Raw genomic sequence first — 141,162 nt, 5'->3', positions numbered from 1 at the left:
AATATTCTATTCAGCTCAACAGGTGAGTTATTGAATATCTGATGTGTGCACATCCAGAACCCAATGATGAATAAGCATCTTCATGCTTTCAAGGAGTTTATAAGGTAGAAGACTAGTAAGCAAAGGGAAACACATAAACAGGGCAGAGAGAGCACTATAAGGATTCAGAAGTTGGATAACGTGGCTTGTGATTTGTTATTATCCATGTATGTATCACACTAGGATGAAGTACAAGACATGCCGTGTGATTTTATTTTTCTAAGTCAAATTAAAATATGAGCTCTCCACTAGGCAGGGAGGTTGAGAAATTCTCTCTGTCCTGTTTGGAGGTCCTACCTCAGATTCTGGGTCAGCTGGAATACTTTTTGTGCCTAGAAAATGGAGAGAAGGAAGGTCCCTCCATTTCAATCCACACTGATGACTACCGAGATGTCTGTGTCCAGCCCACTACGGTCCACTCAAAGACAAGTGACTCCGAAACTTCCCGGACAAGTGTGGACCTGGGGTCTTTCAACCTCCAAAGCCATAGCTTGGCTCTTTACCTGCTACTTTTAAAGGTGTTCCTTGTGGGAACACTGGAGAGTTCTACCACTTAGTACTAGCCTTAGAGCTGGGCAAGAGGGACCCCTCTACTTTCAAGAGCCTCACTCTGGCCCTCCTCCACCTGTATCTCCCTCCACACGGCAGGAAGGCCATGAAGCCAAGGGGATATGCCTACTTCGAACCCTTCCCACACCTCCTTCTTATAGACTGAACCCAACCTCACTTTTAGGGACTTTACAGGCCTTTTCCCTGAGTTCAAACCCCCAAGAAAGAAACACATCACCAGTTTATGCACCCTGAGGCCCAAGGGTTGGCCTAGAGATGCCTGTTTGTCAGGAGGTTGGAGTGTGGGGAATGTGACCAGAGCTTGTGCTTGAGGCTGGGACATCTGCGCATGTGTGCCTGAGTACCCTCGTGGTGTGGTGCAAGAAGGAGCTAGGATATAAAAAGCAGGGAAACTGGAGACTGGCCGTGGGTCACAATATTTTGGCAAGTATCTCTGAAGAATCTGATAATTCTACAATTCAAACCTGGCCTTCCAAGTCATTATGGATTCAGCTCATGAAGACTAGAGGATATTACTATTTTATTAACTATGTGTTAGCTTGATTTATAATAACTATTTATGTATATGAGTTTTTAAATTTAGGGGTCAGCCAGCCCTCCACCTGTTTCCTTCACTGTATCCCCATCCAACATCTCTCCCACCCCACCCCCAAACTCTTCCCCTTTTCACCAGACTCCATGTCTGACCTTCCTTCTCCTTCCTCACTTAAGTTCCCTAGAAGGGAGTCTAGAAATACAAGTTTGGCCTCTTTTTCCTGGGAGTAGGAATAGAATCAGGAATAACAATACCAGACAGTCTTCTTACCAATTGTCCTCTAATATTAATTGATTCTAGATTGAACTCTACATTTGTTTTATTTCCTATTTTAGCTAGGCCACTAATTACCATCCTTGTACCAAAGATTCAAGTGGTTGCTACATGCAGATATTTATAAAATCCTTTGGAATTAAACTTTGATAACTTAGAATGGATGAGAGAAACAAACCACCTAATGGAACAACCAGTTCTCCTGATTATAAGGTCTGTCATCACCCTCTTAACACCACCTGATGATCTCTCTGTCCCTAAATGCACTGGCCTGAGCAATCTATGGCCTAGCTGAATATTTTTTCTTCTATCTGGAGTAGATTACTAGGAACAAAATACCAGAGAGGCAGCAAGACAGTTAAACACTCCCAGAGGGGTCATTCAGTATGACTTGGGGCACAGGCTGACTCAAGTCATGAAAGGAAAAAAATGTTGCACTCAAGTGCACAATCCCGCATAACTTCTTTCATTCCCAAGCAATAACTTTAGAAAGCATCTTTCTGTTCTTTGTAGATAGGCACTTACTGTTATCCATGGGCAAGAGTATCCCACCTTTATTACTGTACTCTCACCTTCGTCCTAGACGTGGAGCCCAAGAAAACATTTTAAAGACATTATATACCAATTTTAAAATCTTGACTCAAAGTTTTTTAGTTAAATAAATAAATAAATAAATAAATAAATAAAAACTAGGGGTTACCAGCAACACCATGGCAAGTAAGGAACCATTATTCAGACTTTGTAAGGCATACCTCTTGAATGATTGGGACAAGGGGTAATTGGAAAGGAACCATGTTGCAAAATAAACCAAAGCTGATTGGGAGTCATACAGTTATCTGGAAAATTCCAGGCACTAGAGAGCCAAGTAATGTATCCCCTGTAGGCTATGGGATAAAGTGCCTCCCTGCATGGGGAGGCACCACTGAGCTGGAGGGAGGTGGGGTGGTAGTGCAGGTTGCCAAGAAGAGGCAGAGTATCTCTGCACAGGGTTATTTTTATGCACTTCTTAATAGTTCATACTTAGGGTTCAATAAACCTTAGCTAGCAATAGTAGGAGCTCATTGTTGAGATAAATTTTTCCATGATTGTCAAGTCCTCACAATGGCAAGCATGGACTCTGACCCAAAGTCTGCCATTAGTAACTCCACTCTCTGAGGAAGTTAAGCAAGAGTGATGGACAGACCAGCAGGAGATGGCAAGAAGGGGCTCAGTGAAGGCCAAGACCAAGAACCAACATCAAACAAGAGGGAGAAAAGGAGGACAGACTAGCACATATTATTTGTACAGAGGGAAGGGAAGTCAAGAGCAGTGAGATAGAAATGAATCCAGAAATAACCTCAGGAGGTAAGAACTAAAGAAAGAGGAAATGGCATTGAGAAAATCAACAATAAAAAAAAAAAAAGAGCACACCACCTATGTGCTTTACAGGCATTATCTCAGTCGTGATTTCTTAACTTGTCCACCACTGCCCTATTCCTCTTTGCAGAAGAAAGGAAAACCTTGGACAGAACCTGAGAGCATAGCCTGAAGCTATGACCACAACTCCTGGTATGCTTACCCATTGAAGTTCATCCAAATGTTGTATTCTTCTCCATGATATAGGAGTTTATTTTAATAGAAAACATTTTTTTTTTTCTTCCCGGATTTTCTAATGGATGTTGTTCCAGACATACTGTCAGGGAGCTAAAGGTGTCCTTTAGCTTAATAATAATCTTAGATAAGCCTCATCAACAACCAACACCCAACACCTTCACCAGGGACCAACAAGTAGATTTCAATTCCAATGGAGAGAGTATTATGTAATGAGATTTAAATAAATAGATATATATAATATAAAATCAGAAATATAAAATAAAATACAAAATCTTAAGTATCTATCTATCAAACTCCTCTTTGCCCTGGAAAGAGCAGCTTTTTTAAAAAAGATTTTATTTATTTATTTGACAGAGGGGTGGGGGGAGAGAGAGCAAGCACAAGCAGGGAGAGCGGCAGGCAGGGGAGAAGCAGTCTCTCCACTGAGCAAGGAGCCTGATGTGGGGTTTGATCTCAGGACCCTGGGATCATGACCTGAGCAGAAGGCAGACACTTAACTGACTGAGCCACCCAGGAAAGAATAGCTTTAAGCAAAGTCAAGTGAACCAAACTAGTCTTTCTCAACCCTCAACTGCCCTGAGTGCTTTCTCTCTGTTCTGTTCCAGCCCCATTCCACTCGGGGCTCAAGGGTCTTCTTCAGAGCAGTGCCTCCACCCAAGCTTTCTAAGACTGAATGTTTCAGTCCCTCCTCATCCAAAATGTGGGGTCTTATGACCAGCAGCATTGGCATCACCTGGCAGTTTGTTAGGAGAGAAAACTCTCAGCACCACTCACTCTCCACATGCAGAACCTGCATTGTAACAGGATCTCCAGGTGAGTCCTGTACGTGTCCATGCTGGTGCAGTTCCAACCCTCTTTCTAGTTCCTTGCATCGATCTTTACTTGGGGCCATTCTCTCTCACCTGCCCAAAGGAAAGATATTCTGATAAAAGTGTCCCTCCTAAGATATTCCTGATAATGACCTAACTTAACACTGAAATGTGATCCAACCCCAGCATATAAAATCAATACACAGAAATCAGTTGCATTTCTATACACTAACATGACAGAAGAAAGAGAAATTAAGGAGTTGATCGCATTTACAATCACACCCCAAACCATAAGATACCTAAGAATAAACCTAACCAAAGAGGCAAAGGATCTATACTCAGAAAATTATAGAACACTCATGAAAGAAACTGAGGAAGAATGGTCCATACTCATGGATTGAAAGAACAAATATTGTTAAAATGTCTATGCTACCTAGAGCAATCTACACATTCAATGCAATCCTTATCAAAATACCATCAACTTTTTTCACAGAGCTGGAACAAATATTCCTAAAATTTGTATGGAACCATAAAAGACCCTGAATAGCCAAAGGAATGTTGAAAAAGAAAACCAAAACTGGTAGCATCACAATTACAGACTTCAAGCTCTACCACAAAGCTGTCATCATCAAGACAGTATGGTACTGGCACAAAAACAGACACATAGATCAATGGAACAGAATAGAGAGCCCAGAAATGGACCCTCACCTCTATGGTCAACTAAGCTTCAACAAAGCAGGAAAGAATATCCAGTGGAAAAAAGACAGTCTCTTCAATGAATGGTGTTGGGAAAATTGGACAGCCACGTGCAGAAGAATGAAACTAGACCATTTCCTTATACCACACACAAAAATAGACTCAAAATGGATGAAAGACCTAAATCTGAGACTGAATTCCTTCAAAATCCCAGAGGAGAACACAGGCAGCAACTTCTGTGACCTTGGCTGCAGCAACTTCTGGCTAGACACGTCTCCAGAAGCAAGGGAAGCAAAGGCAAAAGTGAACTGTTGGGACTTAATCAAGATAATAAGCTTTTACACAGCAAAGGAAACAGTCAACAAAGCCAAAGGACAACTGACAGAATGGGAGAAGATATTTGCAAATGACATATCAGATAAAGAGCTAGCATCCAAGATCTATAAAGAACTTATCAAACTGAACAACCAAAGAACAAATAATCCAATTAAGAAGTGGGCAGAAGATATGAACAGACATTTCTCCAAAGAAGATATACAAATGGCTAACAGACACATGAAAAAATATTCAACATCACTAGCCAGCAGGGAAATACAAATCAAAACCACCATGAGATACAACCTCACACCAGTCAGAATGGCTAAAATTAACAACACAGGAAACAACAAAAGTTGGTGAGGATGTGGAGAAAGGGGAACACTCTTACACTGTTGGTGGGAATGCAAGCTGGTGCAGCCACTCTGGAAAACAGTATGGAGGTTCCTCAAAAAGTTGAAAATAGAGCTACTGCATGACCCAGCAATTGCACTACTGGGTATTTACCCCAAAGATACAAATGTAGTGATCTGAAGGGGTAACTGCACCCTAATGTTTATAGCAGCAATGTCCACAATAGCCAAACTATGGAAAGAACCCAGATGTCTATCATTAGATGAATGTATAAGAAGATGTGGCACACACACACACACACACACACACACACACACACACACACACAGGAATATTATGCAGCCATCAAAAAAATGAAACCTTGCCATTTGCAATGATATGGATGGAACTAGAGGGTATTATGCTAAGTGAAATAGGTCAATCAGAGAAAGGCAATTATATATGATCTCACACATATGTGGAAATTAAGAAACAAAACAGGATCATAGGAAAAGGGAGGGAAAAATAAAACAAGATGAAATCGAAGAAGGAGACAAACCATAAGAGGCTCTTAATCATAGGAAACAAACTGAGGGTTGCTGGAGGGGCGAGAGGTGGGGGGATGAATAACTGGGTGATAGACATGAAGGAGGGCACATGATGTAATGAGCACTGGGTGTTATATAAGACAGATGAATCACTAATCTCTACCTCTGAAACTAACACAGTATATGTTAATTAATTGAATTTAAATTTTAAAAATGGGGGAAAATGTTATAAAAATTAAATAGTAACAATTGTTTATTGAGTGCCTACCATGCCAAGTACTGTGCTAATTGCTTTCCAAACATTATGTAATTTAATCCTCACATAATATTATGAGGAAGGTATTGTTTATAAGAAAATGAAATCATAAATACAATTACATATAAATAAAATCTGACCTCTTTACCAAAAAAATAAAAAAGAAAATTAAAGAAAGAAATGTGACCTAACCTGTCACTCCTAAATGCCCTAATCTGAACAAAAGAATAACTCTTGGGATTTCAGGCCCTCTGGACTGCTGAAGAAGGAATTTTTGAGAAAAGACGTTCCCCTCTCATGCTCCTCAAATCATACTGTGGAAAAATTTTAAAGCAGCACTATGTGAACTCAGAAAAGGATAATAAAAAAAAGTTAAAGGATATTAAAAAAGAGTGCTAAGAACTGTCTCTGAGGGAAATCAGTTTCCTTAATCCTAAATTGCTTTCGCAATTTCAGATAAAAAGTACAATTACAACATCTCAGGGACAGTATTGTGAAATTTTGTTTTCTGATCTCGTCCAGGAAATCAAGCATTTGTAAAAGAGGAGAGCAAAGGTTTTTGGCAATCTATTAGTAAACACTGCATGTCTATGCATATATTTTGTAAGGTATCATAGTTCTATAAAATTTGTGGACTTTACGTCTCAAAGTACAGGAAGGAAGTAAATGAAAAAAGGAATTAGATCAAAGGAAGTAAATGAAACAAGGTGAGTCTTCACACTGCAGAACCATTCTAATCTTTAGAAATACTCCAGCCTATGAGTCTAAACCTCTAAACACACAGAGAGCTTGATTCCCTAAAGGATAACATTCTGCTACACCAAAAATCCAGCCAGTGGATTTCTTGATGGCAACCCATGCCTTTTCCCAAAACCAATAAAAGTCAGTGTCTTTTTGGAGTGGTTATATCACAACAGATGCACCTAATTTGGCTGTGTGAGACTACTGTGTCACATTTCGTGGGAAGTTCGCTGAGATGTTGAGGATGCTGAGGAAGGAGTTTTGAAATGTGAGTGAAAGTTACATACACCAAGAGAACCAGTGGTAAAACCAAGATATCCTTTGTCTTTGGGGAAAGAAATTCAATTCAGCTAAACAAGCAAATTAAGTTTATGGACCTATTGTACTATGAATATGTTAAGATGTTACCATTGGGGGTGGTTGGGTGAAGAGTACAAGAGATCTCTCTGTATTATTTTTGCAACTTTCTGAGTCTATAATTATTTCAAAATTAAAATTTTTTAAAAGTATGGATGTCTACTGAATGTCAGGCATTGAGGAACACTCAGTGCAGGCTGTGGTCTTGGTACTCTAAGCAGGGTGAGAGGCAGATTGGTACATAAATAAGTGACCAAAGACAGATTGGAATACAAGTACAAAGTCTCTGGTTTTGTGGAAGCAGGAGAGGTCAAACTGGAAGAATGTGAGAGGTCATCTCAGAGAAGGTGGAATTTAAGCTGAGCCTGGATGGATGGGCAATGCTTTAAGGGTAATGATGGATTGAGGCTACTCTCCAAGCCCAGGGAGCAAATCAGGGCATGAGGAAGCCCTGGGTGTGTTTGGGAACAGTTAATGGAAGCTGAAGCATGGGATGTAGAAAGGGCAGTGAGGGAAGAGGAGACATTTGGGAGATAAAACTGGAAAAATTAGATTCAGCCTTCAAACGCCAAGCTAGGGAGGTTGGACTTTACCAAAGGCATCTGAACAGGGGAATTCATCATCAGTTTTAGTATTTAGGTAAAACAATTTTTTACATAATATTTAGAATGGACTGGAATGGCACAAAATCTACATGATCTACAGAAACTGGACTGTTTGATGTTGACAAAAATACCCATCTAAGTCCAATATTTATTTGTTTGTTTCTTTGTTTATTTATTGGTTTCAAAAGTAGAATTTAGTGATTCATCACTTATAGATAACACCCAGTGCTCAACACAAGTGCCTTCCTTAATGCCCATCACCCATTTAGCCCATCCCCCACCCACTTCCCCTCCAGTGACCCTCAGTTTGTTCTCTACAGTTAATAGTCTCTTATGGTTTGCTTCCCTCTCTTTTTTTGTTTTCCCTTCCCCTATGTTCATTCATCTGTTTTTTTTTTCTTAGATTCCACATATGCATGAAATCATATGGTATTTGTCTTTCTCTGACTGTAAGTCCAATATTTAATATATATATAATTTATTAGGTGGCATTTAGCAGTGGTTAGGAGTATAGGGTCTGGACTGACTATGTGGTCTTGAGTCCCTGCTTCACCACTTTTCTAATTGTGCAATCGTAGCAAGTTGAACCTCACTGGGCTCCAGTGAAAAAATCTGCAAAATGGAGACAATAATTGTACCTACTTCACAGGATTTTAATGAATATTAAATGAAATAATTCCTGGTGCTTAGAAGAGTGCCTCGTTGGAGCTCATAAATGTAAGCTACCATGTTAGTTCAAGAAAAGGAAAATCTGTGTACATCAATCACCATGATAATCAAAGGGAGCCATGACGCAAAAAATAAGATAATAGGAAATTCTCTAATCTACTTTTCTTTGACATTAGGCAGGTTGGCCTTACTAGGTCTTGAATTCATTTGAATTTCCAGAAACTTGCCAAAAAACAAAACAAAACAAAAAAACCAGGGGGACAGCAGCTTAGGAGTATTAGTGTTAAAAAAAAAAGTGCTTTTAATTTTTTTATTACTTTTACTATTTTATTTTTTTTTTAATTTTATTTATTTGACAGAGACACAGTGAGAGAGGGAGAAGCAGGCTTCCCTATGAGCAGGGAGCCCGATGCAGGGATGCGGAGCTCGATCCCAGGACCCTGGGATCCTGACCAGAGCCGAAGACAGACGCTTAACGACTGAGCCACCCAGGCGCCTGGGTGGTTCAGTCGGTTAAATCTGCCTTCGGCTCAGGTCAGGATCCCAGGGTCCTGGGAGTGGACCCCCCAACAGGCTCCCTGCTCAGCAGAGAGCCTGCTTCTCCCTCTTCCTCTGCTGCTCCCCATACTTGTGTGCTCTCTCTCTCTCTTTCTGTCAAATAAATAAATAAAATCTTAAAAAATAAAATATTCCATATTTGCCAAAGAAAATTATTATACATATATAGCATAATAATAATAAAATGAAAACCGTGTTCTTACTACCTAAGTTTAAAAATTGTGGGGGAGATAGGAAGAGGGGCCTCCATTATCCATTTTCCCACTTTTCAGTAATAGAAATTATTTAGCTGGGCAAATGGTAGGCCAGCTAAAAACTACATTTCCAAGCTTTCTTGCAGCTACGTAGTCATGTGACCAGGTTCTGGCCAGTAGAATGAGAGCAGAAGAGACGTGTACACTTTAGGCCACGCCCCAGCAAGGAAATGAAGCGTCGCCTTCTCCTTTTAACCATTCCAATTGATTGGAACTTGTGGTTAGCCATTTTTTACCACAAGGGCAAAGGGCAACATCCTAAGGGTGGCAGGCTAATAAAATGGAAGGAATTTGCTATACCAGCCCAGAACTGCCTGATGCTAGGTGAGAGAAAAATACACTTATATCATATTTAGGCCATGTGGTTTTGTATCCTAACATAATTATCAATGCTTTGGAAGCCATCTGTGTGTGCCTCTACAATCCCATTTCTGGAATTGTATATATCATTTATTTCCTTTTCTTCATAGCTTTGTCACATATGTACATATTCCCAAATGCAAAGTCATGCATGTTTTCAACCTTTGTATGAATGAAATCATACTGTGTGCATTTTTTCTATAACCTGGTTTTTTTCCTCTCTCAGTATTATACTTATGCAGTCCATCCATGTCAATAAGTGTAGCTATGGTTTATCAATTTTCCACTGCTATATTAAACTTGCTGTGTAATATTAAATTGTATGAAAAGACCTCAGTGTATCCATTATTATTGGACACTTAGGATATTTATATTTGTTGATTATTGTACAAAGATGCTATGAATATTCTTATACCTGTCTCCTAGGACACATGTGCAGCAATTTCTCTAGGATATACTCCTGGATCAGAATTGTGGTGTTAGAGTATGTGCATCTTCAACTTTACCAGATAATGCCAGGTTGTTTTTCAAAATGGTTGTCCCCATCTATTCCTCCTTGCTAACACTTGCCCTCAGGTAGGCCGCATGATTAAGTTCTGGCCAGTGGGATGTATGTAGGAGTGTCGTTTGGGAATTCTAGAAAAGCACCTTACTTTGCTGGCTCAGCTGAATGGTATCCAACTTTTTTTTCCCACCATCTTTCTCTCTCCTGCTACTTGAAATGCAACCAGGACGGCTCGAGCTACAGCAGCCATTCAGAACCAAAAGATGACCTTCCTGGTGATCACGAAGCTGCCATAATTCTAGACTTATGCAAGAAAAAAAATAAACTTTTATTTTGTTTAAGTCACCAGATTTTGGGGATTTTTGTTACAAGTATCTGAATGTAAGCCCAGTTGAGTGTTTTTGTTTCTCATTGATTTTTAGGAATTCTTTATGTAATCTGGGTACTCATCAATGTGGATTTTATTTGAGGGAAATACCTTTTCCTGGTTTGTGGCTTGTCTTTTCATTCTTCTTTGATGTTTTGATGTATACTAAAAATTATTTGTAATATAGTTAAATTTATTAATGTGGAAAAGGATTTCTCCTTGGATTATTCATGGCATTGATAAATTAAAAAGCCAATGTCCCCAAGTTTACTGTACATAAAACCAGCATAGTTAAAAGTGGATCTGTCATTCTGATTCCTTTCCTGCATTTTTCAGCATCTTTTTTTTTTCACATTAAAGATTAGGAGATGTATATTCAATGGATGGTTTCGTCTGTAGGAACTCTCATATTGCTCTAAGGCAGGGATTGCCAAACTTTTTTCTGTGAAGGGCCAGACTGTAAATATTCCAGTGTTTGCAGGCCAATGTCTGTCACAACCACTGAACTCTGCTTTTGGAGTGATAAAGTAGTGTAAACAATTTGTAAGGCATAAACATGGCTTTATCCATGGCATTGAAGTTTGCATTTCATATAATTTCACATCAAAAAAATTCTTTTGAATCTTTTCAGCTATTTTTCAGCCACGTAGCTCATAGGCTATACTAAAACACGTGGTGGGTTGGGTAGTAGTTTGCTGACTCCTCTCCAAGGTGCTATAATGAATCCTGTGGGACAAACTGCATCTGCTGATAGACGTTGCTTAACACACTATCTCGAAAGCAGTTTCTGAGCTTGTTCTATGCTTCAGAAAATTGCATAAAGATCAGAACCAGGAAGTGAAAAAAAGGCAAGTGGCAGGCTTATCTCAGTCTGTGCAATATGTTTATGACAGGATGTCCCCTGCCTAAATGGGTGCATTGTGAGGTAAGGGGCTGCTGAACCACCACTGTGTGGCAAAGCGTGCTTAGTTAGTCCACTCTGCAGTGGGAGGACATTGCCTGGATCCGTGTCCTCTATCCCCAGAGAAGGCTCCGCGTAAAAATATCCACTGTTACTGGTATTGGATGCTGTGAAAAAAAAAAGGGGGGGCATTTGGGTTTCAACCATTCAGTCCCCTTGTCAGCAAATGTTTCCAGGTCCTGATTTTTCGTTTCAACACCTTGGTCTCTGAACCCCGAACCTTAAACCCCCAGTGAGCGTTCTCTAGAGCTAATTAATGGCAGGGGCCCTGTCCTCAGCGTTGGAAGAAAAATTGTTTTTGTTGTGTGTTTATCAAGGAGGACCTCTTTCTGGGCAGACAGATGGGGCCATTAGGCCAGTGACCCAAGACGTGCAAAATCATGTTCTCACAAAACCCCCTCCCCCTCCTCCCGGGCTCCGCGGGCAGCGTCGTCCTGCAGTGGTTAGCCAAAGGCCAGAGCACACCCACACTAGAACAGAGTTGTGCACAAGACCACACGTTAGAGGAACCAGCCTCTAACTGCCCAGCCTGGGAGGAGCCTTTAATCACGGGAGCGCTGCCAGACGTCCCTGGAGAAGAATCGAACCTTAGAGGCAGGTGCATCAGCCCCTTGGGGAAGTCAGGTCCCTGGCACACCAACCAGAAAGATACTGTCTGTGGGACCCTAGTGGTGGCCTGGTGGCTTTGCGAGTGCCGGTCCAATCCTCCCAGACACCTCGCCATACTCTCCCCAACCCCTCCCCTAGGTCCCCTCCTCCGAGGCCCCGCCCTCACCCCCTCCCCCGGCGGTCGCACCCGCGGCCGGGCCACTCTGGGGGCTGGGGCCCCGGGACCTGGGGCAGCCCGGCCTGACCTCGACCTCGCCCGAGCGGGCCCGACGGGCTAGTCCCACCCGGTCAGCGCAGGCCCTGGCCCGCCAGCCCCTCCCTCCACCTTCTCCCCGCCCTGGCGCCCGGCACCGGCCGCGCTCCCTCGCAGCGGCGGGGCTCGCAGCGGCGGGGCCCGCAGGCGGCCATGGCGGCGGGCGCCGGGGGCAGGCCCGCGCCGCGCTGGCTGAAGGCGCTGACCGAGCCGCTGAGCGCGGCGCAGCTCCGGCGGCTGGAGGAGCACCGCTACAGCGCGGCGGGCGTCTCGCTGCTCGAGCCGCCGCTGCAGATCTACTGGACCTGGCTGCTCCAGTGGATCCCGCTGTGGATGGCCCCCAACTCCATCACCCTCCTGGGCCTGGCCATCAACCTGCTCACCACGCTCGTGCTCATCTCCTACTGCCCCACGGCCACCGAGGAGGTAGGACTCGCCGCCCGCCCGCGGCCCGCGCCTCGGCCGCGGAGGAGGGACCCCCAACTGCTGTCCCGGGATCCCCGCGTCACCCCCACCCCAACCCCGCCCCAGTGCGCCGCCGTCCCACCGCTGGAGGCGCCGGGGGAGCGGGGAGACCCCCGCGCGGCGACCCTCCCGTGGCGGGGGGGCGGACACAGCTATTGCCCCGCGCCGCGTCCGCCCCGAGCCTCTCCCGGCCGCCTGGAGGCTGTCGCGCCGTTACCCCAGCCCCGCGTCCACACTGAGCCTCCGCGGGCGACGGAGGGGTTGTCAAGGTCACTGCCTCAGCTCCGGGTCCACTCCAGCCTCCCCCAGGCCACTGAGAGCCGGGGGCCTGCCTGCCCCGCCTCCACCCCGTCGGGCGCCAAGCTGTGGGATGGACAAGCCGTCGGTTACTTTGCACACTGGGGACTGAACGCCCCCAATCTCCGCCCGGCCGGTCACCAGGGCTTGCGGTCGGGTTGACCAAGCCCGAGTTATCCTTTGGACACTTTTATAATCGCGTGTTTCTCAGGGTTGTGCTGGTGATCCTGAAATTACTGGTAGCACTGATCAAAGAAAGTTACTTCCAAGAGGTAACTTCCTCTTTGCTTCATTAACATGCAAAATCCCTAAGGTATTAGCAAGGAGATAATCCTTATTATCATGACCCAGGGATCACAAAAGCCGACAGATTTTATTAGCAATCCGTATGTGTCCGAAATAAGAGTAAATAACGTGGGCTTTGGACAACTGTTAATCAGAAGCACCGCACCCCGTGGGCTCGGGACAGGATAGGAGGCAGAGGGGGTTCACTCGAATTTTTAGCTTTAATGTGGAGTACATGAGATAAATATCACATTGCACATTCTGTGACACTGCTCTCTTATCTTTGCCCTCCAAATAGTGAAATAAATCCCTTTTATAATCATATTTGAGTATAGGTTCTGTGGGGAACTAATTCACATTAAGGTTGACTAGCAGGAATACAATGGAAATATTTTATGCCTTCCATGCTATGCATCCATTTAAAAAAATAATGGAGCCGACGTTTTAAACCTATCTTGCTAATCAATGGTTATGTTTATTACATATGAGTTCTTGGCAGATGTTTCCATTGTTATTCATTTCCATATTGTTTGCAAAAAGTAAGTTTCTTTAGGTTTTGGTTTTTGCAGCCTGTTTACAGAATTTCCTTGAGGCCTAGACGTGTGTGCTAGAATGGAAGGAGCACTGGGTTTAGAAGTGGAAGGCTGGGGTTCTCCCTGCTGGTCAGTTTTCCCATGAGTGAAATAGAAAATCATGCCTACCAAACCAATTTCACAAGGGTACAGTGAGGATCAAATACTATATTACCTGAAGAGAAATGTAGAAAATGGCAATTTGCCCAACAAATTTAAAATATTATCAACACATTAAAAATACCACTGTTATTAAAAATGTCCTGACAACGTATAATAAAATTTAGTTTTTATTAGGCCTAAATTTGGCTAACAGCATTTGGGTGTTTCTGATACTTGGCAGTGGAACTGTGACCTTGTCGATATTATTAATTTAAGGACCATTTGTTGAGCACTTAAAAACCAGGACACACAACCAAGTCCAAGAGATTGTTTAGTTGTGTCAAGAGGGACCTGATGGAAGAGGTAAAATTATGATTAATTTTTAGGCTCAGACACTTAAAAAAAAAAAGTGAAATCAGAAAATCAGAATGGCCCCAAAAGGAGGAATAAGAATTAAAATAATAAGATGAAACTGAGAAGAGTTTCTGAAATGTATGTCATTAGATCCTCCTGCACATGCTTCTGCGTGGCTGAAGCAGTGAGGGGACAAGCCATTACAGGATCCACAGTGCCTGTTTGATAAAATCCCAGCAATCGCAGAAAAGAAGTGTGGCAGTTCAAGCTACTTTGCTTTCAGGTCACAGAGCTAGTAAATGACTGGACCCGACAGGATTCAGATCTAAGTCGATCTGACCCCAAAGCCTATGTGTGTATGTATGTGTGTATATACATATATATGTATATTTACAACACATCACCACCTTCTGGTCCAGAGTTCCTGCCTTTGTCTAGGTTGTATGCAGGAAAAATTCCTTATGTTTTATATAAGATTTATCAGGTATGTAAAATGCTTACACATCCATTGTTGCCTTTGTGTTTTATCCACCCAAGGAGGTTGGCAAGGTTTTTCCCTTCCTAGAATGGCCTTTCCACCATTTTAGTATTTCTTCTATCCATCCATCCTGAAGTAATAGTAGTATATACGTTTTTATTAAGAGGCCCGTAGGGTTAAGTGATGTTAACCTGGATTGGAATGTGTTTTCTGATTCTTAGACTTAAGGATTCTTAGTGCTTTTTCAAACTTGACAGATTGCTTCCAGAAAGGGTTAGGAAAAATACATAAGGTTTTGGATTTAGATGTTTAGGCTTATGTACCCATATGGTATGTAATCCTACCCATATGGGATTACATTTATGCAATGCTGACTATATATCTATATTAATAACAATACTTGATCTATTTTTTTTTAACTACTGTGTTAACTTCTAGGACATAAATGGGGATGAAGGGAAGTTAATAGAAAAAATTAAATGATTTATATTAAGTTCTACAACGGGTGTTCCTTTTTTTCTACAGTGGTGTTCTGAACTGCATGTCATGCTACCATTTCTGTTAAGGAACTTTCCACTCCAGCCAAATTGAACTACTTGCTATAGCAAGGATTTCTTTTTGTCCCTGTCTTTTCTCCTTCCCCTTCCTTCCCCCTGCCCTGCTTCCATCTCTCAATGCCCAGTTCTAACATGACTTCCTTATAAAATGTTTCTTCCTTCTCCAGAGTCAGTCCTCTAAACTCCAATAAAAATAACAATATCAACTAACATTTACTGGGTATTAACTATGTACCAGGTGTGGGCGCCTGGGTGGCTCAGTTGGTTAAGCGACTGCCTTCGGCTCAGGTCATGATCCTGGAGTCCCGGGATCGAGTCCCACATCGGGCTCCCTGCTCAGCAGGGAGTCTGCTTCTCCCTCTGACCCTCTTCCCTCTTGTGCTCTCTATCTCTCATTCTCTCTCTGTCAAATAAATAAATAAAATCTTTAAAAAAAAAAAAAAAAAAAAAAACTATGTACCAGGTGTTATTTTAAGGTGCTTTAGCCTATTGTCTCATTTAATTCTCTCAACAACTTTATGAAGTGGTACTGTTATTATCCCCATTTTATAGATTAAGAAACTGAAGAGAAATTAACCTCTTCCAGGGTTCATAGCTTTATTTTATTTTTTTTAAGATTTTATTTATTTATTAGAGAAAGTGAGAGACAGAGCAAGAGCAGAGGGGGAGGGACAAGCAGACTCCCCGTGGAGCAGGGACCCCCTATGTGGGGCTCTATCCCAGGACCCTGAGATCATGACCTGAGCCAAAGGCAGACGCTTAACCGACTGAGCCACCCAGGCGTCCCAGGGTACAAAGCTTTAAATGGAGACCAGGATTCCAAGCCAGAATGCTATGCTTCAGGCATGGGGCTTTGTAGGTCTCCTGTGGAACGTCTCCATTTCATTTTGGTTATGTGTGTCCTTACTGAGCAGGACAACCTACCAGCTTTTAAGTTCAGACAGAGATTGCCCATTTGTACATTTTGCACTGTACAACGCCTTGCATAACACAGAGGCTTAGTAAATATTCACTAAATTATTGCCTGCATGAATGAAATGTCATCTTGGGAGATGATGTTTTTCCACCCTTATTCAGTTTAAGCTGGTCTTGGATTAAATACTTATCGGTTGTTTGGCCTGGGAATTTTAACAAGAGTAAGCAAGAGTTAGGGCTATTAGAGAAAAGAGGAACTGAATTGCAACCTCCTCACCTGGATGAAGCAGTTCTATCTGAATACTACTCTGCATGGAGTTGTTGGCCCCCATTCCTTCCTGCCTAATCCTAAAATAGAATCACAGCCTTCTACAGTTTGAAGGACTTTAGAGCTTATTTAATGCAATTCCTAAATCTGTATATAAGAAAACTCAATGATTCTAATCTAGTTCTTTAGAACTAGCCTAGTGACATCCTCAATGACACACCAGTGTCATTGATTATAGCAAGTAAGTACCTAACATAGGGTCAGGTCAGAGGGCATTAATATATTTATTTTGTTAATGATGATAGAAAGTTGAACCAAAAGGGAAGTTTTTCTAAGGAAGTCAGAAAGACCTTAAGAAATGGTTTGTTCCCTATTGAAATAATTCAGATTATAGTTGCCTTTGCACTGTAATTATTTGTTGGGGAATAAGAAAAGGCAATAATCTTTAGATTCCTACTCAGATTGTTTTCCTTGGGTTTGGTTTCTTCAAAATCTAGTATTTCCTTTTTTACTACCTATCTCCGTCTTTTTTTTCTTTTAACCAGCTCAGTAACTTATCAAGCATCATTAAGGCAGGACTCTTGTAAGGGAGTGGCCTCTCTTAATAAAATATAAACTCCAACTCCTTTCCAGAGGTGAAAATTCTAGAAAGTGGGGCAGGGAAGTCACTAAAATGAGGCAAGCAGGCACTCAGGCCTCAGGACTTAAAGAGGCAGATGCAGGACCCTGACCCTGAGGGTAAATGCAGCCTCAACTTCTGAAGCCTAGGTGGCTCACTGGCTTCACCACAGTCCCAGCTCTGGCTGGAAGGAGCTTCTGCAGGTAATTGCTTTGGGGCTTGTCCCTTTGATTCCTATGGTTTTCCCATACTTGGTTATATAAGCTCTTCCTCCTTAGACTTTTGACCTGCGCCGAGGCTCTGACCACCTGGGTTTTGCAATGGTTAAGAACAGAACAGATGTGAAAGCACCCCGTACAGTTGATGTTGATGATCCATCTGACCCAGGGATTCTCTTCATACCCCTCTCCCTTGTTCCCTGAGCACAGTGAGAGACTGGCTTTTTCAACAAGAACTCTAGTAAGTACTAAAGAAGGTTTACAAAAAAGAGGGGAAAAAAGGACTATTCCCCAAAATATAAAAAGAAAGAAAGTTAGGGCGCCTGGGTGGCTCAGATGGTTAAGCGTCTGCCTTCGGCTCAGGTCATGATCCCAGGGTCCTGGGATCAAGTTCCGCATCGGGCTCCCTGCTCCGCGGGGAGCCTGCTTCTCCCTCTGCCTCTGCCTCTCTCTCTCTCTCTCTCTCTCTGACTCTCATGAATAAATAAATAAAAAACATTTAAAAAAATGTTAAAAAAAAAAGAAAGAAAGAAAGTTACCTTTCTGAAGTACTGATTTCTAAAGTCAGGAGAGAGCCCTGTTGGTCCTGAATTGCTGGTCAAACTGCATTTGTATAAGCTGCCTACTTGTAACCTGCTTCATTTCCCGAAAATGGGTATGCTCTTCTCAAATGCTGGCTCCTAACCAGAACTGAAGCCTGAAGGTCATAGTTGAAACCAGTAAGCCCCTAGGCCCCTTCCTGATTGGTGACTGAGAATTATCTTACCCTTCCTGAGGCTTGGAATTACCTGCTCTTGGAAACTTCTAGGCCTCTGGTGGGAACCCTCCCTCTGTAAACAAGGAAGTGCCCATCAGCCACAGGCGCACAGTAAACAACCTCTTCATCGAATCACAGGGCTAGAACAGTGTCAGATTCCTTGTCAGTTAGAAACGCTGTGAATTTTCTTTTAAAAAAAATTAAAAAAAAACTTTTTAACACCCCATAGCATTACATTTTTTCACATAGGCATGATCCCTCTTCTAATTTTCTTTCTTCCTACCTCTTATAAATGCATTTTCTGTTTTTATGGAGAGAGAAGTCAATTGCTGTTTGAATAAATGAAATCTCCCTGTTAGCAGCTGACCCAATTGTTACTGGTTATATAATACCTTTTGCATATGTGTCAACTCACACTCAAGGCCATTTAAAGCAAAGAGATAATTCTTTTAAGTATAAAAATTTATATAAATAGACATTATATAGTTCCAGTATTTCCTAGATTTTAATTTGGGGAGATTTTTACTTTTGTGTATTACCTATATATACACTATTTTGTATTTACTATTTTTCTTTACATCAACTTTAAATCTCTTCCTTTTTAAAGATGTGGACTCAGGGACACCTGGGTGGTTCAGTTGGTTAAGCGTCTGCCTTCGGCTCAGGTCATGATCCCAGGGTTCTGGGATCGAGTTCTGAATTGGGCTCCCTGCTCAGTGGGGTCTGCTTCTCCTGCTCCCTCTGCTGCTCCCCCTGCTTGTGCTCTCTCTCTCTGACAAATAAATAAAATTAAAAAAAAAAAAGACGTGGACTCTTTCTCAGCCTTAATATCTATAAAGTCATAGCTGTGATACCATACTAGCTTTTTTTAATGCTAGTTCTTTTTTAAATACGTTAAAATATTTCCAAAATATATTAAAATAAAGACATAATTATTAAAATGAAAGTTGACCCATGAATCATCTAAAGTTGTCTTTGTGGTATCAGTAATAACAACAACTAAAACTTACTGAGCTCCTTCCACATCCTGGGCACTTTTCTCAACACTTTCCCTGCCATACTTTGATTTTCACATGAGACAGGAACAGTAATTATTTTCATGTTTGATAAAGGGAGACTGAGGCATTGGATATCCATACTCAGCTAGTGATGAAAGCAAGGATCTGGGTGCAGATAGAGTCCAGACTGCACACTTTTTTTTTTTAAGATTTTATTAATTCATGAGAGAGAGAGAGAGAAGCAGAGGGAGAAGCAGGGAGCCTGATGCAGGACTTGATTCCAGGACCCTGAGATCACAACCTCAGCCGAAGGCAGACCCTCAACTAACTGAGCCACCCAGACGTCCCAGACTGCACACTTCTAACCACTCTGCAGGAATAACCCAGGGCATGAATTCTTATCTTTGGAAACCATTTTACCTGATAAGGAACAATTAGAGCACCTAGTAATTTAGCTTCTGTGGTATGTACAGCAGATTTTAAAAACAAGATAGTATGCCTCATACCCTTGAGAGAATTATATTCTAATATGAAATATGGGACCTTGGAGACTATCTAGTCTAGCATTTTCATTTAAGGACCTAAGTATGTGTTCCAGAAAACTGAGTATTTTAAGGTCCAAGCTTGCAAATGAATTTTGTCCATTGAGCGGAGATGTGCTCACTGATCACTTTCTAAGTCTTTTCTTCCTTTTCCTGATGCATGTGTGCTCATTCAGACCCACATATAAAAAAGAGGATAAATAATTGGTTTATATGTGAGTGTTCTCTCTGACCCAGAGTTATTTTTAATGAGAACAATTGCCATGTGGTCTGGTTCAGAACTCTGGTTTCTCTAATTGTAAAATGAATAATAGCATCCTATAATTCAAGTAACCAAAAAAGTAAAATTTCCCCAAAACTTACTTTTATACAGCTCTTTTTTAGTGGTGTAACTGAAAAGCAATTTAAATTTATTAGTGTTTTTTTTTTAAATGACTAGGGGTTATGATTGGTTCTTAGTAATAGTTTTGTTTTCTAGAATAAACTTACATAATAGTTTTCCATGAAATAATGAAAGATTCATCATTAGTGAAGTTATTATATGTGATATTACCACATAATTGAATACATGTCATCATTTAAAAGATTGATGTAGCTCTTCATGGGTGACCTGGAAAGCTTCCTATGACATATTCTTAAATTCTGATCCTAAAAGATACAGTAGATACTATGAAAATTATATAATTTAAAACTTTAAATGTTAGGAATCTAATATTACCTGGAGAAGTTCTACTTTTTTGACTAGGTTCCTTCTATAGTTGTATTCTGATAAATTGCTTATGACTTCATAATGCGTAATCTAAGCCTGACTGTTCCATGCTTATGTTTAAATTTTTGAAAGTAAGTCCACATGAAAAGATGAAATGAGTTGGGGTGGCTTTTGTAAATCCTCCTTCAACCCGGAGTCTGTTCTGTAATTACACCTGTTTTGGGAAGGGTCCTGTGGTTCCTGGCCAGTGGATCTCCATCCTGGAGATGGTTTTGCAGAGGTAACAGGTTAGAAAAGAAGATGACAGTTTGCAGGCCGAATTTAATAACTTTCAGGTGGGGGTGGAGGTGATGACATCAGGGAAAAGAAGAGAGAGGTTTGGCCGCCCGTGGCTCACAGCCATATTCTTAGGCTCACTACATTTGAAATTGGATTGTGTGAGCAGGAGAGTGCTTCTCAGCAGGTTTGAAGGAAAAGGTAGTCTGTGAAGTAAGAATCCAGGTCTCTGCAGCCTGTGGCATGATGGATCCCTTATCCTAAGGCAGGGCAGAAGACCCGGGTCTGATTCCCAGGCCCAGTCTGGCCACTCGTCTCAATGGGATGTCATCACCTCTTTAAGTTTTACTTTTGACTTTAATAAAAAGAACATGATAACTGTCCTGTCTCTGTGGATTGCCGTATCAAATAAAATAATGCTGAAAAATGCCCTTTGTTGTACTGTTTAAGATAATGTTACTACCTTTCCAATCTGATTGCTGTGATTCCCTGTTGACCTTCTGATCCTGAAACAGGGATCTGGTCACTGACTCATGAGTAAACCTTGCATTTTCCAGGCCTTAACCTTCATTTGGGCTAAGACCTCCTCTCACTTTTCCTTGTTCAATTTCCCCTGCACTCTTTACCTAATTAAGCTCTAAATCTTAGCTCCTCTAGTATCCTAATAAAGTAGTTTTAAACTAGTGAACCAGTCTTGCTTTCCTTTTTCCAAATGAGGGGCAGAGTCCTACCCTCAACTGTGGTGTCCAGGAGTAACCAAATTTATCTTAGTATGGATTTCCATTAACACTTCGACCTTTCGATTTGCCTGCAGCTAGTCTCCCAAATCAGAGGTTAGAATTAAGGTTTTAACATGGACCTTGGGTCCAGTGTCTCAGTATAAGAAGGTTCTGTGCATAGAAGGGAGAAATGGAATACCTGTCAGGTAGATGATGTACTTTTAGAAGTCTGTCATGTAGGGGCAAGGTGCTTGGTGGAAAATAGATAAGAAAAGTGACCTTAGTAATTCCAGAAATTTTAATAACTTCGATTTCCAATTTTACATAGATTTGAAATATAACTTTGCTCACTTTTGGTTATCAAAATTAAAACAATATAATTTTTCATAGTAGGAAAAAGTGGGTAGGAATTTACTAGTTTGAAAAGAGTCACTGGGATTGTTCTCTTCAAAACACTTTGGGATTCTTTCAAGAAAGATTCTAGGTGGTTTGTTTTGCTTTCTCCACTTTTGTACTGTCATAATGATTTATCAATTCTGTTTTTTAGCCCCCTCTTAATTGTTTCATAGTTTGCAGATAAGCCTTTAAAAGCATGCTAATCAGAATTGAATGTGACATTTAAGTTTTTAATTTTTTATTAAGTTTTTTATTTTAATTCCAACATAGTTAACACACAGGGTTATATTAGTTTCAGGTATACAATATAATGGTTCAACAATTCTATACCTTACTCAGTACTCATCACAAGTGCACTCCTTCATCCCTGTCACCTATTTCACCCCCCCAACCCCCTCCCCTCTGGTAACCCTCTGTTTGTTCTCCATAATTAAGAGTCCATTTTTGGGTTTATCTCTTTTTTTCCCTCTTGTTCATTTATTTTATTTCTTAAATTCCACATGAGTGAAATCATATGGTATTTGTTTTTCTCAGATTATTTCACTTAGCATTATACTCTCTAGCTCCATCCATGTAGTTAGTTGCAAATGGCGATTTCATTCTTTTTAGGGCTAATATTCCCTTGTATATATGCCACAGCTTCTTTATTCATTCATCTACCAGTGGACACTTGGGCTGCTTCCATAATTTGGCTATTGTAAATAATGCTGCTATAAACATAGGAGTGCATATATACTTTAAAATTAGTGTTTTCATATCCTTTGGGTAAATACCCAGTAGTGTGATTACTGGGTCATTTTTAGGGTAGTTCTATTTTTAATTTTCTGAGGAATCTCCAGACTCTTTTCCACAGTGGCTGCACCAGTTTGCATTCCTACCCACAGTGCACAAGTGTTCCTTCTTCCCCACATCCTCACCAACACTTACTGTTTCTTTGACTATGGTATTTTAATATGCATATTCATAACTCAGGTTGCTTCTATTCTTAAATTACTTCTTATACTGCTTGTCTTTTAACTGCAAGAGACTCAATAAGTCCTTTGAAGCAATTAGTAGCATGATCATTAATACTGGGCATCTAATATTAACAAATGATGAAACTTTAAGTTAATTCAGAGTAAACTTCTATTTACTTAGAAAGATTGAGGAACGAGATAGCAGGTTGATTGGATATTTGTAGAAATCCCCCATAAACCGTACATAGATTGGTATTTTAAAAATTATATTTGCCACTGAAAGTATACAAAACAACTTAGTGAGAATAGCTAACCTTTACTGAGCCCTTACTGTGTGTCGGGCTCTGTGTAAAGAACTAAGAATTTTTTCATCTGATACAACTATAAGTATTCATATCTTACAGGTGAGCAGCCACAGTTTAGAGAGGTTAAGTGATTTGCCCAAGGTCACTTGGCTACTAAATGACAGAGCCAAGGACTCAAACACAGATCTAACTTCAAAACCCTACTTCTTAATAATTTTGCTGTACTTCCTCTCTAAGACATAGAAATCTGGGTTGAGGGGCGCCTGGGTGGCTCAGTTGGTTGAGCGTCAGGTCATGATCCTGGAGTCTCGGGATCGAGTCCTGCATTGGGCTCCCTGCTCAGCAGGGAGTCTGCTTCTCCCTCTGACACTGCCCCCCCGTCATGCTCTCTCTCTGTCTCATTCTTTCTCTCTCAAATAAATAAATAAAACCTTAAAAAAAAAAAAAAGAAATCTGGGTTGACCATTCCTATCATCACATAGGTCTCTGAGGAAGAAGAGTATATTTACAAAGTGCTTAAGGAAAAGAATGATCATTTTAAAATCTTTTTCTCTCTCTTGTTCAAATTGCATCATTTCTATTCACCTGTCTTCAAGTTTACAGACTCTTTCCTCTGTCAGTATTATCTACACTTCTGTATATAATGTTTCGGTTTTCCTCTGGCTTCTGATTATGATGTGCCTTGGTGGGTTTTTAAAAAATATTTATTCTGTTTGGTGTTTGTTGAGCTTCTTGGATATGCAAGTTTATAGATTTCATCAAATTTGGAAATCTTTCAGCCATTATTTCTTACATTTTTCATGTGCAACCCTCTCTTCTCTCCCCTGAGACTCCAATAAAAATGTTAGACTGCTTCTGTTGTCCCACGTCACTGATACCCAGATCAATTATCAGTAGTCTTTTTTCTTTCTGTGCATCATTTTAGATAGTTTCCATCAGTAGTGTGCAAGTTCATTGATCTTTTCTTCTGCGTTGTCCAATTTCATCTAGTATATTTTACATTTCAAATACCGTTTTTTAATATCTACGTGTTTCACCCAAGTCTTTTATGTTTTCCTTCACCTTATTGAACATGTGAAGTGTATTTATAATAACTTTTAATGGCCTCATCTAATTACATTTTTTCTGTCATTCCTGGGTCTGATTGTATTGATTGATTTTACTTCTAGTTGTTGATCATATTCTCCTCCCTCTTTGCATGACTGGTAATTTTTGATTAGATGCCAAACACTGTGAATTTTATATCTTTGGGTACTAGATTTTTTTTTTAATCCCTTTAAGATATCGTACTTTGTGTTGGTTATAGTTGAGTTAAATAGGATCAGTTGGGTTCTTTTTAGGCTGGACTTTATGTCTGTTAGGACTCTTCCAAGAGGCCTTTAGTCTCAGGCTAATTTCTCTCCACTGCTAGGGCAATACACTTCTGAGAACTCTACCCAATGTCCTAGGTATTACAAAGCCTTTTGCTGTGCCTAATGGGAACATGAAAAATTCCCAGCTTTGTGTGGCCTTCAAGAATTATGTGGCCTTTTGCTGTTCAGTGTTTCTTTCCCTGGCCTTGGTTAATAGTTTTATCTCATTCAGGCACAGGTCACTTTTCAGCCAAAGACTCAAAGGTACCCTTCTGTAGGTCTTGTGTCCGTCTTTTCTCTGGTACTGTGCTCCACAAATCCTAGCTGCTTTGACCTTCCTGAATTCTGCTACGTTTCTCAACATAGCAAGATCATTGGGCTCTGTTCAGGTTCCGCATTCCTATACTGTGGTCTGAAAACTGCCTGTAGGTGCTAAGCTGGAGTAGTTATAGGGCTCACCTCACTTGTTTCCCTCTGTCAGGGATCACAGTGCTTCACTGCCTGCAATGTCTGAAAGGTTATTTCATTTATTTTGTTGCTTTTCTGGTTATATAAGGTGGGAAAATAGATCCAGTCCCCTGATACTCCATCATGAATGGAAGAAGAAGTCTATGATTTGTCTTTAAGATCTTTTTTCATAGCAAAATCTTACTGAATAATTTCAAATCTAGTGCCATATTGTAAATAACATATTGAGGGAGCTGTGGATTAGGACTAAAATCAGGGTCCTAATCTTTGCTCATTTAATTTTGTGCTTCTCACAATATGGACTTCTTTGTCCCTCTACCCATAGGACTTAGAACAGTTCATTTGATTCCTCAATTTAGTTCTCATCTGTAAAAGGAGGGTTATGAATGTTTAACACTCAGAGGTGATGTAACATGAGAACACAAGAAAATGTGTCAATTGGCTTAGGTTGAACCGTTTTCAAACAGAAACTAGCTTGTTGTCATTTAATAGTATTATTTACATTTATTTTTAGGCACCATACTGGACATACCTTTTATGCGCACTGGGACTCTTTATCTACCAGTCACTGGATGCTATTGATGGGAAACAAGCCAGAAGAACAAATTCTTGTTCTCCTTTAGGGGAACTTTTTGACCATGGTTGTGACTCTCTTTCAACAGGTAAGTTAGTGAAGGTTTTTTTTCTCTCTTTTTTATTTTTATTTTTTTGCTGATGGCTCAAAAAAGCTAAAATGAACTGAGCTGTTTGAATGGTCAACTTTTTGGGTTAGGTGTACACTTGGGAGCAAATTTGCAGTGTATATTGAAAGTATATTCAACAGTTAATTTTGTTTAGTGTACCTTATTGTAATGCCAAGATTACGTACTTTAAAACTGTATTTCTAAACAGTACATGGCAATTATTTCATTAATTATTTTTAATTCTTAATGGTTCTTAAACCTGTTTCTTTCAGTATTTATGGCAGTTGGAGCTTCAATTGCTGTGCGCTTAGGAACTCATCCTGACTGGTTGTTTTTCTGCTCTTTTATTGGGATGTTCATGTTTTATTGTGCTCATTGGCAGACTTATGTTTCAGGCGTGTTGAGGTTTGGAAAGTAAGTATGTTTTTTAAGTTGTACATTTTAAAATATAATTCAATTTATTTTCACAATCTTTTATATTTTATTTATCCATAAGAAAGACAAAGCTTCAATCAGGAATTTAAATTATCTTTTAAATTATTGGAGCATCCATAAATGCTGCACCTTAATTTAAGTCTTGTGGGTATTCTGAGTGTTATAAATAGCTATGTATTTGATAATAATTTTATTTTTTCTCCCTTTCTCCACTTTAATAGCTTACTAACCCAAGCTTACATTATACAGGAGAAAGAAAAATAAGGAACCTGAATAATATAGAAAAAGAGTATGCAGTACTTTAGTAAACAACATTTGACTTATATAATAAAATAATGAAATATGGAATCTAAAGGTCCTTTTTGGTCAAATCTTCATGTGCCCAAAAAGGGGCACCCATTACATCAGTCACCAACAGCAGGTAATTTTGAGATTCTTCAGTTGTGGTAGGCAATTGGTGAGTGTAAAAGCACCTTGAAAATGTTAGAGCTAAACGTTAGATGATATATATGCCTTTGATGCCTCTTAGACACCAGGAAACAGTGCATGAAGCAGGAACTCAATACTCTTTTCCTGTTTCCCATTAGCTCCCTCTCTGCCTGATCCTTCAGGAACTATCTGCCATTGGTTCATTCTCAGCTCTGCCTTCCCACGTCTACTGATTCTTTTTGGCCCCTCTTTTATTGCTGCATAGGAGAAACAGCTCTGGAAAAAAAAACAAAAATCCAGAACCTCTGATGATGATAAAAATGAGAGAAGCTCAAATCTGTGGATCATGTAACAGAGGGAAGGCCTTAGGCAACTCATCACATTGATTCTAAATTATGGGATAAATGCAGCTACATGCACTTGCATGTTTCAGGCACTATACTAAGTACTTTACATGCATTATCTCATTTATTCCTCACATTAATAAGTATTTTTAACTATAATTTTCAACTGTTAAAGATTTTTTTTAGTAAATCAGTGACACATTAATTAGTATTTTCCTTAGCATAATATAGGATTACAGTTAAAATCTGTCTCTATATTAATGTTTGCCATGTGAAATAAGGCATATCTTATTTATAGCACGTTTGCTCTCCTGTAGCAAGTACCTTGTCCAGTTCTATAGAGCATTGTTTAAAGCTTAATTTTAAAACCTAAACCAAGTCCAATGTTTACTTGTATTATGTACTATTTTGTTACTTACATGTGGACGTTTAGACTTGGTGTTAATTTTCTTTTATTTCAAAAGCATGAGAATTTCCATATGGTATTAGGTTCATTTCTCAAAACACCTTATGGTAAAGGACTAATTTCTGCCCCTACCCTCAATCCATGGTGGACTAATAACATGCGGTTTAAAAATAAAAAACAAAAACCAACTTACAAAATACAGTCCTCAATATTTCATTTAATTCAACAAATACAAAATTACTCTGTTGAATTAGCATAAAAGTTTTGAAATGCTTACTCTCAATTTCTGTACCTATCTCACTGCAAACCGGTTACAAACCTTGGACCACCCTTTGAATAACACTGTTGTAGATTGTCCTCCATGATAACAGTTGGGGATTAAGGATATACTTGCACAATATCCCCAGTATCCTTTAAAGGGTTTTTTGGATCCAAAACTTGGACCCATTATTGAGTTCTCTAAGTTTTTAAATTGTTATACAGAATATTCTTTTATTTGTCTTTAATATATTTTTCAAGCTTCAGCTGTTTCTTCACAGTTCAGATGTTTTGAGTATTTGATGAGTGATTCTATTCTTCTTTATCTATCCTTTCAGCTTTTTTTTCCAGACTCAAGAATTGTCATTTATTTAGCTTATCCTTAAAAGGCAGAGGGAGAATGAAGCTTTGAGTTTAATTTTAAAATCTGTGATATGAATGATGCATATGTGAGACCAAGGTTCCTAGCTCAATCCTCATTTGGGTCATTTAGTTTATTGAGAGAAAGCTTCCCTACCAGCTTTCCTAGTTGCTTCTGGTCACTAGTCATAACCTAGGAAAATTATGGATAATTTAATGTAATTCTACTCTTGTTACTGGAAAAAAAGCACAAAACTCTGATAATGACTCATAAGTGTAGTAGAAAGAGTGCTGGCTCTGAGTCATTTTCCTATGGCAATATTCAGCTGTTCCAGTAGAAGCAGGAAAAAATCATTTCAATTTCCCTCTCCAAAAAATAATTTATTGGAATAATTTATAGCTGATAAGACTCATAATAGATGCTCAATAAATGTTAGTACTTTTCTTCCTTTTTCTCTACAAAGTACTACATGTTATATGTTTATTTTTTTCAACTAATTTGCAGCCTGGAGGCCTTGGTTTGCCTGCCACTGATGTTATAAATACTGGTTATCATTTTTTATATTTTCCTTTTATTTGTAGGTTAATGTTCAGTTCACCTTCTCCTACTAACTGCCCCCAAAGTAACTTAGTCTGGAAGTATTTTCTTACCTGTCTGGTTTTATTTTGTCATGTAATTGCTACATATCTTATATTTGCAGAGCAGTAAGTATTCCTCTAACATCTAAAGAGTCCAGGGCATCCAAGCAGAGATGTCAAGTAGATAGATATAAAAATCTGGAGCTCAGCAGAAAAAAAAATGTGGATTTGGAGATAGGGATTTTGAGGTCCTTAGCCTATAAATGGTAGTCTAGGTATAGATATAATTGTTCAGAAAATCTAAAAGGAGAAAAGATGGAATTCTGGAAATAGTAGCATTTAAGACGTGGAAGAAGCAGCAGGCTAGGAAGGAGCCTGAGAAGAGCTTCCAGCAAGGTAGGAGAATCAGGAGAGAGCATGGAATAAATAAGAACATAGCAAAACATTTTAAGAAAGAGGGAATGATCAGCATTTTAAATATTGCAGAGAAGTTACTGAGGTACTAACTGAAATATATCCCTTAGATTTGATAAATTGAAAGTCATGGTTTACCTCAAACAATTTTAGTAGAATGGGGCCGAAGACCAGAATACAGTGGATTAAGCAGCAAATATGAAGAGGAGGAAATTACAAATATGGACTACTTTTCAGTTAGCCTGTTTATGGAGTAAAGGAGAAAAGGAATCGATAGCTTCAGGGAATGTGGACTAGAGACTGATGTTGGTTGGTTTAGTCGGTTTTTTTAAAAAGAAACTTAAGTGTGTTCATATATTAGGGGAAAAATGTCTGTGGAAACCAAAAAACTATAGTGACTGTTAGTAACCTAATAAGGAAAGCTGTTTGAATTTTCCCTACTTTTAAAGCGAAATTCACTTGGGAGAATTTAAGAATTTGTCTTAAGTCACCTGGTTGTTTTTATATTATTATAATCTTTCCTCATTACAAGAGGAATCCATGATTGTTATTTAAAAATTCAAACTTTACAGAAGTACATAAAGTAGAAAGTAAAATCCTTCTGTAATCTCAATGATAACTGCTCTCAGCAATTTTATACATGCTGTATAAGCTTTTTTCCCCTGGTGCATATCCTAATGTTTACCTATATGTGAGCACATGTTGTTCAGGGGGCTTTTCACTTAACGTGTAAATTGATAATTCAGTGATGGAACTAAAGGTAAAAATAAGCTAAGCCTATAAAGACTCTTACATCTTTGATATTTAACCTATAGTTAACTGACTTTCATACTCAGGAATTTTATTTACAAATACCTTTTCTATTCTTTGTCCTTTCTTTTTAGAGTGGATGTAACTGAAATTCAGTTAGCTTTAGTGATGGTCTTTGTGTTGTCTATATTTGGAGGAGCAACAATGTGGGACTATACGGTAAATCTGAATATTTAAATTTATATTTAAGTACTTTACAAATATTTAGGAAAAAATGCATTGTTAATTTTCTTCAAAAATTCTTGGCATTACATTTAATGATCATACCACTTCTTAATCTTTTTTCTTCATTTTATAATTTTACTATCCTATATACCTTATTTTGGCACTTTCCCTATGCATGAATATATTACCACATAGAAGAAAATGACCCCATTACCGTAATACAAAATTTTAACACACTAGTTGAACTACCTTTTCCAGGCTAAAATTTATCTCATAAAATAGATACATAAAAAAGTAAATTCAGTAAAATATTTTATGTTTGAAACTTGTTCCTCAATATTAGGAAAGAAAAGTTAATAGTTTGCATTTTTATAATCTACTATGAGGTAAAGTTGCCCATATTAAGGAGTGTTTTTATTTTCTCCTTGGTTGGCCTCAGTATTCTGAAAAAAGTTAACTCTCAGGAGACCAGTGTTACAAATCCATGCTTAGAGAATTTATGAAGAAATAAATTATTCTGACTCTACAACCCAAGTCCATAACACTGGCTGACTCACAACCTCATGCCTATAGAATTAATAATAATAAGGATAATATCAACAGCCAACAACTCCTTATGTTACCACAATTTACCATCATTGTTTTATCTGACCCTCAGAACGATACTATGAAGTAGATACTATCATTATTCTGTTTTATAAGTAAGTCTTAGAATAATTAAGTAATTTGTCCAAGGACACAGCTAGTAAGTACTGGAATTAAGAAGACTGATTCCAGACTCTATGTTTTTAATCACTCAGATATATACCTCCAGTAAAAATAGTAAGAGATACAAAACTAAACATACTCTTACTCAAGCAGAGATGTCAAGTAGATAGATACAAAAATCTGGAGCTCAGCAGAAAAAAAAATGTGGATCCAGCGACTGTGCTCCTTGATATTTACCCAAATAAGCAGAAAACTTAAGTCCACACAAAACCTGAACTTGGATGTTTACAGCGGCTTTATTCATAATTGCCAAAACTTGGAAGCAACCGAGATGTCCTTCAGTAGGTGAATGGATAAATTATGGTACACTCAGGCAGTGGAATATTACTCAGTGTTAAAAAGGAAGCACTATCAAGACATGAAAAGACATGGAGGGACTTAAATGCATATTATGTATTGAAAGAAACCAGTCTGAAAAGGTGGCTACATATTGTATGATTCCAACTGGAATGGAATTCCATTGACATTCTGGAAAAGGCAAAATAATGGAGACAGTGAAAAGATCAGAAGTTTCCAAAGGTTACGGGGGAAGGAGGGATGATAGACAAAGCCCAGGGAATTTTTAGGGCAGTGAAACTATTCTGTATGATACTATAATGGTGGATACTTGTCATCATGCATTTGTCCAAACTCATAGAATATAGATATCACCAAGAGTAAACTGTTAATATAAACTATGGCTTTTGGGTGATAATGATGTATTGGTGTGGGTTCATGTATTATAACAAATGTAACACTCTGGTGGGAAATGTTGATAGTGGGGGAGACATTGGGGGAGGAAGCAGGGAGTATATGGGGACTCTGTATTTTCCTTACAATTTTGTCATGAATCTAAAATTGCTCTAAAGATTAAGTCTTTTAAAAAATAGTAAAATTTCTCTGTGGCATTAGTTTCAGAATTGCCAATTATAGTTCATATCACTGCTCAGACTTGGAGCATATGGTACATTTCCTGAGCCATTCATATTCCTTCTCATCCTGGAAGAATAATAGAATCAAAGATATGCTACTGTAGGCCTCTAAAATATACTAGAGGGATGTGATGTATGTTAGCTGCTCAGCTGATTCCTATAAAAAGGTGAATGTTGACCTAGAGGCAGTTAGGTTATTAAGTCAGATGTGGTTGTCTTAAATTTAATTGATTTAGTTATAATGGGGAAGAATTTAATCTTAAAATCATTTCATTCAGTGTTTTGGCAATACCATAGGAAGAAAGCACACCTGTGTATTCTTACCAACAATAATACTTATTTTAGATGTAGATTTTCTATATTTGTTAATCTGTAGTTTCCACAAATGTTGGTATAATATTTCAAAGTCTGTTTTCAAAACACATTAGCCTATAGCTTTTGGCAATTTATTGTTACTGTTTTTTAAATCCTTTGCTGCCTTTGGAGGTTTTCTTGAACAGCAAATTGACCAACAGGTAAATATACTGTTAGAGATTTAATCCTGGATATTAACTACACAAAATCGTTGCATGCACACACATTGTGATATTTGTCACATTCATGATGAGATCATGGTGTCTAACTTTTCCTGTGATGCTGCCTTTTAGAGGTACTAAATTCAAGTGAACTATCCCTTTTCATGTTTAAGTCAGATGAGGGCTTTGTGAGATTAAGTATTTCATCAGTTATGTAAGTAGACTTCCCTGAATTTGGTGGATTCATTTTTCACTTAATGAATAAAACCATTAAAAGAAAATTTACTGCTATATGCTACATCCAGGAGTTAAGGTTTGATTATAAGAAAAAGAATAGCTTATCATACAGGGCCATATCATGTTTCTTTACTATTTAATAGGAAAAGAAATTCTATTTTCTTAATGATTTGTTTCTTTCCTCTACCCCTAAAGATACCCATTCTAGAAATAAAATTGAAGATCTTTCCAGTTCTTGGAGTAGTAGGTGGAGCAATATTTTCCTGTTCAAATTATTTCCATGTTATCCTTCATGGTGGTGTTGGCAAGAATGGATCCACTATAGCAGTAAGATATTAATTTCATCATCATTTAGTATTAATTTTATTACAAGTTTTATTATTATCAGATACAGAGATACTAAAAATATGCCACTGTTCCAAGAATGGGGAAGGAAACCAAATGTCTTTCTTTTTAGGCACATAATACACAAAGTATTTTAAAAAGTTTTTACTGGGGGTGCCCGGGTGGCTCAGTTGGTTGAGCATCCCAGCTGAGGTCTTGATCTCAGGGTGGTGAGTTTAAACCCCACGCCCCAGAGCCTACTTAAAAAGAAAAAAAAATGTTTTAAACATTGTTGGAATGTCTTTTTAGAATCATTTGGGCTATAGCTTACTCTCTTGATTTCTTTGGTGCTGTGGTTCAAAATTTGTCCTTTAAGAGTAGATTTGAGAAAAAGCCAAAGTCATATGGAGCCAGGTTGAATAAAAGTAATAAACATGAAATATGGCATTTTTGGTAAAAAAAAAAAAGCCTCGTGCTCTTAAATGACTTTTTAAAAAATATTTTTCTTTTTTAAGATTTTATTCATCCATTTGACAGAGAGAGAGAGAGACAACGAGAGAGGGAACACAAGCAGGGGGAGTGGGAGAGGGAGAAGCAGGCTTCCCACTGAGCAAGGAGCCTGATGTGGGGCTTGATCCCAGGACCCTGGGATCATGACCTGAGCCGAAGGCAGACACTTAATGACTGAGCCACCCAGGCACCCCTCGTTCTCTTAAATGACATAAATTGGCTCTCAAGACAGTTTCAAAGGAATCCACATAATTCATAAATTATCAGTCTTTCTGAATACATTTTATATACATAATTCTAAAGCAAAGTGTAAAACTTATTTAGATACAGAAACCCTGATATATGTGGAAAAATTAGTCATTTTCTGAGGTGTTTTGTCAGTTGACCTCAGTACAGTACTATGCATGAGGTACTTAGGAACACTTGTTGCTTGACCATGGATGATAAACTAGAGTGCTACCTGGAACATGAATTTTACTAAAGAAATGAAGATTTAGTGAGGATCAGTGTCCACTTTAAAGAATATTTTATTAAGAAATAATTGATAACTGTTTATCAAACACTATGGCTAAGAAGTGATTGATTTCTAACTCTTCAACTGGTGATTTTCCAATGTTTTTAGCAGCAGATTTTTAAGATTTTACTTGAGAGAGAGAGAGAGAGAAAGAACACGAGTGGGGGAGAGAGGCAGAGAGAGAGGGAGAAGCAGACTCCCTGCTGAACAGGGAGCCTGATGTGGGGCTCCGTTCCAGAACCCCGGGACCTCCTAACAAAATAGATGTTCAGAAAATGTTTGCACTGTGATAAATGCAATGTTAAAATATGATGCTGATTTTCTGATTTATCCCTTAGGGCACTAGTGTCTTGTCACCTGGACTCCACATAGGAATAATTATTATATTGGCAATAATGATCTATAAAAAGTCAGCAACTAATGTGTTTGAAAAGCATCCTTGTCTTTATACCCTTATGTTTGGATGTGTCTTTGCTAAAGTTTCACAAAAATTGGTGGTAAGAAATTCTTTTATTTATATTTCATGGTATAAATAATGTACTTGGTCCTCAAATACAAGTCTGGAAACTATTTCATACAATGGGTAGGTTTTTAATGGTGTTATTATAATAGTTAGCTGTTTCTGCTCCAAGTAAAACTGTGACTGGGTTAATGTTATATTCAGGGAAATAGTTTCCTTTCTGTATGCTAAGTTCTTTTAATTATGTGTTTAGCTATAATTATCAACTATAACTTTCTGATATCAAGGAATTGAAATATCAGGAACTTTAATGAGCTACCCAGGCATGAATTTGAGAAGTTTTAGAATTAGTATTTCCATATTAAATGTGGTCCATATAAATGGTCTCTTTATCTTTGTCTTAATAGTGAATTAAAGTTATAATTCTTTCCTGAAAAATAAAAGCTAAAATATTTAAAAATTATTTTGTTTACTTTTTTATAGATAGCTCACATGACCAAAAGTGAACTGTATCTTCAAGACACTGTCTTTTTTGGCCCAGGTCTTTTATTTTTAGACCAGTACTTTAATAATTTTATAGACGAATATGTTGTTCTTTGGATAGCAATGGTAAGTTCTTTTCTGCTAAGATTTTTATTTATTTTTAATAGATGTCAGATAACCCTATGCTTAAAAGTCATTTCAGTGAGAAGGCAGAGAGTCTTACTATCTAGTCTATACTGTAAATGTTTCTGAATATTTAAAATTAACTCCTTTTAAGCCCTGAATTGTGTTGTGTGTGTGTGTGTGTGTGTGTGTGTGTGTGTGTGTGTGTGTGTGTATAGAAATGGCCCAGATTATCTAGAGATAGGCTTCCAGCAACTTAAATTCTTAAAAACCCAATTGTGTACCTTAAAAATACATCTTTGTCCCTCACCAAAAACAATACAAAGATGTCAAAAATCACTTCACTCTGCCCAGAGAACTGCAAATACTTACTAGGTGTCTGACTTTTACTTAATCAAGCTTGTTAGAATTATTCTGAGCTTATAGCAGGTAACAGGTATATTAGATGGAATTAGTGTTAGAACATGTGGGCATTTATTGCATCAGGAACTGTCAGCTAATACTGAAGAAACGAAACAGAAAAGACAATACTACCAATTCAGGATTCTGGGACCATTTTGTGCTAGAAGTAAGCAACCTGATATATCTGTTTGGCTCTTTGAGGACAGTGCATAACTAACATCAATAATGACTCATCAAGCAAAGGTTAAATTCTCATTGACTGTGTCCTGCTTAAGAAGGTGGTACAGATGGGCGCCTGGTGGCTCAGGTGGTTAAGCGTCTGCCTTCGGCTTGGGTCGTGATCCCAGGGTCCTGGGATTGAGACCCGCATCGGGCTCCCTGCTAGGCCGGGAGCCTGCTTCTCCCTCTCCCTCTGCCTCCCTCTCTCTCTCTGACTCTCATGAATAAATAAATAAAACATTAAAAAAAAAAGAAACTTAAAAAAAAAGTGGTACAGATAATACATATATTAGTTTCTATTCAAAATGATTATAAAACACAAAATTATGTGCTTAAGAGAGCCCTAGCCATCTGAGGAAAAGAAAATCACTGTTGGTAACACCTTAATTACAAACATGGATAAAGGGAGCATTATTCAGTTTTTTATTTTATTGAGACATTATTATGGTCTTCAATTAATGGTGGTTCTGAACAACTTTGCTCTGTTTTCCCTTACCTTTGGACCTTAATGGCTTTCACCTAATTGTTAGTGATACATAAACACATATTAAAGCGTGCTAAAAGAAATCTTCAGTGACTCTCAATAATTTGAATAATCTACCCTATTTGTAGGCACTAAATATAGACTGAGGCACTAAAATATACCTGTTCTGTGCACAGACCAGGAGTACATCTGATGATTCTTTATACTAGGTTCTATAGAATTTTTTTCTCTGGAGTAAATAGCTTAATATCTATCCATGGCCTATTCTTGAAGAATCTTCCATCCTTCAAATGGTGGTGAGATGTAAATCTTAATCCTTGGAAGTTTTTCAGGCAATAGTCTAAAAAGTGTTTGAAAATCAGAATAATTTCCTATCCAGTATTCATATTTTTAGGGCTCCAAAACAATCTAAATTTAAGAAATAGGGGGTGATTATTCAAAATATCTGAAAATTCAATGTAGGGTTTCTTTTACTAAGCTTGCATATATATTACCAAATGGAATTGTTTAACATAATTAAAAAACCAGGTGTTAAAATTTAAGCACCTATTTTGTAGTGTTGGCCTGGTTTATGCCAGTGGTAGAGATTATGGTGAGGAAAGCAAATTGCATTTTTCTCTAAAACACTATGTGGACCACAATTTAAAACAACAGAAAACACTTAACATATGGACCAAACAAAACATAATGTGCCATTTAGCATCCTTACAGAAAAGTTTCTTACTTCAGAGAGAAAAGGGTCAGATAGAGCTTTTCAAGTAAATGATATGGGGGAGATTTTCCCCTAACGGGTGTGAATTCCCTCTCTACTGACAGAGCTGTGAGCCTCCCTCTCTGAAAGGAAGTATTTGCTCCTGCTCTTTGGTAAACTTTTTAGAGTGTGCCTTCCTCCTTAATTTTGTATTCAACACAATTTTGTATATGCCTCCCCTCAACTAAGGTGTCTTTTCCAGGCCTTTACTTTCTTACAACTATCTCAAAGGAAAAAGAAATGTGTATGATGGAATGATTTTATTAATAGTGACTGGTAACCCTTCTAATAGAAAATTTATGGCTTTGTTGCACAGCAGAAAATTTAAAGAATGTGGAGTCAGAAGACCAATTATGTTACCTTCCAGCTTTTGTATTTTTGTCTAGGACTTTTACCACTCTGAGTTCATATCTGTGAAATACCTTGCATGGTCCAGAGCATTTTAGTGAGGTCCAAATATGAAATATATGAAAGTACTCTAAAATGTAGTATTTTCATTGAAGAATTTTAGGTTAAGGTTTGAGATCTGAGGGGGTGGGAAGTGGGGAACAGAAAAATATCTGCTGCTTCAGAAAAGATAGACCGTAATACATTTCTTTTTTTTTTTTTTGCTTCCAAAGGTCATTTCTTCATTTGATATGATGATGTACTTTAGTGCTTTGTGCCTGCAAATTTCAAGACACCTTCATCTAAATATCTTCAAGACTTCATATCATGAAGCACCTGAACAGGTTCACAAGCATATTGACTAATAGCCCAAGGAAAAGAGGAGAAGCAGTTAGGGGAACCTATGAGTAAAGGAAATTCCCCTTTGCAGGAGGCTAGTATACAATAAATAAGGTTATATTTGAATATAAAATATTAAGTCCTATAGATTCCATTATGTTTATTTCAGTTATGAAGCCCTCATTGCGTATCAAAATTTTGATCACAGGTATTATCAGAGTATTACAATCTATAAATTGGTTAAAAACAAAATCAAAGGAAAAAATTCAATTTTCTGAGGACAAGAAAGTAAACCTCTAGTTCTAAAGATCAGTCTGTCTCAAAAATCTTTATCAGGTACTCGGGGTTTTCATTGCTAAAGGATTACATAAAAATTCAGGGCTTTAAAGGATTTTAGCCATCTTAAGGCTGATGCTTACTTCAATTGCAAAAAATTGACAAGTGAGTTCATAATACTGCCTAAGTGCATGGATTGTAATACTGTAATTACTGAGTCAAATGATGTTATAAGAAATGGTGTTTTTTAATTAGCCATTTTTCAAGTTGTGTTAATTACTATCATATAAAAGGAAATACTTGTTTGCAACTAGAATTTAAAAGGGCTATGGGAATTTTTTATAATTTAGTAAAAGGAATTTGTCTTACCAGTTCAGAAAAACAAATGAAATCTTTATACATCATTCCCTGATATTCTAAGTTTCTGTCACAAAAAAAGTGGACATTAAAGATCCCCTTTTATGAAACATAAAAAAGTAGCTAAAGCAAGGTTGTTATAAGAAAATTAGTAATTTATGGGGTGCCTGGGTGGTTCAGTTAGTTAAGCGTCTGCCTCTGCTCAGGTCATGATCCCAGAGTCCTGGGATCAGCCCAGGACTGAGCCCAGCCCCTGAGCAGGGAGCCTGCCTCTCCCTCTCCGCCTACTCATTCTCCCCCTACCCCCACCACCTCCTGCTCTCTCGCTCACTCACTCAAATATCTTTAAAAAGAAAATTAGTAATTTATGACAACATGGCAAAAATACCTTCCCTTTAGACTATCAGCCAAAGTTATCTCAAAAAGACGATTCATGAGGAAAGGGGGATAATATAAATGTCAGTCATCCCATCACCAAATACATTATGTACTGATTCTTATCTTTCCACTCTCACTTAAAAGTATTTATGTTAATCATTATGAATATTAGAACTATTATAAGGATCTTTGTGACTCAGACGCCCCGTCTTACCTTATTTTTAATTTTGTCTAACAGTTCTGTAGACCATAAGCCATACGATGAAATAATCAAAAAAAAAAGGAGTAATGAACACATACTATAGCTTAAGCAATAAAAAGGCATATTGAAAAAATAGTGAAAGTTGATATTCCTTGAAAGGAAAAAATATGTGAATTAAGTATACAGAAACCACTCTGGAGTACTTATTTTGCTTCTAACTTTAACTCAAACTCAGAACTTTTTCAAGTGTTTGAATGATACTTGAGATTTATATTCCAACATAAACTTTGGCTTTAAAGAAGTCTTTTACAAAATTAGGAACTGGCTCCTTAATGTTAGATATTCATTAATTTCTTCCTATATAAGTTGTCGTATTAAAAAAAAAGATCAGTATGGACTTCCTTTTTAAAACTTGAAAACCTGCGGCACCTGGGTGGCTCAGTCATTAAGCATCTGCCTTCGGCTCAGGTCATGATCCCAGGATCCTGGGATCGAGCCCCACATCGTGCTCCCTGCTCAGTGGGAAGCCTGCTTCTCCCTCTCCCACTGCCCCTGCTTGTGTTCTGTCTCTTGCTGTCTCTCTGTCAAATTAATAAATAAAATCTTAAAAAATAAATAAAAAATAAAACTTGGGAAACCTTAAAACTAAGGTAAAGGTGGGTTATAGGGGCAAAAATTAGAATTTACAACATGAAAAAACAGATGAAAACCAATCCTCTCCTCCTAATGGGGATATTTTTTGTTTTGAATGATTCAATGAAAGCAATTTCAGCAAAAAATAAGTTTAGCTGACATATTTCAAACAAATGCTGAAATGATTTAATATTTATTAAATCTAGTGTTTCATGTTATTCTGTGTTTAAAAAATGCAGATTTTTAGTAACAAGGTATAAAGTTAACTGTTCAAGTTTGGAAATGAATGTAATCAAACTTCCATATTACTGTATATTAAAACTGAAAAACAAAATATTTTCTAGGTAATTTAAAGACAGATGTGAAGTATTTAAACCATAAGTAATTAAGTATGTTAATGATATGCTTTTAATCATTACTAAGGGCATGTGTCATTTAATTATGGACCAAGCCCAATTAAATGCATTTTGAGGTCTTTGTGGAAATGACACAGTCACAAATCCATGTCTTAAAACTGATATTTATATATCTTGTTTGGTTTTCTTAATGGTTTTTAGTAGTTGAATTTATTTCAGAACACAAACTTGGGTTGTTTTTAATACATTATATAAGTCAATAGAATAGATTTTCTTTTGAAGTTAGAATTGGCTGTGTAACTTAAGTATATACAGTAGAATGTACATATAACATATATTTTGTATATTTTTTCTCAAAGAAGAACAATGTAACCTTCTATAGTCCCTTTGGGACTAATACAAATACACTAAAGAAGCCAAAACCTGAAATTAAATCATCTTTATTGCTAAAAGTTAATTGACAAGTATTAAAGAGAAAAATTCACTATTAACTATTAAAGAGCTGGAAGCTTGGTATATATAATTTAGGAATTGCTACTACTCACATAACTGTTCAGCTTTATGTGAAGGTTAACAGAAGGAGGGTTCTTGCACTTAAGCTAACAATTAACAGGATGTATTATTTTAAACTAGAAGTTTTAAACCACTCAAAGAATTACATGCCTCATAGCTAATGTTATAATTGTATCATATTACTTAGGTTCAAGTTCTTCCTTCAAAGAGTCATCAGAATAACATGGATTGAAGAGACTTTCGAACACTTGCCATCTCTTGCTGCTGCTGTTACATGAAAGGAAATATTAAACATTTGTTTAATTTTTAGATAAGTGTTATACATATTTCAGCAAATAAAATATTTCAATGCTTGCATTACTCATTTTTTTCAATTTAAAATTACTTACAGTTTCCATCATAATTTTTTTTTGCAACATAGCCATTTCTTTTCTAAGTTCATTTTGTGCACCAGTAAGTAGATTATCATGATTTTTCTCCAAGTCCTCCATACTCTAAAACACAGAAGGCTAGTTCAGTTACAAACTACCACTTTTTATCTCAGATTCTAAACTTGAAGAATTAATTTTCAAAAGTAGGAACTTTTTAGTATTCAAATAATGTATTTTTTATTCCAAATTAAAATATTTTAAGTAATAGTGGAAACCAAAATACCCATTAAAGGAATATAAGCATCAGACATGGATCAAATATTATAGGAAGTATAAGAGTAGTGTATTTTGCTCAAAATAATGGGTTAATGAGCTGCTAAGGTCAAAATAGAACAAAAAAAATACTGTAATTTTTAAAATTTCTAATAAGCTTTCTAAATATCAGGTAGTTACTATGATTAATTGTCAATGTGATGCGAATTCATAAGAAGGAATAAAATGATCTGTAATATACTTTTTCAATTTATGAAAAACAAATTATGTTATAAATCTTTATTATTCACCTAACAAATAGTGACTTTAACCTACTATATAAAAAGTATTATATTAAGTGTTGTGGAGAAATTAAAAAATATTAATACATGATTCACTCCCTTATTCCAGTAAGAAACATATAAACAGAAATAATGCAAAATTTTATAGTAGGAATGGAAATGCAACTTGTGACTACATAGTAGAAAATAGGGATTGATTCCAATTTAGTTGGCAAAAGAGTAAGAAAAAGTAATTAAAAGTATTTTAGAGTAAGAGCATAAGTAAAAGCATGGAAGTACACAATCAGTAAGTTTAGAGAAGGCAATTTTCTGGAGGGGTGGGAGTTACAGAACAAATGTTAACAATTGAAGCATAAAGAGAGAAAGAATCACATTATGGGAGGGTACCTGAATACCTAAGAATTGAAAATGAGTAACTATTGACTTTTTCAGGAGTGAAGATAATATGACCGACCTTCATGAAGGGTAGTTTGGAGAATAGAAAAAAATCAGTTGAGGTTTAATAGTATAAGCAAAGAATGATGCGGTTGTAAATAGGATAACAGCTCTGGGAATTAAAAAAAGGAACCACTGTCGAAGTAAAAATTACAGGGCCTACTAATAACTGGATATGAAGAATAAGGGAAATGTAGAAGTCAAATATAATACTCAAGTTCCTAGCCTAAGTGGTAACATTTAGTGATAAGATTTAGAAGAAATCTTTTTTAGTACTTTATCAATCTTCACACCAATTAAATGGTTTTTAGGGAGCATTAGAGCAAGCCGATTGGAAACACTTTTAAAAGTAACTCTGGTATACATACATATTAAGTTTCTTTAAAAATAATCGGTTTAAAACCACTAGTTTACTCAGAGCATCCTGATTCCTTTAAAAGGGTGACATTTTAACATTTGAACAAGATTATCTAAAGGAATCCCCACATCAAAAAAAAACAAAAGTATGTGCAGGATTCCAATGAACTATAAACAGTTACTAAAAACAGTATGTATCTGCATAAGAAGTCAGTGTCAAAAACCACAATTCGCTAATATGCATATGTGTCAGATAATTCTCAATCCACAAGTTTTTAATCCTCTCGCTTTTTCATTCTATTGTAAATCTGGGCCATCTCTTATTATAAGATGGCATATAAAGCCATTTTTAGTCACTGTAATAATCCTAAAAGGAAATATGCCATAAAATACATATGTATTACATTAGAAAATAAAAAATATTCCTCATTTTCAATTGGGTACTTTCTATTTAGCAAACACTGGAGATACAAAGACAAGTAAAAGACTACCTAGAAATGACTCATGGACTTTCTATTTTCAGTTAAGACAGAACTATTAAAGTATGAATTTTATGCACATTATATACATTTAGATAAAATTCCCAATTTACCATTTGCTGTTTTGAAGAATCCCCACAAAAACATTGGAATCATAAAGTAAAAATATATTTAACACTTAAATCAAAATGGAAAGTAGTTAAGAATTTAAAATATATAAGCAAAATGTTTTTTCCCTTAAACTTAGAAGGAAAAAATTTTCTTCTACTTCCAAATGTAATGTTATATAAGAATGTATTACATAACCAAATACAACAGACCTTTATGAACTGCTCATATAACTGTCTAATTGTTTTCAGTCTCTGGCTCTGAACAATTCTAGATTGTTGAAAAACCTTTTGTTGCTGTCGAAACATGTTCTACAAATGTAAAAGAAAAAAATTTAACAATTTGGGTAAAATTTAAAGTTTAGTAAAAAATAATTCTACATTAAACTTAAAAAAGAATGGTTTTTAAACCAACAGTTTTAACTATTATGACCAAGTTCATCACTAATATACAATAATAATCCTACCAGTCATTTAGTACGAACACTTAACAATACTCAAAATAGTTTTGTTTTTGTTTTTTAATGTAGGCTCTATGCCCAATGTGGAGCCCAACACAGGGCTTAAACTCACAACCCTGAAATCAAGAGTCAGACACTTAGGGACCCCTGCGTGACTCAGTTGGTTAAGCATCTGCCTTCAGCTCAGGTCATGATCCCAGAGTCCTGGGATCAAGTCCCACATCGAGTTCAGCAGCAGACTCCTTGCTCAGCAAGAAGCCTGCTTCTCCCTCTGCCTGCATCTTTCCCTGCTCATGCTTGCTCCCTCGTTCTCTGACAAATAAATAAAATCTTAAAAAAAAAGAAAAGAAAAGAAAAAGAGTCGGACGCTTAGCTGACTGAGCCACCCAGGCACCCCAACAGTACTCAAAATATGTTTTAATTCTTGGTGTTTTCCGTATCAACATGTATGATCCTTCTGATAATGCTGATCTTTCAGTTTCTTGGCCTACTTTCCACCAATGGTTTTGTCCCCCACCCTACTTTAGCCATTCACATACATGCGCATATCCTAGATTTTGTCATTGCCAATAACTACAACTTCTACACAGTATTAACAATAGAAAATGTCATATTAACTGTTAGACACCACTCTGAATTCTTTTTATTTATTTATTTTTAAGATTTTATTTATTTGACAGAGACAAAGCAAGAGAAGGAACACAAGCAGGGAGTAGGAGAGGGAGAAGCCAGCTTCCCACAGAGCAGGGAGCCCCGATGTGGGGCTTGATCCCAGGACCCTGGGATCATGACCTGAGCCGAAGGCAGACGCTTAACGACTGAGCCACCTAGGCGCCCCGAATTCTTTTTAAATAAACATACTATGTATGAATGCATTTAATCCTCAACCCTATGAGGTAGGTATTATTACTCCCCTTTCATAGATAAGGAAACAGACATAAAGATAATTTTTCCAGTTTCACATCTAGCATTTGGGCATACCAGGATGTGATTCCAAAGAGTATGTTTCCAGAATCCAGGTCCTACCACTCATTATTCACGCTGTTTCTCCAAGTAGCCCACTATTTAACCACTACCTGCCTACCCTTCTGGATCACTCTTAGTACTACAACTCAGTAATCTACCAATACCTAAAATCTACTCATCCTATACCTAGTTTTCATTGTCCCCTATCCCTATTCCCATGTCCTCACTTTCTTTCTTCCCAGCTTAAATTCTATGGTCAATCATAATTACTCCTTTCATATATATATCCTGCCCTATTCTTACTCTGTCACACTTGTCTGGCTAAACCCCAATCCTGGAAAATTCAACTCTCCAGCTACTCTGCCTACATCCCTGCAGCTGGTCATGACTGGAGAAAAGCCCACAATTACGCTGGTATATCTCACTTTAAATTGTAATCACTGTGATCACAAGCCTAACTTCGATCCTTAATGCTGCTTGGAAATTTTATCTCCCTAGTCCATTCACTGATCCACTCAAGAAAAGTATTTTATACCTTCTCATTTGACCTCAAAAGGCAACATGTTTTTTTCTATCATCCAAGGACCTTAATTATTTCACTAAAGAAACACAAGTAATCCAAAGAGAACTTTGAATCTTCATCACCATTTCTACCTTCATACCTACTTCTGTGCTCACATAATCTACCTTCTTCCGTTTTTAAGGATGAACTATCCTTGTTCTCTGCTACCACCAATTTCTTCATATGTTCCAACCATTCTAAGAATCCAACAACTGTCCTCCTCTTTCCATTGCTTTTTACTTTTCCCTCAAGATTATTCTTGTTAGCACACAAACATGTTGCTCTTTCTACATTCTTAAACGAAAACCACACACTATTCCTCTTCTCCTCAGGCCACCACCCTATTTCTTTCTTTCCTATTCTCTCTTACACTCATTCTACTCAAGTTTTTGCACTCCCTCTTCTACCAAAATCATTCTGATCAAGAATGCCAACAACCTTCACATTGCCAAATCCACCCTATCTCACCCACTGCAGCATATAACAAAGTTAATCCTCTCTCCCTCTTAAAAAGCTTCCTTGACTTCACTTGGAGTCATTTTTTTCCTATTAGGTCACTCATTCTCAGTCTCTTTTACTGGTTCTCTCTCATCTTCTTGAACTCTAAATACTGAAGGACTTATTCCAGAACTCAGTTCTTAGACCTCCCTTTTACATTTACAATCACTCCCTTGGTGATCTCATCCAATCTCATGGCCTAAATGCTGTCTTTATGTTGAGAATTCCCAACTTTGTATGTCCAACTCATCTCTTTTCAGAACTCTAGACTCCTATACCAATGGCCTACTCAACACATTCTCTTGGATGTTTCATACTAACATTTCCAAAACTGAGCTGCCCAACCAACCCCTAAAATTATTTAATATGAATAGTACCTGAGATCTTAAGTAAGAAATGTGATTATTTTATAAATGAAAGAATAAAATGATAGTTAAAATGTAGTTACATAATATATGGGTAGTGCTCACTCCCATCTCCCATAGAAATGGGCATGTAACACAAGTCTGGCCATTAAGAGTAAACCATGCTTTGCCATAATGACTGGTTCAGGAATGGGCAAATGATCCAAGCTAGATCAGTGATATTCCTCCAGAGGACTTTTCTTTCTGCCAGTTATCGAGCAAAACTATCTTTCTGCTAGTTATTGAGAAAAACCCAGTCCACTGGGGTTACTAAACTTGTAGTAAGTTAAATTTCAAGAAGCTATCTTGCTTACCACACTGAAAGAGCCTATTAAGAACTGGAGACAGAGGGACACCTGGGTGGCTCAGTTGGTTAAACATCTGCCTTCAGCTCGGGTCATGATCCCAGGGTCCTGGGATCAAGTGTTGCCTGCTTCTTCCTCTGCCTCGTACTCTCTTTGCCTGCTGTTCCCCCCTGCTTGTGCACTCTCTCTCTCTCTCTGACAAATAAATCAATCTTCAAAAAATTAAATAAAATCTTAAAAAAGAAAGAACTGGAGACAGTGCCCAAATGACACTGTATAAGCAATTCTTCCTTATACCCATCCAGCTATGCCTGAAGCTTAACTACCCCTGGACTTCTTTTATATAAACTAATAATCCTTCTTTTGTACTTTGATAATTTGTCACTTGGAACTGCAAGAATCACAACCAATATAGGAAGCAAAGGCCAACAATTTTTTTAAGTATGGTGTGTGCCTGTAATTCTCCGGTTTACCATTCAGCAGGACCAAAACACATAGCCGGCATGGGAAATGGAACCTAGCTGAGTGTCACAGATCTACTACACAGCTAGGCTCTCCATTCCTACTTGACACTTGGTTATAATTGATTATAAAATTAAGTGTGATACTAACAGCTAGTTTTTCTTCTTGTTCCTCAGCTTTCTGCACATCTATATCCCACTGCTGAAACAAAGTCAGAAACTGCTGAGAATATTCTTGGTTAAGCTTCTGCCTGTAAAATGTAACAATGAATATTTTCATATTTTATACCAAAACATTCAAAACAAAATTTATTTGACATACTTTATAAATACTAAAGGAAATAATGGCATCTTAAATTTTCAAATATGAAACCAAAATGTAAAATTATGATTTATGCTGATTTTGGAAGTATTTCTTTTCCTAAACAGCTAACAGAAAAGCCCTCTCACATGCTTTAGTTCCTAAAAACTATGGAAGTTTTATTATATATGTAACTTTTCCAGAAAAGTCCATTTCATCTCCAGTTTTTTATTTTTTCCAACCAAATATAGGTTCTGATATGATAAACAGATTCAGTGAAGTTATTATGTTTATCATGTAAGATTTCCAAACAAATATTCCACTTAATTTTTCCCCACTTTGGTACAATGATTTTGTAAAAAAGAACAATTAAGTCAATTCAGCTAAAACACACAGATGTAATATTTACAATAAGACTGATCTTTTTCTATATTGTTAAGCAGGTAACTATCACAAGGCTAATAATTTATATGACATTTCATTTTTGTTCAGTTGGTGCATTTCTAGAATGAATATGAATAACCTTTAGAGTAAAAAACTCAATTGTTATTTAAATGGAGAAAAAGACAATCTGCATTGATTTCTAAGAAATATATCTCAAGTCTATGAAGGTTATAGAACTAAAGGACTTAAAAAAAAATCAAGCCAAATATATATTTTACTAGAGACCCTGATAAATAAAAGATGATAGTATTTTTCGTAATTTACAGCAATGAATACTAAGAAATGATACAGATGTCATGGCTGTGAAAAAAACCAACGACCTTACCTTTGCTCTTGTTGGGTTTTCCAAACATGTTCAATTTTCTGATTACTAGTTTTGAGAGAAGCCTTTGTATACAATTCTAGTCTTTTTCTCTTGGCAAGAAGAGCCTTGTTAATGTCAGCTTTATAAAAAATAAACATTCATTAAAACTTGTTGAAAATTATTTTGTTCCCACACATTCAAATTAAATAGGGATATAGTTGGTTCAAGTTTTGGAAAGACATTTAAAAAAAAATCTTAGGGATGCCTGGGTGGTTCAGTAGGTTAAACCCCTGCCTTTGGTTCAGGTCATGATCCTGGGATAAAGTCCCGCACTGGGCTCCTTGCTCATGGGGAAGCCTGCTTCTCCCTCTGCCTGCTGCTCCCCCTGCTTGTACTCTCTCTCTCTCTCTCTCAATCTCTCTCTTTCTCTGACAAATAAATAAATGAAATTTTGAAAAAATTTATATTAAATCTTAAAGTAGGTATAATATTAAAAAGCAAGATTTTGTTTTTTTTCCTAAGAAACCTTTCAGCTATTAGTATCCCTATTTTGATTTTCCTAACTAAAGTTTTTAATTTAGAGATGACTGAAAAAAGCTAACCACGAAAAAAGAAAGGGGAGTCTCAAAGACAGACCTTTAACTTCCTCATGAGAGAACACTAATAAAGGGTAAATTTTTCTAAATTTGTAAAATACTCTCCAAATCAAAGAACTCATGTAGATGAGTTATTGCTAGAACTCATCATATGAAACACACAAAATTATTTTTAAAAAGAATCCAAAAAGGGGTGGCTCAATCTATTAAGTGTCCTCCGTGGGCTCAGGTCATGATCCCAGGGTCCTGGGATGGAGTACTGCATCAGAGCTCCCTGCTCAGCGGGGAGTCTGCCTCTCCCTCTGCCTGCCACCCTCTCCTCCCCTTGTGCTCTCTCTCTCACAAAAATAAATAAAAAATCTAAAAAGAATCCAAAAAGGATAAAAACAGTTAAATAAGAAAATTATTTTTAAAAAATACAGTCCGTGATACTTTTAAATATGATTTTTACCAAAAGAGATAAAAACGAAGCATAGGAAAATCTTAAGTAAATATCTTGATAGATTCATTCAAGAACCTTTTTAAATACTTTTATAGAACTTTTTTTTCCTGGACTTACTAAAAGAAAATTTTTTTCTTACTGAAGTATAGTTGACACACAATGTTATACATTAGTATCAGGTGTATAACAATGATTTCAGGAGCTTTTTTTTATAGGACATTTTTACCTATAAGTACTGTATTTCACAAAATTTTTAATACTTCAAAAAATGCTTTGCTAAACACATGCCTATGAATCTACCATCAATAATTATTTTTCAGTAATCATGATGGATTTGTATTACTATACAAATACGTTATATTTCTAATATCCACCTGTGAAAAATTTAGAAGAAAGATTATAAGACAAACATTTTTCTGCCACCAAATAGAGCAAAGCTTTCAAAAAAGACTTGACTGAATAAATAATCCGGATAGAGGAGCCAAATATTAACTCTTTTTTAAGAGTACTATCCCCTGGGGCACCTGGGTGCTCAGTCAGTTAAGTGTCCCCCTTTGGCTCAGGTCAAAATCTCCAGGTCCTAGAGATCACATTGTGTTGGGCTCCCTGCTTGGCAGGGAGTCTGCTTCTCTCCCTCTCCCTCTGCCCCTCCCCTGGCTCATGTGTGCTCTCTCTCTAACAAATAAATAAAATCTTTTAAAAAAAGAATACTATCCCCTAACACAGTTAATGTAACTAATATCAAATATACCATGTAAAGTTTAACTTTTTTTTTAAAGATTTTATTTATTTATTTGTCAGAGAGAGACACAGTGAGAGAGGGAACACAAGCAGGGAGAGTGGGAGAGAGAGAAGCAGGCTTCCTGCAGAGCAGGGAGCCTGATGCAGGGCTCGATCCCAGGACCCCGGGATCATGACCTGAGCCGAAGGCAGACCCTTAACGACTGAGCCACCCAAGCGCCTCGGTTTATTAACTTTTTATCTGATTATGTATTTCTTACTAGCTAGCTAAACTACATAGTTTAATAATGTAAAACATTACAATAAAGAGGTATTTTAAAGGGTTCTATTTATACTGCCCCTAAGAAAAGAACACAGGTGGGGCACCTGGGTGGCTCAGTCGTTAAGCATCTGCCTTCAGCTCAGGTCATGATCCGGGGGCCTGGGATCGAGCCCTGTATCAGGCTCCCTGCTCCGTGGGAAGCCTGCTTCTCCCTCCCCCACTCCCCCTGCCTGTGTTCCCTCTCTCTTTGTCTCTCTCTGTCAAATAAATAAATAAAATCTTTAAAAAAAAAAAAAAGAACACAGGAATGTCATAGAAAATAACTAAATTGAGAAAATGAAAAACTGACATATATAAAGATATGTGTGTTTTTAACACTTGGTCCATTAGTTTGTGAAAGTTCATACAAATAGGGATAGAGACATTCCCCTTCCATTTTTTTCTAAAATTGCACAGTTCTCTAAATTCACACATATATAAAATAAAAACACCATTCTTACCTCACCATTGTTAATACCATTCTTACTCTTCACGTTGACAACTGGAGAAGATTAAGGAAATCTATGTAGCTGAATCACACATACTTAGGCAAAATCTTATATATGAGGACAAAGCATTAGGTAACAGTCTTATAGTCCACTGATTAACATTTCCTATTACAGATTATGTGTTGTATGGTTTAAAATAATTATCTCAAAAAACAATTATCTCCTAAAACATACCTCCAAATCTTTCCAGCATATTTTGTACTTCACCCCTGTGAAATTACATTAAAAAAATTTTAATTAAAGATTGAAATATCACACACACAATGTATTTTACAACAATACTCATTGGACAACCAAAGTAGACTTTTCTTAAAGGACTTTATGTAACAGAAAAAACTATTTTGAGCACATCACCCCACATCTTCAAATATTGCTGCAGAAGTCCTTTTCTTCCCATGCTTATCAATTACTGGAGTCTTCCCTGCATTGACAATAAAAAAGAAAATATTTTTGAAACGAAATATTCCATTTTAGTAATTTTTAATGGTGTAATATCTTAATTTTGAGGACTTTTAGGCTTTTTGGCCAACATAACTTTTTAAAGCAGATATAAATACAGTACTTGCTCTGCAGTTTAGATGGAATTAAATCAGGATCCAGGACCATTTTATAGAAACAATTTTGCAAGTCTTCCTGTGTTAATGTCATAGTAAGCCAGGTTTTTATTTATTTTTATATAGTATATATATTTATGCTATAGATAAGTTTACTTATTTATTTATGAAGCAGACATCTGGAGAATAATGACTATAAAGGTAAGAAATGCTGTGTAAACTTTTCAAACTCCAAATGAGAAACATGAAGTACATGAAAATGCTTTACAAATAAAGTTTTATTATAGTCTAAAACGTAGTGCATCCCAGACGAATGAACTACAGGACATGGTGACTGCCCAACAAAATTAGATATACTGTACCTTCAGTAACATCCTCCTCTGAACCACTCAGATCTTTTTTATCTTCTTTCTCAAAGTCATAGGCTCTTGTAACCTGATCCTCCATTGATGTCTTCCCAGATTTCCCTGTATGTTTTCTTCCAGAGGGCACCATATCTAGATGTTTTCTGACTTTTAAAAAATAAATCTCTCAAACCTTCTGAATCCAAAGACACCATGTAAGTAAATTGGTAAATTTCAAAATCAGCGATATCAAATAGAAATTGTCTTAGTTGAATAACATTTTAGGAGTCTCCTCACTATATTTTGTTGGCCCAAAATTAACAAAGAAGATAATGACAGCATCGACCCTGATTCCAGTGTGCGGCGATGGAGAGTTCGCATCTGAGGGCTATGAGATCTGAATTTTAATCCGGCCTCTGTCAGATTCTGGCTAAATTCGGGCTAGATTCTAGTTTGTGCATTTCCGTCACAAAGTCAAATTGTAGTTGTTGACAGGTTCGATCCTGTGAGCATGCCCCAAAATAAGTTTACAGCAAAATAAATATAAAATAAAAACGTTCTGCAATCTGTGCTTTGAGAAATAATGATTACGCCTAAGATTTTCACAACACAGACATCGAGGGCAAAGGAAGAGAAGCCCTTAGTTCATTCTGTTTCTGACGGGTTTGGGGCGGTCACGAGGGAAAGACGCGCAGAGGGACGAAGGCCCACACTGCTCCCCGGAGGACATAAACTTGCCCAGGGCGTCGTGACCAGTCAGACTCCATTCAGCCCTCGCCTTTCCACCCGCCCCTCGCCTGCTCAAGGCCCTGCCCTCAGTGAAGTTCACTGACTTCATTTTCCTGTCAGAGGCCCCAAGTAGAGCCAATAGGAAAGATTTACCTCACAGATCGAGTAGCCTCTGGCTCAGACTCTCGCGCTTGACAAAGTCCTCCCCTCCTCACGCCTGAAAAAAAAACCCCAATGGCCAAAGACCACCCACAGGTATAGGTCTCCAGACAGGTGTCCACCAGCCTCCACCCCCTCCAGCTCCTCACCTGAGACGTACGCTTGGCTAGCGCGACTCTCCTCTGAAGCAACTCAGAATTCACGCGGGAGAAAAGCCAGAGTCGTCTCGCCTGAGGGCGTCGCTGATTGGCTGGTGGCTGCGCGCATGCGTATAGAAGGCCACAGGTTCCGCCCCCACGGGCAACTGACCACGAGACTGCTGACCCAGAGCGCCTTGCGGCGGGCCATGGCCTACGCAGGCCGGCGCTCCTGAGGTATATTCCTGTCTAGTTTTCCTTTTTTTCCACTTAAGTTTTTAAATTTTTATATTTGAAAGTTACAGAGTGTATACGTTACGAAACATGATGAACATATGATCTAATTTGTGAAGTAGAATTGTACCAGAACCCTTGGCATTTTCTCAGGAAATCCTTTCCATCCCATCCCCGCCCCCAATTCCCCTTTCAGAGATATTGTTTTAATTATCCTGAAAAAGTGTAAATCGTCGTCCCTCCCATTTTCTACGTTTTGTTACTACACATGAATGTCCTTAACCTTGCTTGGTTTTGTGTTTGGGTGATACCAAAAAAAAAATTTTTTTTTTGTAATATTCTGCCACTCTTCGCATGTCACTAAGAATCTATTATTAGCTGTAGCCATATTTCTTTCATTTTCACTGCTGTATGACATTTTATTGTGCCTCACTTCCACAATTTATTCATTGATTTTCTTGACCGTGCACATGTGGGTTGCTTTCAGAGCATAGCCTATATAAACAGTGCCACTATGAAATTCTGATCTCGTGCATATATGCTAAAATTTTTGCAGAGAATCTAGGTGTGAAGTTGCTAGGTCATAAAATGGATGATATTCAGTAATGCTGAACTGGTTTCCAATTTATGTCCCCACCAACAGAGTGTGTTCCCATTGTTTAGTATACTCACTACTTGGTATAGTCAGATTTCTTTCTTTTTTAAAGATATTATTTATTTATTTGACAGAGACACAGCGAGAGAGGGAACACAAGCAGGGGGAGTGGGAGAGGGAGAAGCAGGCTTCCCGTGGAGCAGGGAGCCCAATGTGGGGCTTGAACCCAGGACCCTGGGATCATGACCTGAGCAGAAGGCAGATGCTTAACGACTGAGCCATCCAGGCTCCCCAGTATAGTCAGATTTCTTATTTTTGCCATTCTAGCAGGTATAAAATGATACTGCTTTGGGGTCTGCAAATTTATATTTCTCCAATCATATGAGATTCATATGTTTTTCTAATGTTAACATTTTTCTAATGTTTTTCTAATGTTAAACCAAACCTACATTCCTGTGATAAACCCAAGTTGATCATGATATATTAGCTTTTTAAGCATGTTGCTATGTTTGGTTTATACAGCATTTTGTGTCCATTTTCATGACTGAGATTGGCTTGTAATTTTCTGCTTTTACCTAGTTTGGAATGAAGTCTATGTACATGACTTGCTCTGTGTTATCAAGTCTTTGTTCAAATGCTAGTATTCATATCAGTAGGCCTTTTCCGCCCCTACTTTTAGATATTGTAAATGCAGACTCTGCACCTTACTTCTCTTTCCCTATTCCCCTTCCCTATATACCTTTCTCCTAGCACTTACCATTTTTTATTATAAATGTAATTTATTTACTTTATTGTCCCCCAAACCCCTTAGAATGTAAACTCTGAAGGGCAGACAGAATTCTATATAGTGTGAGGAACAGATCTAATTTCATCTTTTTCCAAATATCTATCCAATTATCCCAACATCATTTACTAAAACGTCAACCTTTGCCCCCCGCTTGATTTGAAATACTATCTTTATTATACACTAGATTTCCATAAGGAGTTGGGTTAACATCTGGATTTTGTTACATTCCACTGACCTATCATTCATGTACCAGTACCACACTGAATTATAGACACTTGTGAGTGTGTATATATATTTATTAAAGATTTACTTATTATAGAGAGAAAGTGCTAGTGCACAGAGTGGGAGGGGCAAGAGAGAGAGGGGGAGAGAGAGAGAGAATCTCAAGCAGACTCCCTGCTTAGTGGGGATCCCCATCCCCACTCGGGGCTCAAGCTCACCACGGTGAGATCACAACCTGAGCCAAAACCAAGATCGGAAGCTTAACCAACTGCACCACATAGGTGCCCCATGAGCATATTTTAATATTTGATAGGCCTGTTGCCCCTCATAGCTACTTTTTTCAGGGATTTCCTAGCTATTCTTGCATTTTAAAAAATATTTTATGTATTTGAGAGAGAGAGCGAGCGAGCATGGAGAGGCAGAGAGAGAGAGGGAGAAGCAGGCTCCCCGCTGAGCAGGGAGCCCAGTGCAGGACTCAATCCCAGGACCCTGCGAGCATGACCTGAGCTGGAGGCAGACACTTAACCGACTGAGCCACCCAGGCGCCCTTTTGCATTTTTAAAAACGTGACTTTTAGCATCATCTTGTGTCTAAGAAGAAAAACCTTGACTTTTTAAAAGTTTTTATTTAAATTCCAGTTAGTGTACATACAGTGTAATATTAGTTTCAGGTATACGATATAGTGATTCAACATTTCCATAAAACATCAGATGCTCATCACAGCAAGTGCACTCCTTAATCCCCATCACCTGTTTTACCGATCCCCGCCACCTGCCTCCCCTCTCGTAACCAGCAGTTTGTTCTCTATAGTTAAGAGTCTGTTTCTTGGTTTGCCTCCCTCTCTTTTTTTTTTTCCCCTTTGCTCATTTGTTTTGAGTGAAATCATATGGTATTTTTCTTTCTATGACTGACTTATTTTTCTTAGCATAATACTGTCTAGCTCCATCCATGTCATTGCAAATGGCAGGATTTCATTCTAAAAAGAATAAAAATGGCGGAATAATATATTCCATTCTATATATACCACATCTTCTTTATCCACTCATCAGTTGATGGACAGTTGGGCTGTTTCCATAATTTGGCTCTTGTATACAATGCTACTGTAAACATCAGGGTGCACATACCCCTTTGAGTTAGTATTTTTTATTCTTTAGGTACATACCTTGTAGTGCAATTGCTGGATTGTGGGTAGTAGGTAGTTCGGTGTTAACTTTTGGGGCACCTCCATACTGTTTTGCAGAGTGCACAAGTTTGCATTCCCACCAACAGTGGAAGAGGTATCCCCTATCTCCACATCATTGCCAACATCTGCTGTTTCTTGTGTTGTTTATTTTAGCCATTCTCACAGGTGTGACATACCTCATTGTAGAGGTTTTGTTTTTTAAGATTTTATTTATTTGCGAAAGAGCGTGAGCTGGAGGGGGGATGACACAGATCTTCCAACCCATGAGCGTGGAATGTTTTTCTATTTCTTTGTGTTGTCTTCAATTTCTTTCATCAGTGTTTTATAGTTTTCAGAGTGTACAAGTCTTTCATCTCTTTGATTAGGTTTATTCCTAGGTATCTTACTGTTTTGATGCAATTGTAAATGGGACTGGTTCCTTAATTTCTCTTTCTGCTGCTTCATTATTGGTGTATAGAAGTGCAACAGATTCCTTTTTTTTTTTAAGATTTTTATTTATTTTGAGAGAGAGTGCATGCATGAGAGAGCACAAGCAGGGTTAGGGGCAGAGGAAGAGGGAGAGGGAGAAGCAGACTCGCGGTTGACCAGGGAACCTGATAGAGGGCTCAATCCCAGGACCCTGGGATCATGCCCTGAGCCACCCAGGTGCCACCGGAAATGCAACAGATTTCTGTATATTGATTTTGTATGCTACAACTTTACTAAATTCGTGTATCAGTTCTAGCAGTTTTTTGGTGGAGTCTCTCAGGTTTTTTATATAGAGTATCATGTCATTTACAGGTAGTGAGAGTTTTACTTCTTCCATGCTGATTTGGATGCCTTTTATTTCTTTTTGTTATCTGATTGCTGTGGCTAGAACTTCCAGGATTGTGTTCAGTAACAGTGGTGAGAGTAGACATCCCTGTCCTGTTCCTAACCATAGAGGAAAACCTCTTAGTTTTTCCTTATTGAGGATGTTATTAGCTGTGAGTGTTTCATATATGGCCCTTATTATGTTGTATCTTCCCTTTAAACTTACTTTTTTTAGGGTTTTTATCATGAATGGATGTTATACTTTGTCATATGCTTTTTTTGCATCTATTGACTGATCATGTGGTTCTTATCCTTTTATTAATGGGGTGTATCACATTGATTTGTGAATATTGAACCACCCTTGCAACCCATGAATAAATCACACTTGATCAGTGGTGAGTGATTCTTTTAATGTATTGTTGGATTCAGTTTGCTAGTATTTTATTGAGAATTTTTGCATGTTCATCAGGGATTTGGCCTGTAGTTGTTTTTTTTTTTTTAGTGGAGTCTTTATCTCGTTTTGGTATAGGGTAATGCTGGCCTCATAGAATGAATTTGGAAGTTTTCCTCCCTTTTCTTTCTTTTTTTTTTAAAGATTTTATTTATTTATTTGACAGAGAGAGACACAGCGAGAGAGGGAACACAAACAGGGGGAGTGGGAGAGGGAAAAGCAGGCTTCCCACGGAGAAGGGAGCCCGATAGGGGGCTCCATACGAGGACTCTGGGATCATGACCTGAGCTGAAGGCAGACGCTTAATTAACGACTGAGCCACCCAGGCGCCCCCCCCCTTTTCTATTTTTTGAAATAGTTTGAGAAAAATTGGTATTTACCCTTCTTTAAATGTTTGGTAGAATTCACCTGTGAAGCCATCTGGCCCTGGGCTTTTGTTTATTTGGGAATTTTTTGATTGCTGATTCAATTTCTTTGCTTGTTATCGTTCTGTTCAAGTTTTCTGTTTCTTCCTGTTTCAGAAAAACCTTGACTTTTTATTGGGATCTCATTAAATTTATAAATTTACTTAGGAAAAGATGGCATCTTAATGATGTTAAAATGTTCCAGCAAAGAGCAAGGGGTATCTTTCCACTAGTTCCAGTATGCTTTTGTATTTTATTTTTTTTTAATTAGAGCGCAAGAGCCAGCACGAGTAGGGGGAGGGGCTGGGGGAGAGGGAGAAGCGGACTCCCTGCTGAGCAGGGAGCCCGACTCAGGGCTTGATCCAGGACCTGGAGATCATGAACTGGGCCAAAGGCAGCCGCTTAACCGACTGAGCCACCAAGGCGCTCCTAAAATGCTTAATGACACGAAAGTGGGGCACCTGGGTGCTGCGAGCCTGTGGGTACAGCAGTGGCACAAGCTCTGTTGGAATTTTTCTTTTTTTTTTAAGATTTTATTTATTTGAGAGAGAGAGAATGAGAGAGAGAGAGCACGAGAGGGAAGAGAGTCAGAGGGAGAAGCAGACTCCCCGCTGAGCAGGGAGCCCGATGCGGGACTCGATCCCGGGACTCCAGGACCATGACCCGAGCCGAAGGCAGTCGCTCAACCAACTGAGCCACTTCTCTTAGAAAATTCATTGTATTCTCTGTCTCCTGGTAATGCTAAAGGCATGGGTTATGTATGATTTTATTTTCGCTTTTGCTATTTTATGGTTCTCAGAGAAGATGTGTGGAGAGATTCAGATTCAGGGGGGTTACCATTAACCTCCATATGCAGATTCTCCCCCAAGTCTTTCCTTGTTTTTTAAACATCACCAGAGGTGTATCTTTGCTATTAGACTTTTTTATTTACCGATCTTTTCTAGTAAATCTTAGTTTTCTCTTTCATTAATTTTTGCTATTATTTCCTTCTGTTCTCTTTTGTTGTTTTTTCTGACTTTTTATGTTGGATCATTAACTTGTTTATTTTCAGTCTTTTTTTCTTTTCCAAGATACTCATTTCAGTTGATAAATTTCTATGGACCCTTTAACTGAATCCCACAAGTTTTGATATGCAATATTTTCATTACCATCAAGTTCTAAGTATTTTTAAATTTCCATTATGAGTTCTTCTTTGACTCCTGAGTTATTTAATGTTTTTAGACTTTCAAACAAATGTAGTTCTTCAATTTTATCTTTTTAATAAAAATATTCTAACTTGAGGGGCGCCTGGGTGGCTCAGTCGTTAAGCTTCTGGCCTTTGGCTCAGGTCATGATCCCAGGGTTCTGGGATTGAGCCCCACATCGGGTTCCCTGCTCCGCGGAAAGCCTGCTTCTCCTTCTCCCCGTCCCCCTGCTTGTGTTCCCTCTCTCGCTGTGTCTGTCAAAAAAAAAAAATAAAAAATTTTTAAAATATTCTAACTCGATAACCTATAATCTGGATCATACCTGTGATATTAAATGTGTTACCACTTGCTTTATTTAGCACAAGGGCCATTTAAAAAATTATTCTCTGCTTGATAAGAATGGGTAAGCTCTAATTTGGAGGTGCTCAGTTCTAGATATGTCCATCTAATTAAGTTTACTAATTGTATCATTCATATCTTTTAAGACTTTGTTGATACCTTTGTCTCCTTGGCCTAGGAATAATTGAGGGGTTATTGGTTATGTGTTAAAGTCTTCTACTCTGATAGTGGATTTGTAAGTGTTCCCTTACAGTGCTATCAATTTTTGATTTTTGTATTTTGAAACTAGTTAGGTACATAAAAGTTTAGAATTTATTCATCTTTCTGTAAGTTGAAACTCTAATCATTATGTACTGCCCTTAATAATGCTTTTTGTTTTAAATTGTTTTTTCTTATATTCATAAAACTTCCCTGTGCTGCTTTTGTTTAGTATTTATCTAGTATATCTTTTCTAATGTTTACTTTTCAACTTCCTACATCCTTTTATATTTCATATGTATCCCATGGTGTATATCCAGTTTTGCTTTATGCTGTAATATTTGGGGGCATGAAGGCTGTTGGCTGGGGTGTTTCAGTTTTCCTCAAAGTGGGTTCTCCAGGAAGCTACTTCAAGCCCATCCACATCATGGTTTCTGGGTTCCAGCTGAAGTCAAAAGAGGAAGCCCCAAAGCACAATCATTTTCAAACCTCTGCATTTGTCCCATGTGCCAAAGTTATTCAAATGGCCGAGCCCATCTTCAGAGAGTGAAGAAATAAATTCTACCTCTTTTTTTTTAAGATTGTATTTATTTGAGAGAAAGAGAGGGAGAGAAAGCATGAGCAGGGGGAGGGGCAGAGGAAGAAGCAGGGAGCCCAATGTGGGACTTGATCCCAGGACCCCAGGATCATGACCTGACCAAAGGCTTAACAGACTGAGCCACCCACATGCCCCAGATGCTACCTCTTGATGGGCGGAGCAGCACAAGTCTACATACAGAGACAGGGGAATTATTGTAGCTGTCTCTGCAAATAAGTTATCACAAACCTCTTTTATATTTTTGCACCTCCCTGTATCTCGGGTACAGTGTGGGCAGTTATATTTGGTTAAGTCACTATGTGAAATGCAACCAAATGCAATTGTGAATGATAAAGAAGTACATAACTGAAATTTTTCTTACCCAGTTTGCATTAGCTAGGGTAGACTATTACTGCAACAAATAAAACCAAGCATGTATAATGACTTAAAAAAAAAGTTTATTTCTCCTATAACAGTACTGGGAAAGTAAAGAGGTCCTCAGGGAACTTTCAGTGTGCAGTCATTTAGGGACCTAGGCTGATGGAAACTCTGCCATCTTCAACTTAGGGGTTCCAAAGTTGCCAAAAAGTGGTCTCTGTCCCTGCCAGCTAGATGGGAAAAGAATATGGAGGAGCATCGGGTAGGAGGTTTAATGGGTAGATCTGGAAGTGACACATATTATTTCTGCTCACATTTTATCACCTAGAAACTCAGTCACGTGTTGACACCTCTAACAGCAAGTACAATGTTATTCAAGGAGAAACTCATAAAAATGTTTTAAAACATGACGTGAAAATTTAGAACAAAATTAAATTAGGCTCTGCCACTTATTAACTGTGAGACCTTGGGTAAATTACTTGACCTCTCTAAGCCTCTGTTTCTTTCTTCACTAATATAAGGGGCATAATGGTATTTATCTCATAGAACTTTGGATTTTAAAAAGTGAAATAAGGCATAAAAACTCTTGGTAGGCACTCAATAGCATATAGCAAGTACTCAGTAAACCTGTTATCAACATTACTAATATTATAATGGGTATTTGTTGAGACACTGGTATACCATTTCCTGAATATCAAACATATGAATGCTACCAGTGCCAGACATATTAAATAATATATAATTTAAAATTTTGATAAAAATTAGAGTTTAAATATTTTATTAACAAATGCAAATTTAGCGATGGAAAATACGTTTTTTCAATTTTCAAACATAAGAGTTACTCAGAAGATATAAAATGTCACAAGGCATTTCTCAAAAAAGATCTAAGAAGTCCACAGCTATTTAATCAAAAGGAAGACTGCTTGCATAGACTAATTTAGAAGGACCCTGTGGTAGTCACTGATCTCACAGTCTTGAGGCCAGTCTCTCACATGTTGTCCCATCCAATTCTGCCTGTAATAGGCAAATGATATGATTTTATTAAGTTTAGTGAGGTGACACACTTTGCACATCAAACAGAACAACTTCGTAGACATCCCTTTAACCAGGGAGCTTTTTCCTTCCAAGTGCCCTTAAGAGAGCCTCATGGCAGCTGCCAGTTCTCTCCCACTACCTCTCTTGCTTGCTTCCCTAATACACCTCTTCCCTATTTTTCCATTTTCCTGTTTCCCTGGATCTTCCCCTTTAGGTCACTCTATTACTTTCTTTTGTAAACAACATAACTTTCTCATGCTTCTGTTGTATCCACCCTATAATTCCACTCACCAAAACAAAGGAGCTTCCTTAGAAGGTTTGAAAGGGACAAGATTATACATAACTAGTTGATATTTTTGCAATCACAGGGGGAAAAAAAAACTTAGTTATTTTTTTTTTTTTGGTAGATGTCCAAGTATCTTTAATATCTCCTTCTTGGTCTCCCCTGTTCATTTACTGAATACAGTGGCATTTGGCAGTCTTCTCACCCCAACTCTTGCCCACATCTTTTGACCTCTCAGTTTCTTAAGGTCCTCATCTAAAATGACCTGCCCCTGCACTCCATTTAAAGTTCCCCAGCTCTTACGGCCACACATGAAGCTGCTCCACCTTCACAATTCCCCTGTCCGATATCCTACACTCAAACCAATACGTCCCACCTTTCCAGGTCACTTAGTCTCATCTGTTCACAATATAACTACATGCCAGTCTCATCCAGACTTTCAATCCATTACCATTTTACTTTTCCTTTCTCCATGGGCCCCCCTCTTGTCTTTGATTCAAATTCCATCATTTCAGTCTCATGCAAATAACAACCTGTACTTTCACTGCATTTGTCTGGCAAAATGTTATTTCTGCAAACACTCAACTATCTTCCTCTGTGCTACCTACCGTCATTCTGGTGCCTCTGGAGAAAACTACCCAAAGGAACAAATTTGTAGCACTTTTTTTTTTTTTTTAAGATTTTATTTATTTGACAGAGACACAGCGAGAGAAGGAACACAAGCCGGGGGAGTGGGAAAGGGAGAAGCAGGCTTCCCGTGGAGCAGGGAGCCCAATGTGGGGCTCCATCCCAGGACCCTGGGATCATGACCTGAGCCGAAGGCAGACGCTCAACGACTGAGCCACCCTGGTGCCCCTGTAGCACTTTTATTTATGAGTTCCAGCCTCAGTTGGGCCCTCAACTTTGCCCTAAATTCTTCCATTTCCCTATGGCAACTCATTGTCCCCAGCCTTTTCTACTCTATTCAGCCTTGAACAGTAATGAACAGTAACACTTCCCCTTCACACTTAGTATTTAACAGTCCTATTTTTTTTTCCCTGAGGGAGTAGTTCACACTGTAACCCCCAAAACTTCTGCCATCAGAGCTATAGCCTACCTGGATCTGAGTCCATTCTTTCCTCCTCTTAGACTAGATGTTCCTCCTCCTGTGTTCTGAGTTCCACAGGCTCTTGTCTTCTAAGAATCTTATATTATTCATTCTTTCTCTCCCTTTCTCTGCTCTATCCCTCCCATTAACATTTACAAATATTCTAATATCTCACAACTTAAAAAATTCCTGGGCCTTAATTCCAAACAGTCACTCCCCTATGTCTTCCTCTTAGCCATCAAAATTCTAGAAAGAATTATCTAAGGCTATTGCCTCAAATTCCTTTCCTTCCATATACCCTTTAAACCACCCTAAACCACCTTTGGTCCTTTCTACTTTAAAATGGTGCTCCCTCTAAAGTGACCAGTGACCTCCATGTTGCTAAATCAAATGCATGTTCTCTGGTTCTTATCTAAGTCAAAACAACGTAAAATTTTTTTCCCCTCCCTCATTCTGTCATCATCTGGCTTCTATAGCTATACATTCTCTTGCTATCCTCTTATTCTGGCAGCTTCTCAGTATCTTTGTTAACTCTTCCTTCTTCAATGGACCATCAGATGTTGGAGTTTCCCAGGACTTGGTTTTACTTAGTTCTCAGTTTGTATTCTTTCTCTAAATGTTTTCATATATACACAGCTTCAAATACAAAAGTTTCTCTAAGTGTGGTTCATGGGCCAGCCTGTGTCAGGATCACTAGCAGAAGATGAAGTGGGGAAATGTGGTGGTTGAGGAAAGAGGTGTTAAAATGCAGATTCCTAGGCCCCATGTTAGGCCTACCAAATTAACTCTTTGGGTGAGGACTGGGAATCTGCATTTTAATTTATTAAACAGAAGCTTATTTCTCTCTCCTTTTTTTAAGATTTTATTTGTCAGAGAGAGAGAAAAAGAGCACAAGCAGAGGGAGCGGCAGACAGAGCAGGCAGAGGGAGAACAGGCTTCCTGCTGAGCAAGGAGCCTGATGCAGGACTCAATCCCAGAAACCTGGGATCATGACCTGAGCCAAAGGCCCAACTGACTGAGCCACCCAGGCATCCCGGGAATCTGCATTTTATTTAATTTTTTTTTTAAGATTTTATTTATTTGACAGAGACACAGCGAGAGAGGGAACACAAGCAGGGGGAGTGGGAGAGGGAGAAGCAGGCTTCCCGCGGAGCAGGGAGCCTGATGCAATGCTTGATCCCAGAACCCCGGGATCATGACCTGAGCCAAAGGCAGACACTTAACGACTGAGCCACCCAGGTGCCCCAGGAATCTGCATTTTAAATAATTCTCCACATCATGCTCATACTGACTAAAGTTTGGAACCCCTGACTTGATTTGCTACATTAACAAGAACAGCTCAACATCTCCATCTGGTGACATACTAACACCAATGCCTTATTTTCTCAAATGTTAGGAAACTTAAAACTGTGAAAACCACAAAGGAAATAAGAAAGAAAGATATCTGCCCCATGAATAATCAAGATTAGATTATGTCATCTTTTGGCTTTTCTAGCTCCAAATGAGAACTTATCTTTATTTATAAGTTTCAAATTTTAATCCTTATCCAACTAAATAAAAACACAAGAATTGAAATGACTATTTCATCACACGGAGTCTCTTAAAATGGAACCAAAGACATCTTATGGATTTTCAAAGTTAGCTTTCCCTTGGTTAGCTAATAAAACTTTCTACTTTCCACTAAAAATTTAATATAGGTCATTATAATTTTACCTAAAATTTATTGTTAAATTGTTATCTTAAATAAATATTCATTGTAAAACAATTTGTAGAAGATAAATAATTTATGAAAGAAATGAAATTCACTCATAATCTCACTACCAAGAGATAATACAGTTAAATTTGGGGTATTTCATTTTTTCTATGCATGAATCAGTTTCCACTGGATAATTTGAAAATATTTTTTGACTTTGTACTTGCCTTAATTTGCTACCAGCTCTGTAATTCTTTTCCTTTTTTTTTTTTTTTTTTAAGAGCAAGAGCAGTAGGGTATGTGCTATGGTGAGCGCTGTGAATTGTGCAAGACTGTTGAATCACAGATCTGTACTTCTGAAACAAATAATGCAACATATGTTAAGAAAAAAGAAAAAGAGGAAGATAGCAGGAGGGGAAGAATGAAGTGGAGTAAGTCAGAGAGGGAGAGGAACCATGAGAGAAGATGAACTCTGAAAAACAAACAGAGGGTTCTAGAGGGGAGGGGGGTGGGGGGATGGGTTAGCCTGGTGATGGGTATTAGGGCACGTTCTGCGTGGAGCACTGGGTGTTACGCACAAACAACGAATCATGGAACACTACATCAAGAATTAATGATGTAATGTATGGTGATTAACAATAAAAAATTTAAAAAAAAAAAAGCAAGAGCAGGTGGGGGGAGGGGGATGTGCCGGAGAGGACAGAGGGAGAGGGAGAGAGGAGTCTTAAGCAGACTCTATGCCCAAGATGGACTCCAACGCAGGGCTTGATCTCATGACCCTGAGATCATGACCTGAGTCAAAATCAAGAGTCAGATGCTTAACCCACTCAGCTACCCAGGTGCCCCAATTTTTTTCCTATTTTTAATCCTATGTTTTACTACTTGTATCTAAAGTTTAGCAAACAAAGGCCTCAGTGTTTTATTGACTTTGATCACACTTTGATTGCTTAAAGTCTCAGATAAAATTGGTATATAATATTAGTTTCAGATGTATAACATAATTTGATATTTACATATACTACAAGGTGATCAACACAATAAGTCTAGTTACTGTCACCATATAATTGAGTCCCTTCACCTTTTTCACACACCCAAACCACTTCCCTCTGATAACCACCAGTCTGTTCCCTGTACCTATGAGGGCTTTTTTTTCCACATTCAACATATAAGTAACATCATATGGTATTTGTCTTTCTCTGACTTAATCTCACTTAGTCTAATACTCGTAAAGTTCATCCATGCTCTCACAAATGCCAAGATTTCCTTCTTTTTATGGCTGAGTAGTATTCTATTGTATAAATATATGATCAAGTCCCCGCATCGGGCTCCCTGCTCTGCGGGAAGCCTGCTTCTCCCTCTCCCACTCCCCCTGCTTGTGTTCCTGCTCTCGCTGTGTCTCTCTCTGTCAAATAAATAAATAAAATCTTTAAAAAATAAATAAATAAAAAAATAAATATACCACATAATCAAAACAGTATGGAGGTTCCTCAAAAAGTTAAAAATAGAAATACCCTATGACCCAGCAGTTGCACTAAGTATTTACCCAAAGGATACAAAAATACAGATTTGAAGGAATACATGCACCCCAATGTTTAAAGCAGCATTATCAACAATAGCCAAACTATGGAAAGAGCCCGTGTCCACTGACTGATAAATGGATAAAGGTGTGTGTGTGTGTACATATATAATGGAATTTTATTTAGCCATCAAAAAGAATGAAATCTTGCCATTTCCAACAACATGGATAGAACTAGAGTGTATTATGCTAAGCAAAATAAGTCAGAGAAAGACAAATACCATATGATTTCTCTCATGTGGAATCTAAGAAACAAAACAGATGAACATAGGGGAAGGGAAGGAAAAATAAGATGAAAACAGAGAGGAAGGCAAACTGTAAGAGTTGCTTACCTATAAAGAACAAACAGGGTTGCTGAAGGGGCGGTGGGTGGGAGGATGGGCTAAATGGGTGATGGGCATTCAGGAGGGCACTGGTGATGAGCACTGGGTGTTACATGTAAGTGATGAATCACCAAATTCTACTCCTGAAACCAACATACTATATGTTAACTAACTTGAATTTAAATAAAAACTTGGAAGAAAAAAAATAATTACAAAACATATATGTATATATACCACATCATCTTTATCCATCCATCCATCAGTGGACAGTTAGGTTTCCATATCTTGGCTATTATAAATAATGCTGGAATGAACTCAGTGCTAATTCTTAGAAGACCACATTAATACTCCTCCATATTTGCCCATTTACTCTAAGTAACTGGATTTCTGACATAATGTCCTCTCATTTTCTTTAATAACCAGTGGTGTAGAATCTTGTCAAAGTCACTTGAAAGCCTAAATATTACATTCCTTGTTTCCTTATTCATTGTTTCAAAGAACTAAGGTGATACAGTTAGTCTCTTAGAAAACTTCCTGGTAGATGAAATATAATGATGGACTCCTACCTTGAGGTATGAGTAGGAGTTTAATGGATAGGTAAGCAAGAAAAAGACAGGTCAACCAATAAGAATAGCATCTGCAAGGATACAGAGGGATAAAAGTGTATATAACATGTTTGGGAAAATTCAATGTGGCTGGCACAGTGTGTGGCCATGGGTGAGGCAGGGGAGGAAAAGCAGAAGGAAGATTAGAGAGACAACTTGGGACCAACTGTGAACCATAATAACCATAATTGTGAACCATTTATGGAGCACTTACTATGTGACAGGTACTGTAGTGATACTTTGCAAACATTTCTTTGAATCTTTTCAATAATGAAAAATTTGTAAGATTCACTGTATTCTAATCAACAAATTTGATTTTTCTAATTTTTTTCAAGTATGGCAGCTTGCCTTCAACTTAAGTATTTAACCCAGGAACTTGGTCTTTCACATTAACCCAAACTTTATTCTGTGAAGCTAGTGTTTTTGTCAGGCCAGCACCCCTCCCCTCCTCCATTTGGTAAACGTCTCCATCTCCGTGGCTATAGAAGTGGGCACAAATCATATTAACTCATCTCCACCAGGGTTTTCTATATTGGAGCCAGAGAAGAAGCTTCCTGTCTCTCTGAGAGATGTGAGCCAGGAACTGCCACAACCCCACTGTGGGAAGTAAAGCTGACATACGGAGGCCGGGATGGGCTGTGTTGAGCAACAGTCTTGGCAGGGTATGTCTCTTCCACCCTTTATTGTTTTTTTGTCCCTTGCAATCCAAGTGTGTCTTAGTGGCTAAGAGTTAATTTTGGAGACACACAAAAGCTGGCATTGCCACTTAAATAGTTATAGACCTTGGGCAAGCCGCTTAAACTAGTTAGGCCCCAGTGGTAAAATGGGAATATGGTGAGGATGAAATGGAATTATGAGCATAAGTCATTTAGCACACACAATGTGTTCACTAAGATGTAGCTGTTATTAGGGCAAGTGGAAGAAGGAGCACTGCAGTTAGACTGACAAGAAGCCCGTTCACCTCCCCTTAACTGGAACTTTGTACTCCTATCTCCATGAAATTGGGATTTACTTTAAAATACATCAACAAAGAGAAAGAATAGAACAAACAAATGTGCCAAAATCTTGATAACTGTTGAACAGATCGAAGTCATTGTGCTAGACTCTACTTTAAATTTTTTATAATCTTTTTTGAAGAAAGGTTCATTGAGATTATCATGGAATTTCTCTTTTCGGTCCTGCTGATAAAAACTGCATTGATTTTCAAATATTGGGTCAACCTTGCATTCCTGGAGTAAACTCAGTTTGATCAAGAAAGAGTTGTTTCTTTGAAGGATATTGGAATGTGGCTTGTTAGTTTTCATATGGGATTCTTGAGATAGATGGCCTGTCGTTTTCCTCTCTTACGGTAATTGTGCCAGCCTTTGGTGTGGGGCTGTGTTCACCTCAATGGATGAGTTAGATGGTGTGTTCCTTTGTTTTCTACTCTCTGGAGGAATTTTTGTGGGATTGGTGCTGTTTCTTCCTTAAGTGATTTGACCTCAGTTATAGTTACACTTTCCTTTTAAATCCTTGAGCTGTTATTCATTAGACTTTGTATACTTTTTTGAATATGTAGAAATAATTTTAAAAATACTTTCAAAGAAATAAAGTAGGCAAAAAACCACTTTTTTAAAAAAATGAGAATATGTGCAACTTTCTAAGCTAAGGGCAATGTAATCATTTCATCCTAATGACAACACTAAAAACCTCACCCCTGGTCTGGATAGCAATCCTTTACATACAAACTTTTATCACTACCATCATCACCACTGACATTACCAGGCAGGAGTAATTTCCCAGGCACTGTGCTAGATGTATTACATACGTCCTTTCCTTTAATCATCACTATAAGCCTATTAGGTAGACACCAGTTATTGCCTCCCACATTTTAGGAGAAAGCCAAATTGTAGCAAACAATGTCCAGGATCTTGGACTCAAACCCCCGAAGTCTGACTTCAGAGAGTATGCTTTTCTCCCGCTTCTGCCTGTATGTCATGGAGAGGCAGCACGGTCTGGTGGGGATGGGAAGAGACATAATCAGGGCTCCAACCTACCTCTGCCTCTAACTGGCTGTGAGACCTCAGACAAATCACATAATCTTCCTGGCCCTGGTGTCCTTGATGATAAAATGCAGGGTGTAGTCCAGGGAGTTATTTTGAAACTCTGCCTGTCAGGCCTGGGAGTTTGGAGGCATCACTGGCGTCAAGCAGGACAAGGAGCTTTCCTTCTTCTGTGTTACATACTGGCCTTTGATAGGATTTCATTTGAACTAATGATTCTGAGGCTTTAAAAATTTTGAAACCATCTGACTACTCATCAACTTCTGAGATTCTTCTGTTCCAATGATTCTACAGAATCACTACAGAATCATTTAGAGAAACGATTCTATGGATATTCTATGATTCTATTTTCTATCCTATTACCTATTAAGCTCTAAATTAGATATGGACTATATTCATCTAACCATAGAAATGTCCAGCACACCCAAATGTTAATTTCTCTATAACTTTTCTATAATAAATTCTTCACATTTAGAATGATACCCAGAAACCTCAACTTTTACCATATGATAAATCCCATTTAGAACTTATTTTCCCCCTATAACATGACATTCGCCAGTATGTTATAGTACTACTCTCTCCTTACATTACTTTCCATTTATGTTCAGTTGTGTTCAGCACAGACGCTGCTACACTGTACAAACCCTCAAGTGATTGTGGAATCTGGATAACAATAAACTCATTCCTTAAAGATTTAAAAATCAAAGCATCAGACAAAATGTAAGTTTTTATGAGACTTCACATTTTGAAATACATAACACTTATAGCACAAACACAGTATTTACATTACAAGTTCTTTTTACAAAATATGTGTTGAAAGAATACTGTTGAGATCATGATCTTAAAATACCTGTTAGAGTTCAAAAAGGACTTATGGAATATAATCTCCAGAAATTCACTATAATGATATAAATAAAACACAGCTGAACATCAGGGCTTACTCGTACATAAAAATACGAATTCTCTATCCCAGTGGTCAGCAAACAATGGCCTGTGGGCCAAATCCAGGTGGTGGCCTGTTTTTGTACAGCTGCAAGCTAAACATGGTTTTTGACAGTTTTAAAGGTTAAAAAAAAAAAAAAAAAACACTAAAACTGAACAATAAGGAATATGCAACAGAGACACATGTGGCCTGCAAATATTTACTATGTGGCTTTTTACAGAAAGTTTGCTGACCCCTGCATTATATGAAAGCAGTTGAAAGAGCTAGCTACTAGAATATACTCAGTATTAAAAAAAGACACCACTGTAATGTGCCAGTACCATCAGAACTACTCATTTCTAAAATGAGGCACTTCTGTTTGAGTATGTACATTTCCAAAACATAATTACATCTGGAAGGTAGCTCTGCTACTTAACTCTAGCCCTTTGTAATTAGGCCTCTGCATGAAATCACATTCTTAGGGGCTGAAGTAAACAAGCACAAAGTACTTCAGATGTCAGTCATTGATCTCATCAGTAGTTTGACCACTTATGGTCTTAAATGTTAATAAAAACCATAATTTAGGTATTGCCAATAGAAGGTGAATACTGTTGCATTATTTAAATAACATCTATAAAAACGTGTTTCGATATCCCAATTCATTATTTTCAGAAGTAAGGGTAACTAGATAACTTAGTAGCTACTTATTTTAAAAATGGGAAATGGAAAAAACAAAAACAATGGCTCCCAAGCTGGCCTAGGCTTTTTATGTGAAAGTTGGCAATGGTTGCTATGGGAACTTGGGAGCTCTCTCTTGTCAGATTTTTCATTAAAAGAATGATGGGTCCATGAGCAAATGCTTTAAAAGTAAAACCAGGTCAGAGCTACTCAACACACAAGTTTTCTGTGTCTTGGTTAAACAATTCCTGGTCAGTAGGCTATATTCATACCACAAAACAAGTATTGTACTGGATGCTTTTCCTTCTTCAGGCCAGGCTGGCTAAGCATCACATCATGAAGACATCTCTATGATGCCGAGTTTCAAAATGCTCAGTGAATGCTGAGGTAGATGATTTTCAAATGAAGATCTTCTATACCCTGATTCGATCGGGACTAGCTTCTTTCTGTATCCTCCTCCTGGGAAATATCTTCCGCTTAAGTGCAATTAACTAGATAATGAAAGAAAAAAAAATTTTAATTCTCCATGTTAACAAACTTTAGAGTCCTATGACCTTAATCATTTCCATAGTCTTCTACATTAAAAAAAAACAAACAAACAAAAAAACAGAACAAACAAGTCTCCATCATTCCTCCCCAGAATAAAACCAACCACTACTTTTGTTATAGGGTCAATATGCCTAGATATGTGCCCACAATATATTTAAACCCACAAGGATTAAAATGATTTTGGCCTATGCTTCACTTTTTTAAAGACCTGTAACTACAGATTTTTACACAGTGATTACCAAGCATATTTATTTTCAAAATACCTATTTGTCAAGTCTTTCTTTTGAAGGAAACTGGCTCTATTTAGCTATTAAAACACTGCCCTCAATTTGAAAATGGCTACATATGTAAGACAGAACTTTAAAAACAAAAACCCATATTAACATCCTATCACCACTTCTACCCTATCTTTAAACATAGCAATAATCTTTTGAAAATACAGGTAATACCTAATTTATGAAATGGGTTGTCATGCAAAAAGTTACTTTATAATTACTAGCTTAGAACTTGGACAAACACTTCTTTCTCAAAGAAATGGTTTATCCATGACACATCTGAAGTAGGAAACCTGCCTGCCATTATAATAAAGCATCAATGAGAAAAACAAATGTGTTCTTTATGGTTTCAGTTTGGGATCATACTGTCTACTCCATCTCAGGGTGGAAGCAGGGCTTTGCCCAAGTACAGGCCACCATGGTTTGAGTCATGAGCTGGGACTCTGGGGCACAGGAAGAGGCAGTGTTGGCTGGTTTGTTGCAAGCATGGTAGAGGTTAAGGAATTTGATTCAAGTAGGTAAAGAGCAACGGGACAGAGAGAAGAGAGGATTTATTCTTCCCTTCTTTTCTCCTTCCTTGCCTCTCTGGTTCCCTGTTCTCTACTGGTGTAAATGACACAGATAAAAGACTGGCCCCCCTGTTCCTTCCCACTGCTGCCTGCTGCTCCCTTCAGCCAGCGTGCCTTTTCTCCCCATTGCAGGCCGGCACACTGCTGACTCCTAGTTCCTCAGTGGACCTCTGTTCTAGAGCAGGGGCAGTTTTACCAGCCAAGAATAATGGCAATAAGAAGACTGATATTTGCTGGGAAATGGATGAAGATTAAATTGCAGTCCTGCTTGCCTTCCATTATGGCAGGAAGCCCAGGCACTGTTTATTCTAAAGTTCTCAATACTTCAGCCTCTTCCTCCTTCTCAGTTTAAGTAAACTCAGTGCAAGTTTCCCATAATTGACAGGTAAAAAGGCTCCACTCAACAGTCACCTCAAATGGAGGCTGAGGTGAGGTTTGCTTGCCCCAGTAAGTCAGGTCAGCCCAGACAGCACCGTTCCCTTTCTCTTCAGACCATTTCATGCCTACACCAAATAAGAATTCTCTGATCCTTTTCTTTCTACCTCACAAACCTCCCTTCTACTTCTGGGACTTTATCTGAAGGAGGCTGTGTGTATGTGCCTGCATGGAGAGAAATTCCTGCAATTCAAAGGAAAGGTAATTGGGAGAAACGTGAGCACAATGGGCACTGTCCACAGAAGAGTAGGAGGTCTGAAGATAAGCCACTGCGGTCACTTTTAGAAAGGTTACAAGAAAAGAAAAATTGAAAACCCATACAAAATCAGTATCAGATGAGGATTCTAGGTGGGTTTTTTGGTTAGAAATACTTAAAGAGATTTTCAGTTTTAGCTTGACATCTACAATTTAATCTACTGAGTTCCAGGTATAAAGAATACTGGTAGTACATCTAGAAGATAAATGAATAAAAGACTATTACGTTTGCTGCCTGAACATTATGAAATATGTTTGACATATCGACACCTGAGTTAGAAGTCAAAAGAAGAAATTAAAATTTTCTGGTGAATTTATATCACTTTCTAAAGAATCAGATACTCTTATACTAAAAAATGTTTGATCCCCACATAAAATATTTAAGACTTACCTGTTCAGCAAAAAATGAGAATATAGTAAACATAATCAATGTTGCCAGTACACAGTGAGTCCAAAACTTCAATTTGTCTCGATATGCTCTCCTGTTCAGAGAAAGAAGAAAGCAAATATGTAAAAAGTTCTGTGCATAGTTCTACTATATTAGAATTATTTATATACTAGTTTAGCAAAAAGTCGTGAAACACAAAAACATTGTCTGGAGGCAATTTGAAAATGTTCATACAATGTACATTTCCAACATGAGATTGGATTTTTCATTATGTCATAGTAAATATTATATTTGAATGGTAAAAGTTACCCAGGCAAGGAGAGGACTTCAAAAGAAAATTACTTTTAGCATTTAAACAAAAGTACACTTTCATTCATATCCATTTCTTCAGTCACTTAATCAACACTTTCTGTGGATACAGACGATGAGCAAGAAGTTCTTGCCCCAGGGGCGCCTGGGTGGCTCAGTCATTAAGCGTCTGCCTTCAGCTCCGGTCATGATCCCAGAGTCCTGGGATCAAGCCCCGCATCGGGCTCCCTGCTCAACCGGAAGCCTGCTTCTCCCCCTACCGCTCCCCCCTGCTTGTGTTCCCTCTCTCACCATGTCTCTGTCAAATAAATAAATAAAATCTTTAAAAAAAAAAAAAAGTTCTTGCTCTAAACTGTATAAGCCTAGGAAGTCAATGACATGCAGATGACTAGCCATCACACAAGATAGACCAAAAAATGTACTATCAAAAAAGCAAAGTCTTGTGGAAAAACAGAGAAATGAGGAAAGCACCTGAGATTTGGTAACATTTAAGCCTTGAAGCGGGATGGGGGACCTTAAATGAAAGAATTTAGCTGAGTAAGGCAGTGAGCATCAGCAAAGAGTCAGAGGAACAAGCTGAGTCCTGCAGAACTGAAGTCTGGCCTAGAAGCATCAGGGAGAGAGCTAAAGCCATGGCAAGGCAGGTGGGCATAAACTGCAGGTATTCTGGAAAAATATGCAATAGGGTTTGGACATAATACTCTAGTGGGAAAGTGTATGAAATGGCAGGTGTGAGTGTGACAACTGGGGTAAAAATGGTGGCCATCTGAAGGATGCATGTCAGGTGACCAGGCAGTCACGTTAGTCTGGGTATGAAAACATAATGAAGGCCAGTGAGAATGAAAGAAAACAAGCAACAGAAGAGATAACCTAAGAGTAGAATCAATTGGGACTTGAAGACAGGATATTGGGGTTAGAGGCAGTAGAGCAGTTTCTTCATCTGTAATGTGGAAATAATTTATTATGAAGACTAAATATATGCTTAACATAAGGCTTGGAAGATATTCTAATAACTATCAATTCAGGCCTCTGTGCCGAGTTCCAGATTCTCATTTACAGCTTGTCCTGTAGTGGATAGCTCTACTTCAAGTCCCATATTGATAATGGTACCTCTATTTTCCTCCTGAATTTCCTATGTCTCTTAACAGGATCACAACCAGCTCAGTTAGTTCTAATGTCTATGGTGTCATTCAGAATCGATGTGTAATTTAAAGAGCTAAGAAGCCACAGGCTGTAATACAGCCAAGCTGTCCCAGCAGCCAGAGAAATTTAAAAGTTGGAGGTTCCCTCAGCCATTCATCCACTGAGCACCTACTATGTGCTAGAAAGGCACTGTGGACTCAGAGAAGAGTAAGACACCATCTCTGCCCCTGAAGAGGGCTTACAGTCTTATCAGGAGAGACCAGCACACCAGACAGACTGCTGTGCAGTGTAGAAAGTGTTATACCCAAGGAAGGGAAACAGGAAGAAATCCTACTGAGAAACCAGAGAAAGGTGACAGGGGACTCAAGCACAGTGTCATGAAAGGAAAGAGAAAAAGTAAAGTTTCTGGAAGATAGGGTGGTGGTGGTGGCCCAGCAGTGAGAGAGGGCACAGAAGCTGAGCAGGATGAAGAAAATGAAGCCTCCCAGTCAGGGAGTTATACCTGATTTATCTTATTTGTATAACACAGAAATCAAAGTCCTCTCAAACTACTCTTAAGCCCACTCCTTTCTTATTCAATTGGGCCCTTGAAGATAAATTTAGTCACAAACTGGATTTGGGGAGTTAACAATTGAAACCACCCAGGGCGCCTGGGTGGCTCAGTTGGTTAAGCGACTGCCTTCGGCTCAGGTCGTGGTCCTGGAGTCCCCGGATCGAGTCCCGCGTCGGGCTCCCTGCTCGGCAGGGAGTCCGCTTCTCCCTCTGACCTTCTGACCCTCTGACCCTCTTCCGTCTCGTGCTCTCTATCTCATTCTCTCTCAAATAAATAAAATCTTAAAAAAAAAAAAAAGAAGAAGAAACCACCCAAAGATCTTTTTCCTCTGAGCTAAAGGAAAGTGAAAATGATGAGAAACCATTTCTAGAAAATAACACCCATAATTTAATAACTTCCTTCTGAAAATAAAAATACATAGCTATTAGCAATATAAATGTTAACTGGCTCATTTACCCAACTCCAAGACACCAAAGAGTTCTAGTTGCCAAGGTTGTTAATTTCCTCTCTACAATCTCTCCCAATTCTGTCTACTGCTTTGTCTTTATTCCTTGAGCTGTGTCCTTGGCTCACACCCTGTTTCAGAGCTACTGAAATGCTTAGTACTTGTCTCCCTTGCCTCTAGTTACCAGACAACACTGTCTCACCAGTCCAACTCCATACTGTTAGTTATCTTTCCAAATCATTAAGTCTGATCACTACAAACATCTAAAAAAAATTTCTCTTGGGGAACCCCATTCTCTAAAGAAAAAAGTCTAATTCAGATACAGCCCTTCACAATCTCTCCTTTCTCTCTCCACACACTCTCTTTTATACCCCGTGCCTTGTACATGCCATTTCTTCTACCAGGAATGCTCTTTCCTACCTGGAAAAGTCCTTTTCATAATTCGAAACCAAGTCCAAATGTTGCCGTCCCCTAACAGAATTTAGCTGCTCCCTCATTCATACTCCAGTAGCATTAAACCCTGCCAGAGCACTTGATATCATAACTGTTTGCCTGCAGCCTGTTTCTCTGAAGAGACTGAGTGCCTCAGAGTCTGGTACCATACTCCTTTCATCTATATATTCCCAGCACCTGGCATGGGGTAAATAGTAGTAAAATAAGACATGAAGGAAACACTGTAAAGCAGCTTTGGATTACAGTGGAACATAGGGAAGGCTGGAAATCAGGCTGGATTTACCACTTACCAGGTACTTCACCTTGAGCAAATCATGCAGCTTCTGTTACCATGTTCTCCGGCCATATATGTAACAGGTACTCAAGAAACAAGGTAGCTATTCTGATGGCAATGAATGAGACTCAATGGATGTGCTTGGCCAGTAAGTGCAATAAAAACTTCTAAGTATATTTTAACAAAGTAATTATTAAATAACACATTAAAGGAATTTCATCATTTTTAAACACACACACGTGAACATGAGACCTTACCACTCCTGCAGCTCATGCATGTGAAGGAAACGGTTTCGATATTCTCTTGGCAGCTCAAACTGGGATGGTATGGGGAACATGGATTCATAGAAGTCCCTGAGAACAGCTTTCACTGTCTGGGCATCTTTATGATTGTGGTCTATGTTGTCATTCAGGCAAACAAACTTCCTAGAAAAATAGAGATCCAGGGTTATTGGTTATTGTGAAAATGATCTTGACCCAATAAACAAGAAATGTAGATTCCAAATATATTTTAAATGGGCTCATGTTCCAAGTTGTTGTATGTGCTGATATGATTCTCTGGGGGAAGAATGTTCTGTAAAATTTTTCTCACCTGTAAAGCAAAGAGAACTTAGGGAAGATAATCTTAAAAGTGCCTTCTAGCTGTTGGAATAAATTAATGATTTCTGTTTAGCATGTCCCCAATTAAGAGTTTAATAAATACAGTTCACTGACTAGAGTATTTTGCTGGCAGCCAGGGGAGAAACTGATAAACACCTAAAACCAAGTTCTATCATATTACTAAGAATAGTGGTGTGGATAAGTGAGATAAAGATGGTGCCTTACAGCTATAGATTCTATGAGTTTGATGACTTTTCTTTAATATGTCTCCAACCAAGGTGCTAGAGTTCTGGCAAAAAGCAGATGACAGTCATGCTTCCCTACTGTTTCAAGTTCCCTTCAAGGCAAAGTCACTAAACTGAGGGCCCATTAAAACAGGCAGGGCTAACACCACTTTTAAAGTACATGGCTAAAATTTAAAACAAACAGACAAAAACTCACCAAACTTAAATCTAATAAAGCCCTCAGATCCAGCTACCAATTTATAGGAAATAGACATGGGAACATGTTAAACAACTGAGACACAATCAAAGTAGTCCAAAGTATAGGGAATATACAGAATATATAATTTAATTTCTTCATACACATACAAAATTATATGGTTAAAAAAGGGAGGTTGAGGGAAAACCTATAGACATAATTGCAGTGAATTTACTTGATACCACTTCAAACCAATAAACGTAAAAAACATAAATGTTTAGAAAAGACAACTGGGGAAATGTGTACACTGACCAGATGGTTTATCATATTAAGGAATAAATAATGATATGGTGGTTATTTTGAAAGAGTTGTTATAATTTAGAGAAATCTATTTTAAAAAATCTAGAGATAAAATCATACAATTTTACATAAAAAAATGAGGAAGTGGTAGTAAAGGAGTGGATGTGTTTAGATGAAAGAACCATTTTAAATCACTTCTTATTGAAGATGAGTGATGGGTGAAAATTCATTATCCTCTCTACTCTCTAAACTTGGGGACTGCTTAAATTAAAGAATACTAAAGAGATATATCAACCAAATAGACTGCATGAGACTTGACTGTATCCTACATTTAAAAAAAAAAAAAAAAGCTATAAAGGGCATTTGGAGGCAACTAAGGAAATTTGAATATAGATTATCTATTAGATGGTATTAATCAATGTTAAGGTTCTCAGATATGTGTTAACTGTCTTCAGTATAAAGAAGAATGATTTTGTTTTAGAAGATATGTACTAGAATAATTAGGGGTAAAATGTATGGATGTCTGGAACTAATTTTCAAATGGTTCGGCAAACAACAACAACAAAATAACGAAAACAAAACCCGTGTGTGTGTGTGTGTGTGTGTGTGTGTGTGTGTGTGTGTGTGTGTGTGTGTGTGTGTGTGTGAATCAAGCACATATGATCAAACACTGACATTTTAAAATCTGGGTTTTTATGGGATTTACTGTACTATTTTTTTCAATTTTTCTGTATCTTCAAAATTTTTCATAATGTTGGGAAAAATTAAAGAAGAAAGTAGATGCATGAGACAAAGGGTGTGTGTGGACAATAGCTAAATTACACCCTGCTGGGTGCCTAGCAGGGTTTCGCCCGTTTCTTCCAGAGAGAATTTGCATTTTGCTCAGTATTTGTCTCCCAAAGAGCTGACTCAATGGGAGGCAAGCCACCCCAGAGACAGCTTCTGACTGTGTATGTGAATCCTCTTCACAGTAACTGATATAAGAATGAGGGGACAGGGGCACCTGGGTGGCTCAGTTGGTTAAGTGTCTGACTCTTGATTTCTGCTCAGGTCATGATCCCAGGGTCCTGGGATCGAGTCCCACATTGGGCTCCTTGCTTGGCAGGGAGCCTGCTTCTCCCTCTGCCTGCCACTCCCCTTTCTTGTGCTCTCTGACAAATAAATAAATAAAATTAAAAAAAAAAAAAAGGTTAATCATAACGGCTTACTGTTTACTTGGCTTGTGGGAAATATTTGTTATTTTATAGGAAGTAAAGTATTTTACTGAATACACTAAATAAGCATTAAAGATGTTTCCGTTTATCTTAAATTTCTAATTTCTGCCCCCCCCCCCCCCCCCCCCCCGCCACAACAGGAATGATATTTTTAGAAAAAAATACCACGGCTTTACCTGTCTAGAAATTTTACATCTCTGCTCATTTATAATTAAAATCATAATTTAAACGAGGTGAAACTGAAGACTTACGAAAGCATTAAAAGACTGAGATGAGGGGCGCCTGAGTGGCTCAGTCGGTTAAGCGTCTGCCTTTGGTTCAGGTCCCTGTCCCGGAGTCCCGCGATTGAGCCCTGCACGGGGCTCCCTACTCAGCAGGGAGTCTGCTTCTACCTCTGCCCCTCACCCTGCTCGTGCTCTCTCTCTCACTCAAATAAATTTTTTAAAAAATCTTTAAAAGACTCAGATGAAAAACATTCAATTTTTATATTCCAAGGTCTTTTTTTTTTTAGATTTTATTTTTTTGGAGAGAAAGAATGAGAGAGACAGCACGAGAGGGAAGAGGGTCAGCGGGAGAAGCAGACCCCCCGCCGAGCAGGGAGCCCAATGCGGGGCTTGATCCAGGGACTCCAGGATCATGACCTGAGCCGAAGGCAGTCGCTTAACCAACTGAGCCACCCAGGCGGCCGCCAAGGTCTTTTTTTCCAGGAAACTGATGAAATATCATTTTCCCACTAAAGTTCAAAACTCAAAAATGCAGATTTTGACTAATTTTATCAAACTATCCAAGGCAACTGTTAGGGGACCAGGCTGGAAGTTTTCATGACTTATATAAACCTGAACATTATCAGTCCCAAGGCTGGGATCAATTTTCACATTTGTGAGAGCATTTTTTTTTCCTGAGAAGCTAATCTGAACTTTGAACTGCAAAGTCTAACCACCAAAACAACTTTTCTGGAAGCATCTTCTTAGAAATGCTATGGGAATCTCAGCTGTCTGGCCCCACTCCCCGTGATGGAGTCCACCCCTTGGCCTCACTGAACAGCTCATGTCACCAGATTCTTAGAAGTCTGTGCTAGTCCCTGTGCATAGGGGAACCCTATCTAAACTCACAACTCCTATCTCTAGCTCAAACACTACCTCACCATTTGGCATTCCACCTGCTCCAAACAAAATAAGCCACTTTCTTCTCTTGAGTCTCACTGCCTTTTTTCATGTTTATTTGTATGATTAAAGATCATTTTTGGGGTGCCTGGGTGGCTCAGTCAGTTAAGTGTCAGCCTTCAGCTCAGGTCATGATCCCAGGACCCTGGGATCGAGCCCTGCATCGGACTCCCTACTCAGCGGGGAGTCTGCTTCTCCCTCTGCCTCTCCCCCTCCCCCACTGGCTTGTGTGCTTGCGCTTTCTCTCTCTCAAATAAGTAAAATCTTAAAAAAAAAAAAAGATCATTTTTTAAAGTAATGGGAATTCTCTGTATTTTCTGTTCAATTTTGCCGTGAACCTAAAAGTACTCAAAAAAGTAAAGTTTATTGATTAAGAAAAAAGTACCTGGGGTTTTTTCTTATATCATCCAACTGGCCAACCACATGAGAAACATTGGTACGAATCATTTTAAAAGCAATTTCTTCTTCTCCCATGATTTCAAACCTAATTATCAAAACATATTTAAGGAGTGTAAATATTTATGTGGAAATAAAAACAGAATTTCAATAAGAAAAGTATTTTATAAAACTTTAACAAGTCAATATCCTGAGAATGACTTACTCTTTTGGTATTACTAAAGAAAACAATCTCACATAAATTTTAAAAGAAGGCTTAAGAGATAAACTAGTGTAAAATTATGAAAATGCCAGACTATCCTACAATTATTCTTAAACTAAACAGAGAGAATGTATGTACTACTTACCTATATTTGTTTTTGTCCTTATATGCTTTGTGGATTTTATCAGTTACTGGTTTACAGTTGGTTACTAGACTCTTAGTGACTGGTGGCTATGAGAAAATACAAACATTGCATCAGGCCAAGACTAGGGTGGGACAGGTGAAGCATTGACCTCTGTGCAAAATTTAAGGGGGGACCAAAGAATCCGTGATCAAGACAAATACTTTAATGCAGTATTTGAAAAAATCAAATTGGCATGGTATGGCCTGCAGGCTAATTGCCTGTTTTTGTAAATAAATTTTTATTTTAATCACACATTACACTGTTAAAATAGTCTCAAAAGTTACCGGTAGAATTTTTTTCAGAAAGAAAATAAATTTCTAACATAAATTGTAATAACCCTATAAGCTAACTTGTCATTCTTAATCTAATTAGGAAATACTTTATCCTAGGTATAATCACAGTTAATTATAGTAATGAAGCCAACACCTTGCTAAGAGTTCACTTGAGTAATGTTAACTAATGTTGTTAGTATAATTTGTACTCATGCTCCAAGTAGTTTATTTGTATGAGCCTCAAGACTAACTTACTACCATTAGCAAGCAGCCTTTACTTACTTAATTCTTAACAAAGGATATTTGCTGATTCTAAATCTCATGCCAGAAACCTGGCAAATACTAAAATACTTTGCTAATGAAGGAAAATGTATGCATTTCAAAAGAAAACTAAAATCTCAATAATCTTTCATCATGCCTATAAGGGCAAGAAGAATAACTGTTTTCTATGTGTAAATCACCTTCCTTAGGAAAGAACACACTGCAGTTCTAATGTAAATGCAGGGGCTTGGTAACTGTAAAGTCTTACTAGGAACCAAAGTTTATAAGAAAGATACAAAAGAAGAGAAAAGACAGTGAAGGACAGATATGGAAGTACAGATGAGGGGAAAGAGAAGTCTTGAGTAAGAGTGAACATAGGCAGTGCCACCAGCAAAACTCTCTGAAGTATTCTCACTGGCTATTCTCTGCTATCCTTAGCGAACAGATGTCTGGTTATAGAATATTAGCAACTAATCTCAATATTAGCTTAACATCCACTAGATAGGAGAAAAGAAAAGATATAAATGATTCTGGATTATCTGGACTTCTGCTGTCTACCAAAGATATAAATATAGAACCTGCTTCTGCTGTTTGAAATGCTATACAAAACTGGTATAAATAATACCTGATAAGGATATACTTCCTTTTTACACAAAGGAACTCATGCCACTTACCAGATTGGGATCATAGTATGCTTCCTGAGTTGGTGGAACACTGTTCAGCTTAGTGATATTAGCAGGGAGCATTTTTGAGCAATTTATTAGCATGTGTTCCAGACCTGTTAAATCCTAACAAAGCAAAATAAAAGGGTAAACCTTATATGTGTAAGTAATAACTGTGGTTTTAAAAATAAAAATTATGTAAAAGTCTCCAAAATTTCTTTAAATGCTATCTTCAAAGGGAGTTTGACTATATGATTCTTAAAAACACCCCAAAAAGCACAGAATGAGATAATACACAAATATTTCATCTTCATCTCAAGTAGAACATACTGGACTATGAGGCACTATTTTACAAAAGATGGTCAGGGGGTCCCCAGATTGGAGGTCCTGCAGTTAGATTTATCTTGGCACTCTCCATTAATGAGTCTCCTACTCCTGGGACTATAGGATGCTGTGACCGAGGTTGTGCAACAACCCAGGCCTGGCTGAGAGACAGCTCCAGTGGGCCACCTGAAGCTCCTGAATGAACTTGTCACGAGAATCTGATATGCAGGGATGGTTTGGCTCTTCTCCAGATAATATAATAGCAATGCCTACTTAAAATCTAAAATGTAATCTCATAAAATATGAACCTCAAATTTGGTTTTAATTCTGGCACTAAAAATGGACTAGTTGTGAATACCTCCATTAAATATTAAGAATTATTTTTACTTGCATTACAATGAAAGATGTGAAAGAAAAGAGAAGGTTTAGGAGAAAAAAAAATACAACACCTGCAAACTTAAAGGCAGGTCGTGAATTCTGGTAGCCAGTGTTCGGATTTCTCTGTCAGATAAGACACCAGATTGGTCTGTATCAACTTCATCAAAAACTTGAGATATATTCAGTGGCTGAACGGCACTCATGAGATAATAAAAATATGAAAAGGCAAACTGCATATCCTCAGAATGGCGCACTTTGTGAAATGACGTCTTGTCAAATTCTTCAGGGAACCTGTCCAAACATAACATATAGTGAACTCTGGATATTTAAAATATAGACATTAATCTACATTCAAATATATTCCAACATTTGTGGAGTTAGAATCTTTTTCTTTCCCACTTATTTAGCCGATACCTTCAACATAATCAGTTGCCAAGTGTTAGAGCCATACATCAAGCACAGCAAAGATGTCCATTTAAAGCAGACAGCTCTGAGCACGTGCAAGCAACTCAAACAATAAGAAAGACTTACATATCTTGAAGTTCTTGCATAACGATTCGGTCAATCATGTGAGGCATGTGTGCAGGGACTTTCCGAGATGTGAATCCAAACTTGCTGTTTAGAATTTTATTTACATATCGAAGGGAATCTGCAAATGTATCTTTCAGTTGCCTTCCAGTGTGTTTGCTATCAGTGTAGTATGCCAGTTGTGTCTTCAATGACTCTTCTTCCTGAAAAGAGAATTCCATGTAACACAGCATTATGTTTAGTGCACAAGTGTTCTTCGTTAACAAGAAATAAGTACTATTTTATATAACTAGCCACTAACTGTGGCAAATGAAACGAGCGCTAACAGGTCACTTTAAGAATCCTAAGAGCAGGACTAAACTGGACTTCAGTGAAAGTATCACCAACATAGGCTTGTGAACAACAGTTGTGTAATGGAGGTCTATTTATAGGGTATTCTTCAAGGACTAGTCACCGAGCATGAAATTTCATAGCCAATTCAATGCAATATTTAGAAAATTTATTTAAAAAGTTTGATAGAGGGGCGCCTAGGTGGTTCAACTGGTTGAACATCTGACTCTTGATCTTGATCTCAGCGTTGTAAGTTCAGGCCCCGCATTGGAGCTTACTTTAAAAATAAAAATAAATAAATTAATTAATTACTTTGATAGCACTTTCAATTTCAAGTTATTTCTACTGGTGACATCAAAGCAGTAAGCACTTAAGTTCTGAACAAGGACCAAAAAATAGTGTTAATATTATAAAATGTAAAGAACCCTGTCAAAACTAATAAGAGGCAAAACTGAGTGAATGGGCAAAGAATATTAGCAGAATATATGAACACACTTTACAAAGATGAATTATTTTTGCTTTTCAATCTGGTGAAAAAATACAGATTGATACTATTGTTGGTTAGCCTGTGGAGAAACAAGCACTCTTCTACACTGTGTAAGTGTGAAGTGGTATGGCATTCTAGAAGGACACAGTTAAATTTAACTTTAACCTAGCAATTCTACCTACAGAAGTAAAAACTTCTCAAGAGTAAGCTATATGTACAGGAATATTTATTGCAACACTATCTGTAATTGCAAAACAAACACAGCTCTTAAAAGACACAGTAACACTAGCATGGGTTTGCTTACATACTACTAGATCAAGAGGCAACCACAGAGCAGTATGTATAGTGCAATTTACCTCTTGCAAAACACATATTTATATAGTTTGTATGTTTGCATATCTATATAAAAATACTGGAAAAATACCCACCAAACTATATTCATAGTGATTATTTCAAGTAGGAAGATGAAGGAAGGAAGGGAGGGAGATCTTTCCTTTTTTATTGTATATTTTTTGGATTGCTTGCAATATCTGCCACTTATCTATAACACTTTTGTAATTTAAAGTAAGTAATGAAAGGGGGAAGAGAGGAAATCATCACAGGCAAGAACTTTGCAATCCCTCACTCAACAATTAGTAAATGACTACTGTATCAGGGATAAGATACTTTCGGAAGACAATGCGATCAGTAAGTTTCCCTCATCAACCTCTTTTTCCCAGCCTGACACCTACTCATGGCTGCACTCTGTTCACGATCCAGCCTCACCCACAGGGTTTTTCTTGGTCTGTCAACTCCTACAAACCCTTCAAAGTCAGCTCACAGGATACTTCTTCATGGATGCCTTCCCCAATACCCCTAGGCAAAGTTAAGAAATTTTCCTTTTGGACTCTGTGCTCATACCTCAGGAGACACCTATCACGTTGCTACAATTATTTACCCACAAATCCGTCCTCCGAGCTTGCCCTCTGAGTTTCCAAAAGCTGTGTTCTAATAGTCTTGTGCTCCCTGCAGTGAACACAGTGATAGCACTTGGCAGATGTACAGATGACACCATGGCACCATGGAGACCGTGGTACAGGAGGGTGAGTGAGCACTTGAACCCTGAGGCTTGGCTCACACTGGAAGCTAATTACTTTATTTGCACCTTGGGGTTTTTTTCATCAGTAAAATTGGAAAAATAATCAGATCTGACTCACACAGCATATGCAAAAGCATTTTTTTGAAATCCCAAAATGCCAAGTGAAGATAAGATACCATCCCTGTTCTATTACTTACTCAGGGCATGCCCCTGTCTAACTCCCTTACTTATTCACACTAAGGTTGTTTCCTAAACTGTGACATGGGGATCATGATAGTAGAAAACCTTATAAGGTATTTTTATTGTTAGGGGTATTAGGGCAATAAACCATGTAAGAAAAAGCATTTAGTTTAATGATTGACACAGAAAGTCCTGAATAAATGGTACCTATTATTATATAATTATCACTTACTTATAAGGTTATTTACTTTCCCAGAGCATGGGAAAGAATAAAGCTGGATGTAACTTACATCAAGAAGATCTTGGAAATACTTCTTTTTCTCCCATGGCAAAAAGCCCAGGTAACTGTCTGTATAATGCTGCAGTTTTCTTCCAGGTAGTATTTCATTATTATCTATGTAGTTGTTTGCATTTTCCTCCATTCTGTTTTTCTCTTGTTCTTTCCCTGTGATTTTCTTTTCTTTTGTAATCTGCTTTTCCAGTGGAACAATCCGAGATGAGAGATTTTCTATTGACACGCTTCCACCTCTTACTTTTTGGGTCAGAATTTCAGATTTAAATTTTTCTTCGATTTCTAAGTCCGGGGGTGGATTCTGACTCTGGTAGTGACCATTCACTTTCATTGTCACTGCTGGAAAAGTCGACCTCTGCAATCTTTCAGATGTTCCCAAGCTGTTCGGCAAGATGCTTTTGTGAACCTGTTTTTCCAGTGGGGCCTCTACACTGTCATTTCTTTCATCTGTTATTACAGCTTGATTTATTTTTACTTCAGTATCTGGTAAGTTACTCAGAAATGATCTCAGCAAGGCTGACTTGGACAGGTTGTATCCTTTCACAGTGATGTCTCCACGTTCTAGTTGCAAATCCAAGTTACTGAGACTCAGTTGGGCCTCTTTGGGAAGGAGTGAAATATTTACCAGGGGAATTTTCACCTCCACTTGGAATCTTCCTGTCGTGTTAATATCATGTCTCTTGAACTTTGGAAAGCGTTTTTCTTCAGGAATATCCTCAAACAGTATTTCTGCCTCTGGAAGAAGTGTTGTGGGGCTAACCAAATTTTGGTAAGACTTCTGGGTCGTAGAATTCACTTTGGGTTCCTCTCTTGTGTCAACCTCTACTGTTATCTGGATTTTGAAGTCTTCGTCGTTTGTATTTTGAAATGTGAGATTAAAATGTATTGTGGTTGCATTCATTCCACTGTGCATTATGAGGTGGATGGTTTTCCACTTATTGGCAATAGAGGCATGTCGAATTATTGGATTGTCACTATAGGTGCCTTCGATTCCTCTTTTGGCTATTTCTGCAAAGCTGAAATAAGGCAGGCATTCACCTTTTGGAATAACATAGTGAGTCTGGTTTGGGAGAAGAGTTACTTTATACAATTCATGAAAATGATCTAGAGGAAAAAACACAAACATGACTTTAAAAATGAGGCATTTTCCCCTCCTTTTCCTTTAATTCTTAGGGTTTGAGTTTTCACTTTCTAAGAATGACTTTAAATTGACTTAGGAATAAAACATTCTAATATAAGAGCTGCTGGTATGGGGTTCATTTTATTATCTGAAGCAATCACTATTATCAACATGGAATGCTGACTTTCACTACAGAGATATGGCAAATTCCATTGATCAACTCTCATCTTTGTGTCCATTTGAAAAAATATAACCATCTGCCAAAATGACCTCCAGAGATAAGCGATCGACAAGATCTAGCATTTAAACCATTCTTACTTAGTGTATCACTGGTCTCCTTTTATTGTTTCTAAATTAAACCTTTGCCATATATTTTCAACAAAGGTATATCCACCTAGTACAAAGTCAGTCAGACTGGAATAACACGAAAAGATGCAGCTCTAGTGTCTACTGTTTTTTAAAGATCTGTGTCCTCTCTTTTCACTTACAGCTAGTTTAGATGCAAAGATGGGCAAGGGATTCATAGAGAATAATTACTTTAATAACAACAATACAAACCTCCCTCTACTTATCAAGGACTTTGATCCCCTTATTCTAAATATCTTTTTACGTGATAAATATACCTTGCCCACAGTCGCCAGCATCAAACCCACAGGACAAGACATTGCAAGCTTGGTCACAGAACTTATCAGCAAGCCAGGAATTCGCACATCCTTGATTACAGTAAGAGATACTATTTAGTCCTCCACCAAACTGCCAGGGCTGTCCAATTCCAATACTGCCGGTACCTCCGCCTCCTGCAGCATAGCGATTCCCACCACTGTTACCTGTAGAGGGAGGAGGAAGACAGAATCTTGCTGTGCTTATCATCTTGAAAAAGGACAGTTCCTTTTTTCTCAGTAGTGCTATCTAGAATGATGCCAGCATTTTGGTCAGAAAAGGTTCACCCCATTGTTTACCAGAAAATTTCATGTACCTTAAGAAGAAAACAAACTAAAAAGGGAGCATCACTTGACAGAGGACTGGGCATAAGATGACCACGCCTTGGCACTTACTAGCTGTGCAACCCTGAAGTACAAACTTGCCCACAGGGGCATGTAGAGGTGTGTGTGGAGCAGCCTGTCAGAACTGCCAAAACATGTTCTACTAATATGGGGTGCCAACCTCATCAACAAATCCTAATGTTCTATTAGGGGCTGATGTCTCTGGACAGGTCTCTGGACTGCACGGATCTTGGCATGTGTGTGTTCTCTCACTGCGGCTGCTTACATTTTCCAAAAGTACATCAGACAGAACATAACTTTTGTTTCTTCTAATACTCAGCACTTTTTCAAATCTGCTTCTACATATGGAATACGTGAATGATAATATCTGTGCACATACTCTGTCCTCCTTAGGTGACTAAGAAATTCAAGTGGATAATGGATAATGCTTTATAAATTTAAATGCTTTATAAACTGAAAGGCAATCAATAAATGTAAAAACATGCTATTATCAACAAATGCAGATAGAGATGTAAGAAAGAGAGCGGAGATGCTGAAGAGATTAAGATCTTTATTTCTCTTTGCCCACTGACAGCAAGCTGCTGCTGAAAGCCACCAGCCATGAGCTCCTAGAAGAATCAGTTAAAGTGATTCTTGCTCTTGAGTTTACATAATTGAAGATATTCCTGATTTTCATATTTTAAATAATAAAAGGTATTTTCAAGTGCAGGGTCAGCCTGGGAATATGCCCTCAACAAGGGAGAATATGAAAAAACTGAGCCACATGGGGACAATAGTCATTACCTCCAGAATCTATGGATTACTGTATGTATTGTTTTCATACATGAGGAATATTTAAGTCACTGTACTTATTCAGTGATGATTAAGAATGGAAAAAAAGTCCATAAACATAAATAAATTACATGTGAGCACATCCTTACCAGAGCAGTCACCGCCATCCCAATCACAGGCTGAATTATTACAAGCTTTGTCACAGTAGCCATCTTTAATCCAGGAACCTGGGCAGCCCTCAGCACAATTTGGCACAGGCCATGTCAAGTAAACCTATGACAGAGCCAGAAGGAAAATAAAATGGACAATTTTTAATCTCAAATTAGGATTCCTTTAAAAAAAAAAGAAACTGAGCCTCCAATAAAGGTTACGATTCTCCCTCGGCTGGCTGACTACATCCACGTGGCATATTTTACATTGTTTGCTACAGTAGTTTAGATTCCTGCTCTGTCAATGATTCTTACGGAGCACATTTACTCTTTTTCATTACTCAAGGAAAGCAGACAAGAACTCAACTCATGGATTAATCTATTTTAAAATAAAACAGCAACACGTCAGACTTAAGTACAAAAGCGTGCCAGAGCAGGTAGGAAGTATACTACACATTCACTGCTTTTCTGTGACAACTGTCATTAATTCCTGGATGTATTTACCTATAATCTTGTCTCATGGCTGAGAAAAGCAGCCTCAATATCCTTATCTCTGTGCATAAGGTCCCGTGATAAATTATTAGCACAGTGTTCTAAGTTGTGGACTCACCTGCTTTCCAAAATGAGTGACATGGTACATTGTTAAATTTTTTAATTAATTAAAAAAAAATACATTCCATGCCTCTGCATGCTCCATCTATGTGGAATGTCTTTCTTTATCTAGTTAACTCTTACTTGTTCTTCAAAGTTCACCTCAATTCAGATGGGAATTCTTCTCTAGCTCGGTCTGATTTCAACCTCCTGGGCCCCCACACCTTCCCACCGAGGGCACACCTGCCAGCACAGAAATCACTATCCCTAGTTACTGATTTTGTGTGTCTCCCCTGCCAAGCCACAGCTCACCCTGGCAGCCCTACAAACACAGAGGAGGCAACTGAACAGGGGAAGGAGAGAGTGAGCACACTGGGATGGCATAAACAGCAAAAGGAAAAGTAGCTTTGCGCAATTTGCATTTCCAGCTGCAGGCTTCTGTAACTTAGAAGTTTATGGTGGTAATTCTCCAACTTTTCATTGAATCCTTCTATCAGGGCCACAGGAGTAGTCCTAGTTTCCTCAGTATGCAGACAGGAAACACACATCAAATCATTGCCCAGGACCATCCTCAACTGTTAGCTCCTAGGTCTGTGCTCATAACCACTCTCCATCATGCCTCTCAAAGCCACGATGAGACTGCTGCCTTACATAAAATTTCATACATGTCTGTAAGCAGAAAATTGAGCTCACTTTTTATCTTGGCCATTGCGCTGATGTTCTAACCATGATTTTGTATTTCATAGTGGTTTTGCTTTCTTTGCTATTGTCATAGTAGAAAATATAGAAGGTGGGTTCTGGGTGTCTGACAATGTGGGGAAGCAAATAACTACTAAGGAGCAGTTTTTGTCCTCCCAAATTGTTAACTCTCCTGAGCTCAGCACTCAAAAAATGCTTATTTGACCCAAACTGTATATACAGTAGTATGTATACTGTTTTCCTGATCTGTTTATAACTCCTAAGTGACTTCTAAGCTAGGCATCCCTTCCTCTTAGGCACTCACCTTCTGACCTTTGGAGTGACTATAAAAATCATCTGGCCAGACATCCTTTCCAAACATGACATCGTCGTTCAGATAAATAAACTTCTGGGACAGCCCTTCAATGCGATGAATGTGACTTTCAATAGCAGGTGAACTAAAGGTAGGCAAGTGGCTCAAATTTCGAAAAACATCCTTTTAAGAAAACAACAACAAAGGCAAGAGAGAAAGAGGGTGGATGAGAATTATTTCATTTTGTTTTCGGTTTTGGAAGGAAGGAAGGGAGATGAGTCAAAGGGGATGGAGGTGGGGAGGGTGAGGTAAAGGGGAATGAAATGAGGGATAGGTGAAGGACAGAAAAGGAAACCAAAGCCTTGTGATATATGGAAAGTCATGGACCTGGTGTGTGACTATTGTCACTCGAGGGTTATCAAGGTTCAGCCAAGATGGAATCTGCCCATTGGTAACAATGAAAATATTCCGAACCCAAGGAGCATGCCTCTCAATGGATCGCAGTGAATATCTCAGTTCTTCATTATCTTCAAAACGGCTGGCAGAAACATCTTCGTCCTGCTTAGACTGAGAAGAACATTTCACACATGAAAATGTAAAACACCACTTAAGTCACACCTTTCCTCCTGGCTGTCCCCTCTGCCCAATATTCTTTCAGGGTGCTCTCGCAGACCAAGTCCTACATTTGAACATTACAAAAAACGCAAAACACTCGGCATATTTAAAACATAAATGCCCAACATTTCTTTTGCACTTTTTAAAAGAGAAGGTTCTTGGATCTGATTCTAGGTCACTTCAGTTAATATTAACCAGTGGCAATGACTGGAAAATCAGAGAAGTTCCAATCAACTCATCTCTCTGTAAGTCTTCTTCCTTCTTCTAGTATAATGACCTATAAATAAATCCTTAACAATCTAAACCCTTGATCAGGGTTTAGAAAGAATCTCTGCATCCCTTACCTGGCTAATGGCACTCAGGTCCCATAATAAATATGCAGGACTTATAGTCAGTTCTTTTCCATCAATGGTCATGTTCTTCTTTGTCTGCTTGTTCAGTTCTTGGAAATCTTTGGGGTTATTCAGTTTTAGAAGTGCTACACTGGCCTCTGAATATAACTGTAACTGTAAAATAACAAAAGGGTTACATGTAGAAAAACAGAGCCTCAAAGAAGAGACATCTCTAAATTCCCAGTTTGATCTTTAACCTTTAAATATATGTAATATATAATACATACTTAAATCTATATTATGTATGTGAACCATGAGAGATGATCAACTCTGAAAAACAAACTGAGGGTTCTAGAGGGGAGAGGGGTGGGAGGATGGGTTAGCCTGGTGATGGGTATTAAGGAGGGCACGTATTGAATGGAGCACTGGGTGGTATATGCAAACAATGAATCATGGAACACTACATCAAAAACTAATGATATAATGTATGGTGATTAACATAACACAATAAAATCTATATTATGTATGTTTAAAGATTAATTCTAGCTCTCTATATAGAGTATCAACTAGTAAGCCTATGATCACCAAAAGGAGATGTAAACAGGCCAGACACACTTCCCAAATGAATGGAAGAACCCAGGTATGTAAAACAGAGGGAGTGGTGGAGTTGTGGTAAATGGGACATTTCAGGCCCCATCCAAAAGCCGCAGCCACTACTCAGTATCAACAAGTGCAGCAAGATCTCCTAAGAGGCCAGAATCCCCAAGTGTTCTATGAAATCTCCCCATTTTCAGTGCTGTCTCAAATGTTTTCAATTGTCCTGCTTTCAAACAAAACACAACTGGTAACCAATTGTGACCTTTTTTCTAGAATATTACCAATCTCCTTATACTGGAGGAAACCCTGCAATGTAACATTGCTGGGACTGGTAGAGAGCAAGCCTGCTAACAGGGTCTCCAAACAGCTTTTGTGCCCCACACCTAAGAGGAGTGTCTTTGACAGGGCTGCTTGAACAGTTTCCATTAGGAAAAGCACCTTTTGGGGCAAAGCCTTCAAAGAAATCATCAGTCTAAGATGATCACAAACATCAGTATGTTTTACAAACAGGCTTTCCCACCACACTACCAGATCCAATTTCATGTTCTAACTCTGTATCATTCAATTTCCAATGAAAAGAGGCTTTCATAGCTTAAAAAGGTGGGGGGAGAGGACTGAAATCTATTAATCTAGGACAGTGAACCCCTTCTGCTGAATTGACTCTCCTAACAGGGCCAGTTTCTTAATTTATAAAGCAGAGCAAATGCAAATTATTTTGGGCTCATTCTGAGCTCTTATATATGCTACCTGACTAATTTACCTCATCTTTCAAAGTTTTCCTGAGTTTATGTCAAAAACTAGAGATTCAAGTTAGAATTTCATTTATATTTTTCCCCTTACCACAAACTGCATGTGAGTGTATGGGTGCACACATGCACAGGTGTATACTGCCTTCCTGACCACTTTCTTTCATCCTGACAGCACCTGGCATATACTGAGCACTCACCAAAGGTCAGCTCTCCCTGCTGCTGTCACCCTGCTTCAGTATGTTGGGGGACAGGTGGGAGACAGGGTGGATATTCTTCTATCTGGCTATTTACTGAGTCTCACTGCCCGCCCCAGCCTCCCCTGCTCTATCCCTCCCCCCCATAGTGGCTCCCACAGCACCTCTGAGGGCTCCCTGAAATATAAAAATCACCAAATTTTTATAAATGTAGTACTTCAATACTCTAAATTTTATTGGGCAAATACCCTTATCTTAATCTCTTCTATACAAACTGCTTTTCGTCTGGAAACCTATTTTGAAATTTCATAGACATTTTCCTGACTAGAGAGATGAAAAGTAAAGAGCTTAAAGGAATATTAATATGTAGAAAAAGCTTTTCTGCCACCATAATCAACCAAGTTGTGAGTGGTGAAAAGGGTGGGGAGAAGTATATTCTGCTAGCCACTAGGTGGCACCCTAATCCTGGACACCTTACTTCTGCAGAAAGAGAGCCAGGAGGTGGTAAGGAAAAGCGGGTGTAAGTGCTGAAGGCTGGATTAGCCTGGGCAGCTGCTTCCACATTAGCTTCTTATATGAAATTATAAGTTTATCTAAATTTTTTTTTCTATTTTTTTACACAGACCACAGTGACCTTCATGTGTGCAAAGTACAGTTGTTAAAAACCCAACATAAACTAAGAAAGGAGGCCATGGCCTCCATGGGGCAGTGCCAAGGCAGAGCCCCATACTCAGACCTGGGGAGAAAGGGCCCTGCACGCCAGCAGGTCTAGGGCTGGCAGGCAGGAAACTGGGGTCTCACATCAGTCCCTCATGGTAAAGAACAGAGATCTGGTGGGCTAGAAGGAGCCTGATCAAGATGGGGCTGTGGCCTTGGCCCCCTCCTCTGAGTCGGTCCCACAGCTCTGACTGCAGGTAATCAGCGAAGAGAGCCTTGGCCCAGTGAAGGACGGGTCCCAGGCGGTGTTTTCACACAAAGTGGTCAAAGTGCATGGCCAGCACGTTGTAATCTAGCCTGTTGCACACGATGTGGTCACAGTGCTCCAGCAGGATGGCAAGGCAGAGAAAGAGCATAAATGGGTTCCCCTGGCCAAATACCTGGGGCAGGGGCAGGCCCAGTGGGGCTGGAGGTGGCAGGGACTTCCCAGGTTTTTGTGGGGAGCCCAACTCTGGCATCAAGGGGGATCCTGCAGCCACATCACCAGCGAGAGAGGCCTCTTGGGTGGATGGCGGAGATGGGGAGGATGGGGAATCAGGGCGCGAAGAGGAGAGTGGGTCTGAGATGTTCAACAAGGGCTCAGAGAGGGAGTTGGAGCTGATGAGGGCAGCTGTTCAGTTTATCTAAATTCTTTAAATTTTAAGTTTCTCAAAGAGAGAACAGCTTCTACACCCACCCACTGCAGGCCCACAACAAACAGATAACATGACTGAGAAATAAAGGTCTGCTACTTTTAAGCCAGAGATTTCCGAGTATTTGTTACTATAGCATTATCTAGTATAACGGATTGATACACCTATACATGGTAGCATAAGGTTAGGGAAAAAACATGCCCACTAATACAACTGAAAAACAAATCATTCCAGTAATCTGACAACTCAAAAAAGTTTTATAAAACTTAAATCAATTCCAGAGTTGCTTTAATCTACGGAAGTGTCTATTTTAGAAATAAAACCAAAACAAAGGGTACCATACTTTAAAAGAGGAGGTGCATAAGATAGTTTCAGGGAAGCCAATAAAAGGGGCATTAATACAGTTATTACTACAATTTATTGTTACCTTGAATTTGCCCTGAACAGAGGTTTGAGGTGACAGTAGGACAGTATGCTGTTCCCATCCCACCAGCACTGTCCTTCCTGCCGGAGCAAACACCCTGGTCAGCCTTCAAGGATCTATGCAGCCTCCTTCTCTTTGGAAACTTCCCCCATGTCTCTGATCCACACAGACCTTTCCTGCCTCTAAATGCCAACTTGGAGGTCTGTACTACTCTCCTTGATAGCTCATACTATCTTATTTTGCTACTTGAATACTTCATATGCACACATACTGCCTCTAAAACGTAATTCTAGGTAGCTTGAGGACAAGCCCATGTCTTCTCTTTCTTTTGCATACCCACTTAGCAACCAGTAGTAGTGAATTAAACTAAATGTGAGAACATACCTGAGAGCTTTGGGAAGATTTTTCCACGTGCTCTAACATATGTTAAAGAAGTAAACAAAAACAAAAATCAAAAACCATATGAAAACCCCACTATGAATGAAAATACAGAATGATTTAGAATGAGCTAAAAATAAAGACCAATGGATAATGTGATTTCCCAAAAGGTGAATTCTGTATCCATCACACACAATTCTACAGATAAATTAAGGGGTTATTAATCAGATCAAACTAGAAAGCTTTCAATAGAAGACTGATTTGTAAGACTATAGTCCCCAGAAAAGTTTTATGAATTCAAATCTAACATTTTGCAAATGAAAATATTTTCAACCCCCACTTCCCTTCCTGGGGGTGAGGGGATTCTAGTTTTGCTCTAAACAGAATGATAAATGCAAAGTTGTAGTATATATACGACCACGGTACCAAAAACCAAAATGACTTCTTGGAATAATTACACTGCTCAAACATTGCCTTTATATTCCAGGACATGGTACATGGTGGTGTGTTCAGTCACAGCCTTTCTTCTTGCTCATGCCTTACATAAGCATTTCTTGAGTGGCCCCCTAAGTACCAAGCCTGTGGTAATCACTAGGGGTACACAGGTGAACAGGCAGTATCTGTCCTGGGTTGCTCATACGCGGGCAGGGTCTCCAGGGCAGACCTGAGCACTGGCTGGCTCGGAGGCCACAGGCCTAGGCCAAGGCCTTCTGGAGGACCCTGGGAGGGCAAAACAGTCCAGCCCATTGAAGTTCTGAAGTCCAGTGTCTAATAACCCTTTCCTCCCACATGCCACAAAGCACTTCTAACAACACACCCCGAACTGAGCTCTGAGTTTCCTTCCCAAAAAACTTGCTTCTCCTGAGGCTCCGAATGTGGTTTAAGCCATCACTTCCATCTTCACTAGTAACATCCACTTCCCCCTTTCATTTTTCCTTCCCTCTCCCCAACAGCTAATAAGTCACAGGGTCATGCTGAGTATTTCTTATAGATGTTTCTGGAACCATTCTCATTACTGGCACTGCTGCCAAGACAGTTGTTGAACCTGAACATCTTGCTGGGCTACGGCTGCAGTGGCTGAACTGGTTTTCTGCCCAGCCTCATCTTTTAATCTCTACCACCATACCTTCTTCAGCTACTATGTTCCTTAGAAACAGATCAAGTGCTCCTCCTAAGGATGCCTCCTGCCTCCAGGATAAAGTCCAGGCTCCTTACCAGATCTTTCTCAATCTGGCCTCAATCTCTTTTCCCAATCTCAGCACCAGCAAAATCCCTGCCTGGTTGCTGTCTTCCAGGAACAGCTGCCTTGGTTTTCTGGAAACCACGGACTTGCAAGCCTCCAGCCCTTTGCTCAGGCTGTTCCCTCTTGTTGGAATGGTCTTTCCCACTCCCTTCTCCGCTGGGAAAATGGCTGCTGTGTTCAGGGCCCAGCTAAAATGCCTTCTATTCTGCAAAGCCTTCCTTGTGCCAGTATACCTAAAGCCCAGGTGTTCTTACAACACTTTGTATAAACACTTACTTGGAAGTGATCATGCCCCAAAATTATTTAAATGCTTTTTATTCACTCAGTGATCCTTAGCACAGTCCCTGGCACACAACAGACATTTACTAAAAGCTCACACTCTCAATGGACTGGGAATCCAGTGACAGGAAACTTCATTCTCAAGGTATTCATAATAAAACTAGGAAGAGGAACCTACAGAAAGTCACTTGAAGAATTAGCTTCAAATGCTGATACACTCCCCTTATCTTCCCCTTTCTCTTTTTCTCTCTAACCTCCAAAAACCAGAAGTTCTAATCCCTGAAGTTGATTGTAGGTGTTGGCATCATGAAAATGACCTGCAATGAAAGTTATGGATAATTAGCTTGACCCTCTGAGGAGGGTTTTGTGGAGGTCTGCTAGCCTCCACAAAAACAAGCCTGGGAATCCAAATAAATCTCCAGCCGGGTGAATAACGGTAGAAGGGGGTATCATCGTGCACAGAGCCTGTTGGTACTACTTGTCCAAATCAAGTTATTACCCCACCCTACCTCTACCTGCATACACCACACTCCATACCACCCAAAAATAGTTTGCTGAAGGGTCAATCACTACTTGGATTGGCATTCTTCGACAGCACACACCCATCCACCAACAGACACAGCAAAAGCAATCAGCACCGGTGAGCAGCTGCAGCAGGCAAAGAGCAGTCAAACCTGACTGGAGAATGGAGATGTGTCATGAACCTTCTTTCCTTTAAAAACATATTATAGTTGGAATCATATAAACAGATTCAAGAATGTCATTCTTGGGACACCTGGGTGGCTCAGTCGCTTAAGCGGCTGCCTTCGGCTCGGGTCATGATCCCCGGGTCCTGGGATCGAGTCCTGCATTAAGCTCCCTGCTCAGCGGGGAGTCTGCTTCTCCTTCTCCCTCTGCTGCTCCCCCTGCTTGTGAGTGTGCTCTCTCTCTGACAAATAAATAAATAAAAATCTTAAAAAGAAATTTTCTGCATAAGGAATTTCAGGTAACAAAGTATAGACACACATGTCCATAATTCTAGAACCAATAGCTTAGAAGCCAAGAAGCTAAATAAACATTGGCTGTGGAGAAAATGGAACCCTTGTACAATATTGGTGGGGATATAAATTGGTCCAACCACTATAGAAAACAATATGGAGTCTCCTCAAAAAATTACAAATAAATCTACCATACAATCCAGCAACTCCACTTCTGGGTATATACCCAAAGGAAATGAAAACAGGATTTTGAAGCAATATCTGCACTCCCATGTTTACTACAGCATTATTCCCAATAGCCAAGATATGGTAACAACCTAAATGCCCATCAACAGATAAACAGATAAAAAGGATGTAGTATATATATACAATGGAATAGTATTCAGCCGTGAGAAAGGACATCCTATCATTTGCTACAACATAGTTGGATCTTATGCTTAGCACATAACACTAGGTGAGAAAAGTCAGACACAGAAAGACAAATACTGTATATCACTTATATGTGGAATCCAAAAAAGTCAAAATCATAAAAAACATAAAGTAAAATGGTATTTACCATGGGGATAGGGTTTGGGGAGTAAGACTGACATTTTAGGGAGCCTGGGTGCCTCAGTCGTTAAGCCTCTGCCTTCAGCCCAGGTCATGGTCCCGGGGTCCTGGGATCGAGTCCCGCATCGGGCTCCCTGCTCCGCGGGGAACCTGCTTCTCCCTCTCCCACTCCCCCTGCTTGTGTTCCTGCTCTCGCTATCTCTCTCTCTGTCAAATAAGTAAATAAAATCTTTAAAAAAAAAAAAGACTAACATTTTAAAAACACAAACTTTGCAATGAGTACTAAGTAAGCCAGAGAGATCTAATGCACAGTATAGTGAATATAGATAATATTGTACTATAATTTTGTAATGTGATAAATATTGCTACAATGGCAATCATAATACATAAATGTATTTAAAGTAGCATGTTGTACATCTTAAATTTACAGTGTTATATGTCAGATTTTTTCAATTCCTCTTCCTTAGAGGAAGGAGAAATACAGTATCTATTTTTAAATAACTGAAGATAAGAAATAATTCAACCCCAATCTAGCTGTAAACTACTAGATTTCCAAGTACCATAAAAAAAACTTAAGGAAAATATGAAAAAAATGTCATTCATATTACTATCACACTTACAATGGTCACACAGTATATCTTAAAACAGTGAAACATTTATGGAAAGAAACAAGTTAAAGGGAATGTTGGGGGTGGGGCAGGGTATTAAAAAACACAGTCAAGACAGCAACTAAATAAGAACTCCACAAACACTGCTCTTCCCCATCACTGCCTCCCCATCTCCATCCTCTCACCTCCAAATTGTTAAATGACACCAACAGAAGGAAGTAAGAGTCAGGAACCTGAACACTGTGGCAGAATTTAAAGAACATTTCCTTGAAAAATCAAGAAAACCAGACCCTAAAAAATTCTGAGCCCAGAACTTTATGCCTTCTGTTCTAAGAGAAAAGTATTCACGTTTTACAACCTGGAATGTTTGACAGAACCACAGGTATCTTGACATAAGGTCAAAAGGAAAGAACACCCATACAATAGGGCAAGTGGGTCTGAAAACAATAAATGTTAAGGAAAAGGCATGTCTCAGGGCAGCCTCCAAAGTCAACTCTAACAAATGGCACCAAAGCGTGAAGAGTTAATAGGTATAAATCCCCAAATACATTAGTGGCTCAATTAGCCATTTATGAATAAAGGTTTCACATTATCAACCATTCCAAATATCTGAAGCACACTCCCTTTATGAGTGAAGGCTCTTAATAAATAGGCAGATTGCAGTCCAAGTGTTTACTTACTATATACATATATGACTTCCCCCACTCCCTCCTGTGCTTCCGTTTCCTTCCACTGTAAGTTCCATTCGGGGCTTTTGTCTGTTTTGTTCACTGCTATATTCTCAGCAGGTATAAAAGCACCTGACACATAGTAGGAGCTCATTTGTTAAACAAATGAATCATGTTTCTGTCTGGGAAACCAGCAAACCAAATAAGACTCTTAAATTTTTGCCTAAATAAAGAGTAAGGGGCTCAGTGGTTAAGCATCTGCTTTCAGCTCAGGTCATGGTCCCAGGGTCCTGGGATTGAACCCCACATCAGGCTTCCCACGGAGTGGGATGAGCAGGGGCACCTGGGTAGCTGAATCGGTTAAGCGTCTGCCTTTGGCTCAGGTCATGATCCCAGGGTCCTGGGATTGAGCCTGCTCTACTATAATGAAATGGACCACAAGAGAAGAGTCATGCATTAAATGAAAATGTGCTATATACTCATTGCTCTGTTTCCTACACTCTTACCAGTTTTATTTTAGAAGAAAGATTTTCTGGCAATTTTGTTTTTAGTTGATTTGTTTCCTTGAATGTCAGTGGAAATCCACTCAGGAAAGCCAGATCTTGCATTAGCACTAACCCAGGGACTTCTTTATCTGTGGTCTAAAATAAAAGAGGGAAAAACACAACTCACTTTCCACATCATAAGGCTGGTGAAAACTTACAGCTTCAAAATCAGAATGTTAAGATTACTTAAATCAGCATTCATTAATACTTGTAAGCTAGGCTTAGTGAAAAAGTATACATTAAAAAGCCTCTCAACCGGTGATGGGTATTAAGGAGGGCACATACTGCATGGAGCACTGGGTGTTACACAAAAACAATGAATCGTGGATCACCACATCAAAAACTAATGATGTACTATATGGTGACTAACATAACATAAAAAAAAAAAAGCCTCTCAAGGTAAAACAGCTTTATTACTTACACTTTTATTCTAGTCTACTGCATAGATATAATTAATTTACAATAACATACCAAATAGCCCCTCCAAACTGTCTGTTTGCTGTTTCCTTTAAACATTCCACTCTGGGCATCTTCAACTACAATAAAGAATACAATAAAAAAGCATGTTTTTAATGAATACTTACCTATGATATCTGCCAAAACACTACAAAGCATTTTGAGAGCTGTTACGGCAGTATAATACATGGTCTCAAAAACAGGTAGTTGGGGGAGACAAATTTAACCCATCCAACAAAAGGGGAATGATGTAATACCAGTGTACAACTACATGTTAAAATTTTGCAGTACTGAAGGAGAGATTCATACAGGCAGCAGAAACATGAAAATGACTGACAAAATCACAGATGTTGGAGCAAACATCAACATATTAAAAAAAAAAAAAAAAAAAAAAGCCTGTTTGGCTAGAGTAAAACATTTGGGAGTGGTAGGTACAAGAAGGGTAACCAGAAGGGGGCCCTTGACAGCTAGGCCAATGGCATATAGATTAACAGCAGGGAGCCACTGTAGATCCTAGGGTTCCCCAAGGGTCACAGTGAATTCCTAAAATTCATCAGGTAAGGCTGAATAGAGCAGATTAAGTTAGAGATGGAGAGGGGGGATGACACAGCCTAACTGGGAGAGAGTTCTAAAGTGAAGGGGACAAATGAAATCAACTTGATCCTGACATTTGGGGATCCCAGGATCTTGGAAAACAGGAGGTCAGAAGACTGTAATCTGCAAAATGGGCATAGAAAGCAAGGTCCAGCCTGGCCAAGATAACTGTTGGTTCTGGGCAAGAGTCTCAGATGACCATAAAAATAGAATTGGTGAGCAATGAAAAAATGAAAGCCTTTGCGGTATATTGTTAATCTTTAAAGGAAGCACTGAGCACTAAGAGGAGTACATTATGAATAAACTTATCAGATATGCACCTCTCTCTCTTTCTGTCTCTCCCCATCGTCATGGGAGGTTCTACACTGGTAGATCAGAGAATTCTAATAGATGTGGTGTAGCTTTTTGTACATAATCTTGGCAAAGGTAACTAATGACATCTCATGTCATCTTTATGGATATAAGAGAAACTTAGCCTAGATCTCAAGTTTGGTGGAATATAACCAATTCTGACTAAAGAATGAAATTATAAAGATACCATCAACCTAAAGAGAGGTTTTAGAGGTTTGCTGTAGTTTCTGTCTTGTTCAATAATCCATCAAGGTTTTGGAAGACACAGAAGGCATGCTTGCAGAACGTGTGGATTTACACGAAGCAGACAGAGAAGTGATTATCTTGTATAAACCATATTAGAGGTTCCCCAAAGTTACAATTTGGAGCAACAAGTCAAAGCTAGCAAAATGAAATCTCCTACAAACAAAGACCTTTAACTTGTTACCAAAAACCAACTATGCAAGCATAAATTAAGAAGTATTTGAGTATTAGCATGTTTTTTTTTTTCTTTAAGTAGGTCTCCTTGCCCATCGTGGGGCTTGAACTCACTTCAGATCAAAACTTGAATGCTCTACCAACTGAGCCAACCAGACATCCCTATATTAAGTTTCTTTAAAAAGACTTAGGAGTTTTAGTCCAGGGCACACAAGCAGGGGGAGCAGCAGGGGGGAGAGAGAAGCAGACTCTCTGCTGAGCAGGGAGCCCAATGTGGGGCTCAATCCCAGCACCCTGGGATCATGACCTGAGCCAAAGGCAGACGCTTAACCGATTCAGCCACCCAGGTGCCCCTGCTCATCGCATTCTGAGTTAAAGCCAAAGTCCTTGCTTGTCATGGCTGCCAGGGCCAACCCCATCCATTACCCCATTACTTCTCTAGGCTCATCTCTTGCCCCTCTGCCTTGTTCACTCTATTTCAGCCACACCGGCCTCCATGCTCTTCTTCAAATATGCCAGACACACTCCTGCCTCAGGGTCTTTGCACTGGCTAGTCCACTTAACTGAATACACTCCTTGCCCATATATTCATTTTGTTAGCCCTCTCACCTTGAAATTTTCACTCAGAAGTCACCTTCTTGGTGAGTCTGCCTTTATCACCCCATTTCCCCTGCTCAATTTTTCTCTACACCACTTGTCTTCTACAAACTATATAATTGACATGTATGCTGTATTTATTGCCTGTCTCCCTCTGCCAAGATGTAAACTCTTTGAGGGCAAAGATTTTTGTCCATCTCTTCACTGCTGCACCTTCAGCACTGAGAACAGTACCTGGCAAATAGTGTACACTCAACAAATACTTAACGAAGAGTCCCACTCTCTTTGCAAATGAAACATTTATTCTACTCTAGCTGACACACTTTAAAAGTAACAGAGTCCCCCACCCCCGCCCCATACTAAGGCTTCCAGCCCGCCACGCTCCGCTCACTGGCCGTGTGTCCCAGCCAGCCAATCGTCCCAGCCGTGCCTTGGGCCGCCAAGGTTTCAACAGACCTCACCAAAATGCCATCTCAAATGGAACACGCATGGAAACCATGATGTTCACGTTTCACAACTTTGCTGGGGATAAAGGCTACTTAACAAAGGAGGACCTGAGAGTACTCATGGAAAAGGAGTTCCCTGGATTTTTGGAAAATCAAAAAGACCCTCTGGCCGTGGACAAAATAATGAAGGACCTGGACCAGTGCCGAGACGGCAAAGTGGGCTTCCAGAGCTTCTTCTCGCTAATTGCTGGGCTCACCATCACATGCAATGACTATTTTGTAATACACATGAAGCAGAAGGGAAAGAAGTAGGCAACATGAGCAACACTCCCGCCCGCCCAATGAGAGTTCTCCCGAAGGGTCTCTAGGAATCTGTCCCACAGCTTCCCCCTGTATAAAGGATTCCATGAGCAGATTGGGACCCTCAGAAAATGTACAAATAAAATCCAACCCCCATTTGAGAAGCAAAAAAAAAAAAAAAAAAAGTAACAGAAACCATGGGGTGCCTGGGTGGTGCAGTCGGTTGAGCGTCTGACTCTTGGTTTCGGTTCAGGTTGTGATCTCCGGGTCATGACATGGAGCCCCGCATCAGGCTCCTTGCTCGGTGAGGAATCTGCTTGAGACTCTCTCTCTCTCTCCCCCTCTGCCCCTCCCCTGTGCTCACTCTCTCTCTAAAATAAATACATTTTAAAAATAAAAAATAAATAAAAGCAACAGAAACTAAAGCTCATTCTGAGGACAACAATCTAGGACACAGACAAGCCCCTAAGAGACAGCTAAAAGAACAGGAATGAAAAGAAATGTCATATGGGAAAGAGATTATATTACATTAGTTCTGGAAGATCCCAACGGGTACAAATTTAACCAGTGTGAGAAAGCTGTAAGGAAGCACTTCATAATTCCTTGTAAAGGTCAATGTAGTCCAGAGGTAAAATGAATTATCACAGGAGAAAATTCATTTCCTATAGATCAAAGGGGATAAGCTTGACTGGAAAAACCACCTTGCTGAGAAATCCAGGCCCAGGCTACAGGGCTGGACTGCACGACTGCCGAAGTCCTGTCCACTCAGGAGAGCCTAGATGACAAGTGCAGTGGCAGAGCATTGGACGGGCAGAAATGACACATTTCACAAGGAGAAAAAAGTCAACAGCTCTTGATGATGAACTTGAAAGAAGTTAAATGAGATAAATGGAACAGCAAATGTGGATACAAATTTTTTATCTAGATCAGGGGTTGGCATTCTATGGCCAAAATTTAGCCACTGCCTGTTTTAGTATGGCCCCAAGCTAAGAACAGTTTTGACATTTTAAAATGGCTAAATATTAAATACTTATATAAAATACCTACATAATATCCTCCATGTTGCCTATTGGCCCACAAAGCCTAAAATATTTATTATCTGGTCCTTTAAGAAAGAATTTGGCAATCCCTCATCTAGGTAATTGAGGAGAATAGAGAGTGAGTCTGCGCCCCACTAGAAATGTAAGCTCTGTGAAGGCAGGGATGTGTCTTTTTTGTTCTCTGCTGTTTCCCAGTTACCTGGAACAACATCCAACACAGAGCAGTGGCTCCACAAATCTTTACCGAACAAATGAGTAAGTAGTGCAAATAGAAACCCAAGTGGGAATTCAAAAACAGTGTTTAGAAGACTATAGTTTAATACAAATTTTATTTACATCAAAACTTACAAATTCTTAAGTCTTTACTATGTTATAAAATTAGCAGAGGAAAAATTCAAGATTCTCTCCATAGATGTTATAACCGAGTTATAATTCTTAATGTCATTCCTTTTTCTCTTCGGGGAAAACATCATCAGAGTACCTTAAAACTAATTTAAAAAACAAAGTTACTTGGCCAAGGAATCATCAACAGGGTGAAAAGGCAACTTACAGAACGGGACAAAATACTTGCAAACCACCCATCTGATAAAGGATAGCTTTTTGTTTTTTTGTTTTTTTGTTATTATGCTCAGTTAGCCATTGTATAGTACATAATTAGTAAAAAAAAAAAAGAAAAATAGATTCTACAAAACAAAAAAGATGGCATTCTATGTAATAATTACCACCCAATAAAAGAATATAATGGGAAATGACACCTCATAAGAACACAATTTTACAATAATCATTAAGAGGACAGGCATCAAATGAATGAGGTTAAATGCTTAGTACTGACACACATGAGGTGATAGAGCCATTACCATAAGTGTTCAATGCTGACATATAAGTCTACAAGTTGTAGAGGAAGAATACATCTTTCCACAAAACCAGATGCTCAGTATACAAACTACACACTGTAAAGACCAAAGATCTCAAGATAATGTCTGTATTTAAGTTATTTCAAAGAAATAATATTCACTTTATTAAAAAAATACACTTTATTGACAGTTAAAAAAAAAGCTAGATTTAGCGAAACAAGAAATCAAGATAATTTGTTATAATTTGTCAAAGATTATATTTTCCTGTATATTTAAACTGTAACTTAAATACAAAAATGTTATTTATACAAAATAATTGAGAAACAAATCTGTAGTGTAAAGGCAGCGATATCTATACCTAGGTTACAATTTTCTTTCAAATTACAAATAACTTACTAAGTGCCAAGAAGACAGCACGATGTTAGACACTGTTAAGGACACAAATTGGTGAGCGATAAGGTCTCTGCTAGATTAAGAAATTAGATGGGGACACCATAAACTACTACGTAATCAAAAACTAAGTTCTGGGGCGCCTGGCTGGTGTAGTCAGTCAAGCATCTGACTCTTGGTTTTGGCTCAGGTCATGATCTCAGGCTCATGAGATCAAGCCCCACAGCGGGCTCCGCACTCAGCATGGAGTCTGCTTGGATTCTCTCTGCCCACTCCCTCTAAAAAATAAATAAATCTTTAAAAACAAAACAAAAAAACCCCAAAAAACTAAGTTGTGAGTCAGGTTACAAGTACTACAGGGATACAGAAAAGTAAAAAGAATTAGAATCACTGTGAATGTACTGTCCAAGATCTTCATGGAGACAGAGGTGGGGCTGAAAAGAACGGGAGGCAGGCTGGGAGAGGAGAGGACCAGGACAGCGGCACCACGTGTGTGAAGACACTGGCAGCCTCGAGGAGGGCAGGAGGGCAGGGGAAACAAAGGGCAGAATCAAGGCTGGGTCCTGAACACCAGGAAGGGGAATCTGTAACAAAGATGTATGTAACAAATACATAGTACCGTATTATTGTCTTCAAAAAGGAAGCAAGCAAATAAAATCAGAACTTTCTGATTCATTCAGATTGTGTGCCGGACAGATTGGAGAGGAACTTTACAGGTAGACAGAGGAGTTAGGCAGCTATCACCGGAGCCTGTGTGAAGGAATTCAGTCTGGTGCGGAGGAAGTGAGATGAGTAAGAAAGGGGAGAATCATTTGCAGAAAACAAAAGCAAGTAATAGGGTGATGTTAATCTATCAGTGATGGATGTAAAAAGTAAGAACACATCAAAGATATTTCCAAAGATTTAAGCTGGGAGGTATGACACTGAAAGAATGGGAACTTGAGAACAGGCTCAATGTTGTAAAGGGAACATGACAGTTTTCATTTTACACAAGTGAAAACACATGTAGCCTCCAAGGAGAGAGGCTCAGTGCAGAGGAAGCATGAGAGACAAGAGGCCAGAAGAGACACAGGCATAGGGCTCACCAGCTCAGTGGCCAAGTGGGAGGATGGGATCTCTAGATATGCCTATTGTTCTACTTCAGAAATTACAATTTCAATTCTATTATCTGACCAAATCAACTGTATAATCAGATAATTCAGAATGGAAAGTAAGAATGTTCCAGGTATGTTCTGTTCAAACTGTAGAAAATAACCTTACTGAAGAGTTATATGGTAAAAAAATAATAATAGTAATAAGCCTCCACAATAACTCAGAGCCAAGAGAATAAGGTAAATGGAAGTATCAAATTTCAGGTCCTGACCACAGCACAGAAAGGCGAGTGTATTACAGAGTAAGATATATGCAATCCCTTTCTGACATTAGGGCTGAAATACAGTGGCAGCTTTTTTGCTTCTGTTTTTATGTTTTTAGTTTATCAGGTACTTCTTTAAAACGGAATCATGTCTGTTCCATTCAGAATTTTGTTACTCAAAAAGCCAATGATGACATGATTTTAAAATATCCATAAGGAGATCTTACCATTCTTAGCACTGTCGAAAACAACAACTGAGACATTAGTGGAAGGGTTTTTTGGTTTTGCAACATTGAATATGTCACTGGCAGAATGAAAAGATGGGTAAAGAGATGGCAGGTCCTTCAGTGTGATGTTGGCTGGCAGGGCTGGGTCCAGGATGAGCATTGGCACCTTGATGCAGTGTGTCAGCAAACACTCCAACTGCTTCTCACTGGAAACAGACACCAACATGCTCAAAAACATTCTTGAAAAATTAACCAACATTGAAAAGCTCGTTGGTACTACTAAATTTTCCAGGTATTTTTCTATATCCTGTAAAAATCATATTTAATAAACAAGGAATCTTATCTCAAGAATATAAAAAGATAGCAAGTATGATATAAAATTATTTTAAACAAGTGCAGCTTCTAAAGAAAGCGCTTTCAAACTCCTATTAATATGATTGCCACTAAAATTTACTAACTCAAAGGTGCACAAGAAATTAAGCATTTCATTACTACCATTTTAAAGGTATTTTCATAATTCCAGTGAAGTCTATCATTAGGCAGATTAGGAAGTAGATAAATTCTGTTTACAGAATTTAGTCAGCCTACCAGATACAATTTACCAATTCACAATTAAATACACTGGAAAGACACTACACCGATGTAAATAAAAGCAAATGTGACAAGGTTCTAAGATGAATGCATGAGATATTTCTGTCTAAACATAAGGAATACCTAGAATAAACTAACTACCTAAATAAACAATGGACAAAACACAGCTGGAGAATTCACAAAGTGGGAGCTACAACTAGTTAATATATAAAATTGTCCAACCTTACTAATATTTAAAGAAATGCAAAAGAAAATGAGGTATCACATTTTGTTTACTAAATTAGCATCCCTCAAAAAATGGATTCAATGTTAGTGCAAGCAGGGTACACCTATTTCTCTCGAACACTGCAGGTGGGTATTCCCCATTTCCTCTCTGGAGAAGCAATTTTATAGCAAATGCATGTGTCCTTATTTAGACCCATAAAAACTTATACATATGCTTCTTCCTCAGTAGTTTACTTCCAGGAATCTAATCCAAGTAGGAGAAGAGAAACAAAACAGGAAAAACAAACCCACAAACAGAAAATGCGACAAACCCAAATATAAGATCACAAAATATTTACAATAGTGAAAATACAGAAGTGCCCAACATTTAGTAAATTATAGTACAGTTACTTTATGGAATATTATACAACTATTAAAACTGAGAAGAAGCATGAAGATAATTTATCAACATAGATGTACAGATCATATAAAATTTGAAAAGTATACAAAATTGTACATAGATTATAAATTACAAAAGATTATAAATTACAACTATAAATACATGTATGAAAAGGGAATAATAAAATGATCACAGTTGTTGAATAAGGACCATAGAATTATGTGAGCCTGTTCTTTTCAAGGTCCTTTCAACCTTTCTGTAACATGGCAGCATTACTTTGAATAATTAAAAAATTTATTTGTTACTTAAAAATAACAGTATTTTAAAAATTAAAAATATTAACAGTGGTATTAAGAGTAGTATATTTATATTAGTATTGAAAAGTATTAACAGTAGTATTACAGTAGTATATTTATAAATTAATATATATAACATAAAGAAATGATTCAGAGGGTACTTCTAGACCTCAAAATTCCTCAGGATCACTTCTATAAAATAACTCTAATAATAAGTCTAAAAGGTTAAGTGGGGGGTGCAGTTAACAGAGACTTCCACTGGACAGTGAGGCAGTCTTGTTTTAAGGGCCTATCAGAGTCAGTTATGATTTAAATCATGATAGGCACCATCTGATTCTTGGCATTGGGCTAAATCCTCTTCCCAAGTCCTTAAATATAAGACAGAACTAGGACAGCTTTTTAAAGGAAATATATTATGAACACACAACTGAATGATGGATATAAATTCTAGAAATGAAAACACTGGGTATAAGTCATACTTTTAAGTGGACCAAGAGAACAGAACACTAAGACAGATTAATGAAAATGACAGAGAAGAAAACCTTACCATCCAGAAACCTAACCCATCCGGAAACGATAAAGCTTTGGTTAAGTACAACCTGAATAAGAGTTCTCAATCAACTATGCCTTTGGCACTGCAAGATCTTCCATCTAAGGGAGGCACTTAATTTGGGGGTCAAAAACTAGCAGATGAGGGATTGAAGAGGAACAATAAATGCAAAATACTGTGTATCCAACAAAAACAAGTGAGAACCTGGCAGTTTCACTTCAATACTTCAACTTCTATTCCTGAGAGGAGAATCAAAACTTACCTCTTCTTAGTTGGTTCCGTTGTGTTCTTCCCAAGGATTTCTCTAATGAAAGCAAATATATTTCATTACATATGCATGGGCTAGTACTAGCCCTAAATGTGAACAAGAGGTGACTCACAACATTGATTTTCTTGGTTACTCCCCCTGGAACTAACCAGTAGGTTAGGAAATAAAATGGTTACAACATTTAAGATGCATAATAAATTTTAAGTTTCAATGAAATATGCTCAAGTTATTATCATCGCATACCTCCCAGAGTATTCAAAAAAGCTTAAAATTTAAGCTTTTACATTTTACTAGTAAAACATGGTACCAGGCTGCCAAAGTCATTTTCATGCACTGGGAAGGTATAATATTCTCTAACACAAAGCTTAAAATTTAAGCTTTCACATTTTACTAGTAAAACATGGTACCAGGCTGCCAAAGTCATTTTAATGCACTGGGAAGGTATAATATTCTCTAACACAAAGAGAAAGAGACAATTTGTTGCAGTACAACTTGGTCAATGACCTGCAACTAGGGAGCACCCATTAACATTTACAAAGAAATGAATGGAGAAATTCTCAACAAAAACTGCTAAGGAATCATAGCTCTAAAGACTCTCCATTCAAGGGCATTGTACCTTTCTCAGATAAAAGAAATAAAATGATCAAAATTCCGTATATAAAAAAAACTAGCAAAGTTTCTAATTCCATATTGTATGATTTGATATTAAAAAGGATAAAAGGAATACACTTTGTCTTTATCAAATGGAAAAAAGTTAAGTCTGTAGGCCTGTTTTGTTTTTCAAGGGAATAACGGGTCTTACCATGAAGATACGCTGAAAAACAAACACCTTATTTCATGAAGATATCACACCTGGGACTCAGCCTGAGTAAGCAGGAAGTCTAGGGCTTTCTTGGGACGCTCCTTTCCCTTTAGGGCCCTCGGAGAGCAAGGCATCACTAGAGTAGCACAGTCATAAAATGGCCATCTTACGAAGTAAGGCCAAGAGTCACTAAAGTGGCTGAGTTCTCCTTGGGCACTAAGAAACAAGAGTCAGACACATGACCGACAACATCTTCTAACGGCACGAATTTGAGATGGGCTAGCAATGTTGTCAGATTTTTGTTTGGATAGCATTGTGAACATCACCCTTCCCTCTGAAATGTATCGTTACTTGTACTCAAAGAACTGTGTGTGTTTTGTTTTTAAAGAATCAGTTTTACCTCATTGCTTTCTGCTCCTCCTCCATCTGTTCTCTGACTTGCTGTAGTTCCTTCAGTAGTTCAAGATCTGTGCCATTCACCCAGGTATAAACCACGTCGATCGGCATGGGCAGACAGAGCCTAGGGCAAACCCACAGGTCTTCCAGCTTACATGCATTTTTCCAATACATTTGGGAATAAGAGTGTAACAGGGCTTAAATTCAAAGGTTACGAAAAAAAAGTCAATGAAAAGGTAATCCAACCAGCCAACCACATCATAGAATTGCATGTTTTCAAACTGGTGCTGGGAGACTATTTGTTGAGAACTTTCTCTGCAAGATGCATGCAGATCTTTATGCAGTTCTGTATCACTCCACTTTAAGACTGTCAGGAGCTCTCCTAAGCTCAGTTTACACTCCTACATGCTCAATTTAGCAAACAAGGGTGCTGTGATGCAAATGTAGCCAAACATAGAAATTAGAAGCTAAACAAAATTACCAAAAAGGAGTTATCCAATAGTTCCTAATGAAGACCCAGCCCTATTTAATGCTGCAGCCTTCCTTACTCCCTGCTGCCCCAAGTCCAGCCCCTCCCAACCCTCCTTCCCGGGCCCTGTTTTTTCTTGTTTTCATAGCACTTACCACCTTCTAACATATTAAATAATTAACATGTTACCTACATTGGAACTGTATGTGTCCCTCCCCCAGAATGTAAGCTCCAAGAAGGCAGGAAGCTTTCCTGTTTTGTTACCTAAAGTATCCAACCAATTAGAATAGTGCCCAGCACACAGAAGCTCAGTATTTGTTAAATGAGTCAATGATATATATGAAACACTAGCACAGACCTTCCTGAAACTGCTTGATTTTTTCCTTATCATTTCCTCAAAATAAGGAGTCAGACAGGCATCTAATTCGTATCTCACCTAAGTCTCGTGTTAGTGTTTTGTTCAGGTTTTACCCCTGCTGAAAGCTCTCTTCCCCTTTCTTTTACCAACTTAACCAAAATTCCCCCCATCTTTCAGGTCTACTTCAGACCTATGATACAGGAGTTCATCATGACTCACAGGCAAGTGGCATTTCAGCAAAGATGTGAAGGAATTGAGGAAGCAAGCAATGTGGGTAACTGGGGGAAGAATGGTTCAGAGAATGGGAACACCACGTGCAAATGCTCTGAAGCAGACACCTAACTGGCAATGGTCAAGGAGCTAAAGGCCAGTGTGGCAGAGACAAGGGGAGAAAAGGGGAGAGCATAAGAGAAGATGAAGGTCAGAGAGGAACCAGGGACCCAGAGCTTCATGGGAAAAATGAGGAATCACCTCATACTCGAGACATATGTGAAAGCTGAACATCTACCAACCCTCCTGACGATGGTCACTATTGTCTGCAGAATAACATCTAAACCGTGTCATAATCTGCACCTTGTGCTCTAGACACTCTGTTGCTTACCCCAACGGAGTAAGACTTGCAAGCTTTTGTGCCTTTGAACATGCCTCTCGCTCTGCCTAAAATATCCTTTTTTACATGCTTTGTTGAACCACTTCCTCCTTCCCCAATCGCCCGCTCCCCTCACCTCCCACAAAGAGAATGTACCGCTTACCATGCAGCTTCCATTGTACTCTGTACTCTAAGGAATCCTTAGCACACTATGTTATACTAGTTTTTACATGTGTCTGTCTTCCACTAGATGGACTATCTAGGGCAGATGTGGTACCATACATTCTGTGCCCTGCCGCATTAATGACTTCCTCTCTTTCCTATACCTTCGGGTTCTCTCTCCTCACCAAAACAGTATGCGAAAGCTTCCTCAGGTCCTTTAATGCATTTATTATACCAATGGTTCTCAAACATTAGCATGCATCAGAATTACCTTAGGGCTTGTAAAACAGATTGCTGGGCTCTATCCCCAGAGTTTCTGATTCACTAGGTCTGGAGTGGGGCCCCAGAACTTGCATTTCTAAGAAGTTCCCAGGTATGGCAATGCTGCTGGTCCAGAAATCCACACTAAGAACTAATGATATATATACAGGTTGTAGTTCACATACTTAAGTTAAAAAAAAAATTTAAAAAATAGCTTCCCCCGCTAAAATGCCAATTCTCTATGAGGTCAGTGAGTTCCTCTTGGTCATCACGAGATGCCTAGGAATAGGGCCTGGTACATGAGTGGGGTTTAACATATACTTGTTGGCTAAATTAACTCTAAGTTCATTCCCTCAACATATATATCAGTCTTTTCCATTAAAAAGAAATGTCTGGCACTGCCCACACCTAAATTATCCAAGGTCATCTCACTCCCAATAGTTCAGCCCAAAAATTAATTTGAAAAAACTTCTTTGGTGACATATTTTTAAAGTTTTTTTTTTAAGATTAAAAAAAAAGAATTGCACATTCCAAAGCTATCCTGTACAAGTTATTACCTGCTATTAGAAATTTTTTAACAGAGTGAGGAGATATCTATACATGTCCAGTTGGGGAAAACATTAAGTATATAATGGATTTATGTACTGGCTCTTCTAATACGGTTGTATTATATGATGAATTTAATTCTCTGATGTTAAACTAACAAACTAAGGAGATCGTGTGATCTGCCCCAGGTCAGTGAGTCAGTTGTTTTTCTACTATTAGACATGGCCACAGTGAGTCTGAGTCTTTCTTTCTAACCACAAGACCACTATATCTTAGTTTCCAGATGAGAAGAAAGTCTTTATCAAAGAGCTGAAGACTAAATAAGTCACGTATGACTCAGAACCAAAGCCATGGTGACAGTAATACAGCTTTTATTTTAATCAGTTTAGTTTAAGTAAATATACAGGCACTATGACATATAAAGGACACTATGAATGTAGTCCCTTGTTTCTACAATTCTATAAATGGTATCCAAAGAGTTGGAAGAGATTTTACACTTAATTAATCTAATACCTACATTTTAGAGATGACTAGTCCCCAGACTGACTTAATGCCTCACAATTAGTAGCAGTAGATAATTTACATATTCACTTCTTAATGACATATAGAACTTTGTTTTAAACAACATTTCAAATAACTTTAAAAAGACTTGCAGAGAAACTAGCAAAATAATGAAAACGTCCTACAAATATTATGGTATTTTAAAATATATCAGAACATGTGATGTTATATATGATCCATTTACTTGTCATCATCAAAATTAGGCAATTTTGAAATATCCCTATATAAAAATCAAACTATATTTTAATGCAATCTAAAATTAGGAGGAGAAATATTTAACACACATACACAAAACTTTTCAGAAAGAGAACAAGAACTGCTGACCTCCATATCTGGATTTTCTAAAGCTACTTTTCCTTCTAAAGTTTTGAAGCTCCTTCAGGGCAAGGATTTCTGCAAGTGTGCACCATCAGCACAAGCACAACATAAGGCACAGGAGGTTGAGTAGGTGCTTGATAAATATTTGATTAAAAAAAAAGACAATCCATTTTGAGCTTTTCTTAGGAAAACTGGCTATAATGAAAACAAAGTAGGAAAATTTTATTTCATTAAGAATCTGTAAATGAATTGTTCTCAAAGTGTAGTCACCAGACCAGCAGCTTCAGTATCACCGGTGAACTTGTTAGAAATGAAAATTCTGTGAGCCCCTCTGAGACCTCCAGACTCAGGAACTCTGGGGGTGGGAGGAAAATGCATTTTCTCAAGCCTTCCATGGGATTCTGCTGCACACTAAGGTTTTGAGAACTGCTATGTTAAAGAACATTTAATAATTATTCACTTCACACTTAATAATTATTAAGGACCCCAAAAAGCTTGTTTATAGGTTATAACTATTCATATTTGCCATATTTGAAAATAAAACATTAAAAATATTATAATATTCATTTTAAAACAAAAAACCTCTTCACACGTTAACATGAATAACTTTTTAAATGAAAATAACAATATTTTCCAAAACAACAAAAAAATTTAGTGAGAAGAGAGGCATTGATTTACATTTCTGCCAATCTCTTTAATGACTTAGTAGAAGAGAGCAAGCACCTCAGATGTTCCGTGTTCAATCTATTCCCATGTGTTGTTTTGGTTGAACTATATATAATGAAAACCCAGGCTCATACAGATACTTAGCTGGAAAGGAGAGTTGTATTTTAATAGCCTTTTCAGGGGGCCCCTTGGGTGGCTCAGTTTGTTAAGCGTCTGCCTTTGGCTCAGGTCATGATCCCAAGCTCCTGGGATCAAGCCCCGCGTGGGACTCCCTGCTTAGAGGGGAGCCTGCTTCTCCCTCTCCCTCTGCCCCTTCCCCTTGCTCGTGCTCTCTCTTTCTCAAATAAATAAAATCTTAAAAAAAATAGTAATAGCCTTTTCAGGTAATAGCGGGTTTTCCTCTCTGATCCTACACCAAAGTAACTGGTAGTTGCTTAAAAATTAGTTGCAGTGTGGAATATGAAGCCACACTAATGAACTTTTTGTGCTTTTCCACTGAAATCCACTGGTCCTTCTTGCACTTTGAATGGCTTTTTTACCCATGCAAGATTCTGTAACATCTGTAACAGTGATCCTATAACAATGTATTGGTTATCTGGAAAATAATAGCTTACTGAGTAAATGCAGATCTGCCAAATGGTGCCCTATTTCTTTCATTTTCTTTTATAGTATTAACGAATGTGATTTTTTGGACAATGCCACAGATCTAAACAGAGAAGTCTTTATGATACTGTGAAGCTGTTAAGCCCACAGTGATAGAAACAAGGTTTCCCAAATTCTTATTTTCACCTGAAAGCTCAAATTTTATCACTGGCAACAAATACTATTACTTTTTTTTTCCTTCAAGACATAGAATTGTTCACTGTCAAGAAACATCTGCCAAATGACCAAGTCTGAGTAATAATACCGTCATCTGACCTTTCAAGTTATGACAATGGTGTTCCATGAAACAGAAGGGCTAGTCTAGGTTGCAACTCAATCACACAGGGCTTTTCCTCAAGACACTCACCATAGAGTCAGGTGCATTTCAGCCCACAGAACATTAAAAAGATGTGTGGTCAAAGGGTCAAGATATTATCAAATTAATAACTTTTACTGCTTCATCATGAACATTTTTAAGTGAAACTAGCTTTTATCTTACCCCTGCAAATATGGGGTAGTGAAGAATACAGTGACTCATGCTAAGGTGTGGCAGTTTTACCAGCAATGCTTTTACACCATCAGTGCAAATGTCAACACAGTAAAAAAGACAAATAATACCTTAGTATTGTCATAAAAAATAGTTTTGATTTCACAGATCGCTGGGGTCTTTGAAAACTGTTTTTAAGAGATCCTAAGAGGGTTGCCTGGGTGGCTCAAAAATGGTTAAGTGTCTGCCTTTGGCTCAGGTCATGATCTCTGGGTCCTGGGATCAAGCCCTGTGTCAGACTCCCTACTCAGTGGGGAGTCTGCTTCTCCTTCTCCCTCTGCCTCTACCCTGCCCCCCACCCCTGCCCCGCTCATGCTCTCTCTCTCAAGTGAATAAATACAATCTTAAAAAAAAGAGAGAGATCCTAAGAGAAAAGCCTAGAGTTTCCCTAGTTCACGAATCATTTGCTTACATGCTATTCTCCCTACTAGACTACACAATTCTTTACCGCAAAGTTGTATCTCAGTGTCTAAAACAGAGGAAGACTCAAAGACTCATTCTTTGTTAAAGGAGTAAAGTCAGGGATGTCATTCACACAAAAGACATGAAAGCAAAGAGTAAAGCTTTACGTCAACCAAAGAATCCCTTAGCCCTTCCTCCCTAAGATGTTCATGACTGTAAGAGTGCATACATCCAATCAGCGTAGTAATTTAAAAAACCGCTTATTTGATAGAAACCACATAGGCACTCATGAGAAGTGAACATAGCGACAAGGAAGTGCTTCTAAGCGGGGAGCAAGGGCTCCAGAGCAATTGGTGGCATAGTCTACAGGTCTCAGGAAACTGTCAAGGTGTGCTAACTGACACCAACTGTAGTTCCTTGTAGTTTCATTAGGTTTTCTGGTTCAGTGGGAACTATCCTCAGGGGGAAACGGACAGTCAGGATCAAGGGAAGATTTGGGTTATGGCCTCTGACATTTAGACTTTTGTGGGGTTAACTACCCTTGTTAGCTGCCCCACATTTGTTCTGCTCACCTATTGCTCCTTGCCCTATAATGATTCGCTGTGCACCCTTACAATGGAAAAGAGTCAATAAATACTGCATAAAATGAATAAATAAAAAAGGAGAAAACTCCCATTTACTTTTTAAAGTTAGAATGATGATTACCAGAAGAATCCAAAACAAAAATTCAGTAATAATGCTTCCTCTAGATGAGGGGAAATTCAAAATGGAACAGAGAGAGGCATTACTTTTCATTTTTCGGTATTATTTGAACTGTTTTCAACCACAGACATAAACTGCTTTTATGATATAAAACAATATAAGTATTAATTAAAATAAAAGAGACTGCAGTTCATTTTAGCTGCAGGAAGAAAAGGAGGATGTGGGAAAAGGTTGATTCCACTCTGAGGCCTGTCTTATGAGTGAGGAAAAATATCTCCAAGGAAAAGTTGAAGGTAGCATCCAAGAGTGGCTGCACCAAGAAGCTTCTTGGCCTTAAAGAGAAAAAGACCCAACCTGTGGGGTTGTTTGCTCCTCCTCACAGTGAGGCAGCAAGATGTGGTGACCACAGAGGTGAGTGGGGGCTCAGTCTGGTGGCTTTAACGGGACTGGCCCTGGTTAACAGAGTGATGTCAACAGAAGAATATGGGCCAGGGCTTGGAAAAGAATAATACTGGCCAAGGTAGCCACCCAGGTTCCTCATCCTACAGGGGGATGGAATTACCTTTACCTCACAGAACTGGGGCAATGATAAAATGAGATCATGTAACTCTGCAAGGCAGGATTACTCTTTGGGAATCAGATTTTAATTAGATTTTCCAATCATAAAATGTCAGGAGGGACTACAGATTCCTTCAAATAGGAGTGGTTCTGAATAGGTTAAACCATATCTACACTTGGAAAAATCCCTTCAACTTCAACTGTTGTATTTAAAGCAAGGGTGATCTCATGACTCATCATTTAAGTCCAAATAAGCTACTCTCCAAAACTGATCTCTTCTTACCGATTCTGAAAGGACTTTCCAGCAATATTGTCTCTGTAGGAATCAAACAAAACGTGGTATTGATCCCGGCTCCATTCCAGAACCACCTAGGAAAAAAAGGAAAAAAAAAAAAAAAGGAAAAAATGTTTACCCTGCATCAATACTAAGAGTATAGAACTTTCATTTCATTTCATTTTAAATTCATTAAGAATCATTAAAGGAACAGGAAAAGAAATCAAAATTCATCCATTCACCCAGTGCCTACCATATATATATATTATACCAAACACTGTGCTCAGTCCAGATAAAAAAACTACAGAAGGATAGTTATACATAAAAGCTATAGTTACTGGCCTGTGTAAGGAGGGGAATCGAAGAGATTTAAAAGGATGCAATATGAGAATTAGGTCTTAGAGAATAAGTTCACAAGGTAGGGAGAAAGGGACAGCGCCGCAAGAGCATGTTCAAAGGCTGAGAAGCAGCAAGGGTGAGTGGTTTCAGGGTAACAGGGCAGCCGGCTTTGGTGGGAGCACAGCTAGTAAGTGGAGAGAATGGGGCTGGGAAGGGAAGGAAGCTGGGCGCTGATTGCTGTGCCCTGTGTACCACGGGATGCAGCGGCACTAAAGAATTTTCAGGCAGCTAGTGATCCATCCAAAACTCGGGAGACTCTCCTCATGGCACAAAACAAAGCTATAACAGAAGAGACTGACAAGATATGGGGGTGATGGCCTTACTGTCTATGAAGTTTCAGCTGATGACCTTGCTAAATAATTCAGGAGAGAAAGTTCAGATAGGAGCTCCCTCATGTCTGCACCCGAAATCTATAAGCCCACCCACACATGTGCCCCATTTTCTTCTTCACTCCCTTCACCGTAGAGGAAGTGTCCCTCCTCCTTGCAAACACCCCATCTCTGTCCATTTGCTCTGGATCTCATCAACTTGTCTCAAGACCGTTGTCTGTTCTCTCTTTTCCTCTCAATAGGATTATTTCCATCAGCCTATACCAGTAATCTCAGGAAAACCTTCCCTTCACTCCACACCCTCTGGCAGTTGGTCCCTCTATTCCAAATTCTCTCTTTCAAGGGCAAATATCTTTACACAGTCCTTTTCTATGCTCTGTTTACCCTTCAGCCACTCCAATACCACTTCTGCCCTTACCGTGTCAGTGGTCTTACCAAGGGCTCCATGTTGTGGAATCCAGTGACATTTTCCCCATCTCTATCTCACTCAATTGGTAGCAGCTACCCAGTTCCTCCTAACTGAACCACTTCCCTAGCTTTCCTCCCATCACTCCCATGACTCCTTTTCAGTTTTGTTTGCCAGGTCATCTTCTATCTGACCTTCAAATGTGTCCTTTCATTCAATTCCTCTCCCTGAAATGCCCTCCCTTCCTGCCAAGGCTTCTTTTAGCTTCCTACTGTGCAAACCCTAGGATGTGTGGCCCTGCTACATTCAGATGACCACGGGAGCCCCCATCACTTAGATTTCATTCCAGTCAGCAGAAAGGAGAGATACGGAATGATATGCCCCTCCATTAAGGAAACTTCTTGGAAGGGGCACCTACCACTTCTGCTTTCGCTGGCCAGAACACAGTCACGTGATGGCATGTGGCTACAGGGGAGGCTGTGTGCACCCATGTGCCCAGCTGTAACTGCTCATTTCTTTGCACAGCATTCAGGTTTTCAATATCTGACCTCTGCCAATCTTGACAATCTTACTTCACTGGGATACTTCATAAACACCACAAATTCAAATAATAATCCGCCCATCACTCAATGTACTGATTTAAAAACTGAGGGTCTAATGTACCTTGTACTGGATTTACAAAGAGAAGTAAGGTAAGTTCCCTGACTTGAAGGCACTACAGCCAATGAGTAATAGAGAAATTTATTGCCGGCTACAACTGCACTGAAGAAGGAGCACCTCTTTCTAGGAAGACACTTAAAGACTTGACTAAAGAAGCAATGTTAGCAGACTTAAAGGATGAACAGGTCTGTTGGTACTAAAGCTGGGGTACAAAGGGTGTGTTAGAGGGATCTGCTACCAGACTGGATGAGGGAGTGAAGAAGGGGAAGAGAAGCGAGGTAATTGCTAGGTTTCTAGTATTTCTAGTATGAGCGACTGAAGAAACAGTGGGGACACTTAATGACAAAGAAGGAACAGGTGTAGTGGGGATGCATGCTGGTGGTAGTCCCATATTTTAGTCATGGTAGATTTGAAGCTGTGTATGCATACAACTGGCCGCTCCAACTGGAATAGAAATTCCAAGAAGGGGAATGAGCTCTATGGTACTATCACACATAACACCATAGGGTTCTATGGCAGGCATATAGCTATAAAATACCATCTTTGCTAAATACAGAATATATATCTCTTTTCAATAACATAATTGTATTGATTTGGATCAACTTATTGAGCTCAAACAGAAGTGATTCTTCATCAATATCCCTATGTAGCTGCAAAAGGACAACTAGTACATTACTTTTATAAAACAAACCACAAAAGATAAAGCTCAATATCACTGTTCTTGGCTCGTAGTGCTACCCAGAAGATGAGAAGATACTATCAGAGAGGACATACTTCACAAATGACTGAGAAACGCTGATGTGCTGTATGTTGACACAACGTGCCTTCCATCATCAGATAAATTAATCTCACCACCTCCAAACCACTTTGCTGTATTAGAAAGAAGACAGCAGCAAAGGGTCCTTATCTACCACATTTAGGAATGTTCTCCTCTCCTATCAGCGAGAGTTCTGCACACTTCAGGGAAGGTAGTAGGAATGCTGGGTTATGATTCCAGGGGACACGGGGTTTCATCCCAGCTCTGTCACTTTTATGAGATCTTATGCAAGCTCTCTGGTCTGTTTAGGCTGTTTCTTCATCTGTTTTACATTTTATAAAGGGGGTCTGACCAACTGTTCTTGAAATCCCTTCCAGCCCTAAGAGTATATGACAGAAGGAGGTGCAGGGCTGTGTGGCTGGCACCATGACCGGCATGGTTTCTTCCCTGCACCCATATGTCAATGCCACTGGGACACCATGTCTCTTTTCTTTCTGTCTTCAGCCTCCTCTGGGTCTCTTATCCCTTGTCCTAACCCATCAGCATTGAAACATGATCCTCTTCCATCATAGCCATTTCCCTTTTCTGCTTAATTCCAACTGTGAACTATACCCTATTATGGAAATCTTGCCAAACTTTTTAAGTAAATGAGTAATGTGCTATACTGGGGATCGAAAAGGAACCTTGTAAATCAAATAAAAAATCATCTGAGCACTGGTGTCAGATCATTTTCTTACACTATCAAGGACAGTGTAGGGAAAAGAGTGGAAATCTGAATGGGCAATTATGAAATTATTTATTCTGCAGTAAACTATACAAATATAAACACTTTTCAAACAACAAACAAGCCAAAATAGACCTAAGCTTGCAATTAGATCTTGTTTTCAGCCATTAGCAGCAATAAACAAAACACCAGAGGAAAAGGTTAGAGAAACACTAACTACTATAAAATCAAATTTTCATCCACAAAGCCTTTCCATATTCTTCAGCCAACCTGAACACTTCCTCCTCAGAACTTTTAACTTTCATCTCTACTGCTTATTTGGAAATCAGTTACTCATGGCCCTCTAACATTTCTTGCCTTGCATTCCTTAGCTTTTTTATCATTATTTACCTTCCCCCTCATGGAAACATCTTGTCAGACCAATTAGGTTATAAACTGCTTGAGGGTACAGAACTACTTACAATCTACTTATCGTCAACTCATGCCCAGCATGATTCATTATATACCATCTTCCTGTTCATAAATATAAATATTATCTGGTTATGGCAGGAGTAGTGTTAAGACTGGATTGGGGGGGGGGGAGCACCTGGGTAGCTCAGTTGGTTAAGCATCTGCCTTTGGCTTAAGTCATGATCCCAGGGTGCTGGGATTGAGCCGGCATCCTCTGGGCTTCCCTGCTTAGCTGGGAATCTGCTTCTCCCTCTCCTTCTGCCCCTCCCCCTGCTCATGTATGCACTTTCTCGCTCTCCTCCAAATAAATAAATAAAATCTTAAAAAAAAAAAAAAAAGACCAGGTTTGGGGACTTGGGACACCTCCAGGGGGAGAACCTCCCAGTTCTTCCATTTAGTAACTGTGTTAACTGTGGGTACTCAATTTCCTCAACTATGAACAAAGTACAAAATGTATTTCATCAGTTTGTTGTGTTGCTGCAGTAGGACAGTGATTCTCACTTGACATGCATAAATAAAAGGTCTGAGGAAGGTACCAGGCATGTTAGAAGACATGGGTAAACAAAGCATATCTTCCTGAACCAACATTTGTAATGGCAAAATATTTAAAATATTATACTGATAGAAATGCAAAATTTTTATGGAGAAAAACAAAAAACTGATGTGATTTTATAGACACAATGCTGGCCTTTAAAAAATTTCCTACTTGCCATTTTGCGCTATCCCCCCACCCCCTCCACACACACACCTCTCTACACTATTCTCTTCAGAGTATTTACTTTTTTCTGCCATCAAAAGTAGTTTGTTGGTAAAACTTAAGACACAATGAACTAAAATAGTATTAAAATACTATACGAGCTCTAAAATACCACACAAGCAATGTATTATTAATAAAGAACTGTAAAAATCATCTAGGGATGCCTGGGTGGCTCAGTCAAGTGTCTGCCTTTGGCTCAGGTCATGATCCCAGGGTCCTGGGATCAAGTCTTGTGTCCGGCTCCTTGCTCGGCAGGAAGCCTGCTTCTCCCTCTGCTTGCGCTCGCTTTCTCTGAGAAATAAGTAAAAATCATCTAAAGGTAATTTATTCTACTAGTTTAAAATATTTATCACTTTTAAGACTCCATTTTAATAATCATGGCATTCAAGGTATTCAGGATCAATCGTTGGTCATTTTTTACAAATTGCAGCCAGCCAGTCTTAATGTGTTGATAACAGAGGGGCACGTTCCCACACTCACCAAGCACCATCATGCCCGGTGCTCCTCTCCTCCCCACTGAACCCCTGCTACAAGGTACTAGCTGTGAGGCAGGCACTTCATGGGTCATTGCCCAAAGAGAAGCCCCAGGTCACACAGCTGTGTGTAAGGGGGCTGAGATGTGAATCAGCTTAATTCCAGAGCCCATGTTCCTGTTTAGCTTCGCCCAGGCTCTCTCAGCCTCAGCAGGCTGCCTCCTCCAATGCCTACTTACACGGAGCTAGCTTTGTCAAACAAACATTTATAAACGTGGTCATTCAGACAATTCTGAAACTGGTTATGTTTATCATCCTTAATTCAACGACCCAGATCTGTTTCCCTGGCATGTTTATAAATGACCACAGTCCATAATAAATTTGTTTTGCTCCCAGTATTTTTAGAATGTCTAACAGTCCTTTAACTGGCTTGTGCACACAAATACTAAAATTTTTGGATGATAAACTTTTTAAAGTTATAAAATTGGTATGTGCTTTGGTTGAAGATTTTGATAATCCTAGAAAAAGTTCAAATCCATGCCTGTAGAGGAATAATAGTTACTGCGACACAAGCTTCATAATCCTTTGTATCAGAAGAATTCCCCAGTTAAGGAAAAGAGGAAGGTAACTGTCCAGAAGAGAACTGGTATACAGTGCAATGATCTTAAGATTTACAATCAGAAGACATGAGTTTCAATCTGACACTTGATCTCAAGGTTGTGAGTTCAAGCCCCCACGGTGGGCTCCATGCTAGTTGTGGAGCCTACATAAAAAAAAAAAAAAAAAAATCAGATAAAAAAAAAAAGAAATGTGACATGGGTACCCTGTACTGTTTTACAGGGTACTGTAAAACTTAAGGTGTTGGGGCTTTCCGACCTCAAGGAGTAAGTACCCTAAGTAGCAATGACAGAGCTTTTCACACACTAATAATGATATTCGAAGTTTATAATATTCCCCCCAAAAAAGTTTAAAATATTCCTAGATTACATGTTCTTCACAGTCTCTGAAACAAAATTTATTTTTCATTAAGAGGGATTACAAGAGAGGCCAAGATATCTTAAAGATATTCTAAGCTTTATCTTTTCTTGTTGGAACTGAATATAAATGATCTACTAACTCTCCTCTTCCTTGATACCAATCAGGAAGTCAATCTGCTCATCATCATGCGGCTGCTATGACAAAATATCACAGACTGGGTAGCTTGGAAACAACAGAAATGTATTTCTCACAATTCTGGAGACTGGGAAGACGAAGATCAAGGCACCAGCAGACTGGGTGTCTGCCGAGAGCCTACTATGGTTCAGACTGCCTTCTCCTTGTAGTGACCTTGCATGGTAGGAGGGGTGAGGAAGCTCTCTGGGGCCTCTTTTTATAAAGAGATCAATTTCCACCCTCGTGACCTAATTCCCTCCTAAAGGCCCCACCTACTAACACTATTACATTGGAGATAAGGTTTCAACAAATAAATTTTGAGAGCACACAACCATTCAGTCTATAGCATTTCCCAGGGCAAAGTGACTAAAATAAGAGATTAACCCATTTCTTAATTAGGAGTTGAATGGTTATTAAAACTGGGTGATTTCCCCCATTTCACATAAAGGAAATGATCTAAACCCAAGATGCATGGCCACTATTTACTCAAACATTAATTAAACTCAAAAACACTTTTCTAGACCATTTCTACCTCCTTTACAGAATTAGACACACATCTTGTATTTGTTGAACATTTTAAGGAGCACAAAATGGAAATCAGGCCTCGGTCCTCAAGGAGCTGACACCCCTGTTAAGGACTATTTACTAGCATAAAATGATTAAGGAATATTTACTGTTCAGCTTTTAAATGAGTACAGATTGAAACAGATGACAGGAAAAATAATAGTCAAGGATAGGGTTAATCATGACAGCTTAACAAAATCTCTTTTTTTTTTTAAGGAAATAAAGGAGCAGAGAGAGGGAGAGGATTGTTTGCCACAGGGATGGGGATGGGAGCAAAATAGTAAAGGAAATCATATTAAAAAGTAGAATTAAAAACGTTAAACCTTTGACAGTTCATTGTAAAAAAAATCTAAAGGGGGAAAAAACCCAAAAAAACAAAACCTCCTGCAACCACACTTAAATAAAAGGAAAAGGAAAAAAAAACAACAACAACCTACCAAAGATTTTTTCAAAATATATTCAAACGGACTTTCTGGGTATACGCAGATTTACTTGTTTTACTGGTCAAAGGTTATAGAATCACAGAATTGTATAAGATGGACTTTAAATCCAGGGCTCAACTCTGCAAGCCAATGTCTGAGTCTCTGCTACAATGTCCTGGCAAACAGTTATTCTACCTATGAGTTTAGAACTGCACTGTCCAAAATGGTATACACTAGCCACAAATGGTTATCTAAATTAAGACTAAATAAAATTAAATAAAAAGCTCAGTACCTTAGTCACACCAGCCACATTTCAAGCACTCATAGGGTTAGTGGCTACTGTATGGGACAGCTCAGAATTACAGAATACTTCCATCGCCGCACAAACTTCCACTGGACAGTGTTATGGTTATTCAATCCTTAAAGTTAAGCAAGAGTCACACAAGGAAGCCCCAGTTTTGTGATTTCAGACAAGTCACTTAAACCTAAGTGCCAAATGTAAAATTTAAGTAATACCTTATCCTACAAGGGGTTGTTATTAAAAAACAAGTGAGCAAATATATATCCATATATTCTGACAACTATAAAGTACAATAGAAAATATAAGATATTAAGGCTATGAAAACACACTGAACTTATTTAGCCCCTCAAGGGGCTCACAGTCTGCTGGGGAGACAAATATGAGACAAATAATTACAATATATCCTGTGAAAAATATAACCAAAATATGAATGAAAGTGTAGTTGAACCTGATAAATATTTCCATTGTAACTATTAAGCCAGGAACCAAAACTAGTCGAATTAAGGTTTCTTTTTTTACTTTATTTTGGCAAAATTTAAATAAAAATTTAATTTAAATAAAAAAGTTTAGTGAAATGAGATAAAGTTTTACAAAATATCTGCTTGTGATACTGTGCTCACTTCCATCAACAAACAAATTTTATCTCATACTATTTGCTAGCTAAAAACATTTTTTAAATACACCAAGAAGAGATCTCTTTTTATGAGTTGCAAGTGCATAAAAATCATAAATTAGTTGAAAAGTATGTTATAGATTTTTAAATAGCTGCAAGGCCATTTTAAAAAGTCACCCCCTTGGGCGCCTGGGTGGCTCAGATGGTTAAGCGTCTGCCTTTGGCTCAGGTCATGATCCCAGCCAGGGTCCTAGGATCGAGTCCCACATCGGGCTCCCTGCTCCTTGGGAGCCTGCTTCTCCCTCTGCCTCTCTCTTTCTCTCTCTCTCTGTCTCTCATGAATAAATAAATAAAAAATCTTAAAATAAAAAAAATAAAATAAAAAAATAAAAAATCACCCCCTTTCCTGAAAGGCAATTAGCATTATGTATCATAAACCAAACAAAAAGTCTTTGTTCTGGCTAACACTACTTCTAGATATGTACATGCCAAGGAAATCATCACAGATGTACCCCAAAACCTGCATATATATGATAATGGCCATTATTACTTATAAAAATAAAATCTGAAAATAGTATCTAATAATTAAACAACAGGGGATCAGGAAAATAAAGTACAAACAAATATTATGAAACTATTAAGAAAAATCTTATTTTCAGGGCGCCTGGGTGGCTCAGTCAGTTAAGCGTCTTTCTTCAGCTCAGGTCATGATCCCAGGGTCCTGGGATTAAGCCCCACATCTGGCTCCTTGCTCAGCAGGGAGCCTGCTTCTCCCCCTCCCTCTCCCTCTGCCTGCCGCTCCCCCTGCTTGTGCTCTCTCTCTGTGTCAAATAAATAAATAGGATCTTTTAAAAAAAATCTTATTTTCAAATAATTATTAAAAATTAATAACCATTCACTCAATAAATATTATATGGTACCATTCTAGACTCTGAGCACATAGCAATGGTCAAAACAAAGTATCTTCCTTTGTGGAGCATAAAGAACAAAGGATAAAGTGTTTGATAAAATATTAAGTGAAAAAAGCAATAATCAAAACTTAGCAATCTGAAGCAAGACGTCAGCAAAATGGCAGAGCTAGCAACTCCAATCTCTCATCCCCCTACCCGCCCCAGAAACACTGAAAAACAAGCAGAAACTGCCAGAACAAGTAAAGAAATATTATATGAAATGTCCATGTTATAAAATATTCAGAATGGACAAATCCGTACAGACAGAAATTAGAGGTTACCAGGTCCCAAGAGGTGAATGGAGTTATTGCTTAATGGTTACAGAGTTTCTGCTTAGGGTGATGAAAAAAGTTTTGGAAATAGTGGTAATGGTTGCACAACAATGAAAATGTAATTAATGCCACTGAATTGTACACTTAAAAATTGTTAAAATGGTAAATTTTATGTTATTTGTGTTTTACAACAATAACTCAAATGAGGAGTAAGTCACTACAATACTCCTCCCAAAAGAGTAATAAAGGAACATTATGAACAACTCTAAGACTACAGATCTGACAGCTTAAATGGACCAATTCCTTGAGAGACACAATCTACCAAAGCTCAAACGAGAAACAGATAACCTGAATAGGCACATACCTATTAAAGAATTTGACTCAATAATTAATTACTTCCCAAACAGAAAGCACCAGCCCCAGGTGGGTTCACTGATAATTTCTACCAAACATTTAAAGAAATAATACCAATTCTCTATGATGTCTTCGAGAAAAAAGACTTCCTAATTCATTCTATGAAGAAAAGTATTACAAACAATATTTCTCATGAACATAGATGTAAAAATCCTCAATAAAATGTTATCAAATCAAATCTAACAATGTATAGAAAGAATCATATACCATAAACACGTGGGATATATTCTACATACAAATTTCTGAATCCTGGTTCAACATTCCAAAATCAGTTAATGTAACCCATCACATCAATAGGCCAAAAAAAAAAAAAATATGATTATAATAGGTGCATAAAAAAGCATTTGACAAAAATCCAAAACCCATTTTTTATTTAAAAAAAAAAAAAACTGTCAGCAAACCAGGAATAGAAGGAAACTTCCTCTCAACTTAAAAATAATATTTACAGGGTTGCCTGGGTGGCTCAGTTGGTTAAGCGGCTGCTTTCAGCTCAGGTCATGATCCCAGGATCCTGGGATCGAGCCCCATGTTGGGCTCCCTGCTCAGTGGAGAGCCTGCTTCTCCCTCTCTCTGCTGCTCCCCTGCTTGTGCTTGCTCTCTCCCTCTCTCCCTCTCTCTCTCTCTCTGTGTCAAGTAAATAAATAAAATCTTTAAAACAAAAATAATATTTACAAAAAACCTACAGTTAACATTATACCAAGTGAGAAACTCAAAGCGTTCCCACTAAGCTCAGGAAAAAGGCAAGGGTATCATCTCTCACTACTGCTTTTCAACAACATATTGAAGTCCTAATTAATGTAATAACACATGGGGCACCTGGGTGGCTCAGTCGTTAAGTGTCTGCCTTTGGCTCAGGTCATGATCCCAGGGTCCTAGGATCAAGCCCCACATCGGGCTCCCTGCTCAGCGGGAAACCTGCTTCTCCCTCTCCCACTCCCCCTGCTTGTGTTCCCTCTCTTGCTGTGTCTCTCTTAGTCAAATAAATAAATAAAATCTTCAAAAAAAAAAAGTAATAACAAAAAAAGGAAATAAAAGGTATATAGATTGGGAAGGAAGACATAAAACTATCTTTGTTGACAGATGACATGACTATGTAGAAAATTCCACAGAATCGACCAAAACAAAACAAAACTCCTGAAACTAATGAACAGTTAGTTGCAGGATACAAGGTTGCAGCACACAAAAGTAATATACAAAAGTAAACTGCTTTCTTATACACCAGCAATGAACTATATGACATTTTGGAAAAGGCATAACTATATACACAGTTTAAAAAAAAAAAAAAAATCAAGGGCACCTGGGTGGCTCAGTTGGTTAAGTGTCTGACTCTTAGCTAAGGTCTTGATCTCAGGGTCATGAGTTCAAGCCCCACACTGGGCTCCACACTGGGCATGGAACCTACTTAATAAAAAAATAAAATAAAATACCCAAAATCATTGACTGCCAGTGGGGAGAGAAGCAAGGACTAGGTGTAGTGCAGGGCAAGGGTATTTTTAGGGTAATGAAACTATTTTGTGTGATACTGTAATGGCAGATACATGATCTAACAGTATGCATTTGTCAAAATTCATAGAACTATACAGTACAAAGAATGGATCCTAATGTTCAATATATTCTTGGTTAATAAAAATGTATCAATATTGGTTCATCAATTATAAAAATGTACCACACACTGATGCAAAATGTTAAAAATAGGGGAAAATATGCTGGGTGAGGGGAGGTATATGAGAAATCTCTGTACTTTCCATGCAGTTTTTTCCATAAACTTAAAGCTGCTGTAAAATAAAACCCATTAAATTTCTATGATAGTTAATTTTATGTGTCAATTTGACTAAGCCAGGGGGGTGTCCAGATATTTGATCAAACATTATTTTGGTTGTGTCACTGAAGGTGTTTCTGGATAAATTAACATTTGAAGGAATAGACTGAGTAAAGCGTTTGTCCTCCTATTGTGGATGGACCTCATTGCATCAGTTGAAAGCCTAAATAAAACAAAAAGGCTGAGTAAGAGAGAACTGCTTCTGACCTGACTGCCTTGAGCTGGAACATCAGTCTTTCCTCCCTTTGGATTCAAAACAAAACATCAGCTCTTCCTGGCTCTCAAGTCTGCCAATTTTAAGACGGGGACTATACTAAGCTCTTCTGTGTTTCAGGCCTTTAGAATTAGAGTAGAACTACACCATTGGCTGGGGCGCCTGGGTGGCTCAGTTGGTTAAGTGTCTGCCTTTGGCTCTGGTCATGATCCCAAGGTCCTGGGATTGAGCCCCATGCCAGGCGCCCTACTCAATGGGAAGTCTGCTTCTCCCTCTCCCTTTCCGTGTGCTCTCTCTCTCAAATAAATAAATAAAATCCTAAAATAATAATAATTTTAAAAAAAGAACTACACCATTGGCTCTCCTAGGTCTCTAGCCTTGCAGATCCTGGAGACCTGTCAGCCTCCATAATCATGTGAGCCAATTCTATGTAATAAATCTATTTCCATACACACACAGATACACATCCTATTGGTTCCGTTTCTCTGAAGAACTCTAATATAATTATATATGTATATCAACTAAACCTATCTACTTTCTATTAAGGTTAAATTTAGAAACAAACTGATCACTGCAGGTGACCTTTCTATATTTAGATACTAGGACAAAGTATGTCTGCACTTAACTTCCTGGTGCCAGGTTCTATTCTAGGGGCTGAGGATACAGCAGTGAATAAGACAGAAAATCTGTTCCCAGAGCTTACTTTTTGGTGAAGCGAGAGAAGACATTAAATATATACACAGACACACATTTTCAGACTAAGTACTATTAAAAAAAAAGAAGAAAAAGGGGACTATAATAAGGAATGGCCTGCTGAAAAAGGCTACTTTAGGTTGGGTGAAAAGGTGTTACTGAGCTAAGACCTATAAGACAAAAAGGGCCCCAACACATGATGGGTCTGGACGCAGTGGTCTCCAGGCTGATGGGACTGATAATGCAAAGCTCCTAAGGCAGAAACAAACTTGATGGTTCAGGGAATAAAAAGACAGTGAATACACCAGTTCTAAGTCTAAACCTCAGGTAGGTTTACAAGTATCCGCCTGATTTTTTATGCCTTTACCACTGTCTTGAGAAGAACATGCATAGGATGGCCCACTGGTCCCAGGAGGATGCAAGACAACCAAATCCCACCTAGATGATCCAATTCCCAAGTGTCCAGCACATCAAGGGAATAAATGTCATTTAAAAAAAGATTCCATTTATTTGAAAAAGAGAGAGAGAGAGCACAAGCAAGGGGAGGAAGCTAATCCGACACAAGGCTCAATCCCAGGACCCTGGGATCATGAACCTGAGCTGAAGGAAGACACTTAACTGACTGAGCCACCCAGGCACCCAGAATAAATGTAATTTTAAGCCATGGGATTGGCAAATTTTTTTTCTATAAAGGCCCAAAAATAGTAATCATCTGAATGGTCTCTATTTTCTTCAGGATGAATCCAAATTCTTTCATATCATTCAACAGCCAAGTCCTAAACTGGCTACTACATGCCTCTCCAGCTTCAATCCCCAGTGTGCTGCAGCCCTTCAGAACTACTTTTGTTCCTGAGAAGTGATAATGCCTCTCAAACCCATGCCTTTACACCTATGGCATCCTTCCCTATTGAAAAGGGGTGTCTGTGTGTAGCGGGAGGGGGTCCCCTTCCTTCCCTTGGGCCATCTATCCGATTTCCTTCAAGATCCAGTTCAAATGTCACTTACGTCTGAGAAACACCTGTGCCTTGTCCTTCAACTTAATTTATCGCAATGCATTTTGTCTACATGCTTGCCCATCTCCCTGTTTAGAGTGAGCTCCTCAAGAGCAGAAAGAAACTGAATCATCTTTGTGTCTCTAGTAGGCAGCAGAGTACCTGGCCCAGAGTAGGCACCTCCCTAAATCTCTGTCGAATAAACAACTTCTGAAAATTTGGTAAAGAAGTTTTATCCAATTTGGAATTAATCAGAGACAGAAATGAAGCTAATGGGGGCGCCTGTGTGGCTCAGTTGGTTGAGCATCTGCCTTCAGCTCAGGTGATGATCTCAGGGTCCTGGGATCAAGCCCCACATAGGACTCTCTGCTCAGCAGGGAGTCTGTTTCTTCCTCTCAATCTCCCTCTGTGCTTCCTCTCTCTTCACTCTCTCAAATAAATAAAATCTTAAAAAAAAAAAAAGAAATTAATTTAATGGCATGAGGTAGTGAAGGGGGAATAAAAGGCATATGGCGGGGGGGGGGGGGGGAGGAGATAAACTAGAACCTAAAAGAAGAAACCATTTTAGGAAGCAATTTTAAAGTGGGCAATATGGTTTTTAGTCTGATGGTAGAATGCAATAGGCTCTCCCTGCACAAGTGTGACTTAGTCTGTAACATTTTTCAAAGATCACTTTTTTCCCCTGCTTAATTTAGTGCAAGTATGAATCACACACAGGCTGACTAATCATCTGCTAAAGACACTGCATGTGGATCACAAGACTCGAAAAATCAATCTAAAGGACAGTAAGAGATACTACAAGATATATTGTGAACATGCAGAACTTACTACAGCTACACTTGTTACATTTTAGAAGGAACTAGAATAACATACATTATTGTAAAGCACAGCCTGTATTAAATTAATGCACTTACTGCCTCTGTTTTCCTATCAACATAATAAATAAAGCACACTCAGGTAAAGAAATCATTGTGAACCTTTCAGCTCTGTCTCTAAGGAAAGATTAATGTACTTTTCAATGTGACCTTTGGCACCAGACCAGAAGGTTGGTCTCCGGCTGCTCTCTTCACTGAGCATCCTGGCCAAGGGAAGAACAGTCCTGGGATGGGACATGTGGCATTTATTTAGCATTTACTAAACACCTTGCACCAGGCACTATGCAAGGTGCCTTGCATACATTAGGCATGTCATTTAAACCATCTTTCCTCACTAAGGCTCAATCACAATCAATGAATAAAAATAATTTTTTTAAGTATTCATTCAACAAAGCACTTATTCGTTCACTTAACACCCATAGTTAGCATCTGGCAGAGCAAATGAACTTGTCCATCTTGCTCAGTTTTGTATCCCAAGATGTCAGCGGAGTGTCTGGCACATAATGGAACACAAAGACCAGATGATTTTGCCTCCTAAATCTCTCAAATCTATCCACTTCTCCTAACATACCCTTCTACCAGCCTAGTCCAAGGCTCCTCATTAAGTGCCTGCAGCCATTCTTGCTCTCCCTCTAACTCAGGTTTTTCCACTCTGGCACTATTGACCTTTAATACCTGAAAACCCGGTGTGGGGGCTGTCCTGTGCATTACAGAAAATTCATCAGCATCCCTGGCCTCCACTCACTAAAGACAGTACATAATAACCTTGAATGGCATCCCATTGTTCCTAGGACAAACACCCAAATCCTGAACACCTAATCTACCAAGTGCTGGGAAGTGGGTACCACCAACTGCACCAGTCTCCCCTAGATCCTCACTTTCTCTTGCTCTCCAGCCTCCAGTCACATGGGCCTGTGTTCACCTTCTCAAATGTACCCCAACTTCAAGACCTTCACGTTGGTTCCAGAGTCTGAACACTACTGATATTTCGGGCTTGATAATCTTTGCTGTGGGGCCTGTCCTGTGCATATGTTTAGCAGAATCTCTGGCCTCCACCCACTAAAGGCCAGTAGCACCAACCCCACCCCGTGCCCCAGCTGTGACAACCTAAAATATCTCCAGACATTGCCAAATGCCTCTGGGGGCAAAATCGCCCCTGGTTGACAACCAATGGCCTAGAGAGCACACTCGCCCTGCTCTGTCCTCTGCCCCAGCACCTGTGACCCTTCAAAGTTGAGCTGCACTTACATTAAGAAAGCCTCTCCCGACCCAGGCACCCGACAGGATGGTGAGACCACTGCTGGTCTCTTCCACAACACCCTCTCCTTCTTTGTAGCGTTTCTCACAAACTGTCATTAAGAAGCATTTAATGTCTGATTGTACAACCAGAATATAAACTCCTCGTCTGCAGGAGCAGCCTGCTTTGCTCTATGCTCTATGCTCGGGGGCCTAGCACTGTGCTCAAAGAATGTGCTGTCAGAAGAATGATTCTGGCATTCTGCTGGGCGCAGTGACCCCAAGATAAGAAAGGCAACGTCTTTGTGCTCAAGATGCTGAGTACAGAAATGGCACATAGGTTTCGTCTCCTGGGCAAACTCAATTAACTGCACCAAGAAAACGTGCACGTAGAAATGTTTCTCCTGAGGCACCAAAAGACCAGATGTCACATTCCAAAGTGAAGAGTTGAAACAAGAGGCAAAGTTTCCTCAGGAGATGGTTGAAAACTCATCCAAATCATGGTAGAAAGGTCCAGGGGAGGGTTTAGGAAGCAGCTGGCATTCTGCAAATCCACTTGATCTCACTGAAAGGGGAAGGTGGAGATCTTTTTCCATTCTCCTCAAGCCAGGGAAAGGGCTCAGTGGGACCACCAAGATAGCCCACTACAGGTCTGTGCAGGTGGATGGATGCCACATCCGTCTCACACCCAAGAAACAGAAGGGCAGGCTGGCTAACTGCTCTGAGGACAAAGGAGAGGTTGCTGCTACGCTGGAATCAGCCCACGCTACCCCACTTTGAGCTGACAGGGTTCAGGATACACTACTCCAAAATACAGCACCTTGGCTTATTGAATATTTCAAGCTGAAGAAATCTGAGAAACAGCAGATGCAGAAAGAATTTTCTGACCTTCCCCTGAAGCAGGTAATCAGACTCTCTGTGAGAGGTGCCCTCCTTACACCAGGAGGAAAGAAGCATCCTTATCTCCAAAGAACAAGTATTGCCGAAAGGAATCTGAATGAACAGGCCTTGTGTTTCCCCAGCTTACTACACTTAGCTCATTCTCTTTTTTTATCCTATCACAATTTTCCCAAACTCTCCATTCATTAAACCTTCAATAAAAATACTCAGGTTTAACTACTTTTTTGGGTCTTTATTTCCTTATGTAAGCTCCCACATCATGTTAAACTTGTATTAAATAAATATGTATGCTTTTCTCTTATCAATCTGTCTTTTGTTACAGGGGCCTTAGCTAAGAACTTAGAAGAGTAGAAGAAAAAGATAAACTTCCTCTCTTACAAAGCAAAGCACATCAGTCTCCCATGCACAGATGTGTGCCACACACAAGAGAATACCTGCAGAGGGTCATCTTAGACCAGGTCCAGGGCCCCCCAAAAGAAAAGCAAAGAGACTGAGATGAGAGGCTCACAGTACTATCAGATTCCTAGGGACCAAGGAAGGAGCAAGCAACCAGCCTAAACGAAGAGGCATTTGCTCTCACCAGAGTTAAAGCAAGTCATGGCTCTCAGGCTGTGGTCTCTGAAGGAGGTCCTCTGAAAGCACTCAAGACAGAACAAGCTCTTTGGAATCTCCAGCACCTGTTTTGGAAGGACTTTCCTGCCCTCGCTTCCTTTCCCTCTTCTAGGTGCTCCAACCTCCTAGGGTGCTGGCCTCTAGAAAGGGCCAGAAACAGGCTATGGAGGTGAAGAAGCATCAGATGAAGAAAGAGAAAAGTAGCCCACTGTGCCCAACCTTCCTTCCTCAATTGTAGGCTTTCTGCCTAGGGCAGGCCTGAGCAGGCCTTACGTAAAAGGCTTCAAATTCAACAGGCTTGAAGTCACTGAAATGACATTATGTTTCATAATCTGAAGTGACCACAAGACTCTTTATTACCAGGATGCCTGGGTGGCTCAGTCGCTTAAGCATCTGCTTCCAGCTCGGGTCATGATCCCAGGGTCCTGGGATCAAGTCCCACATCAGGCTCCATGCTCAGTGGGGAGCCTGCTTCTCTCTCTGCCTGCCGCTCCTCCGTTTGTGCTCTCTCTCTCTGACAAATAAAAAAAAAAATCTTAAAAAAAAAAAAAGACTTTTTATTACCTAGCAGTGACAAGAAAAGGCTTAAGCCCATCTGAATTTTCACCGAAAGGCAGAGGTAGAACTAACCCTACAAGTTGATAAAAAGGGCCAGTGGGAGATAAAGACACTTGCTACACATCAGTTGTGCTTATTCAACATGAGAAATGCTACACATCCCACCAGTTGTGCTTACTGAACATGACACTTACAGCCATGATCTACCCAGCACCACTTACCTACTCTTTCCTAATAGAACTCCATACCCACATAACACAAATGTTCAGGAGACAGGCCCTAAGTTCAGGAATGGATCAGACTGGTCCAAAAGCAACCTCTTCCTCCTTTCAAGGGGTGTTTTTAGGAATGCCTCTATGATCCAATTCCAGGAAAGGTTTGCTGAGGTCTTGGGTCAAGTTCTTCCTCCATACTCTGGGAGAGCTCTCAGGAGCTAGAGGAATCCCACACTGTTAAAGAATTATTCTGAAGCTATGTTTGGGTGCAGTGAAGAAAAGGCACCATGATGAACGCTGCTGTCTGTCAAAGGGAGGCAGAGTGGTAAGGTCTGCACTGTAGGCAGGTAGAAGGAAGTGTGGAATTAGATCTTGTCGTCAAAGCAGCTGGAGATGGCGGAGTCACAAACGTCTGGATGGGGGTCTGAAACGCGACATCCCCCATAAGAGGAGATGGCCAAGGAGCAAAGCCTGGAGAATCTCAACATTCAAGACTTGAGAGAAAACAGTGGGTGGGCAAGGAGAACAGGGAGGGTAGTCTCTGTGAAGAAAGAGAGAGTGAGAATATCTCAACCAGGTGTACCAGGTGCTGCAAGAAGGTTAAGTTTTTTCTCTCACAACATGCTAAATTGCATTAACAAAATGAACAATATTTAGACCTCATTGCTAAAACTGTAACTATCAAATCACCATATTAAAGATACACAATGAATCGCTGCTGAAAGATGTAAGGGCACATGAACTGCATATTAACACGGCCAACAACAACAACAACAAAAAACACACCCAACTAAGAATACAGGTTTCACAGATAGAATAATTAGTAAGACATCCAAAATGGAAATAACTTTTTTACATCTTTTGGAAGAAGGTACAAGGCTAACAGCTATCACAGTCACAATGCCAACAGTAAGGCCCAGGAAAGGAAATGGGTTTTGGCTTGAGGCACTGTGTAGACCATGTGCTGCTCTGGCCCTTCTCTTGATAACAGCCTCGTGACTGCCCTCTGGGGAACTCCCTTCAGTTCCTGTGGTTGAGACTGACAGCACCACCCACAACCCTAGCTCTGGGGACGGTCCAGGCAGTTAACGAGGGCATAGCAAAGGCACTCGTTCCATGGCTGGGCAGGCCACCCTGGGTCTAGCTGGCACTAAGGAGAAAGAAACTCAACTGACAGACTAGAAGCTGCAGGGGCTGGCTGCAATCTCCTCCCATATGGGCAGCACCTGCCTGGGTACTAAACCAACAGAGCTAGAGACTAGGGACAAAAAGAGATTGCTGATGTCATCATTTGAGCACCTCTATCCAACCCTGTGAGAAGCTTCACCCTGTTTTTCAACAACATGAGTCAAAAAACTACCTTTTTCTTAAGGCAGGTCTGAGTTGGGTTCTGTCACTTGCAACGAAGTGCTGATGGTATCAGTTCAAACCGCTAACAGTTCAAAAGCGAAAAGTTCCTGCCTCCTTGTAAAAATCTCAACTTCCTCTAGGATGTTTCAACCCCTAATTTTCTTCCTTTCCTCTGACTTTCTAAGCAATTACTGTGTACCCATTCAATTACCTACTTCCTTGTATTGTTACTCGTATCTATAGCATGACCTCACCTCAACTAGACAAACATGGCCAAAGATGACCTGTAATTCTCTGTATATCTGCTAACACCTTTTTCACCATAAAAAGTACAATCAGACCAATGGTGTCTGAGAAATCAAAGGTAGCTAGAGATGGGTCCGCATCAGGGTAGAAATCTTAACTTTTGGAAATGAACTTGAAGGGATGTTTATTAAGATCACCCAATTAACTAATGCATTCACCCATCCATATCAAGTATTTATTTGGCACCAACTGGGTACCCAGCACCTCCTAGGTGCTAAGAATATAGCAGGTACTAAGACAAGGTCCCTGCTTTGACAGTTAGCAGGGCTGTGTATCTTTCCCAAACCCCACAAAAGAAAGAGACCATTTAAAAAGGCTCTGTGTGGCCACTGGCATTTTCTCTCTAGTGCAAATGACATTACAGTTTATGCTTTCTCATATGAAGCACTCAATAAATGTATATTCACAGAACATTAAAGCTAAAATGAGGGTCTGAGAAATCTCAACTTTTTAAAACATTTTTAATTAATGAAAGCTTTCCTCACCCCTGAAAGAAATCTACACGAGATAAGGTAACAGATAAGCGTGGCTGCCCCAAACCAGGAGGCAGCTGGGAGTACCAACACAGCATAGAAAGCACTGAAGGTCACCGTTTATGCTGGAACTAGAACCAGGCCAGAGGCTGTCTCCCAATTCTCAGGCCAGGTCCCTTGGACTCCACCTATTTGTTGCCTTTGACAAAGAACACACTCAAAATATACGCTTAATGAGTGAACTAATCAAATACAAACACGGTAGTTACCGTGTATTTCTTTCTTCACATTGAGCCAGGATGAGAAACTGGTCACCAAGGCTGAGTATGACTTTGACTGGATCCAGTTTTCAACCTTCTTTTTCACAGAACAGTAACATCTCATTAATCCAAAATGGCAGAAGGCAGACAAGCAAAAGGGAGCAGGGAGGCCAGGGGAAAGTTACTACCCAGTATGGGTAGATTCTACCTAAATCTGCTTCCTCGTGGAAGTTAATTTTGGCATACTTACTTGTTTCCATACATGCAGATACACTCATATACACCCAGCTGTGATTTACAATCCTCTATTCGCAATCCCGAAATCCAGAAAGTTCTCAACACTGAAGACCTTTTTGTACCTTATTTGGCAACAAAACCTGACCACCTGAACTCATTTGGTGGCAACACTTGGCCTACAACTGACTGGAAACTACAGTATTTATTTTCCTGAGTAAAAATACTCCTATGTTTCACTGTAAAAGATACTGATGTTTAATTATAAGGTTAATTCAGTAGAATTCTCAGATAAGGGATGGTGGATTTGTATATAAATGGTTCAACTAAATACAGATGGCCCTGAAGTAATAAATTTTTATTTCAAAAGCACATGTTTTAAAGTCTACAAAATATCAACCAACAGAGGACAAATATTTAAAGTCAGAAGTTTCTGAGCTAAAAATGATCTCAGGAGCACAGTAATCTAGTGCCCTGATTTGCAGATGTGGGGACGTAGGCTCCCAGAGGCCACAGGATTTATCCAATCAACTAGTTTACATTAGATAAGCTCCTATCTGCTTCTCACCCCAAGGCAGTACACTTCCGTGGCTATTAGTACCCATCCTGAGGGCTCTCCCTGTGGTTTGGATCCAGCTCTGCTTTTGTTGAATCAGAGTTCCCAAGAGTTCTCCAGAAACTACCTGGCTCAACTTTAAGGGAAATTTTTTTTAAAATACTATGTGTTAATACTTCCCTCCCTCAATTATATTTTTCTTCCTCAAAATTTGGATGAGTGTACAAAGGGCTTATCAAAAGGCAGCAGCCAATACCACTTATACTGAGACGGGGGAAAATTAATGAATTCACAGTTAACAAAGACCTTCTTAGCCCTTTTATCCACTGCAATTAGTGAAGTTGTTAACAAGTTGGTAACATTAACCGTATGATGGGAGTATTCTACTTGAAGGGTTTATTTCAAAATAAGGACTAAGAGCATAAAACAGTTGATGATAATACAGTAGCAGTACCTACCACCATTTAATGAAAGTCTGTTATGTGCCAGGAACCTCGAATGGTGCCTTGTAGAAGAGGTCTTATTTAATCCTATCAACCCTGCAATGAAGGTGTTCTTAGCTCCATTTCAAAGATAAGGAAGCTGGAGTTCAAAAAGGTTAAGTATCTTTTCCAAAATCATACAAAGGACAGCCCAGATTGTGTTGAGAGACCATGAAGAGATGTGCTTAAGAGCAGTACAGCTCTGGAACCATACAGTGTCCCAGTTGAAAGCCCAGCTCTGCTATGAACTAGCTAATCTGTGCAAATGCTTCGGTTTCATCACGTACAAAATTGGTATAATAATAGTGCCCATCTTGCAGGGGTGCTGTCATGAAGATTAAATGAGTTAATACAGGACGCCTGGGAGGCTCAGTGGGTTAAGCGTCTGCCTTCAGCTCAGGTCATGATCCCAGGGTCCTTGGATCAAGTCCTGCGTTGGGCTCCCTGCTCAGTGGGGAGCCTGCTTCTCCCTCTGCCTGCCACTCCCCCAGCTTGTGCACACACTCTCTCTGACAAATAAATAAATAAAAATCTTTAAATAACATTTAAAAAATAAAAAAAATAAAAGTTAATATATGTAAAGCAGTTAAAAGAGTGCCTAGTATCTGGTTAGCCCTATATATTAGCTATTATCATTAACACCAGCACCAGCATTCAAACCCTGATCTGCCTAATCCCATGGCTCCTCTTTTCCACCGTGCTGCAGAAATTGTACTACGGGGGTGCCTGGCTGCCTCAGTCAGTAGACTGTGCGACTCTCAGATCTCCAAGTCATCAGTTCAAACCCCACACTGGGTGTGGAGCCTATTTAAAAGAAAAAGAAAAAAGAAAGAAACTGTACTACAGGCAATATATTAGTGGCACTGAGCCAGCTGTCTCCACCTCCCATGCCATGTGTTGACATTCTTCATCTATTATTTCTTTTGTCTGTTCCAAACTTTAAGATTTGTAGCCCATTTCAAAGCTAACAAATGTCTTTCTTTTGGTAAATAAATAACCAGGCATGGAATACATAAAATGAAAAATTCTAGCAACTGATACCTTTCAGTCACCTTCTCACTGCCGAGGTGTTAGTAAACAGCTATCTTAAGTTTACTCAGGACCAAAAAAATCTTCTATCAAGACACTTAACTGTGCATAGATCTATTCACTGTATTAAATTGCAGTACATGAAACAAAGAATAGCAGTGGTATAACATTAGGCACATATTCCACACTTACATATCTGGGGCACTTTCTCACCCTGACGTATAAGACTTATTTTCATTTGCCTCTAAAACAAGAACTATTAAAAGTAGAAAGCAATGTCACATAATTCATTCACTCATTAAACAAATATTTAGACTGCCTATGCTGGCAGTATCTGGCACAGTGCTTGGGTCAGGATTACAGTAGTTTTAAAAAGACAGCACCCTCTCTTATGAAGCTTACAATCCAGCATGGGTAGACTTTTAGCAAATGTATACTGTGGCATTTCTAAAAACCATTCTCTTAATTTTAAAACCTTCTGGTGCACTTGGGTGGCTCAGATGGTTAAGCGTCTGCCTTCAGCTCAGGTCATGATCCCAGGGTCCTGGGATCGAGTCCTGCATCGGGCTCCCTGCTCCTTGGGAGCCTGCTTCTCCCTCTGCCTCTCTCTCTCTCTGTCTCTCATGAATAAATAAATAAAATCTTTTAAAAATAAATAAATAAAACCTTCTGCAACCTCCTGCCAGAAAAAGGAAATATTAAAACAAGGAAACAGATGTCTAACAATTTGAAAATACAACTTTTCTCCAAGTTGCTATACTTATTTTTAAATGTGTTCTCTAAAATCATACACATGTACTCTTCCAGTTCTGACCTACCCAGTCTCTGCAAACTTGTTTATGATAAAGAATACCGTATTAGACTGTCAATAATACAATAACTATCCAACCTAAACCAAAGGGTTGTTTCATTCAAGAAAATGTTTATAATCTACTACCCTCTCAGAGGCAAAAAATCTATTAAACCTGGGCGTCTCCACCTCCCCAAACCTGCTGTGTGGACCCTCTAAAGAGTTTACAGAGTCTAACCAAACTACTTTATTGCACATTAACTAAGAGCAGATCAAGAAAGGCCGAACTTGTGTGATCCAGAGTCTAAATTATTAGCAGAGCCCATGACCCAAGGGATTGTACTGGCTCCCAAGAGGTTGGGTGCTGGAGTCCAAGTCAGGGCTTCCTGGTCAGATGAAGGGGCCCTAGCCTCAGCTGATCTCGAGATAGGGAAGAATGTCTGGAGCTGCCAACAGATCTCTCACATTCGTGTGTGCACATCTACCAGTAGAGCCTCTACAGGATAACTGGTGTTGTCCCCAGTAACAGAGCAAAAGTGCAAAAAAAAAAAAAAAAATCCCTTTCACAAGTAAGTCTTGAAATTTGGGGCCAGTACCTTGTCCTCACTGCAAATTCACGTACAAAAAAACACACACCCCTTGGAGAAAGTTTTGACATTCATAAAGAAACGAGATTATGATGACAAAGTGCCTTTGTAAAAAGCGAAAAGATGAGAAGGGTGACAACAGAGCAGAAAACCTGTAGGAGGGGCAAGGAAGGACAATTTTGGAGAATTTAGGAATGGGAAAAGACATCGACGCTGGGCCCCGCGAGGGGGCTTCGTGGAGGAAAACAGGCCTGAGGGAAAAAATCAAATGACTTGGGGAGCCCGAAGAAAGCACCTGGAGGCAAAGAGAACCGGCAGAACCAGCGCCTACCCTCAAACCGTCCGGAGGACGCGATCTGGATCCCAGATGTGAGCCCAGAGCTCGGGGAGATCTGAATTCTAGGAGCCTCCGGGGGAAAAGGCAGGCTCTGGGACGTGTCCCCGGAGCTTGAGCGAGGATGGGGAGGCAAGAGGCAAGCACGCCTGGGCTCGGAGCGCCGCGGGGCTCGGCGAGGGCAGGGGCTCGGGGCGCCGCGGGGTCGTGCCGGTCCAAGGCGCCCGGGCCGGGGCACCCGCGCCGCTACTCACCTCTCCGAATTGGAAGGCAGAGACGATGGTGACCACGACGCCCACGAAACAGACGTAGAGCCCATACCTGTGGGACAGGCAGGTATAGGTCTGTCTCTGTAAGAGCTTAAGCAGCATCAGGCCGCCGCCACGCCACGCCACGCCCGAGCAGCCACGGCCGCCGCCGCCTCAGAGAGCCGCCATTCAGCAGCCCCTGCCCGCCCGCCGCGCTCAGGTCACAAGAGGCGGCCGCCACGCATTGCCGCTCCGGGTGATCGACGCCCGCTCGGCTCCGCGCCGCGGCCGCCGCTTCCGGGAGCCGGGAGCCCACGCCCTCGGCGCGGCGGAGGGCGGACCCGCGGCCCGCGAGGCGGCCGGCGCCGCCCGGGTCTAGCCCGGCGAGAGTCGGCGGCGACGGTGGCGGCGGGGCAGCCAGCGCCACCTGGCGGGCGGAGGGGAGGGGGGAGGAGCGGAGCGTAGGCGAGCGCCTTTCCCATCCGCGCGTGCGCGGGGGCCTCTCGGGTCCGCTGGGATCCGCAGAGTTGGGAATGCACGGAGACCGGACTCGACCGTGCAAGGTCGCAGTGCCACAGACAGCGTTATGAGTACCTGTGCGCACAAAACCCTTTCTGCATTTACAGTAATCGGGAAATTATGATAAATCATTTTTACAGCGCTAAGAGGAGATAGTCTGTGAGGCTCCCTTCCCCTCTGTCTTCTTAACTATGTTGTTTAAAAGAGGAAACTTTTGGGCTAAATGTGCCCAAACCCAAATTCAATTCATTCATGTAGTCACTGAATGTGTAGTGAGTGTCCGGTGCCTGGCAAGTGCTTGGTGCTGGGTATTAAAAAATGAACTTGACCTGGCGACTGTTGCCAGGGAGTCTGGCTGGGGAGATAAACCCGCAAACCACTAAGTACAAAAAAGTTAAGATAGAAATCGTGTGAAGTATAGGAGGAGAACCAAGACGGTGGTAGTGGTCAATTAATTCTACTTTGGCACCAAGTGATTTCCAGGAGGGTCTCTCCTCGGCGCCTCTTATTTGGGAGAGATTTTTATTTTCTCTCAGTATACCCTAGTTAATATGATTTTTGTTTTGGTCTAGTCACCCTGGAAAACAGTACACGTAGCCTATGTTGCCATCATTTATAGCCTTTTTAGAATCGTCTTCAGAAGCAGCTTA

The 141,162-nt window shown here is 39.1% G+C and overlaps 3 protein-coding genes and 1 pseudogene across 11 annotated transcripts; 2 read left to right on the top strand and 2 right to left on the bottom strand.

Annotated features, from left to right (window-relative positions):
* Positions 1 to 12,121: 12,121 nt before the first annotated feature.
* Positions 12,122 to 40,203, top strand: CHPT1 (choline phosphotransferase 1). 3 transcript variants are annotated; one of them, XR_003519882.2, is made up of 9 exons: positions 12,134 to 12,632; positions 25,329 to 25,476; positions 25,770 to 25,911; positions 29,607 to 29,691; positions 32,324 to 32,455; positions 33,815 to 33,973; positions 34,420 to 34,545; positions 37,019 to 37,218; positions 40,027 to 40,203. XR_003519882.2 is itself a non-coding variant. In XM_027593756.2 (9 exons), the coding sequence occupies exons 1-9, from the start codon at positions 12,360 to 12,362 to the stop codon at positions 40,069 to 40,071; spliced, it is 1,221 nt and encodes a 406-aa protein (XP_027449557.1). In that variant the 5' UTR covers positions 12,134 to 12,359; the 3' UTR covers positions 40,072 to 40,199. The 3 variants fall into 3 exon arrangements, 2 of the variants coding, with proteins under 2 accessions (XP_027449558.1, XP_027449557.1); XM_027593756.2 differs by having other exon boundaries at positions 37,019 to 37,129; positions 40,027 to 40,199; XM_027593757.2 differs by lacking the exon at positions 32,324 to 32,455 and having other exon boundaries at positions 12,122 to 12,632; positions 37,019 to 37,129; positions 40,027 to 40,199.
* Positions 38,865 to 51,443, bottom strand: SYCP3 (synaptonemal complex protein 3). Of its 4 annotated transcripts, none has more exons than XM_027593758.1 (10): positions 51,373 to 51,441; positions 51,218 to 51,281; positions 50,354 to 50,503; positions 49,792 to 49,858; positions 49,612 to 49,646; positions 46,870 to 46,987; positions 45,951 to 46,050; positions 42,356 to 42,454; positions 40,229 to 40,333; positions 38,865 to 40,106 (listed from the first exon to the last, which is right to left on the bottom strand). In XM_027593758.1, exons 3-10 carry the CDS (start codon positions 50,484 to 50,486, stop codon positions 40,053 to 40,055), a joined length of 711 nt encoding a protein of 236 aa, XP_027449559.1. In that variant the 5' UTR covers positions 50,487 to 50,503; positions 51,218 to 51,281; positions 51,373 to 51,441; the 3' UTR covers positions 38,865 to 40,052. The 4 variants fall into 4 exon arrangements, with proteins under 4 accessions (XP_027449559.1, XP_027449560.1, XP_027449562.1 ...); XM_027593759.1 differs by having other exon boundaries at positions 50,354 to 50,499; positions 51,373 to 51,434; XM_027593761.2 differs by lacking the exon at positions 42,356 to 42,454 and having other exon boundaries at positions 51,373 to 51,443.
* A 16,620-nt stretch (positions 51,444 to 68,063) lies between these two features.
* On the bottom strand, positions 68,064 to 140,327 carry GNPTAB (N-acetylglucosamine-1-phosphate transferase subunits alpha and beta). Of its 3 annotated transcripts, none has more exons than XM_027593592.2 (21): positions 140,000 to 140,327; positions 115,597 to 115,682; positions 108,537 to 108,729; positions 107,329 to 107,370; positions 105,026 to 105,231; positions 98,471 to 98,535; positions 97,961 to 98,095; positions 89,452 to 89,613; positions 88,880 to 89,059; positions 88,505 to 88,675; positions 86,911 to 87,034; positions 85,610 to 85,813; positions 83,865 to 84,970; positions 81,503 to 81,702; positions 81,043 to 81,262; positions 80,282 to 80,395; positions 79,036 to 79,121; positions 78,678 to 78,776; positions 74,854 to 75,021; positions 71,423 to 71,513; positions 68,064 to 69,439 (listed from the first exon to the last, which is right to left on the bottom strand). In XM_027593592.2, exons 1-21 carry the CDS (start codon positions 140,062 to 140,064, stop codon positions 69,362 to 69,364), a joined length of 3,795 nt encoding a protein of 1,264 aa, XP_027449393.2. In that variant the 5' UTR covers positions 140,065 to 140,327; the 3' UTR covers positions 68,064 to 69,361. The 3 variants fall into 3 exon arrangements, with proteins under 3 accessions (XP_027449393.2, XP_027449394.2, XP_027449395.2); XM_027593593.2 differs by having other exon boundaries at positions 108,537 to 108,656; positions 140,000 to 140,325; XM_027593594.2 differs by lacking the exons at positions 105,026 to 105,231; positions 107,329 to 107,370; positions 108,537 to 108,729; positions 115,597 to 115,682; positions 140,000 to 140,327 and adding an exon at positions 102,549 to 102,654.
* Positions 100,880 to 101,332, top strand: LOC113921985 (annotated as a pseudogene). Its single transcript, XR_003519876.1, has one exon. The product of XR_003519876.1 is annotated as a protein S100-A10-like (transcript).
* Positions 140,328 to 141,162: the final 835 nt, after the last annotated feature.

Source organism: Zalophus californianus, chromosome 9 (assembly GCF_009762305.2).
Source record: "Zalophus californianus isolate mZalCal1 chromosome 9, mZalCal1.pri.v2, whole genome shotgun sequence".
NCBI lineage: Eukaryota > Metazoa > Chordata > Mammalia > Carnivora > Otariidae > Zalophus > Zalophus californianus.
This window is presented reverse-complemented; position numbering and strand designations above follow the sequence as displayed.

Bases quoted from the DNA above. Each gene is read 5' to 3' on its own strand.
- CHPT1 (XM_027593756.2), top strand. From the start codon at position 12,360: ATGGCGGCGGGCGCCGGGGGCAGGCCCGCGCCGCGCTGGCTGAAGGCG. The intron at 12,633-25,328 runs GTAGGACTCGCC...ATTTATTTTTAG, and splicing joins GCCCCACGGCCACCGAGGAG to GCACCATACTGGACATACCT. The intron at 34,546-37,018 runs GTAAGTTCTTTT...TTGCTTCCAAAG, and splicing joins TTGTTCTTTGGATAGCAATG to GTCATTTCTTCATTTGATAT.
- SYCP3 (XM_027593758.1), bottom strand. From the start codon at position 50,486: ATGGTGCCCTCTGGAAGAAAACATACAGGGAAATCTGGGAAGACATCA. The intron at 49,647-49,791 runs GTGATGTGCTCA...GTAATTTCACAG, and splicing joins GCAATATTTGAAGATGTGGG to GGGTGAAGTACAAAATATGC. The intron at 46,988-49,611 runs GTATGTTTTAGG...TTTTTTATAAAG, and splicing joins TATGCTGGAAAGATTTGGAG to CTGACATTAACAAGGCTCTT.
- GNPTAB (XM_027593592.2), bottom strand. From the start codon at position 140,064: ATGGGCTCTACGTCTGTTTCGTGGGCGTCGTGGTCACCATCGTCTCTG. The intron at 89,614-97,960 runs GTAAGAGTGTAG...GTTATTTTACAG, and splicing joins TTTCTTCTAAAATAAAACTG to TTACAGTTATATTCAGAGGC. The intron at 85,814-86,910 runs GTAAGGATGTGC...CTCCCTCTACAG, and splicing joins GGATGGCGGTGACTGCTCTG to GTAACAGTGGTGGGAATCGC.